This window comes from Patiria miniata, unplaced genomic scaffold (assembly GCF_015706575.1).
Source record: "Patiria miniata isolate m_02_andy unplaced genomic scaffold, ASM1570657v1 HiC_scaffold_17, whole genome shotgun sequence".
Classification (NCBI taxonomy): domain Eukaryota; kingdom Metazoa; phylum Echinodermata; class Asteroidea; order Valvatida; family Asterinidae; genus Patiria; species Patiria miniata.
In genome coordinates, this window is record NW_024037055.1 from 6,895,021 (window position 1) to 7,026,534 (window position 131,514).

Here is a 131,514-nt window from a genome sequence, read left to right on the forward strand (position 1 = left end):
TGCCTCTCTTGTATCATGAGTCCTGCACCCGATTTTACGAAGCGCTGTGATGCGTCACAACTCGAGTTGCGACAACTAACACGCTGTGATGCATCGTAGGGATACAACACTCGCAGTGCTGCGATTCATCATAAGTTACGATGAGTTTCATGAAACAGGGTGCAATTCACATTAAGTGGCCGTTTTGGGTATACATTTTGTTCTTTGTTCAATGAGGTGCACGCATTGAGTAGTAGCCATAATCGCAGTCGGTATCGAGCCAATCACAAGGCAGAACACAAGCAACAGGGGATGAACAATGACATAGGAATGCCTTTGTAACAACTCATTCAAATGACTTGATAAGCGACTGACAGTTTACTTTTGAGGACACAAACCTGGCAAAGTGAATAGCGGTGTCTTCATGCTGCTGCGGATATGTATTGAAGAATAATACTGGGGAAGTGTGACAGCTATGCGCAATGACTCAAAACATCTTTGGCCTACTGCCAAATTGTGGTCAGCTCTGAACGAACTACATCGAGTACAGAAGTCATCAGAATCATAGTGAACCAAAACTTTGCACAAAAATAAAAATCAAAGTTTCACTTTAACTGTGGCACATGCAAAATCATGCAAAAAGCCAAACTAAGACTGCACGAGGCCTCATCTCTCAATGCAAATTTAAAAACTCACTTGTGAAAAAAACTAATAAATAAATGTTAAAAATTGGAAATACTCTGCTACATGTACAAATAAAAAATAGTTGGTAGATGATTTTTTTTTCCTGCTGACTTCATTCAATCCTGTTCATATTTAGGCTTTAAATTCAGCTTGTTTTTAAAGCAAGGCACTTGAAATCGTTTGAAAACTTAAAATGTACAACCTTTTTGAGGAAAAGTCGATTACAAAGAAACAATCTTGTGGCAGTTTTATCGACTCACTAAGCAGCAACTGATGCATTACATTATGAATATTAACTGTCACCGGTACCCTCCCTGCTTTGGTTGTGCAGTGACACATCGGCAGTGATGACAGGTAACCGGCGTGCATTTCAAAAGTACTGCACTGTAGTGCCAAAAATGTTGAATAGCCAAGATTAAGTTAGTAGATTAAGTTAAAATGCTGCAAGTGACAGTGCTGAAAAAGATGCTATTTTCCTTGAAACAACAATAGTAGTTATAATAGTCTCACAATTTCTAAAGTTTTGTTGGCTCTCACATTAGAAAATATTGTGGTTAAAAATCCCTGTCCCCACCTGACCAAATTTAAATTGTTTACAGACGACACAGTTATACTCGAAAAATAAACGTCGACGTGTATACATTTAGAGTACGTATACATTGCACTTTTTTTAAGTCCGCACGGTGTTTGTTTGCTCTGTGCTTCAAACCTCAACTACAACACAGAAACTTGGCCTGACTGAAGTAAACAGTGATTAGCAAATTCAAACGCGAACTGGTCCTCACCAATATATTATATCACATGACTTTTTGGTTGGTAACCCAATATTTTGCTAAGTAGATATTTCCAGCGTTAAGCAAAATTCAACGCTTGACAGCAAAATGGAATTGACGCTGGATTTTTCAGACTTGATATTTCTATGAAAGCCAAAACTGTCCACAAAAATGAGAAAATCTTTTAAAACCAGTCACTGCAACTGCTCAGGAGTTACAGGGACCCAATCTCATGTTCATAAAATGTTGCTTACCACATAAACCTGGTAATCAAAAATGATTAGAACCTGTCACATGAAGTACATACCGGGTAGCCAATTCCTGCTTACCGAATTTTCCCTGTGCTCACCACTTTTAGTCTTTCCAAAAAAAGTAGCTCAGATTGTTCAACATGTCTGTTCAAAATTATCGGTATTACAAAGCGTGTATTTGCTGTGCTGAAAAATGTTAGTGGTGATTCAAACTGACAATTAAAGAGGATTGAAAGGTCCATGTCCAAATTTCTAACCCTTCATGATAACCAACGACATTGAGAGTTCTTCAACATTGTTTATTTTAAGTTAACCTTCTACACGAATTTCGGCTCTTCGCTTTAATACTGACACAAAACTAACATATGTGACCAGATTATAAAATGAGACTTCAAGAAACAGTTCTTCTTTTTCCAAGGCAGTTAAAAAAAAGCAAATTCAGTTCTTCGGTTTGATATATCACTATTTAAAATGTTGACATTCTGATGAATCTGGACATTTGGACGTGAAAACGTTGACAATTACTAATTGATACCTCAAGAGGGAGATTTTTTGTTAAGGTCTTGTAACTAAATTGTAGCTCAGATGACTTAAGACACATGTTGTTGAGTTGCGGATCACATGATTTTATACATATTTTGACACTGTGCTAAGGAGAAATGCCTATCGTGGATTTGGTCACGAGTACGCCGAGCTCAGATTGGTTGACTGGGAGATGGATCGCGTGACTCGCTTGACGAGATACGTCTTGAGTTTGCCCTTCCCCTTGACGGACACGTACCCCCTGCTCTCGCAGAAATAGCCAAACTCCATCAGGACCATGGCTGTTGGCTCGGTCACCTGTGCACGTTAGTGGTGAAATAAAAACTTGAATAAAAATTGTGCATTTACGGTGTATTGAAAATAACAGTGTGTTGGTGTCTAGTGCAATAAGCCTCTGTACTGATGACGTCACAATTTGTTTACATGTGCACTTTCCCATGGAGCCAGTGGGGGCCCACGGTCCACTGAGCACCATAGGAAAGCACACATGTAAACAAAGTGTGACGTCATCAGTACAGAGGCTTATAGTTGTGGTGATTTTAGGTGATAAAGTGAATTTGTGACTTTATTCCAAAAACTCTGAGCATCAATGGCTTTTTTCTTGTATCAACGTATGTGCTTGTGAGGGTCCCACTATGTCTTTCACCGACCTGAGCATTAGGCCAAAAAAAAAAAGTCTCCGGTTTCTGGTATGGAGCTTGCCCAAAAAGTGGTGCGGCGACGCGGCTTTTTTTTTTTTTTTTACCTGATTTGTTTGCTTCAAATGTCGGCTGATGACTGCAAATGGTGCCCGACTAAACTTAGAGCAAATATATGGGAGTCCAGAGAGGCCAGATAAAGCTTATTCTCGACCATAACCCCATCTAAAAACACGTTAAAAGTGTGCAGCTGCAGGATTCCAGTCAAACCAGTGAGTTTGGCGGTTTTGAGACATCATCTTTCATTGAAAAAAAAAAACTTTTTCATTTTGCCGACGCGCATGGCTACGGCGACGGGCGCGCATACCAGAAACCGGAGACTTTTTTTTTTTGGGCCTTACCCCATATGTCATACTAGCGGTTTCTGAGCACTAATGACATCGTGTATCACCCTATGCGTCTGTGGGTGTCTCACCCTATGTGTCTGTGGGTGTCTCGCCATGTCTGTCACCTACCTGTATCTCCCCTATCAGTCCCGTTGTGTCCATCCTACTGGCTACGTTGACCGTGTTGCCCCATATATCATACTGTGGTTTCTGAGCACCGATAACTATATCATGTGCATGTATCACCCTATGCATCTGTGGGTGTCTCGCCGTGTCTGTCACCTACCTGTATCTCCCCTATCAGTCCCGTTGTGTCCATCCTGCTGGCTACGTTGACCGTGTTGCCCCATATATCATACTGTGGTTTCTGAGCACCAATGACGCCCGCCACTACCGAACCGTGGTTGATTCCTGCAATCGTCACAAAAAATAGAGTACACTACGATGAAAATTTGTTAAAATTTGTGAAACAAAGTGAAGAATCTGGGCTTGGGCTACATCAGATCATAATGTGGGTGGGGCTATTGGCTCCGTGCACAAGTGCCCCCTCATCGGTAAGAAAGGGAGAGTTGGGGGGAGACCACTGGGAGAGACAATCAAACACACTGCTGATGATGCCTGACGCTCACGCAAAGACGCAATGGCTTTGTGCACATTCAAAATAACATTAGTTGTGCGTATTTGGCGCTTTACCATAAGCACATGTGTTGTATACCGTCCATGGGGACGACTGAACGACTGAACATTTCTCTCTACAGTTTCTTCTTCTTGGTTCTTGGTTGGTTCTTCTCCTAAATACTCCACATGGGAGTTTTAACAGGAGGCCAGAAACACCGGGGCAAACCCCTTCTCTTAGCGATAAGTGTCACTGGGTTCTTTTATGTGCATTACACAACACACAGGACCTACGGCTTTATGTCCCATCCGAAGGACGCAGCAACAATGGTAAAGTGCCTTGCCCAAGGGCACAAGTGTGCACCCGGCTTCCTAAAACCCACACCACGGTTGCCGCTGAAACACCAGAGCATGAGTCCGGTAGGCCGTGAAACTCCAAGGTTTCTTCAGGCTTGTGAACTACAGTACCGTGTGCTCTGTTTGAGGAATTCTAGGTTTCATTTACCAGAAACTAATAACAATAGCAATAATAATATGTCCATGTAGATATATCCCACCTATTCTGAGTTTGAAGTCGTTGAATGCCTGTCCGTTCAGATACTCTAGCTTGTCTTGCAGCGCCATAGCAAACTCGGTCAGCACCCCAACGTAGTACAGCGACTGCTTGGATGTGCCGCTGCTCTCATGTTGCTGCAGGCCTGCCGCTGCCATGTAGGTGCTGCCAATGGTCTTAATCTTCTCTATACAGCAATACTTGGGCTTGGATAGTAACTAGAACAGAAAAACGAGAACAATAACTAATACTGACGAGTATCAATCCTCCAACTCTCAAAGATTCTTTAAATCCACTGGGTTATTGGCTGATTGAGGATGTTACAGCAAGCTTTCAAGTATTCCTACTTGTCCCCAATTGTTTTTTTATTTTTGCCATCTCCTACATTTCCTATTGCTTCCTTGAAATTCCTACGTTTTCCTATTTTTTTATCTCATTGAATTTTTTTCATAACAGTATTACACACTGTCATATGTAAATCACACAATGAAGGGCTTGGGCGCAGGAGTACTGCAACTGTACTTCCAAGAGCTTAGTTGAGGATGGAGCACATGTGTTGTGAGTACAGAACATGCCAAATGAGGCTTATGATGCTGTGGACATGGGTCAACGAAAGCTACTCCTGAAAGTCAGCAAAAGTCCGACTTTTATCCTGATTTTTGACCTCCAAAGTCCTACTTTTGTCCTTTTTTTTGTGAGTGGAAATTTTGATTTTAGTGTTGTCCTACTTTTTCACCTGGGTCTGCTTGAAAGCATGTTACAGCCAAGCAACTTTGACGCCACATCCACTATGGCTGGCAGTAACACACTCAACTATAGCCAGTGGATTCAGCTGCCTCCATCGGTGGGTCATTCTATAAATTTTGGGTCCAAAATGTGACATTTTTTTTTCCTGTCCCTGTTACCTTGTTACTTTGTAATTTGCCATGTGAGTTTTTGCCACTGTTTCTGGCAGTGGCTGCAATATGCGCCGCAGCACCTTGTAAACCCTTATAAGGTGCTGCATAATGGGTCTCATATTTTCTCATCAACTTTATTTTACCTTTCTTTAATAATACACACAATTTCCAGCACCTTGAGTACCTAATTGTTGGTAGATACGTGCGCTATATAAGACTCCGATATTATTCTTACAAATGTATTATTAGGGAGATACGTTAGCGTAGAAAATTCGGTAGTAGGGAGACACGGGCTTAAGTGTCTCCCTATTGGCACAGCAATTTTTTATTTGTTGGGTAGGTAGTTTGCTATTCATAATCACTCTTGCAGGACGACTGAATTAAGCCGTGCATCAGAATTATAAAATCATAGATGTCAGATGTAACAGGGACAGGAAAAAAAGTGGACCCCAAATTATAGTATTTGGGATGTAGCCTTTCCTGCATAGGGCTTGATGCCCCTTGTGATGGTGGGGAAGGGTTGAGGGGGTGGGGATGCTCTGTATCACTAGACAGGGCCTCACCTCATCAAAATCAGCGATGATCTCGTTGAGTAGTCGCAGGCACTCCAGGCCCTCGTTGTTCACGTCGCTCTCCGTGTAGAACTCCTTGAAGTTGGGTATGGATGCAAACATGACGGCGACAACGTTGTAAAACTGATGGTATAACTCCTGTGCAAAAAAAAACCAAACCAAAGGTTGAAAAATTAATCAAAGAACTCAATTAAATTTGGTACAAATATTACTGATGTGTACAATGAGCAGTCACAGACAACACTAAAAGGATAATTTGTTAAAATGCAAAGACACCTGCCATTTTTTTGTTGTAGAAAGCACCGTAACAATGAAGCTATGTATCAAAAGAAGAAATAAATTATCCTTCATTAAAGGGCATATACAACATTTGCTTTTGCTGTAATTTTCAGAAATGGCTGGATTTGGGGGTTAGTATTTTATAGAAAATATTTTTACACTGACTTGTTTGAAGGTTTGCGTTCGTAGACGCTGAAAAAAAACAAAACAAGAAAAACATCATGTTCCTGTAGTCTGGTTCCCTGATCCCACTTGAGATGAAACGGGGCAATTTATAGACGTCGGGAATTGTAAGGTCAGGGAACCAGTCTAGCTGGCTTGTACCTGTTCATAGGTGTGTAATCGATTGCGAACAAAATGTGGACCAACTAAATTGTGTAACTTGAGGCAGTATATAAAAAAGCCAGTTTTATTCCAACGATGGTCGGCTGACCACCACTGGAGATTAAAACAAAAATTACACCTTTCTTAAAAATGTCAGCACACCAGGTGCCATGATCTTACAGGATGCTTTAGACTGTCATTCACCAACAGTCCAGTTTGGTATTTTGTAATAACTTGCTAGTTTTGTTTTTTGATGTTGGTAACGTTGTATATTGCCTTTAACGATACTTGAATGGCAAATTAGAAAGTACCAAGTCAACAGGTACAGGAAAAATGTCACACTATGGACCCTCAGTTTATAGAATGACCCAGATACTCACGTCCGATTTCATCCTCTGTTTCATGAAGTGTTGAGCGACGTGAGCCGGCAGCATGTTCTCTAGCAGCACCTTGTTGAGGGATTCCATCGTCTCGACTTCCTCCCTCTCGACTTTGAATTTCATCTGCCACAGGAAGCCTTGCCTCGATAAATATTCATTCTGTCAGTCAAAAACAGAGAAAGGAGAAACCGGTAATAATACAAAAACGATGGCTATTTATGTAGCGCTTTCATCTTGGATACCGTAATTACATTGGTCTAGAACGTCCATGTGTCCAATCTAAACACCGCAAAAGAAGAAAGTCCACCCTCATCGGAGGGGTCATCATTTTGAATCTGATTGTCTTATGATGACGTCATTTATATAGACCTTTGGGAAATGTTGTTAGCTACATTTTGACTGTAAATCGTCCATTTTTCATAAACCATTGTCAATATTGGACGATTTACAGTCTTTGGTAGTAATAATAATAATTTGGGAGCCTAATCATCCTTACTCGCAGCTGGGATGCTGAATTGCAAAGGACGCGGCTACAACGTGGTCAGGCCGCTGGCACGTAAAGGCACCTACGGCTGCCGGCCACATCGACCCATAATGACCACGGAGCACAGCCTGAGATCGAAAGTGTTTGATTTTTCCGGAGGGAGGAAAACCGGAGGGCCCAGAGAAAAACCCTCGTGGCACAGGAGAGAACCAACGCACAACTCTACTCACATGTGGTCCGCGGCCAGGATTCGAACCGTGGTCTCCTTGGTGAGAGGCGAGCGCTTTACGCACAAGCCACCCATGCCACCCTAGCAAACGGCAGTATCAAAACGGGGTAGCAAACGCGGTATGCAGTATCAAAACGGGGTAGCAAACGGGGTAGCAAAATGTAGCTAACAAAATCCCCAAAGGTCTATATAAATGAAATCATCATAAGACGATAAGACTAAAAATTATGACCCCTTCCAATGAGTGTGGACTTTCTCTTTTTTTGCAGTGTTTATAAAAATGACTGTTTACTTTAATATAATTGAACAAACTTTTGGCCGGTGACCTGGTTTACTTCAGTGCACTGACCTGTCTGGTCACCAGGAAGAGAGTGAACAACATAAGGAGTAGTTCCACGGTTGCCATGACGCGAAGTGGTATGTGCGCTATGTTACCGATGACACTGCACATGAGAAACAAAAAATTGTTGACTGTCATATAATTAAATCACACTCTCCTGAAAAATCAAATAAACAGGGCGAGTCAAAAAAAGGAGACCCAAATGGCAGGACCAATTATTTATTGAAGTTCTGAATGTGGCGCTTTCAAAATCTAGGATATGAAAGCCCTATTCATAATCTTTCTTTTAGTACAAGAATCATTCAAATCACTCATGTACTTTTTATAGGGATATATGTGAATTTTTTTCGTTTTGCTGAAAGAACACTTACCTTTTCTGTGATCCTTGGACAGAAGTTTGAAACGGTGTCTGTGTTTAAAATTCCGTAACTTGAAAAGTACATGAGTGTTTTGAATGATTCTTGTACTAAAAGAAAGCTTATTAATTGGGCTTTCATATCCTAGATTTTGAAAGTGCTACATGCAGAACTTTATTTGAAAAAACAGTCCTGACATTTGGGTTTCCTTATTTTGAATCGCCCTGTATTTGATTTCTTGATGCTTACATTCCAGAAAATTGCAAGGTTAAAAATGTGCTGTCCGTGTTCTTCAACAAATTCAATTTGTCACTTCTAACAATTTTGACCTTTGTTGTATATAAAAGAAAATATTTCTTCTATTTGGCTGTCTGAAATATACTGAAAACAAACTTTCATGCTCAATACTTAAGAAGGGCTTTAATTTTGGGCTATTTTTGCCCCCAAACAGAACCGCACTGCGAATAGACTGGTTCTCAGTCCCTACATTACCAATAATGAAAGGCGGCAGGAATCAGTCCACCCTGCCAGAATTGATTTTTTGTCGGGCTGCATATAATTTGAAAGTTGAAATGTAACTTTTGTTTGATCTTTTTAATAAAAGAAAACTGGTAAGCACTAAAATCAAGGCCAAAACATTTTTTGCCCTAGCATGACAGTAGAAAATGTGTACAAAAATGTTTCGGTATTTCAAAACGGCTCACCCTTGACTGACGTAGACAGCATTATCCCAGTTGTCGAAGACGACTGCATGGGTGTAGTTGAAGATGAGACAATACGCACCGAAGCCAATCAGCATCATGAGGAGTTTGATGCAGTAGCCTAGTTGGAGGAACATGACGCAGCCGAGCATGGCTAGGAGACAACTCCTGGCAAGGTACTGGAGGGAGAGAAGCAACACAAGCAAGACGTAAGCAAAGATAGTGGCATGAGAAACATGCCGCAACCCATCAGCCCATTTCACAAAACATTATGTAATATGGTTTTACAATTACGCCACATTTCATTGCATACGTTGCACAACTTTTCACATGGCTATGGTCAAGGTGTTAGAGGATAGTATTGGTGGACGATTGACCACCACGACTGACAAATCAGATTGCTCAACGCAATGACCGTCATACTTACAGCGGGGGCTTTGCAAGCAAACTGGCCCGTGTCGGTTAGGTTACCGGTACCGTCAGATACCGAGAGCGCCGACTCGTAGTCGTAGACGGTGGACACTGTGAGAGAGCCAGGCTGTGTCTCACACACTGACTGGAATCAAAGAAAGAAGGAAAACAGAGCATTCGGGATCACTCTTGGAAAAAAAACGAAGAATAAAATTGTAGTTATAAACGATCTTAACCAGTTCGTGATAACACGCACTGGCTGTATCTGTACACTGGCACGGCTGACGGGTTAAAATGTCAAGATTGCCTCGACTCGCCTCTGGGTGACGTCTAAACACGCTTATCCCTTGTGTCTTTTGTACACACACAAAGTCTGTGAAGTCTGTGGAGGCAGACCGTGTGTTGATCTTGAATTGGCCGTTGTGCACAGCCTACATTTATGCTCCAGTGCACACCCCGGAGCATTGAAACATTTTAGGTTTCGGCAAAAAGTGTACAAATACTGTTGAAGAGACTCTCAGCAACCAGTATTTGTTGCGTTTGGCTGTTTATCAGAAGTTGGCTGGAAAATTGTGTCTTTTGCGAAAATCAAAATTTTCGGCGAAAATAATCCTGACGTAAAGTCGTTAATAATTCAAATAATGCTCTTACACACCCCCACCCACACCCTCAAAAATGAAATTGAAAAGCAGGCAAAATGAATCAGCGGTATATATTTATCTAACAGACCAAGTCACAGTACATATGACAGCAATCGATAGGCAACAAAGCTGTACGCATAGAGCAGCCACAGTACAGACATACGGTGAAAAGGACCGAGTGTCAAACGGGGTAATACATGTACTTACCACACTGATAACGGAGACGGTGTACAGGACAGCCATAGTCAGGAAGGATAGAATCATCCGCATCCAGCTTCGTCTCGTGACCAGCTTAGCCAGCCAGCCAATGGCGAGCTTGCGAACACACTGTTGCAAAATAATATCAACCAAAGAAAACCAACAAAAAATGAATCTCAAATTTCACAATACTTACTCCCTCGGGAGTTTACAGCTCGATGCTGCAATTTAGACGCAAAGCAGCTAAAATCAACCACAATAACCATCTCTGCCTTCACAGGAACCCATTTACTCCTGGGTGGAGAGAAGCAATGAGTCACAAAGTGCCTTGCCCAAGGGCACACGTGCCATGACCCCAGGCTGGACTCAAACCCACAACCTGCAGAATTACCCGCAGACCACGAATTCAATGCAGACCACGAGGCCACAGCATATTCTAACCACTGGACCATAGTGTTTAAGACGGTTTAAGAGACTGCATTTATTTTACCGTTAACATCAATTTCCTTTTCAACTTAGTCATAATCACAATATCCCTCACCTTAACTTGTTCAGCCATGCCGATGAACAGCACAAAGAGAAGCACCATAAAGGCAACACTGAAGGCGACCAGCATCAGTATACCACGTGGTTGGGTTAGCAACTCACATATTAGAATAACCAGGAAGGTCAAAACCACACAGGCCATGTAATACTTGAAGGACGGGTCCCGTGAACAGGCAAACTGAAAAGAAAAGTTATTCCATAGACGTAATAAATAAAAGGATCAAAAGAAACCTACAAAATTATTATCAAAAACCTTACTTGGATTACGATTGTACTGGTACTAAACATCTCATGACATTATTCCGTCTGGCTTGCTGCCATTTAGAAGAAATGTAGGTGATTTCCAACGATCAGTCAATTGGAATAAAAGAGTGCTATTGACAAAATCTTGTTTTGTGATCAAAAGGTTGTGCATGGTTTTCTGCTGTTTCTCGAAAAGTATAATATCCACTGAGCTGAAACTTCAACAGGTTAGGTTTTGAACATTCGTTATTGGATTGTGAGTGGTGTTATTATTGGAAACGAACAAATGCATTAAAAGCAAACGATTATGTATGCCTTTAATCATGAAGTGGATAAGGAAAACAATAAAGGTAAAATCTTGAAAACTGCAAAAGCACTTTTTTTGAATCTGGGAGTAAAGTTGTCTCAATATAGCCCACTTTTTCTGACTTTGTAAAGTAAGTTGGCTGAACCCTCGACCTAGGGAATACAATATGGGTGCTCTACCAACTGAGCTGTCCAGTATATAAAAAGCCTTAAAAAAATTGTTTATGTAATCGTTGATCTTTTAAAAATGTCTAAACAGAATTCATGAAACATGTACATGCTGCGTGGCTAGGTACATGGGACCCATAGAGCTATATTAAATTACTAGAGCACTAACTCCTCATTCTTGCGTGCAGAGACGCTTTGAAGCCGTCCTGGGCGCAGACATTTTGAATTCATGTGCGTGTTTGTAGAACATTATGAAATTAGATGGATTGAATTTTGAAAGTGTACTCTACATGCAACGCGCAAGTAGAACATACGCAAACAACTTCAACGCGTCAAGACAGTTCGAAAAATGTCATGGCAAAATGCATCTGCAGCGAATACGCGCACGCGTTGCGCTGTTTGCGTAGAGAAAAAAGAAACGCTCATTTGCTGATCGTGCGTTTCGGTGTTAGGCGTATCGGCTTCGATGACGCACCGGTATGGAATACAAACGCAGATATGCAAATAGCTGTACAAAAGCTGTACAAAATTTCGAGTTTTCCATAGGTTTGTGTACAAACATGGATGCGCCCATCAGGCATCTCTTTGTACATCGAGTTAGCGCTCTAGTAATTTAATATAGCTCTATGGTGGGACCCTAGTATTCATTGCTCTGCTAACCACCGAATTTGGAGCTTGTGATTGACATTTTGAGCATACAGGACTCGGAAAGAAGTCCTGGGTAATTCTTTAGGCCTGAAAGCTCAAAATCCTTACTGGAAGTGCACAAATTTCCCAAGAGTACCGACCTTCTTCTCGAAGCTCGCTTTGCGGAAGAACATGGTTCCTCGGTGGAAATCGTCGGACCGTGACCAAGGCCTGTCAGAGGAAAAATAGAGAGAGAAATCACAAACCAAATCCCTTAAAGGTAGAGTAGATCATTTGCAGCTATCTAAAAAGTAACTGACGAAATTGTTGTTGAAAGCTTACTTGGTTTAATGATAGTAATGGCACTAAAACTCCCTGTGAAATTATTCCTTCTGGCATGCTGTCATTTTTAAGAAAACAACAAAAGAAGGCCATTTCCAATGATGCGCCAAGTGGCGCATTTTTGAAAATTTTCGTTAGTAGTTGGTTTGTAATTCGGCAAATCTGTGAATGGGTGCGTGCAAGCATTGACATGTCGCACACGCGAGCGGTTGCTATTATTCTTGGTTCAGTGCGTGACATCGCGTAGCTGCAATGGGCTGAATGAGAACGTGTCCCAGACAGTGATTTCGGGTGCAATTCAAAACATGGCTCAACAACTTTTGAATTGAAAAATCAAGATCCTAGAATATTGTTTTTTCAGAATATGGAGCATTCACTGAGCTAAAACTTCTTCAGATTTGTTGTCAAGCACCCGTCTTTACATTTTGAGCACTTTTGTTGCTTTAAACGAAAAAATGCACAAATGACAAATGATCTACCTTTAAATGAAACGAAAAATTAAACACTAAAAAAAATGATGTAGTTGTTCGTTTTACCCAAATGTTTGATGTAGTAGTATGTGTTTTAGCAGCAGTGTCCTGTTATTATATTTTGTCATCAACTCTGACTTTCAAATAACTGACAGCAGTGACCTTTGAACCTTGACCTTAGATGACTGATAAACTTACTTCTCTGTGTTGATGGACTCGATGGCTTGCAACATCCTCTCATTCACCCGTCGGTCGTATACAACTGACTGCTTCTTCATTCTACAACCATAAAAGTAAAGAAGCAGCAATCCGTACATTAACTAGTGCTTCAAACAAGGAGAACTTATTCTCCATGAGGCAATTCTTTAAACTTAAACGTTAAAATTAAGCGACTCTTCTCTTACAAAGTTGAAGAAAAGATGAGAACTTGTCTGAAATGTTGTAGGAAATATGTTCAATGCAGAATAAAGGTTAAACTTCAGGGGACCCTAAACACTATAGCCTCAGCAGCAGTTTGGCCATACTTCATGATCTAGCTGTGGCACTATCCAATGCACACTATGTGCATGCTTATACACAGTTATGGTGACGCTAAAAAATCACTCAGAAACTAGAAAAATGCCAAAATGCTAAAGGGGTAAGTATTGAGGATCTTCTAAAACTTCAGTGGACCAGTGACCGAATCTGATGTAATTTACCTTGTGCTATGGTCGAGTGGAGTAAACGGAAACAAACAGCTGTTGACTGCATAGATACCCTGTGGAAAAAAAGCAGATAATTTTTGACATGTTTTATAAATGATGAACTTGACCAAAGAACCAAATAGTTGAAAAGCTGAGCTTCAGTAATATTATCCAGAATCTTTCAATCATTTCCAATGCAAAAAAAGACTTTCTTAACATTAAACTTTAACTTGACTTAATTTGAAAATTGACACTCAAATTATACAGCAAAATTACATTGTCATTAAGTTTATGACTGCCTTTGAAAATGGTCCACGGCTCCACTCACCGTTACACCGACAGTCTTGGGCAACTGGACCTTCTCAAGGTTTGCAAACGGCTTGTCCGCACCCCAGCTCTCCAAGTAGTGCGCGATTTTCTTGGAAGGACGCCCTCTACCTTCCTGGACGTTGTTCTCCGAGTCGAGGATGTCCTCTTTCCTGGACTGTTGGGAGAGAGAACGATTATCAATCAACTTTGTGTCTTGAGACAAATTCAGTCAAAAAGACAGCGATTAAAGATGTATTTAGCATTTTTTAAAACTATTTTTTGGTTTCACCCTGAAATATAGATTTTCTTTTAAAATTATTTTTCTAGTAATACCAAGTTTTTCACTTATGAATTAGACATCAAGAAACTGTCCCAGCTTCCAAAACAAATCTGATGTGGGTGCACATACACATGACATGCACAATATGGGAGTCAGGTTGGCGCAGCGGTTAGTTTCCTTCCACCGATAAGGCCCGGGTTCGATTCCTGCCCTGGTCCACATGTGGATTGGATTTTCAGTCCCTACCTGATTCCGTGGGTTTTACCCAGAATAGAATATTCTTCTGGGCTTTTCCTCCCACCTCTAAAACTGTAATTTCTTCTCATTGTCTCCTCTCTACAGGTTTCTTCAGGCTTGCGAGCTATAGTGCCTAGGGCACTTTGAGGAATCCTTGGTTTCAGTACCAGAAAGAAATAAAATAAATAAAATATGCAATGTGGTATTGGAAAGGTACACAAGAAGTTGCCCATGTGTCGGGTAGGCAGGGCTTAAAGGGAATGTACAACATTTGCTTTTGCTGCAATTTTCAGAAATAAATGGATTTGGAGGATTAGTATGCTATAGAAAATATTGTTAAACCGACTTGCTTCACGTTTGGGTTCGGAGATGCTGGAAAATCCAAGAAAACCAACCATGTTCTTGTAGTCTGGTTCCCTGACCCCACTAAAGATGAAACGGAACAATGTATAGACTTTGGGGAATCGTAAGGTCAGAGAATCAGTCTAGCAGGCTTGTACCCATTCACAGGTGTGTAATCAATTGCCAAGGAAATGCGGAATAACTAAATATGAAAAAGTAGAAGTTTTTGAGGAAAAAAAAGCCAGTTTTCTCCAACGCTGGTCGGCTGACCAGCGCTGGAAAAATACAGGTTTTCTTGAATAAGTCAGCAAACCAGGAGCTCCGATTTTACAGGATGCTTTGGACAGTCATTCCATAACAAGCCAGTAAGATATTTTGTGATAATTTGATCATTTCGTTTTTTTGATGTTTGCAAATGTTGTATCTTCTCTTTAATGGATCGGTGCTATTTGCCATGCATCCAGAACACGTTTCTACACACAACTACCTTTCAAACCCTTAAGATGAGAATGTCTGATATTCTGGCCACTCAGGCTATCAGCAGTATTCTACCTCTAGACTGACAATCTTGCAATGCTGTTTCATTCTGTTTACTCAGGCTATAGTTCCACAATCCTACCTTTGGGTCAACAATGAAGAATGTTTCTATGTTCTGTTCGCTCAGGTAGTCGCTGCGTTGCTGGCCGTGGGCCGGTTCCACGTCATACTTGCCGTTCAGATTATCTAGCGTTGCCTGGGTGATGTGAACTCTTCTACAATGACAAGAACCAGGAAAAGAAATAAAAAATGACTGTTCAGTACTTCAAAAGGGCAATGCAGAAAAGTCTGATGACCCTTTACCTCCCATAGCCTTCAAAATCAACGACGACGTTTTGAAGGATTTTATAGGATTTAGGAAGTTAAAGCTCAGCGACTGTAAATTTACATGGAACCTGTTTAGACTTGAGTCATTTTGTTGTTTTATATATTCAAAGGAGGTTGGGCCCATGATGAAAGGTTCCTAGCAAAACATGGCGTTAAAATTTCTTTTCTAAATTGTTATTTTTTCTAGCAATACAAAAGTTATTTAATTCTGAATGAGCCATCAACCCAAAAAAATTGTCCCAGGTTTAGTTACTGAATTATTACATAAACAAATTTTGAATTATTGGCTGCCAGACAATAATTCCCTTCTCGCGGGTTAGGCTGGTCCCCACCCCACAATCAGCATCGATAGTGTATGGACCGAGGGCCAGTCTGCTCGCAAAGCGAATCTGTTTGTGCCCAAAACAAAAACCGATTTTCTGATGGTTGCAGACGTCCTCAAAAGGCAGAAAGATTTCTTATTAAATGGAGAAAAAAAAAAATCAAATTTGTGAAATAGCATGGGAATTTTATGCAACTTGAAATAGGGAACAGCAATATAGCCCATGCACCCCTCCCCTACCAAGGCAGAAGGATTGTTTTATGTTGTTCACAGAAAATATTGTCAACATTTAGTAAAAATTATCCCCAGAGTCAAATAGTTTTCATCCACAAAAACAATTCAAGTCTTACCCCGGTTCGCCGCAGCTCTCCATGTGATTGGCTAGATTGACGTCATGTGACCAGACATCGTACTGCCATTTCTTGAGTCCGAGTACGCCGCAGAGCACGTTGCCGGTGTGCACCCCGACTCTCATGTTGACATTGACGCCAGTGGCTTCCTTGACCGTTCTAAAGAGAAAAAAAAAACAATGTGAAAGCAATTAGATGTCTGCCAAGACATGCAGCCGACCCTAGCAAGCTTGGTGATAGCGTGGTTAAGACATCTGGGCCCAATTTCACGGTGCTGCTTAACAGTTAGCAGAAAAGTTGTGCTTAGCATAGCAGAAAAAAATGTGCTAACCTTAAGCACTATTTCACGGCATGGACGTGCTTACGATCGCGCGTGCATGGAGATATCTATTGTTACATCACTATTTAAAGTTAAGAAAATTTTTCCTCTGAGGTAAGCATGCCTTTTGCTGTGCTTATGCTCACGGTCTCCGGCCCATGAAATAGACAGAGGCTCTGTTAGCAGAAAATTGTGTGCTTAGCAGTGCTGTGGAATTGCTCCCTGTACTTGAAAGCAGGGCCCAATTTCCTGCTTACTATAGCAGAAAATTCCGTGCTCACGGTAAGCGTATTTCACGCGTTAGCGAGGAATTTTGGCTTATGGGCATGCGAACATCCCGTAGCTAAGGATTCTGTGCTTACGGGTTATAGCTAGAGCGGTTAGCACAAAATGGTGAGCGTAAGCGCGGAATTCTGTGGATAGCAGAAATTGGGCTCAGGAGGTTTGGGGTTTGAGTCCCACCTGAACATTAAACTTGTGAATTTGTCTCACAGGCTCTTGAAAAAAAAAAATCAGACAACTTTTTGCCAGTTAAATTCAAAGACAGGCCCACATAGCTTTCAGGCTGAAATCCTTACTACAGTGCACTGCTTACCGCGCTAGTGAAAAATCCTAGCTTACTGTCAACTGTAGCAGAACATTCTTTGCTTATTGTAAATGTATTTTACGGGTTAGCAAGAAAATTAGCGCTGAATTTGTTCTGCTTAAGCGCTGTTAATGTGAGCGTGATCACAGAATTCTGTGGTTAGCAGCGACATGAAATTGGGCCCAGATGTGTACATAATCAGGTCAACAAGAAGTCAACCTACAGTCAAATGTGTCAGTCAATCACAAGTAAAAAGTCACTCTCAAGCCTATCACAATTCCATCGTAAAGGTCAATCAAAACTCACAGGGCGGAAAAAAATACAGAAAAGCAGATGTAACAAGTCAGTAGATAAGCTTTTCAATTAGCTTGAGACTGTGATTGATAATTTCAAAATATGATGGCTATGGACAACTTGATTATAGCTCTGCCATTCCAGTTTGAAAGATTCAAAGTACACTGCTACAGAAATTAAAAGGAATGACATAATACCAGCAAGAGGCTTAAACAAACATGCAACATATGTGAGGCGTTCTGGAAAACATAAAACAGAAGTGGGCAGAGGTCAAAATGAGGGTTTGCGGGTATTATTTTAGGAAAGAGAATAAAATTCTCCTTAAAATACTGTTTGTTGCACTTCAATCGGACATTCCGTTGACAAGTTATGGCTGTTTAAAGTTCACATTTATCGACATGCAAAAAGTAAATCACTGAGAAAAGGGCCTTTAAGTTTCGAGTTTTGTTGTAGTGAAAATGAAAGATGCCAATTGTTTTTCCCTAAACAAAAAATTCTTTAAAATTTGTGTAGGAGACATATCAAAGATTACAAATATCAATAAATGTGAAAAAAAATTCTTCATTTTGCTCCACTACAATATCATTGTTTCTGTCAATTAGACTATCACAGCCCACTGTACCATCAACTTTAACTTCTCATTAATAATTCAATCTTCACATTTAGAATTAATTAAATATTTCATTGGCAAACTCTCACAAAGCCTTAGTCTCCAAAAAGGTCACAGTCATCGAGTAAGGCAAACAAAACGTGAGAGACTTGACTGGACACGCGATGCATACAGCGTGACCAATCAGAAATGGGCGTCCACCGTGACCGATGAAGTTTGCTCGAAGGCTCGGTAATTAACTATACACTGTCACGGGGCATCAACTGTTCTAATCAAAAACCATTGGAGCCTGCTCAATGGACATGAGCTGTGGCTTGATAGGGGCTAAACTGCTTATCCCACACTATGTAAGGATGCACCCATCAATGTACACAAAGCTGTGAAGCCATCGCAAGTTACTTTCTGGGCTCCCAACATGGTCGCTGCTATGTTTATGGCCCACAGACAATGACAGAGTAAACTGATGATGTACATATATACAGAGATCAGTTTATACAATACAGTGCATATATTTTGGGCTCCCAAAATGGCGCCTCAGCGAATTCAGCCGTTGATCGTGAAGCACTACCCTGAAAGATCAGTGCGCTAAACATCGCATGTTAACCAGCTAAGCGTCTCTCAAATACTAAAAAGAGCACCCTGTCTTGTTCACAGAATTCATGAGAATAAAGGATTTCGTTCTGCCTCCAGCACTCTTAAAAATAATCACTTCGAAATCTCTCTATTGGGAGTGGGTATTTCCGTACTTTCTGCCTGACTGCGACTTTTTAGCTCAGGGCTATTGAGGTTTATATATACCCTCTCCAGTGCTCCCTGAACGAGGGGCAATCACTTTGAAGCTTCGATCGTGCTTGAGGGTGTACACGTATCAACAGCACGATGCTACCGTGGAGACAAGCACGTCCTCACAGGACTCATCAACCGCAAGAACATGAATTTTGACAAAACTGTCCGTAGCCCGAGAATGTAAATATTACATGCACAATGATTAGTACCATAGGCAAACTGCTACAGGTCTTGAGAGTACACATTCAGACATGTGTTGCTTTCCCAAACAGCAGAATCGCGCAGTTCGCCAAATTGCAATATTTAAAAAAATTAATTGCTTGAGCATTCCAGTGGTCATGCAAGAACAGGCTTGTGCATTTTAGAAGAATTTACGTCATTGAAACAATCATATTGGACATGTCATTTTTTAAATCTCCTTCTTTTTATATTTGACGTGGAATTTCTCAGGATCTTGCCACTTTCTAGAACTTTGCTAAAGGTTCCCAGTTTTTTCCACGGAATAAAAAAAGTTCCTTTTCACACCAAAGTCACCTTCCTCTCCTTCCACCGCTGTGACCCGGGTTCGAATCCTGCCCGAGCCAACATGTGTATTGGATTTTCAGTCCCTACTTGATTCCATGGGTTTTCCTCTGAATACTTTTCCCGGCTTTTCCTCCCACCTCTAAACTGTCATTTCTTCACATTGTCTTCCCATTACTGAAACCCCGGAGATCAGGGGATTCCATGAATGGGCTACCCAGTTAAAATAAGAAATAAATAAACAAATAAATTACATAATATATTCCTATGGTCAGCGTTTCATTTGAGAAAATTAAACGAGAATTTCGCGACAGAAACTTATGAAGTGTGGCATGCCAATATTAGCTGCTCCGTACATGTACATGCACAACGCTCTTCAGAAAACACAGGCTGACATGCAAGTGGCAATTACACATTACCAAGGCTTTAATGACATCTTATACTCTTCGCCAAGAGGACAGGAGCGAGTCGTATTACAACTTACAATTACAAAATGCTAATACTTGGGTTTGCCGTACAATGAGAGACTATCATTTTGGAGGACATCCGTAAAGAAAAAATAACAAAGATGGTAACCGAAGATAGCGCCGCAGGTAAATGTAGCAGGAGAGACACTGTCCGCCTAGAATGAATATAATGACGGCAGGCTGTTTGTTCTGGATTAAAGGCAACTCTTGTCGCGCCTACGGTAAAAGTTGTCAATGAAACTCTGTCAACACATCAATCATGATTGTTTTACCTTTATTTCAGAGTGGGAGTGTGGCCAAGTGGTTAGGGTTTGAGACTCATGATCAGAGGGCAAGGGGTTCGAATCCAGCTGCTGCCGTATGTTGTGTTCTTGGGCAAGACACTTTACACCCACTTGCCTCTTTCCAACCCAGGACTATAAGCGGGTACTGGCATAAGCTGCTGGAGAGAAACCGCGGGTCGTGATCGAGTAATACAAGTGGAGTGCTGTGGCCTCGTGTTTAAAGGCACTGGATTCGTGGTCTGTGGGTAAAGCTGCGGGTTGTGGGTTCGAGTCCAGCCGGGGTCATGGTGCGTGTGCCCTCGAGCAAGGCACTTTGTAACTCATTGCTTCTCTCCACCCAGGAGTAAATGGGTACCTGTGAGGGCAGAGATGGTTATTGTGACTGAATAAGCTTGCTTGCGCCTAACAGGCAGCATCAAGCTGTATACTCCCCAGGGAGCTGAGATGGTATTTGGAATGTTTAATTGGCCCAATGATCAGTGGTAATAATAATACTGTAAGCGCTGTGATTTAGTGTACTAATAAGAGCGTTCTTAAATGCCGATTATTATAATACAAGTGCAGATGCTCCGTACAATAAGCACAGTGGAATGTTAACAATCTCTCATGGTAACTGTTGACAATAGTTAGTCCAATGCGAACGCGACTTATAACTGACTAATGTTGCAGTGTAAACTTCCCCCAAGGAAAACAGATATTATCCGAGAATGAATACGTGAACAAACACAATGGTAATGAGGTAACATGACACACTTGCATCCTTAATTTCTCCTTAAAATATTGTTTGTTGCACTTCAATCGGACGTTCCATTGATAAGTTATGGCTGTTTAAATTTCACTTTCATTGACATGTCAAACAAAGTAATATACTGAGAAAAAAGGCCTTTAAAAGTATCGAGTTTTGTATTTGTGAAAATGACAGATGCCAATTGTTCTTCCGTAAAAAAATATATATATATTCCACAATTTTTATCCTATTTCGTTTAAACTATAGTAGACACGTCTAAGATTACAAATATCAATAAATCAGAAAATCGGGAAAAAAATCAGCCCGATTTGGGTTTTGCATTTTTTCTTCACTACAGCCTGTGCCCAATTCCGTCTCATTTTATAGCAAGAACACCTCACAAATGACACTATGTACAGTAAATATTATCATCAACAATGCCCCAAGCATTAAAACGAGGTCCACCCCCCCCCCCCCCCTTCTCGTAGAATTTTCCATGGCTCATCAAAATACAAAATCACGGATGAATCCTTCTCAGAGACAGATCCTGGGTTCATCCCCGCCCAGTACAACTAAAAAGCTAACGTCTGAAATCTACCGGCTTATATGACAAGAACAAACATGGACTGGCGGCGGAACGCAAGGCCGGGCCTGACTGCAGGGCATTTTACAGGGGAGAATTGGCCAACTGATGCATGGGAAATTGAATCGCCATCGTGTTTGTGCTTGCAATTAATTCCAAAGGGGGATTTGAATTCTCTTTCCTGAAATGTCAAACGACTGTGGGTGGAACTATATTTTATTATTTTTTTTTTAATTTGCATTATTTAGGATGTGAGTGTTTCAACTCCTGAATATGTCCGGCCAATTAAATTACTCCCGATGTCAAATTAAATTGGGGAAGTGTGCAATGCTGTGAGGCCTGGAGGCAAGTAGTGCATTGTGGGTCAAAAAGGGGCGAGTCAGGTTGAAGGTCAAGCAGAGGTTAAGATGGAAGAAGAATCTAATTTATGGTGATTTTTTTTTTTGCTGAAACTTTGCAAAAGTCTCAAAGGTTTGTCTGTTCCATAGACAAATTCGTGCACATGATAACTGTACACTCGTGAGGCCCCCTTCAATGGAGAAACCATTGTGCATGCTAGTGTACAAGGTAACATCCCCATGACGGATTATCTAAACAATACCGGTAGCTAGCACAATGCTTTCGCCACTGAACAGTTTTCAAAACTCCCTCCCCCAAGACAAAACACTGCCTATAACTACACCTGAAATTTTCAATTTGCTGATGCAGTACCAGCATCTTTTAGGAAATGGAGACAAGCAAATTTATCAACAATGATTGCTTTTTAAAATTGCCACACATGCCCTTGAGGTGCTCAACAGAACAATGGAGTACATCAAGAAAAACCCATTTGCTACGTAAAACACTCCCTAGGTGACAGCCCAACACAGTATAGGGGGTAAAAATCCATTTTACTAGTATGCTTTTTGTAGCACGTGGGTGTTACGCATGTTTTACAGAGTTTAAAGGGAATATACAACATTTGCATACAGAAAGACAGTCTGAAGCATCCTGTAAAATCGAGGTCATCTGGTGTGCTGACATTTTCAAGAAAAGTGGTATTTTTGTATCAATTTCCAACGCCGACCAGTGTTGGGAAATTTTTTTTTTTTCAAATACTGCCCCCAAATTACCATATTTAGTTAGTCCTCATTTTGTTTGCAATCGAATACACACCTATGAACGAGTACAAGCCAGCTAGACTGGTTCCCTGACCTTAAAATTCACCGACATTTATAAATTGCTCTGTTTCATCTAAAGTGGGGTCAGGGAACCAGACTACAGGAACATGATTGTTTTTCTCGTTTTTTCCAGCATGTACGAACACAACACTTTAAGCAGGTCAGCGTAACAATATTTGCTATAAAATTCTATCCATTTCTGAAAATTACAGCAAAAGCAAAATGTTGTATATTCCAGGGGCGGATCCAGGATTTGTTTTTTTTGGGGGGGGGTTAGTACCATACTTTCAATGGGGGCGCTGTTCAAATCCCAGGATTATTAGCACTACGGTATGTCACAGAATAATGTACATATACCCCTAACCAAGCTGGCTCTGTATGTATTTTGTGCAAGGCGGACATTATTACTAGCAAGAATAATTTGGGTATCGGAGCAGGGGGGGGGGGTTCTCAAATTTTTTTTGTGAATTTGTATGGACAATTTTTTTGGGGGGACACCAGAGCTGGGTTTCTTTTCTTTTTTTTACCCCCAAACCCGCCCCCCCCCCCCCCCCCTCTTGATCCGCGCCTGTATTCCCTTTAATTCAGCGTGTAATTTGATCGGGCAGGGCGTCAGAATCGATTGTCAGTTTGATTGAGTGCACGGTTGACTGGCTGCGATTCTTATAATGTTTTACACTGGACAGCTGAGAGTAATGTTTCGTTAAAAGCATTATAAAAAAAAATCTAGCCAACATAAATTTGGACGTGGACAATGGAATGGAGTGTACATGTAGCAACTTGTTAGTGCTATTTTCTGGATTTAAAAATTACAAAATTGGAAGCAATTCTCCCTGGCATGTTGTAATTTAGAAGAAAAAAACACAACAATTGTGCAGTTTGAAACAAGAGCAACACCATCAGAAGACAACTGCAGCCTACTTTTATTCAAGGTTCCCAAGACCTACACATCAAAGCAATGTGCATCAGTGTTCTTATTAAGTCAGTCACTTTCAGAGTTGTCTTCATGTCAGTTTACAAGCCAAACACAAGTTAGTCACAAGTCAGTCACAAGTCAACTGACTGACATGCGACAGTCACAAGTCAACTAACTGACTTATGATTGACTTGTGATTGACCTGTGATTGACTTTTGAAATGATGACTAGTGATCGACTTGTGATTGACTTTTGATGACTTGTGATTGACTTGTGACGACTTGGGATTGACATTATGACGACTTGATAACGACCATGATTCTGTCTATCTGAACAGAGGTGTGTACAGCAGACCACTGCATAGGAATCAAGGTGTAAACGTTTCTCTCAGGCAAGAAATTCTGATTGCTCATCAAAACGTGTGAGAAGGTGCATCACCTATGACGGTGCATCACCTGTGAAGGTGCATCACTGTGAAGGATCAACACCTGTATAATGATAATAACTTACTTGATGGCTTCACACATACACAGGCCCATCTCCACACAGTTGCAGGCGTGAGTCGGTCTGGAGATGGGCAGGCCCGACACGCAGTAGTAACAGTCCCCGAGAATCTTGATCCGCATACAATCATATTGCTGCACAGAGAAAAAGGGACAAATGCGAATAAACATGAAAGTCATACGCTAAGTGCATGTTCCACGAGGGTACTGTTTGCCTGCTCTTATTCAGAGCAGGACATTTTGCTTCTCCCACTTCCGAATCTGAAAATGGATGGCTTATTTCTTTCAGCTTTCATACGATAGACAGGATATATTTTGTACAACTGTTGACCTAGGGTAAACATTGCCTGAAAGCTATCCCACAATGCTTCATGTTTCCTTCAAAATATTTTGAAAAGGGATAAGCTAACACCAGAATCATGGGGTAGTGCATATGGAAATGTGTGATTTACAGTAATATACAACAATTTAAAAATCCTAATCAATCACAAGGCCTTGCAAACATTTTTGCTGTTTCCGTAAAAAAATACCTTTCCTTAAAATTAATGCAGCTCTTCCACTCCCTAATTCTCCCTGTACATGTATGCCCCATCCTTCTATTTGACCTTTCCCCCTAATTTGCCGGTGTGTTGTCTTACTTGCAAATAAATATAAATACAATTGGGGAGCTAATCGTCCTCACTCGCAGCAGAAGCTGAATTGCGAAGGATGCAGCCGCTACAACATGGTTGAGCCAAAGGCTTGTAAAGGTGCCTTAGGCAGCTGCCATAGGACCCATGCCTTACCACTGAGCAAAGCCGGATCAAAAGCGTTGATTTTTGAAATGTTCTTGTGATCATAATACAAACTATGGAATACAAAGTATTTATACAGCGCTTTACGAAGAACAGAGCGCTTAACACACATCCTCCACAAAAAAAACAGAAAGAAAAACAGACACAATACAATTACGACTGGACTTGGAACAAGAATGTCTTAAGGAGACGTTAGAATACAGGCAGCGAGACCGCCTCTCTCAGACAAGAAGGAAGCTCATTCCACATGCGAGGGGCGGCCACAACGAAAGAGCTATCTCTGGCCTTCTTCCTACTTCTAGGGACAGAAAGCCGGGTCTGATGAGCGGAGTCGGTGTCTGTAAGCATCAGGAATATTTGAGTGATGTGAATGTAATAGGTCAACCAGATGTGATGGAGCTTGATTGTTGAGAATTTTGTAGACGAGGGTAAAGATTTTGAAGGCTACCTCTGTTTAACAGGGAGCCAATGTAGCTCTGCCAGCACTCAGCAGGCCCTCAGAAGGCTGGTCCCAACCGCATGTCTTTTTGACTTCAGGGATTTTTACTAAATTTTTACTAAAAATTACATGCGTCAGGTCATTCAACTTTGAAGGTACTTCGCTGACGCAGTGTTTAACAAATAGGTATTGTCAGATAATCGAATCTAAAAAAAAAGAAAATTCACCAGTAGTTCTCCTAATTCATGTCCACTCTCACAAATCACGCACCGATCTTCCAAGAGTTTTACTTGGAATGAAACATAATACCCTGAGCCTTTATATGCTTGAGGTCATTCCACCCGTTAAGCAATTTAAATCAGGCTGTCTCGATTATTTCTGTTTATTACATTTTTTCGGATGATTTTATTTTTGGCCTTCATGACGAGACATGATGTGATCCTTTTTTAACTCACGATTCCTCTCGCAGGACACGCAGCAAAGCTTTTGTCGTCGACTCCGCCTAATTGAATTCCACTCTTCACTTACGTGTCATGCCTTCCGGAAAACATGACTTCGGTTTTTCCAAGATTACAATCACTCCCATGGGCTCAAAGCGTGTCTTGCGTTAGGACACATACATGTACTTGTTGACATTCTTGTAAGCTCTTCTTTAATACTGGCGAACCTCATAAGAAGTGCTGTAGTCCAAGTCTCTGTGATGGATCATATGTCATCACATACTCATCACAAGTCGATCAGAAGTCATAACGAATCAATCACAAGTCAATCATAATCCATCACAAGTCCATCACAAGTCATCACAAGTCGATCAGAAGTCATAACAAATCAATCACAAGTCAATCACAATCCATCACAAGTCCATCACAAGTCATCACTAGTCGATCAGAAGTCATAACAAATCAATCACAAGTCCATCACAATCCATCACAAGTCCATCACAAGTCATCACTAGTCGATCAGAAGTCATAACAAATCAATCACAAGTCAATCACAATCCATCACAAGTCCATCACAAGTCATCACAAGTTGAACAGAGGTCATAACAAGTCAATCACAATCCAACACAAGTCCATCACAAGTCATCACAAGTCGATCAGAAGTCATAACAAATCAATAACAAGTCAATCACAAGTCCATCAGAAGTCATAACAAATCAATCACAAGTCAATCACAAGTCCATCACAAGTCCATCACAAGTCATCACAAGTCAATCACAATCCATCTTAAGTCCATTACAATCACAATTCGATCAGAAGTCATAACAAATCAATCACAAGTCCATTACAATTCATCACTAGTCAATCAAAAGTCATAACAATTCAATCACAAGTCCATCACAATCCATCACAAGTCATCACAAGTTAATCAGATGTCATAACAAATCAATCACAAGTCAATCACAATCCATCACAAGTCCATCACAAGTCATCACAAGTCGATCAGGACTCATAACAAATCAATCACAGGTCCATCACAATTCATCACAAGTCAATCACAATTCATCACAACTCAATCACAAATCGGCACAAGCCAATCACAAGTCACCTAGTCCTAAGTCCATCACAAGTCAATCAAAAGTCAATCAGAAGTCATAACAAATCAATCACAATTCATCACAACTCAATCACAAATCGGCACAAGCCAATCGAAGTCATCCAGTCCTGAGTCCATCACAAGTCAATCAAAAGTCATCTCCAGTCCTAGGTCCAGGTCTTCAGCTATTCAAAGGAGCTCCGACAAAGACATTCGTTGTTGTTATTGTTCATCCCCTGAAACCTGTGACTGGAATAATGAATTGACTTGCGATTCACTTGTGACTGGACTTGAAATGTACCAGTGATTCGTCACAAATGTCGTAACTACAAAACTGCTCAAGACTTTGTTAAGAAAGTCTCTATACTCTCCTTAGAAGGTTATCATTGAACTTCAAGCTTGTCACTGACTTGAGGGCACTATGTGTGCTTCATTTGACAGACAGCGACACTACTTGTGCCAGTGTTTCAGTTTGACTCAATGGCGGCGGGACATTTTCTGAAATTGGAGGGTCATATTGTATGTATACATGCACGCCTCTTTAGTGGGGTATCCAAAAGCGGGCGGGCAAATGTCAACCCCCCCCCCCCCAACCTATACTGTACTCTGAACTCTCTGACAAAAATTTCACAGGATGTTGCATGTTTCAGCACAAAAAGCTACATGGCGAGGGTTCAGTTGCTGTCAAGTACAGGAATTAAATTTCCGACAGCTGTTTTCACTAAAACTCATACATGATATCATGTTGCCAAAAAATGTAATAAAGCGTGCCGTTGATTAACATTCACAGTAGCACATATGAACTGACGTCCCTCGCAGGATATTGGCCACAACTTGGAACGGTAAGCGATAAATCGCCGCCGGACGGTTCGTAAGTGACAGCCGTTATGTGTCTAAATTACAAAAAGATTGCCTTTCTATTGATCCATGGACTTCGAAATTTGCTCAGCCATCCAACCCTGACTGCCCTGATGGAGAGAAATAATCAAGAGAAGGGAAAACGAAAAGAGGGGAGAAGTTTGTTGAGGAAAAGCTGAAGAATCTTATTACTCGCTCACGCACACACCTTGGAAGGCGCAACACGGAATAATCAACTTGTCAAATTATCAGAAACTCGCATTGCAAGCAAAAAAAAAAAAGACAAAAAAGAAAAAGCACAAAATCCCCTCCACTAAAAACAAATACATAATTATTTTTTTTAAATTGACAGAAGGTAGTTGAAACACATGCTGTAGAGAGATTATAAATAAGAACATTGGAGGGTATCATATGCATGGCTAGGATGAGTTTCCATAGAAACTGTTAGTTTGCGTTACAAAAAAACCCCCACCAACGGCGATATAGTTGGACAAATCAACCATACAAATGTGATTTATGCGTCGTGACAGCGCAAACACAAACTGCATCCGGCAATTTTCACAGACATTCACTGGATGTGTGATGCCCGGTTGACAGCTTGGGTTCAGACACATGTCAAAATTTCATGTTGTAAAGAAACAGCCTGAGCTGTTTTTCCAAAGTGTTTATGCATGTTAAAGCTACAGTCCATCATTCAAGGGCGGATCCAGAACACAATTTGGGGGGGGGGGCCAAAAAAATTTTTGGTCCCCCCAAAAAATGGGTCAAATTTTTTTTTGGATTCTAGATGCTCTGTGGTGCGATCTGAGGCAATTTCTGACCACTTTAACCAATGTTTTTTTTAGGAAAAGATGGTGGTGTACTCATTGCCTGCCTTTATTGCGATATCACATAAAAAAAAATTAAAAATTGGTTTCGTTTTGCCCTTGCCATCATTCCTACATATCCAAAGAGTAACTGACTAATTACTGTTGAAAAACATACTTTGTTTAAAGATAGTAATGGGACTATTACTCCCTGTGAAATTATTCCTTCTGGCAAGTTGTCGTTTTTGAAGAAAACAATGAAAGTAGGCATTTCCAACGATGCATCTAAAGACGCATTCATGGAAATTTCCATTGCTAGTTCGTTTATCAATTCGGCGAAGTGCGCGCAAGCATTGACACGACGCACTCGTGCGCGCAGTTGCTATAATTCATTGGTGAAAAGCGGGACATCGCGCAGCTGCAATCGGCTGAATGAGAACGTGTCCCGGATGCTGAATTCGGGCGCAATGTAAAACATGACTCGGTAACTTCTGATTTGAAATCGAGATCCTAGAATATTGTTTTTCTCGGAATATACAGCATTCACTGAGCTAAAACTTCATCAGGTTAGTTGTTCAGCACCCTTCTTTAGATTTTGAGCACTTTTATTCCTTCAAATGAACAAAATACACAAATGACATTTAAAGGGAATATACATCATTTGCTTTTGCTGTAATTTTCAGAAATGGATGGAATTGGGGGGTTGGAAATATATAGCAAATATAGTTACACTGACTTTTTTGAGGTTTTGGGTTCGAAAATGCTATAAAAACCAAGAAAAACAATCATTTTCCTGTAGTCTGGTTCCCTGACTCCATTTAAGAAGAAACAGAGCAGTTTACATATATTTGGGAATTGTAAGGTCAGGGAACCAGTCTAGCTGGCTTGTACCCGTTCATAGGTGTGTAATCGATTGCAAACAAGTGCGATGGTCAACTGGGGCCAGTATTTGAAAAAAAAAAGCCAGTTTTTTCCAACGCTGATCGGCCGATCAGCGTTGGAAATTGATACAAAAATACCACTTTTCTTGAAAATGACAGTATACCAGGTGCCATGAATTTACAGGATGCTTTACACTGTCATTCACTAACAGTCCAGCAAGGTATTTCAAAATGATTTGGTAGTTTTATTTTTTGATGTTTGCAAATGTTGTATTTTCCCTTTAATGATACCCATAAGACACCACTTTTGGCTTACAAGGTTTCATGCAAACCTGGTTTGAAATAAAATACTACAATTAAAATGTGGAAAAGATCACAAAATGAAGTGATGAACAACTGGTCTTGGGAAAATCACCTTTGACTGACATTTCAATAGAGAGCAAAAGACACACCTCTTTTTCATATTTAGACCTCTACCTCTATAGACCACACCCTCTTTTGTTTAGACCACACCATCTTTTGTTCAGACCACACCCTCTTTTGTTTAGATCACACCTTTAGTTCAGACTTGACCCTTTTGTTAAGGCTACACCCTCTTTTCTATGGCCACACCCTTTTTGGTGTAGATCACACCCCTTTTTGTGTGTAGACCTCATCCTCATGTTTAGACCACGCCTCTTCCTTTCACTAAAACCAAACCCACTAAAAAAAAACAAGCATATCGTGAAGTAAGGATAAAGAGGTTACGAGAAGCAGGGCAATTAATTCTCTTGTTGAAAAAAGTGGTAAAAACCAAGCAAAAACCCTGAAATTCTTCTTTTTTAAAAGATTTATTCCCTTTGTATGCTATTGTCTTTGTTTGTGTTTTATTTTTAGCGTATAAATGTCAGCCACTGTAGTTGATGAAGTCAGAACAATAAACTGAAAAGCAACTGTCCGTTTTATTTTGAACGGAATTCCAACAATGGGAAGTGTCCAGGGGCCTCACAAATACGTCAGAAGTTGCTCTTTCACGAGGCAGAGTGTATAGGCAGAGGGACGCATTCATATGCAAAGACCCTCCGCAGATTAAGTCTGTGTTGCCAAGGCAATCTCTCTCTTAAGTGCGAACAAAAAACATGCTACAAATCAGGTTTAGCCGGGGAAAAAAGAAGACGGGATGACGTTAAGAATTACAGCGACTGACAGAGTTGCTGGTTTGCAGGGGGGAAAAAAAGCCATCAGCTATGAAAACATCTCTGGGCAACTGACAACTGATGTCAGGACAAATTACAAGTGAAGAGACCCTCCCGAAGGGAGGGACAAAAACTAAGTTATCCTTCACGTTCTACAAATGTTTGGTGAAAATCATGTTTAGGCGGCTTTTTTAAGTCACCTTGAGGGAGTTTACGTTAATAGCGTGTTATGTCTCCAGGTGTGTTTTTGCTTGCTTTTCTGGAGGATGTAATGTGTGTTTTTTTGTTTGTTCACCCAATCTGCTTTGTGAACATGTGGAACGAAGCATTTTGAACATGGCAATCCTTTCGAAACGTGATCCAAACGTTTCACACGAGATAGGTGCAGTTGGTGACCTAATAACTGCCTCTGAATGCTAAAAGACTTTCTTCGTTGCTGTGGTACAAGCATTACATTCACTGTGTGGACTTCCGAACAAAAGAGGTCCACATGAGCTAGGGAGTGTGTGCGGCGACGTTGTGTGGACTTGTCCACATCCACACAGTGTTTACCCCTCTCTGGAAAACAGGTTGTGAGGCATTTCTGGGTTAGGTTTATCAGTGGCAAAGTGAGGAGAAACACTAAAGGGAATCATAGAAAAAAACTGGGTTGAAAGAGTTTTCACAGTTTGAGTAAAACAAGTTTTTTTCACAGGTTTTTGTTAACTACACGAAAACAAAAGAAATGTCCACGCTAGGCATGTAATGTAATTGATGCCATTTCAGGCAGAAACCTCAATGTTACAGCTATTTCAGCTCCAAAAGTTGCCAGAATGTTGAATGTTTTGCTGTCGTTAAATTTTCTTTTCGGTGATGATTCATTATTGTATCGATGCACGGCAGTAGGCCAATGAGCCAAGTTTTCTAACAAATGTTTTCATTGAGCAAAATCCCTAAACTGAACAGTGTCTTCCTGAAATGACATCACGGCCACAGTGCCCTCAGTTGTATGGAAAATGTTTTAATGTTGTAAATGCACTTTTCAGTAAAATCAACCAAAAAGGGATGTCAAATAGTTTTCATACATTTGAGAGGAGTAGACAGTTGCACAAAATGGTGTTTCTAAGAAAAAATAATGTCATGAACCCTTTTATGATTTGAGAATGAAATTAACTGCTGTAAATAGACAAAACAACAACAATTTGCTTGGATGCTCGCCCACTGTCGGGTTTTATTCGATCGCCATATGCAAAGATCCAACCCTCGCTGCGACATCGAGACCAGCTTGCAATAGTAGCTTTTTGCCTCCATCATTGCACAGGCTGATCTTTACTGAACAAATAACCACATCTGCTATTTTCCCAGTCATTGATTTTTGTTGCGTAAAAAATGGAAAGTAAACACTGCAAAATGTGTAACCAGCTGCAAGAACTAGTTGGGTCAACAAGATCTGGGACACAAGTCACATATTGTATGGAAAAATCCTTTAATCAATTTAGCAGAGATCCATGTCACATCCAAGCCTAGTTGTCATTCAGATTTTCAAAAAAAGGTCTCAAACTCACCTGTTTTCTAAATCCATATGGATACTGAACACATTCTCAGGTTTTGATCTCTTTTAGTGGGGCAGATGGAGTATATTTGGGGGAATTGTTCACTTTGATGATACAAGCATGGCATTTGGCACACAGTCAGAGTATGTCTTCAGAAAGATATTTGGATATAGGGCCATCACAGATTTGTCCTTTGCATAAAATATAAGTAGAATAACAAGCAATTTTCAAAATATTCAAAATGGCTGCCATTGCCTGTTATTCTACCTATATTTTTTTCAAAGGACAAGTCTGCGATGGCCCTATAGCCAAATATCTTTCTCATGACGTACTATGACTGTGTGCCAAATTTCATGCTTGTTTCATCAAAGGCACAATCCCATCACCTATCTGCCGTACTGTTTGTTAACTTTTAATTTCCCCTCTTACTATGATTTCTGGTTATATATTTTCTTTTTGTAAAGTGCTAAATAAGTGCCATATTATTATTATTGTTATTAGTGGACAGAACTTGACTCCTTGATTTGAAAAAAAAGTTCATTAAAATCCAGAAGTTAATACATTGAATGCTTTTTGGGGGGAATTTTCTATATTGAATGTAGACACAGGTGATGTGACTGCAACACTTCTAACAAAATCAAACACCCAACTCTCTTTTTTGTTTTTGTTTTGTGGGGGTTTTTTTTGGGGGGGAGGGGGAAGTCTTCAACCCCGGCCCCCCCCCCCCCTCTCTCTCTCTCTCATAGAACAAGTATTTGCTCAGCTGAGTGCTGTGCTGTCAATTTCGCGGCGATTTGATGGCTATCTTGACTGAATTTGTCAACTTGATTTCCAAAAAAAGCCGGGGGAAATCATTCAGGTGCACAAGGATAGGCTGACGGCTACGGGTTTTTCTAGCCTTTTTTTCCCACTATTTTTTGCAAGCTGGACAGGAAATCCTGTTTTGGCTTGACAAGTCAGACAAGTTGGTTTACTAGTAAGACGGGCCAAACTAGATGACAAACAAGTACCTTCAAAGGTGCTAGCAATTCCAAGGGTAAAACTGCCTCCCTGGTTAAATTTTTGTTTTGCTTCTTAAAAAAAAAGGAATATTTTCAAAGACGTGACAAAGATGGAGAAAAGAGATCGAGACCTACAACATTACGTATCCAAATGAATTATAATGCGGTCATGTTGTAATGTCCTTTGCTCATTACAAAATGTACATTCTTACCAATGTATTTAGAAAGTAGAATATTTTTGTGATCAAAATGCAACTCATCTGTAAAAAAATTATCTCAATGAGGAGGGGGTTGACTGTTTTTTGTAATGCATGCACCAGACATGAACTTTCATTAACTGCAATAGTTAATCATCACTCAACCTTATTATTAAGTTAACAGAGCGTTTCATTTTGTTCTACAAACATCTTGCAAAGCCAACACAGATATGATAACCGAGGTCGTCGGTCGTCGATCATCGTCCCTCGTCAGACAAGTGAAGGGATAGTCACGATGCCAGCTTTGACCTCTAATGAGTTTACAATACAAACTGTGGCCCAAATCACTAGATATACATTTTTGTCGGTCCACAGGGCAAGCCTTAATAGACCTTTATCATGCTGCCACCATTTCAGTCATGTTCCCTGTATCTAATTACAGTACTGAATGATAATGGTTTTTTTGTGCAAAAAGGAACCAGACTAATTTTCCTTCCAGCCTCGCTTTGGTTACGTTGATTTGAATGGAAAAAATCAAGATGGCCGCAACATATAATGGTCTATAGTGTCGCCTTGTACCTATCTCACTGATTGATTGATTCACTGACTGACGGTCACATGTCAGCTGGGCAGTGCTATCATATAGGATACCCCCAGGCGCATATAGCATGCATGGGTAATGCTCAGAATTTACTGGGCAGCGCTGCCAACTTTCCCGTTATTGGATTTGATTCATCTTGGGGAAAGCAACCTCTACTGCCACAGAAGGTTTACCTTGCTTATCAGGGAACTGGCTAAATTAGGGGAAAAAACTCCAAATCCTTAGGTTTGGACCAAGACTGGGTAACAACTAGAATGCTATGGTCAAATGGAATACAGTGTTCGACTCGCATGCCATGGTATGTGGGTTGAAACCCTTACAGGGAACCTGTGAGGGTAGAGACCAAAATGCACTGCTCACGAGCTGCTGCAAAAAAAACTGGTCTCATGACCTGGTGAACAGGGGTAATGATTGCTTTGAGAACTTTGGTATAAAGCGCCATATAAGCACCACACCATTAAGTAGCAGTAGATGGACAATGACAAATTGTCATTTGAATAGCTTGTGACTTGAATTGAACTTGGATGACTTTTTTGTGGATACATGTATCATATGTCATTAGTTTGAAGCAACAAAATCGCTCAAAATCTTCAATAGGGCACAAGAAAACTAACTGCTGTTGAACTTTTAGCTCAGTAGCTACTATACATTATGAGAAAACAGAAAAAAAAAATGTATGCAGTGTTTTGGGGTCTCGCAACAGGATTCCATTCCTAATACATGTAACAAAAGTGTGCCAGCAGACACACTTTTTTAAATTACCTTCACTGATTGGTTTTCTTTGAACAATACCATCTGAGCAGGACATTTTCACAGGGTATTTGGAACCAGTCTTTTGCCACTTTGAGCAAGGTTTGTCTCATTAAATAGGAAGGTATTGTTTATGGGTGATTAGAAGACTCAGATTACCAATGTTCGTACTTGTAACTCTATTAGGTGAGATCACGGCCCAAGTGCTGAAGGGTGTGACCCAACTACACCGGTGTCCTGCCGAGTGCAACGCCTGGTTTAAATCATGTCATGTCATTGTAACATCTGCCCATGCTGCGCCGAGCAAACCGAGCATGGTCAAACTATTATTGGGATAAAATAGGTCAATGAACAAAAGTGGGAAGGAAACTTTTTAAATCTTAGAAGCAGAAGGAAACCACAGAGAATACGAAAATTGGAATAATTAACCTTTTGATATTTCTAGTGCATCTTGGGTATGGAAGACAAAAAACTAGAAAATTAGTGCACAAACCTACAGGGCTGTGCACCAGTTGATAATTTCATTTGATTGCTCCTCGTTTTAATTTTTGGCTGGTTCACTGTCCCCATAAGTTTGTGCACAAACTGCCTGGTTTGTTTTGTCATCCATACCCAAGAATCTTTGCGAATGTCAAAAGATTTTATAATAACTAGGACAGCTGGACACTGGCAGATTAAATTATTACATTTTGGGGGGTGGGGACAGGGCTTGTATGGTAGCGCTTCGTCAAAAACTTTGAAAACTGCAAAAAAAAAAATATTTAATGAAAAAAAGTAAAATAAATCAAAAGTTATATATGGTTGGCCAAAGAAAATGCCCAGAGCGGGATCAGAACCAATTACCTCTGAATCACAGTATAAGTGCTCTACCAACTGGGCTAGTTTACCACTTTGTTGGAAGACCCCCAGTTTGTTAATATCTTTGCTCAAAGGATGACAGTCAGAAGTCACAGAACCTTACGAGAGAGATCACATATGAATAACAAAATAAAGTAGAACTCCTCGAATCTGGTTAAATATCTGGAACATGCCCCCCCCCTCTCCCCATCCCCCATTCCTTCCCCTGCATATGAGCTTGTTCATACTGAGTTACATGTACAGTGTTCATGAGTTTGGCACATTCAGTTCTACATGATTGTCAACACGCGCTGAAGCTTTTGAAACAGAATATGTATTCCCTTGAATGTGCGCATCAAGGCATCGAGTCCCAATGAGAAAAACTTCTTGCGACGGGTTTCCGTCGGATCGCCTTTCTATCCATTTCCGACTCCCGTCAGTTGAATAATGAATCGTCTCGCTACGGGACTTGAAACATTCAGCGCGACTGGGCCCGCTAATATCCCATAAGTATTAATCTAAAGAGGGGCACGATGAAGGCACGGCATCAAATATTCAACATTCTGAAATGTCACGGTGGATGTCGGCATGTAAGGGCAACCCTCCCTCCCCAACACTCCTCCGCTCTTCCCTTCCAAGATTAACTGGACGGTAATATACACCAAGACACTTGCAAGTGTGACAAGCAACGGAGCGATGCGGCATCTTTGGCCCATTGTTCAAGCAGTCAGGTCCCCGGCGACCGCAAAAGAGGTGTGTGATTTCTCAGTCAGCGGGGAGATATCCGATGGGGTCAGGTGATCCTCTTTGGGGAATTCGGGACGACCCATCCCAGACGATGGGTTTCATCAAGAGATATGTGGCGGCATTAGGCACGGTTGAGCAAACAGGCCGCGCCTGTATAATGTACGAATGGCATGCCAAGGCATGTATACATAGTCCAATGGGATCTCCGAGTATGAAACAAAAAACGTTCCTTGTTCTCTACGGTCCCCATCTTAAACCTTCTTTCCGGAGAGAAATGATCGTAAGTCAACAATTGATTCATGGCCATCTATTCATCATCGTTTAATAATTTTTATAAAAGGCAAGTATAGTTTATACAGTAACCATTTAACCAACTGGAAACTGTTTCCTCCAGTTTGAAAAATGTGCATTATACTCCACAGACTTTTGCCATACTATATAAGGCAAAGTCCTTTCCTATTTTACAAAATTACAACAATTTTAAAGTTTCTTTTAACTGACTATGCCATGCTCATAGCCCAATTCAACCTCGGAAATGCCATTGTCAGAATGAATTCTGAATTATTTAGCTTCGCCTCGCTGCCGTTTGCAATATTTATTTTATTTCGAGCCGGGAAAATACACGACTGCTCGCAACTATTTACCTAATCGCTGCTTGCACTTTTCCCACAGCTGAAACAAATCTTAAATCACACGAGCTTGTGATTCATTACTGGCGCTAGTTATGTGACTCACACCTTAAAATAACCTCAAATTATTTTTCCAAAACCCTTTTGACAAAAATGAAAGTGATTTATTCTATTTTTATCCCACCCATGCTAATTATAGAGGTTGAGGGAAGGTTCAATCATGCTTCTACCTGAGGCTGATGTATGGTAGTTATTATATTAAGGCTTTGAGTTTGTGTAGATTCACGGCGCGGTGAAGAAATTCCTGCAGCCGCAGAAACAAACACTGACAGTGGTATCATCGGCATGTCAACTTTGCGGTAGGCTAAGAGGGATCGCCAAATCAGTCATCAGAATGTCTGTTCTGTACTCGGGCAACAAAACCAAATGTCAGTCCAAAATATCACCCCCCCCCCCAAGAAAAAATAACACAGCACTCTTTTCTGTTTTATGTACTGGAGCAAGTATTAACACAAGTCAGAAATTAAAGCAAGTATTAAAGCTATAGTCCATCATTTGCAGCTATCTAAAAAGTAACTGGCGTAATTATTGTTGAAAAACATACTTGGTTGAAAGATAGTAAGGGGACTAAACTCCCTGTGAAATTATTCTTTCTGGCAAGCTGCCATTTTGAAGTAATCAACGAAAGAAGGCCTTTCCAACGGTGCTTCTTAAGATGCATCGTAGGAAATTTAAATTAGCAGTTCGTTTTGTTATTCGGCGAAGCGCGCGCAAGCATTGGCACGACGCACACGCACGCGAAGTTGCTATAATTCGTCGGATCAGTGCGCGACATCGCGTAGCTGCAATCGGCTCAGTGAGAACGTGTCTCGGACGCTGAATTCAGGCCCAATTCAAAACATGATTCAGCAACTTTTGATTTAAAATTGAGATCCTAGAATGCTGTTTTTCTCGGAATTTACAGCTGAAGCTGAGCTGAAACTTCATCAGATTAGTTGTTCAGTACCCTTCTTTAGATTTTGAGCACTTTTGTTGCTTCAAACGAACAAAATGCACAAATTACAAATGATGGACTATATCTTTAAATTGCCAAAGATAATGCCTAGAACACTTCGTCCCTACGGTGTTCCACATGTCGTAAACCTGATGTGCCATTTCGGAAATCATTTGAATTATTCCATACAGGATCTACTGTGAACAGCAGATAAGTGAACTGCAGATAAGTGAACCCGCAGATAAGTATGAGCAACCGGTCGTAAATCCTGGAATATAATCAGTGACAGTAAGTTCGGCTGATTGAAATTGTTTCAATTTACCCTTGGGATACTGCGTTCTTTTTCCCAGCCTTTATCTTTGGCAAGATTTTCAAAGAAAGAACACACACAAAAAGTGAAAATCTAATTTCTGAATTCATCAGACGTCATGCCTCTAGCAAAAGCAACCCAACAGATTTTGAGTGTTCGCAAACATCAACCAGGAAAAAAACCCCTATGAAATTAGTTTCTCTCAATGAATCCCCCCCCCCCAAAAAAAAATAATTAAAAACTCCGCCGTCTGAAATTGACAGGAAGACACCTGTGACTAATCACAGTTTATGCCCGACTTTTTTGCAACTGTAGAGGAATACAAAAATTTCCAAAATTAATTTTGCTGGCGCTTGAAGGTGTACGCAAAGGTTTTTTTCCCCCAAAAAAATCCACAAACAATGTTCAGATGTCTGTCCTTGCCCGTCTTCCTAATCTCCAGGGTTTTCTTTTCCCCAGCAATCCCGGCTTGTAGGCCTAATTAATTGCCACAAGAGACTAAATCACATTGGTTAGCAGAAGGTCCAACATCATGACAATACAGGAACAGCTTCTGGTGAGGACTATGGCTCACCATGTTTTGAATAACTTCACTCAAACTCAGGATGGTCGGACTACTCTAGTCCACTATTTGGAACCGGAGTGCCAGGGCACGGTTGCAACACTGGTGACTAATTGCTGCGCGCATCTAAATGTGCAGCAGGGAGCCAGGAGCCAGAAGTTTTGCGATTACGGTTTGACCAGCGTTTGACTGGACATAAGTTACGCCACGAATCAACCACTAGTCAACTAAATGGTTCTCGCCCAAACTGCTCCAGAATGTTACCCCTGCAAAAGGCGAATTTATAATAGGAATGTACCAAAAGAACCATTGTAAGACATTGACAAGACATCATTCCATTTGGCATTGTTCTTCATCCCTTTGCAGCAAGTATGCAAACCAGCCACTACATGTATGCCTTCTTTGCCCTGGGCCCAATTTCATGGCGCTGCTTAACAGTTAGCAGAAAAGGTGTGTTTAGCATAGCAGAAAAATTGGCTAACCTTAAGCACTATTTTATGGCGTGGATGTGCTAACGGTTGTGCTGGCATGGAGATTTCTATTGTTACATCACTAAGTTAAGCAAATTTTTCCTCTGAAGTAAGCGTGCCTTTTGCTATGCTTATGCTTACGGTCTCCATGAAATAGACGAAGGCTCTGTTAGCAGAAAATCGTGTGCTTAGCAGTGCCGTGAAATTGGGCCCTGGTTTCACGGCGATTGAGTCCCGTCTCTATAGTGATTATTCTCCAATCTGAACAAATGAACAGCACTCGCGAACCAGTAAATTGTAAATGACCTCAATAGTACATAGCGCCCTCTTGCGTTCACGAACAGAGTCCATTAAGATCTGATCCGGGATAATGTTAAGGTTAATCAGTGCCTCGTTATGTTACCCCGATTTTCTCACGCTGAGCAGCATTCTTTCATTCCAGATGTCACCGCCGCCTCGCAAATGGCTTCCGCCTGCCGAGGTTTCATGTTACACGCTCTACACCACTTTTCTGTCCTTATACCATGCGATGTCACCTCGGGCGAACCAACCTCTAGTTTTGTCTTCTTCTTTTTTTTTCTTCTTCGCATTCTGTCATCCTCTATCTATCAGTAGATACTTAATGGCCCAATTGTTTATTTGCTTCTTCCTGTCCTTCGCTTTGCTCACGGCCTGCGCCCGCTCCCCACATTAATGACGTTAATCAGACCATTTACGCGCCGCCAGCTCTTGTAGCGGCTTAAATGCCACTGATCTCACACTGCCCTTAATGTATCACCTGCTCCGGTGCATGCTGAGGTGTAATGTAACAACCTTCGGGTTCATGTGGACTTTGCTTGTGCCTTACTACACCCAAAAAAGGCACACTTGTGAGTGGTGGATTTAATTATATTTTAAGAAGGGAACTAACTTTTTTTGCTATTTTGATTTTCCAGACATTTTTTTTTCAAACTTTTTGGTTTGTCGTTCATTTTTGAAACTTTATTTGATCCAATTTAGGGTAAAAATGGGAAGAATCTCAAATTTTCACAAATTACTGTGTTTAATTGTATTTTTTTTTAAATAATATTTATTGATTTGTATGTGATTTGTAGGTTTTCATGATGAAGAGAGCAATAAGAGGATGTTTGCTTGCACCATGTAACGGATCGCTTTTGTGAGTTTGTGTGGTTCTGAAAAGAACCAGGGGAAACTCAATGTTTCAAAGCATCTGTTCTGCCTGTCATGAGGAGACTATTCCATACACAATTTTCTTTTCATTTACATAATGTTTGAATGTCCTTTATCATTTGAACATTTATTTTTTTGCTTTGTTTTTTTTGTGCTGACTTACATGAATGAGTTTGGAGAATAGCACTCTGCACTAATGTTAAAAATAGAAGCAAGTACCCGGATCTCGGAAAATCATGCTGTACGAACTTCTTGTGTGAAGTTTACGCGCACGCCTGCAGCACCGTTTCTATGCAGCCAAGTGTGCATGCATGTGCGCGCGTGATTGTTCGAAAGCTTGTACGACATGCTGGGTATGCGCGCGTATGGCGCGGAACAAAATTGATGTCATTAGTGCGGCGTGATATTAAGTCTTAAAAATTGAGTGCATTTCTTGTCATTTTTTATCTCCGCTTGACAAGTAATGACAATTTCTGTAAACTGATTGATGCAGTTACCGGTACACCAGCTGCTACAGTCATTCAGTAACATACAGAAGGAAAAAGCACAGATGAAGCAAGTTCCGTTGCAGATTGCCCCTAAAATAACTCACTTCTCGGACAGATCGAGGACAAGTGAGTAATTGATGATGGACTAAAGAGGCCTTAATATGCTACTTAAAGGTAATGGAAGCAATGTTTCAAATATAATGTACTTTTACCGATTCAAGGAAAATTACAATAAATCTGAAGCAGGTTATAAAAAAAGACCTTTAACAATTTTGGGTTCATAGATGCTGGACAAACAAAGGAAAAACTGCTGTTCTTGTAGTCTGGTTCCCTGACATTCCTTCACCCATTCACGGATGTTTACCAACTAAAAGTTTGATACAAAGGTTCCGCTTTCCTTGAAATGACACACCATGATTTCACAGGATGCTTAAGACTAACATTCACTTACAGTCAAGTAAGGTATTTCATAATAATAGGGTAGTTGTGTTTTTTTTAAATGTTTTTTAATGTTTTATAATACATTTAAACTCAGTAGATACCAGACATTATGAGAATGCTGTGATTTCTGGACGCAAACCAAGATATCTGTTGAAAGCCCTCCCTTCCAAAATTTGAGGATATATGTAGCAATTGCAAAGTAAAATTGAAGTCAGTTTCTCAGGGGTAGTATTTGAAAAAAAAATCATTTTTTTTCTCGCGATGGTTTAGTCCTAACCATCATGAGGAAATGATGCATACTATAGGCACAACGATTTCACAAAATGCTGATCCTATTATTAGCTGCGGGATAGCAGCTAACCAAATCACCATGTCTCTCCGTAAGTCCGTTACTTAGTTAGTGAGTAACAAACGTTGACATTGCTCCTACATATTTGACCGATGTCAGCAAAACTTTGTCAAAAGTATCAGCTGCCCAGCCCCAACATGTCACATGACCAAACTGCGGTTAATGGTCGTCATGGGGTTACTAGGGTCTAAAAGCTCATTTTTACCACTCAAAACACTACTCCTGGAGAAATTACATGGCACAATCACATGACTCATGCATGAACATGAATTCGTTGGCCCGCAGCTTCCGAGATATTTCCGATCGAGCTCATTTGCTTACAATCAAGTAGAATATTTCACGTTGGCAGTTTCTTTCTGAGACTTTTGTGAAAGGATGTCCGTTACCTGTAATCAAAACTTATATAGTCGGCCATTTATAACATTTGGCCAAGTTATACAGTGCCGGGTGTTATTGTCACTATCCATGAGCTGTCCCATTATTATTGCGCAATAAAACCGCCAGACTCTACCCGCACTTAGCATTTATCAAAATATTAGAAAAAAAGCCTGTTAGTCAAACTCGAAGAATACAAAAGGCCATCGTGGGACTTTAAAAAATAATCCCACTGGGTCACTAAGGTAAGAAAATTAAGAGCGTTTTCAGGAAAACCGTCTGATCCCGGTTGCCATGGTTACCACTTACCTCAGCTAAACTGTCAAATCTGCCGAAGAGTTCGTTCAGCGTCTTGACTAGCTCGGCTGGCGAGCATTCACTGGCCAGCGCGGTGAAGCCAACAATGTCTGCGTACAGAATGCTGAGCGGACATAGGGAAAGAGACACACACACCAATAAAGACAAATGTCAAAGAGCGAAGTCGTAATCAAGCAACCGCGTCAAAATTAATTACGTTGCTTTGAGTTTAAGGCTAGATAATGGCACAGCATCGGGATAATGCACCAGCAAACATGGATGTCCATCAGTATGGAATTTTGGTTTTCCTTTTCCAAAATGTTTCTGACTTTTTTTTAAGGAACAAGGATCGTGCACCAGCAGAGATGGCTGCCAATCGGAGTGAAATTTGGGTATTTCTTTTCAATTTTGTGGGTTTTTTTTTTTAAATTCAAAACCTGTAAAAACTACAAATAGTCCGGTGCCCGGCAGACATACGAGCGTTCTGATGTGAAAAATCACTTTTTAAGAAAATTGCATTCAAAGGCTCCCATGTTTCCCCGATGTGCGCATATTAGGAATCCAAATTTTCCACACGTGTTTACCGTACAAATTGCAAGTTGTCACACGCATGAATCATAATTTTTGGAACAACTTGAGTTAATTTCCGATGAAAATGTTTACATTTCATTAAAATAGAGGCAGTTTTCTGCATATGCCCTTTTTTTGGGAACATTTTGGTGATTACGCATTCAAGCATAAGGGCGTACGCGCATACGCCCTTCTGCCTGACACACGACTAACTATGATTTTCTTTGGTACATTTAGGCCACGTCAAAATTACTTAGCCGCGGCTTGCAATAAATATGGAAGCGGCTGAAGTCACTTCCCATAGACATGTGTGTAACTGTTAGCCATTATAGCCATAGCCCTTTGGACCTGGCCATACGGTTGAGCAGCAATAGATACAAATACACCCAGCAACAGTGAACATCCTTGAAGCATTACCAACCATCAGGGAAAAAGTGCAGTGACCGGGGCCATTCTTACATAATACATGAATGATCAGGGAGCGCTTCAACATTTTGAAAAATGCTTCAGAACATGCCAGCTGTATGAACACCTGCTTTGAATTCATGGTTTCTTTATTAAGAGCAGGCTGGGCACGGCGGGCGTTCCCATATGGAAACATCTGTCAAGCATATGTATTTAATTTAATGTCATATTTTATGAGGGTAGTTCACTGCTTTCCAAGGGAGCTCTTAAATTAACCATTAGACCAAAATATATTCTAGAAAATAGACAATAGTAGTACTGCATTCTCAGATAGGATTACTCCACTAACAGGCATGCAACTGGAAAAATTCCAAATATTTAAACATCTCCTTAAGCCTAAAGGCACTGAGGGGTATCTACATTACAATTTATGACACTGAATTTGGAAAATTTTGGCCTACCATTCTAAAGAAATGTTGAAATTTTAACCTGAGGTGGGCGAGGTAGAGAAGCAGCCTCGTACATTGATATTCAAAAGTGTTTTGTCTGAATGGACTTCAGGTTGTCCCACAAAAAACCTAACAGTCGAAAACCAATTAATAAAGGTATATTGCATGTGGATTTTCGAATATTTTCAAATAATCTCTTAAGGTCAGATAACCAATCTACCATAATAAATTTTATTTCATTCAAATTAATGCATTGGAACAAAATTAATGCTACGCATCATCGAACTCAAGAGTGGAAAATCGTCTTGGGCAACTTTTCGTTGAAAGTGGGAAAGTGCAGTTAGAGAAACACACAAAGGATTTATTTCCTTTGCTCAAGTGTAATGTGTGACTAAAGTGGCTAAAGTGGTTTCTCAAGTCCCGTTTTTTGAGTGCTGTATCTTTTGAACAAAAAAATCCTAATGAAACCAACTAAAAAGCATTTGGAAGACCCATTATTCTACTCAGCAATTCATTAGACACGATTTTGAATACTACTGAAACTTTTCTGAAAACATGCCCGATTCGACTGCTAGATTTTTTTGTGAGACAACCTGCATTCCTTTGAAGATTTCCAACAGAACTGTTTCTATAAGCCTACCGTATGTCAAAATCAACATCTGTTAGCATCCCAAAAATTCCACAAAGGAAATCTTTGTTTGAAGACATTTTTTTCCCCTATCTGTATACAGACCTGACGTTTTTATGACGTTTGACGTAGAGATTGTGGAAGTGCGTGGTGCTGTTTTTCTGCATGCCTGCTCCTTGTGTTCGTGTCTGGGTGGGGTCCCGGACTCGCTCCATCATTTCCGTTTTCATCTCTGCGGCGAGATGTGCAGGAAGCACTGACAGGAGTAGCCTCTCCTGGTTTGAGGGGAAAAAATGGGAAAAATAGGAAAAAGACTGTGATTATCACATGTAATATGGGAAATCTCAGACAATTAAGGAATACAATGGACTTTGATCTATTCGCATCTTCATCTGTGAGCAGTGCAAGAAGATATTCTCTTGTTCGGGAAATGTGGGAAAACTGGGAAACAGATAGTGTTTGACTACATGCAGTATAGGAATTCAAGGAAAATCAAGGAAACTGGAAATCGCTCAGTGATCTCCAACTTCACTTCCACTGTAAGCAACATGGGAAGGACAGGGGGAAAAAAAGGCACTCATGGTGAGGAAATCTGGGAATCCACAGGAACCGGCTTGGAATTACTGAGTGTAATATTGGAAGAACAGGAAAATCAAGGCGTTATAAAAAGATTGGGAACACAGGAGTTTAAAGCAATTTTTAAGCTGCTTTTGAAAATTGTAAATAATATTGAAGGATGTTTTCCACTTAACAAAAACACTGTTCCTAGTTAACCTTTAGTATTTCAAGCTTTGTTATAAAAAAAATAACCCAGACTTTGGTTATCCAGTTAGAATATTGATGTTTATAAGTCTTTGTCTGAGTATTATTTCAGAATTTTGTTCCAAACTTGTTTTTGCAGTTATTTTTTGAAATGCTATGGGCAGGATTGAATGGCTCAACCGTCTCCTTGTAACAAGATTTCTCCAAGCTAAAGATTGAAAGAAAAGCGTATTTGCAACGTCCGGAGCCCGGGTCGGCTGATTAAATTGTCAACAACCACAGTCCCGCCCCTGGGCTAAAAGATTTGGTCTAATCCGTCGGTAACCTTCGACGGGAGAGGACAGGCTGAGTGCAGTGCGAGTATATCAACAGATTTAAAGACGTCAGAGACGAACTTGTTGATGATTTCCGCCGATTTGTGATGTGAATGAATCAGACAAGCAACTGATGAGAAGCCACCAAAATTACGAAAAATTCTACGCTGCTTGAAACTTTTTTGCACGTTTTTTAATTTTTATTTATTTTTAAGTAAGATTTGAGGCTTTGCATGGTGGAGATACTAAATAAACTTGAGTTTATACCTCTGGTTCTTTTCAGAACCATTCTCTTAGTTGAGAAATTATTCGCACATGGTGTTTCCGCAAACCTTTCATTATTTATTTATTTTTAATGGAACACTTTGAAAGTTCCAAAACATGGCAATCAATCAACTGATTAAAGGAAACGTTGCATTACTGAAAAATGTAGAAAAAGAAATGTCACAAATAAACAAAAAATGAAAACATACTATTACGCTTTTGTAATTTTACTTACAAAATGTGTAAATGTATTTGTGTTCACTTATTTGCAAGCCTAAATCTGTTACAAATTAAAGACATCTACTACTTAAATTTAGGTAAATTTATGTATAAGTACATGAATAATGCATTACCTGGTTGTTTTAGCTCATATTATTCGTTGTCATCAAACATACATTCACACAATACTCGAAGTGCTTCTAGAAAAAATATCCATGTTTGCTACAGTCGAACGTCCTTGTTTAAAAACAGTCTTATTCAACGTGGTGCAAATTACTGGAACAGTCTTAGTCAATCTATGAAAAAATCACCATCACAGGCTGCATTTGTCAAAAAACTAAGAAAACAACTTCTTGATGCATATTTCTAAATGTAATGTGTAAATTATCTCATATTGTTATGTCTTAGTACCTGCATGCACACTCATTTGCTGTTGTAGTCCTTTGTCCTGTCTGTCCCATTGTCTGTCCCTAGGTTAGGGTACAAAAGCATTGTTGCTTCACCAAATCTAAATGTTGTTCTTTGTGTAATAATATTGTATTAACTTATTGTAAACACTGTACATCCAAGGACAGCATTGAAATAAATGTACTACTACTACTTATCCAAAAGTGATTCAGGTTTTTTTTGTGATGGTGAATAAAACTATTTTATCCTGCATGAATTCTCCTATTTTCATGCATTTTTAGTGTGCTTACTACGTAATATGTAATGTATGCAGGGCCCCAATGGAAACAGGCCGGTCATATCGTGGGTAAAAATTATTTTTTTTTCCATAAAAGAATACTGGATGCACATTTAACACAGAGAAAATTTCACGAGGAAAATAGCCTACTGATTCCAGCTAATATACAGCATGTCCCAAAAGAAAAGCAACTTTTTTGGGCGAGGCTCTAGCATCAGCGCGAAAACACGTACTGCCATTATTTTTTTATCCCATTTTAAAGCTTGGAATCTTAACTTTATCCCCGGCGAGTATTGGTTTGATATTTAAAGCTATAGTCCATCATTTGTAATTTGTGCATTTTGTTCGTTTGAAGCAACAAAAGAGTTCAAAATCCAATGAAGGATACTAAGCAACTAACCTGATAAAGTTTCAGCTAAGCTTCAGCTGTACATTCCGAGAAAAACAGCATTCTAAGATCTCAATTTCAAATCAAAAGTTACTGAATCATGTTTTGAATTGCAGCTATACGCGACGTCGCGCACTGATCCGACGAATTATAACAACCGCGCGCGCATGTGCGTCGTTCCAATACTTGTGCGCGCTGCGCTGAATAACAAAACGAACTACTAATTTAAATTTTCCTACGGTGCTTCTTAAGAATCACCGTTGGAAATGCCTTCTTTCGTTGATTACTTCAAAATGACAGCTTCCCAGAAAGAATAATTTCACAGGGAGTTTAGTTCCCTTACTATCTTTCAACCAAGTATGTTTTTCAACAATGATTACGCCAGTTACTTTTCGGATGGCTGCAAATGATGGACTCTACCTTTAAAAGAGGTTTAAAATTATTCGTGTTAAAATAAAGGCATGTTGGAAACAAGCTCAATCAATTTCAATGAAAATCATTCATGCGAATTTTTTTCTCATGTGGAAATGCTTCATCATGTTCATGATGTGATGATCTCATTGCCTTTTACTTTACTTTTCATTCCACGTAGACTACACCTTAAATATATTCACAATATTGTTTGTTTTTCACACCGACACTAGAGCCTCGCCAATAAATATGTTCACTATATTGTTCTTAGTTTCAAGTTCAATGTGCTTTTATAATAAATCAACTAGTATTTTTTGTTATTTCAACAGCTTGTTGACTCGAGTTTGCATCTGAGTTTGCATCATCGATTTCTCTTGAAATCGGTTGAGTTTGTTTTCAACATGCCTTTGTTTGAACACAAATAATTTTAAAACTCTTTTAAATATCAAACCAATACTCGCCAGGGATAAAGTTCAGATTCCAACCTTAAAATGGTATAAAATCAATGGCGGTATGTTTTTCCGCAGCGACTCTAGAGCCTCGCAAAAAAATGTTGCGAGTATTTTGGGACGCGCTGTAATTATTCCTTCTTTTTTTTTTTGGCCACATGAGATCACATTTGCATGATTTACAAACAGTCTCCAACCATGAGAGGAAAGATCATTAAGCATATGGTGGACACTGTGCACATATTGTCCTCAAATACTCAAGAGGAATTTTTTAATATGAAGTGACGGCCCTTCACTTGAGTTTCGATATTGCGACTGAAATCCTCTCCTTGAGTGAATGGTACAAAATGTGCATTAATGTGCACAGTCGGTTGGAAAAAGGTTGCATTATTTGTACTTGAGGCTAGACTTCCATGTGATTTATCCACTATTCAAAGTTCTCCCGTTAACCACTTCGCGTCGGGATTATTTTTGCCGAAAATTGCAATTTTCGCAAAAGGCAAAATTTTCCAGCCAGCATCTGATATTCAGCCAAACGCCATAACTACTGATTCACAAGTCATTTCAACAGTTTTTTGTATGATATTTCTGAAAAACTGCCTTATATTAGAACATTTTGATCACTGCCGGGGGCAGGAGGCCCCCTCCGCATCCCCTGGATCCACCACTGATTGGATTGTTGACGACACAAAATAAGCAAAAAGTGTTGCCAAAAACTTAATAAAAATGCCTCTTGCTTACATAATAAGGGTGTTATAATAATGAGAATGTTAATATTTTGGGCAACATCTATTGCCAACCGCGTTCATTTTTATGCCCTTGTGACAGCCTGTTCAAAAATGGCGCTCATAATGTTTACAAATCAAATAAAAGGTCTACATGTCATCAAGTGCATTTAAAAAATTCTTCCAATTCTAAATAAATGAGATAATACTAAAAATATTTTATAACGGGAAAAGGAACACTGGTCTCCCTTTAGTCTGGTGTCCTTACCTGCTGTGCCTGCTGGTGCTCTAGCTTGACTCTGGACTCTATACAACTCCTCGTGTCGAGGAACTTTCGGCGCTGGGCAATGTCTAAGAGTTGTATATGATACATGCCCACTACGTTCACACCAATGAACAGAACTACGTTGGCTAAAACCTGCAAAATAAATCAAAGAAGAATTGATTATGAATGTACTCCCTAGATAATTATCTTTGCAGATTGTTCAGAACAAAACTGTGTCTTGACCTCCACAATCTGACCATTCAGCGGGCGCCTTCTGTTGGGTCTTTGGTAAACCATTTTTGTATTACAAAAGCATGACATCAAATTGACCAATCAACAGCTTAGGCCGAATTTGGGAAAGAATGCAGTATCCAGACCCCACTTCTTTCGTCATGTACAAAGTCTATGGAGAGTCAAGTGCATTTTAAAAGTACTTTCTACCAAAATTGGAAATATGTTTCTCAGTCCCAGACACATGTCTTTTCAGCATTTTTGCAATGACTGACCTTCATTGAGAAACTATATGATGAAAAGTAGCATCAGGATACAACATTCGTTCCAAAAAAACGGTTGATTATCAAATATTTAAATCAGCCCAGCCCTACTAAGCTTCATAGCTTATTTGTATGTCAGAGTCAACCCAATGACAAACTCTGACGCAAGTCTACCCGTTCTCCATCCAATTTAATAACATTGTCGTCCATCTTTCATCAGATTGCTGTATGAGGCATAGTATTGCCGCAACAATCTATCTATCTATCTATCTATGTTGTTTTGTCCTCTTTTATGTAGCTAAACATCAGCACCTTTTAGAAATGTTTCCCCCAAAAAAGCCTCCTTTCAAACTTGCTGTTCAATTTGGCGAGACATCACAATGCGATCGTTCTTCAATCTATCCACAATTGATGGGTCTCTTTCGTTCCCCCTGTCTTTATCTGTATCCATTTAATCTAAAGTGGCTTTTAGCCTTGAGAGAGATGACCTTCATCCTCCCCCCCCCCAAAAAAAGAGGCGACCTTTATATTAACATAATGGATTGCTTGTTGTAAACAGAAACCTTTCAAGTTATTTAACGATGATTCAAATTTAAATGACAAATTACATGCACTTAATTTACGGATAATCAATGGTACCGGTAGTTTGAATAAACATGCATGTCTTACTGATAAGAAGAGGCAAGTGGAGATGGCTTTAGGGGTTCAACGTCCCTCCCTCCCCCATCCCTCCCCCCCCCCCACCTTCCCCCCCCCCCCCCCCCCCCCCACCTTCCCCCTCTTCCCCCCCCCCCTTCCCCCACAAAAAAGTGGTCTAAAGTAAATATTTTGAAGTGACTTTAAAGTTAAAAGTAATATACAACATCTGCTTTTGCTGTAATTTTCAGCAATGGATGGATTTGGGGGGTTAGTATTTTATAGCAAATATTGTAAAATTGACATGTTTAAAGTTCTGTGTTCATAGATGCTCAAAAAACCAAGAATAAAAAAAAGATTTTCTTGTTGCCTGGTTCCCTGACCCTACTTCAGACGAAACAGAGCAATTTATTTGTCAGGTCAGGGAACCAGACTAGCTGGCTTGCACCCGTTTACGGATGTGTAACCGATTGCAAACAAAATGTGGTCTCACTAAATTTGGTAAATTGGGAGCAGTATTTGAAATAAGTCAGTATTTTCCAACGAAACTGATACAAAAATTCCACTTGACAGAAAATGAAAGCACATCAGCTTCCATGATTTCACAGGATGATTGAGACTATATTATTCACTTATAGTAAAGTAAGGTATTTCATAGTTTTTATTTTCTGATTGCAAATGTTGTATATTATCTTCAAGTTTGTGGTAGAAAGTTCCCGAAGTAAAGGCATGCACATGCATCAACCCGAATTCCACAGTGTCAATTTATCTCATATCCTCTTTTTGAAATATGTCAGGCATTCTGGCAAAATGAGACTAGAACTGGGCACAGGCCGTAGTGGAGAAAAAAGCAAAAAACCCAAATGGGGCCAATTTTTTTTTCGATTTTCAGAATATTGGTATTTGTAATCTTTGTTATTGTCTACTACACACATTTTAAAGAAATAGTATTAAAATCGTGGAATTAATAGTGTTTTTAAGGGAAAACAATTTAGCATCTTTTATTTTCACGACTACAAAACTCAAAACTTTACATGCCCTTTTCTCAGTATTTTACGTTTCTAACATGTCTATTTCTAACGCGAACTTTAAACGGCCATAACTTTTCAATGGGTTGTCTGATTGAAGTGCAACAAACAGTATTGTAAGGAGAATTTTATTCTCTTTTCTAATACCTGCAAACCCTCATTTTGACCTCTGCCCAGTTCTGTGTCATTGCGCCAGAACGACTCACATATCTACAGCCGACCAGACATTTCAGTTATTAAACATGTTCTATGAGACTCCGATAATGTAGAGTAATAGCGCCATGAATCACCGATAATGTGCAATATGGGCCTATTCATTTTAATTTACAACCAGCAGTGTAGTGGCACGGTTAAAAAAAAAAATATGCAATAAGCGGCGGATATGAGCCAAGTCAGTGCGAACATTAATCATCGGGCATTGGCTTTTAATTCTTAATATGGCAGAAATGCAATTTCCATTGCCCCATTGTCCGGAGTGCCGGAAACAGATGGGAATGTTACGGTTGCTCCGAAAAAAACATCCATCGCCATTGGCGATGATTACGCGTAACGGCTGATGATAGCTGATGCCCCTTGACTTGAAGGAATAACAATGTGTCATGAGGCATTTTGTAGGGTTCATGAGAAGTTCCTAAAAAAAAAAAAACACGCAAAAAACATTTCGATTTACGTTCTATACCTAATGTGGACATTCTTTTGTTTGAGTGTACATGTAGTTAAGAAAAACCTGTGACAAAAACTCATTTTACTCACACTGTGAAAACTCTTTCAACCCATTTTTTTCCTATGATCCCCTTTAGTGTTTCTCTTCATTTTGCCACGGATAAACCTAACCCCAAAATGCCTCTAAACCTGTTTTCCAGAGAGGGGGAAACATTGTGTGGACGTGGGCAAGTCCACACAATGTCGCTGCTACCTGGTTTTATGTGGACATCTTTTGTTCGGAAGTCCACACATTGAATGTAATGCTTGTACAATGTACAATGTACAAACATGTACATACATAAATACATGATTACACCCGAAATACAAGAACTACAGCCACAGGGTAAGCACAGCACTGTAGATAAGAACATTTTTGTGAATTTCAAGTAAAGAAAAATGCAAGAAAAAAAGAAGTATGAGCTCAGAATCCTTGCTAGTAACTGCCGTCAGGCCTGCTGAACATTGATCAACCCAACATTTTTGTTTGGACACAGGACCCCGTTATTCCCCTAGGGCTCATCCATCATATCACAATGTGCTCTTTCGAGGCTGACGTTATCGAGATGTATATTTTTCATTCGCAAAAGCCAGACATATTTTATCCTCCTCCGATGATCGCCAAGAAAGAATGTCCCAAAAGAAAAACCAAATCAACATCAACTGCAAGCCGACCATTTCAAACTCTGTACATAAAAGACGGCACACTCCCGAAGGGTGGCGTATAAATATTGTGCCGAAAGAAATCAGAGCTGGATCTATTTAAAGAGCTTGCTTGTTTTTCCGCGCGATATTTGACAAGGGAGAGAAGGGAAAAAAAGGAGTTTGGTTTTCATAATTGGATTGGCCGTGAATCTTTTAATAGCCCAGTTATTTCTTAAGTTGTTTGTTTTAGGGGAAAAAATGATGGATCACCTATAGATAGAGGGAGTGAGAATCAAGTTGATTTCACACACACACACACACACAAAATCAAATGGATAATGCCAGCCTGCCCTAGCAACGGATGCCACTTATTGAAGCAAATTGGAGGAGAAATACAATGGATGAGCATTCTCCAATTGCGAGCGACACGACGCGCAAACGCACGGGCCTTATCGTAAGACCTACTCGCTTAAAGTCTTTCTATTGCGTGTGTACACAGTTTAAAGTCAATTATTCACCGAGTATAATTGGATTAGCCTGCTTTAATTCTGGTGAGGAGCCAAGGAAATTCTGTAGTCCCATCAAGGGCTCTGAAAAAAAGTAAACATCGCAAGTGAAGTGTGTTGCTGTCAAATGATGGAAGCTTCCACGGTAATAATTCTGAAATGCCGATAACCCACATTACGAGCAAACACAGGTCGGCCGACCAGCGTTGGGAAAAAATTTACCATATTTAGTTTATATTTTATAATATAATTAGTTTATATATATTTTAGTTTATAATTTATAATTTACCAAATTTACCATATTCTTTTGCCATCGATTACACACCTAAGAACGGGTACAAGCCAACTAGACTGGTTCCCTAATCTTACAAGCCATTCTTTGACCTTAACTTCCCTGACGTCTATAATGTGCTCCGTTTCATCTCAAGTGGGGTCAGGGAACCAGACTATAAGAACATGATTGTTTTTCTTGGTTTTTCCAGCATCTACGAACCCAAAACATCAAACAAGTCAGTGTAACAATATTTGCTATAAAATACTTAAACCCCCCCCCCCCCCTCCCAATCCATCCATTTCAGAAAATTACAGCAAAAGCAAATGTTGTATATTCCCTTTAAATTCTAATTTTCGGGGAAAAAATGAAAACAGCAAATTTACGAGATTCAGATTCTAATTTTAATGATCTTCTTATTACCAAGACAATTGGGCCTTGTTATCAGACAAATTCATTTTTGTCTTTAACATTAGCAAGAAGAGAGGCTGAACTTTTGACAACTCTGGTCCGAGTCATTAACCATGCCATCCCGCACAGCCTCAAAGCAAAAGTGCAGAAGCGTGAAAGTCATTATAATGTCAAGCCCGAAGTGAAAAACACGTTATAATGAAGAACAGGCCCGACAGAGTGGCCAATAAACGCTAAAAAAAAAAAAAAAAAAAAAAAAAATCCATCCGATTATAAACCATCGTAAGAGTCGCATGCAACGTGGCATACCTTGGCTTGGTTAGGCTGCATACGGCGTCACCATACGGCCCACCCCGGCAAACGAAGAAAAAAAATTTCATCAAAATCCAATTACGGACACGCCGGTCAATTGTCACATTCTATGGCGCACTAATGAGGTAATTGCATTACAAATACCCCTCGCTGAGAGAGAGCCCTTTAAAGTCATGTGACATTCCGGCTGAAGAAGTCAGACAGATCGCGTATGAGTTTGGTCAAATTAAAGGGCCAGGCCAATCAGGAACAATTTGGTCTAATCGTCTTGATCTATTATTTGTGCATAATCAATAAGATCTGACTTGACAATGGCTGCGCTTGATTCGGAGTATTTAATTAGAAATTAATCGATCGATGGAAGCGGAGTGTAAGTAAGAAGGTAAAGTCTATCACAAGCCAATATGGCCATTCTGACAGGCTGGAGTTTATCTCTGGTTGCCGTGGCATGAAACGACTGAGAATGTTTCTATCCCCACCCCCCCCCCCCCCCCCCCCCCCCCTGGATGGGATGCTAGTCCATAGCAGGTTACTCCTCAGCTGATGCCGGTACCCATTTATACTCCTAAGTGGAGAGAGGCAAGTGGGGTGAAGTGGCTTGCCCAAGAACACAACATATGGCCAGCAACTGGATTCGAACCTCTGACCCTCTGATCATGAGTCACGAGCCCAAACCACTTGGCCACACTCCCCGCATAGAATGCATCAACATACATGTATAAACAGGTACTTGACACACTTGTATGACTTCCATTGCAAATTTTCACCGAGATTATCATTTGAAAAGCGGGTGGAATTTCCAGACGCAAATTTTAAGAATTTATAAAAAAAAATTGTAAAAATCATTCTCAGCAGGTGGTGCCAAATTAAGAAAAATAGTGGCAGTTTATTCCTCCTCATTCATCAGCGAAAAAAAACTGAATTTCCCTGATTCCAAAGAATTACCTGAAGTATCTGGAAGATCTAGTGGTGGCAAACGAAAAGGCTGTTCACTTTGCAAGAGCCTGGCCGAACACTTGAAACATAGATGACGGACACGAAAGAAGAAGACCTGAATTATAAGGTTGAACCCTGGATTGATTTTAGGTTTAAATTTTGAAACTTAAAAAACAATAAATAAATTAATAACTTCTTTTTTGTGTATAGTCACAAATTTCTGATGGCTGCATGTACTCTTAAGATCTTCTCCCTTCAACTTCTAAATTCTTCCTTTCCTACTTCCTTTCTTTTTACTTCCCTTCCTCAAGAGAACTCTATTTTACATTTCAAAACTATCCACCCATCTATTTTTGACCACTTCAAATGCTCAGCATGCAGAATGTGGCTTGGAACAACATCATTGATCAATTCCCCTATGATTTTAACAGATACATCATTTATGACAGGTAAGAGGTTCTCCAACTCAACAGTCATTTGTCTCCAGAATGCGCTGAATGCCACAATGCCACATTGTTACCTTGCTTGGAACAAGATAGACTCTTTGATCAATTCCCCTATGATGTTAACAGATACATCATTTTTGACATGTTCTCCGACTCAACAGTATGTCTCCAGAACTCGATGAATGCCACAACGCCACATTGTTACCTTGCTTGGAACAAGATAGACGCGTTGATCAATTCCCCTATGATTTTAACAGATACATCATTTTTGAGAGGTTCTCCAACTCAACAGTTTGTCTTTACAGAACGCGATGAATGCCACAATGCCACATTGTTACATTGCTTGGAACAAGATAGACGCGTTGATCAATTCCCTTATGATTTTAACAGATACATCATTTATGACAGGTTCTCCAACTTAACAGTGATTTGTCTTCAGAATGCGCTGAATGTCACAACGTCACATTGTTACCTTGCTTGGAACAAGATAGACGTGTTGATCAATTCCCTTATGATTTTAACAGATACATCATTTATGACAGGTTCTCCGACTCAACAGTTTGTCTCCAGAACTCGATGAATGCCACAACGCCACACTGTTACCTTGCTTGGAACAAGATAGACCCGTTGATCAATTCCCCTATGATTTTAACAGATACATCATTTTTGACAGGTTCTCCAACTCAACAGTTTGTCTCCAGAACTCGATGAATGCCACAACGCCACACTGTTACCTTGCTTGGAACACAAAGAGATAGACACATTGATCAATTCCTCTATGATTTTAACAGATACATCATTTATGACAGGTTCTTAAACTAAACAGTTTGTCTCCAGAACTCGATGAATGCCACAATGCCACACTGTAACCTTGCTTGGAACAAGATAGACACGTTGATCAAATCCCCCAAATCCCTTATGATTTTAACGGATACATGATTTATGACAGGTTCTTCAACTAAACAGTTTGTTTCCAGAACCTGATAAATATCATATTGTTAACTTGTAGAATTGCAGCCTCTCTCCTGGTTGTCCAAAGTCAGTTTCGAGTCTTTCGACGGCTGTTGTACAGCTAAACTCAATTTAAGGATACAATAAAGCAAAAAATGTAGTTCTGAAACAGCTGTACTGTGTATGTTCTACAGGGTGGTGCAAAAAAAGAAGGAAACCCACTTTTGACAGCAATTTTCACCTACTTGTTGAGCACATTTCAAAAATTCAATTTAATGGTATTAAAAATACTGATCTTTAAACATAAGTGACAAAAAAATGATTGCAAATACATGTACATATTTTGTCTTTGAGATATGGTAGTTTACAAATTTCATGTGCCAAAACTGTTTTTGCACGGACGGCTTTATTCCATCCACTTGACTGAGCTCCGGAGCTTGATTTGAAGACAAAAACACTACACTAGACTTATACGTGGACAACAGTGATTTTGGTGACTTGTTTTCAAATGAGCATAATAACACTATTCTTGCGATTTTTTTAAAGATTTTTCACCACATATGGTTGAAGAGCTATACTTCACTACATTATAAAAGAACAGTTCAAATAAGTTAAGTAAGTAGGTTAAAATCCCTGTCAAAAGTGGGTTTCCTTCTTTTTGTACCACCCTGTATAATTATCAAGCCGTGCAACTTTTCACTTTTTTTTCAAATGTGTTTATCGCATTTTGGCAATAACCCTTCATTTCTCTGATGTCATTTACAGACCTTTTTTTATATTTATGTGCCAAAGATGAGATAAATTTTAAAAAAACACATGCGGGGAAAAAAATCAGCGTGTTTGATCTACCGTACAAGTGTCCAACCTCCAAAGCCACATCTCCTGGTATCGAAGGATGAACCTTATTTCTTCCCGAGCCCAAGGTACAGAAGCATGCTCCTGAATACAATCCCATTCAGACGAAAAGTAAACGCACGCAGGCAATACACACAAAGATGCAACGGAGGTTGGAAAATGACTGAATAATACAAACAAGCCGGCGGCAGGTTTGGCAGCGAAATTTTGAAGAGAAAAATGCCCGGGAATCGATATCAGCCTAACCGCGTTGACTTATTTCCTGACGACCTGTGGTCTTCGGCTCGGCAATCACGTTATATATCTATACGTTCTCACTGGCACGGGGATATTAAACTAATTTTAAAAACAAGACTTGTGGGTAAAATCTATGATTGCGTCTGTGGAAAGGCAGTGAGCGAATCGTCCAAGTCAATAAGACAGCGGTTTTAACTCGGCACGCAAGCCACTTTGGTTCTTTAAAGACTGCCACAGAGATATTGCCATATTTTGAAAAAGTATTCAAGCTTTAACTTCAGAAGTCTCTTCTGACCTGAAAAATGCAATTGAAAGAGTGAACTAGGGCTTGTGGGGAGTGTGGCCTAGTGGTTAGGGTTCGTGACTCATGATCAGAGGGTCAGGGGTTCGAATCCAGCTGCTGGTCATATATTGTGTCCTTGGGCAAGCCCCACTTCATCCCCACTTGCCACGCTCCGCCCAGGAGTATAAATGGGAGCGTCAGGATTCGAATCCAGCTGCTGGCCATATGTTGTTTCCTTGGGCAAGCCACTTCATCCCCACTTGCCTCTCTCCACCAAGGATTATAAATGGGAACCGGCATTAGCTGGGAGTAACCTGCGATGGACTAGCATCCCGTCCAGGGGGAGTAGAAATATTCTCAGTCGTTTCATGCTACTAAAACTTGAGATAAACGCCAGCCTGATGAGCCACATTGGCTGGTGACAGAGTTTACTTATGCCGTGTGTTTGGAAATTAATTCTATATGGTACACCGAATTGTTCAAATGCTTGACACATTTGACATGGCTGACCCCAACTCTTTCCTGGACCAAAGTTCAGCATTTTAAACCCAACATCAACCCGTCACCCACGTCTGATGAAAACACTCAGGAGACATGTTATCATCCAGAAACCAAAACAGATGTCCCCTTGGAAAGAGAGCTGTCAAAAGGGTTTAATAATACCTCTCCAACCTGAATAACTGACAGGCAAAAAACACGTACACATGGAAGATGGTGTCAGTGTCATGTCTCAAGAAGGTGAGGAGCAAGTGTCAGGCGATTCAATATTGAGCTTACTCAAGTGGGACTGGGACCCATGACCTCCTGCTTACTAATGCAGACGTCTTACCACTTGACCACCGACCACTCAACCACTGAGTGGTAAGAGGTCTGGGGCCAATTTCATGAACAGTTTCTTAGGAAGGGTATAAACAGCCATCAAATTGGTAGTTTTGATGCGTCTTGCTTAAGATGGGTTTAGTGAAAATCGGTTTGATGACACGTCTCAGTTCAGATTGATCTTAGAGCAGGGACTTGTCTGAAGTCCTAAGATGAGTCGTAAGAGAAGACAAGTTTCGTGAAATCGGCCCCTGCACTAGTAAGCAGGAGGTCATGGGTTCGAGTCCCAACTGAGTGATTTTGTGAAATACTCTATGATATTTTCATTAATGGTTTGATGTTCCTTTTTTTAAAGTTTTTTTTTAATACTTTCTTAGATCTTATTTCTACTGTCACTGTGTCAGATACTTAGATGATTAATTATGTAGGTAGGGATGGAGGCGTTTCTCACCGGAACAGATTGAGACATAACCAATGTCAGCAGGGTTAGGCTTAAGTAATATTATCTCCCTGTTAGCGGGACTGACGTATCCCCATACTGTGGTTTGGGCACTGGCGTGGTGACGTGACTTTATTTTAATCTTTCGGTTCTTTGGTTTTTTTACTTTTAACGTAGTCTCTTTCAACATAGACTCTGTAATGCGCATTTGATCATTAGTGTGCAAAAGGCGCATTATAAATTTGTAAATCATTATTGTTTTATTATTTGCAGAAAACAGACCAATATTGAGCCAGAGTTCCAAAAATCTGGGGCCAAAAACATCCTGAAACTGAACTGGGGATGGGGCCATGATTTCAAAAATTCCAACGGAGGACATCTAGTGGTACTCACCTGAAATAAAGTGTCTGTGGAATTGGCTTGCGAGAGCACCCCCAGGACGACGACATGTGGAAGACACGTGAGCACGCCGGCGGTCACCGCGTAGAGCCGGGGCAAGGGCAGGGTGGTGTAGACGGCCACCACCACCAGGATCACCAGCCCGACCTCGTTAGCCGGGAGGTACAGGGTGTGGAAGGAGACCAGGAGATAGAGGAAGAGGAGTAGGTTCAGCCAGACGAGGACCGAGATGAGGCGGGAAAACCTGTGGAAGATGGTGTCGGAGTAGGAGCAGACGGCCAGGCAGACAAAGACGAGGGTGGTGACGAAGAGTGTGATGGCACGGTGCCAACCCTGGGGAGCTTCCTAGGAAACAGAGAGGAAAATAATACACACAGTTTGAATTTGATTTGATTTGATTCAGATAAAATCAACAACAACATACAGTTCACATAACAATACAAAGATAAGAAGCAAAGTGCAGTTGATTTCACCTGGGATAGTCCAAAAAAGTAATTTGCGAAGGCTTTTTTTTCCACTGGGGTCCCACAAGAAAACCTGTTTCACACTGGCGCAAGTCACAAGGGTCCTTTGTGATATATACATGTAGTAGCATCAATATATAATACAAAATATACAGAGTGTGCCCAAAAAGTGCAACATTCAGAAGAGAAATAATTAAAACTGTTCAATGTTTTTGTCTTCATTGAATTGAATACATTAAAGCCTGACTTTTTCTCAATCCACTCCTTTTTACCCCATTCCATTTGGGTCTCTAGATCCAGAAATGCAATCAATTAAGTGAAAGGGTGTAAATTTTACTTGGGCCACTCTCATCACCTGTGATGTCACAAACTTCAATGCCTATTCAATGCCTATTCAATGCTTAACCCAGATTCAGGTGAGAGTGGCCCAAGTAAAATTTACACCCTTTCACTTACCGATAATTGGTTGTATTTTTTGGATCTAGGGACCCAAATGGCACATACCATAAACATAGCTAGAGGGGTGTTTCACAAATTGTGTAGCAAAATTGTTAAACAAAATTGTTGGAAATGTAAATGTTTTGACTTGTTGAGACTTTTTGAAAGGTATTTAAGAATGGGATTCGGCTCAGGCAATTATCCGCTAGCCGGTTTTAAACAAACTTGTTTAAGACTGGCACAGCACATATTTATTCAGTTATTATGACAAAACACTTTCCCAGGCCCCTGCCAAAAATAGGGATGAAGAAATTACCCATGAGTCAAGCCAACAAAAATACCGAAATTCTTAAATTGGTGGCCTGCGAAATAGGTATGGTTCTGCCTTTCCAGTATCACCCAGGAAGATTGGACATCCTTAGGCAACATCACTTGATCAAAAAAGAAATAAACAATTAAGAAGATACCTTCCCAAAAATTCTCGAGTAAACAACTTTTTCCCCAACGAGCGTGAATAAAATTACAAATTACAAATGAAGGACATGGGAGATTTCAAAATTTCAAATTTGTAAGGTGAAACTACTAGTAATTCTCTTGCGTTCTCCCATTACCAAGTGCACTGTACTTCGTCGGGCGGTTAGGATGGATCCTCCGAGGCTCCGCTACAAAATATCCGTCTCCTACTTTCCCCTCCCACGGTATTTTTACACCTGGATGTATTACCACAATCCCTGGGGAAAGGACGTCGGCTTGGCACTTCTTCGGACACAAATTACTCCCACATTATTTGTAGAAAGAAAAAAAAAAGGACACAAAATCACATATTGGGAGCCGCGGAACAACACCACGTAAGATTTAATCCAATTAGGGTGGCCATTTTAAAGGGCAATCTTGACAGATGATGGAATAAATGGTACTTTTGGAGTTTGACCTGACACGTATGTTTGTGCCTTCCACTTAGTTTGTCTCATTGTGCCCAGGTATTCCACTCGACGCCATCAGCCTCTGTCCCTTAATAAGGCTTCAATATGGCATGACATAACCAGTCTTTTCTTACTCTAATGTTTGTTTCAATAGGTCTATTGATGCTCCATATTCAAATGATGTAGTAGTCTTGATGTAGCAGTGATTTTCGTTGATTAAGATGTTTATTTTGTTTTCCTTAAAAATCTGAGTTTTTAGGAATAAGGGAGACCTACCGGTATGGAAGTGAAGCCAGCAATGTCAATGTTCCCTTCCAGGTGATAAATAGGGAGCTACATTTTTTTTTTATTCACAATTATTGATTTGCTCTTTATTAGTATGATTCAAGTTCAATTTTCATGGCAAAAAGAAAGCGACAAATATTCCTTTAAAAAAAAATGTAGCCCAGTTGATTATATGAGCAGCTTTATTGGAATCTTATTTTGAGCATATCTTTTCGGGGCATAACTTTGGGAAAACTCACATATTATGGAAATTTTGGAAATTTTATGTCACCATAGCACCAGAATAAGTTGGTAAAATGTCGCCAACATGCGAAGACTAGTGGATGTCTCACACTGCGCATGTGCAGCAAGTAACCCCCAAGTGACTACAACCGCAACAGGCTATGAACATACGTGCTGAGGAGACAAAATACAAAGACAAAGTGAGGCCCAATCATAGAGCTATATTAAATTACTAGAGCGCTAACTCCTCATTCTTGCGCGTGGAGACGCTTTGAAGCTGCTCTGGGCGCAGACATTTTGAATTTATGTGCGTGTTTGTAGAACACAATCAAAATAGATGGATTGAATTTCAAAAGTGTACTGTAAATGCAACGCGCAAGTAGAAGACATGCAAACAACTTAAGCACGTCATGACGGTTCAAAAAGCGTCACGGTGAAAAGCATCTGCAGCGGAGGGACACGCACGCGTTGCGCTGTTTGCGTGGAGCAAAATGAAACGCTCATTTGCTTATCGTGCGTTTCGGTTTTGGGCGTATCGGCTTCGATGATGCACCAGTATGGAATACAACCGCAGATATGCAAATAGCCGTACAAAAGCCAAACAAAATTTCGAGTTTTCCATAGGTTTGTGCACAAACATGGATGCGCCCATCAGGCATTACTTTGTACATCGAGTTACACTCTAGTAATTAAATATAGCTCTATGGGCCCAATCCAAATGGTTTAACTTTATCGTGCCTGATAAGAGCTATGAAAAGAGCTGTGCACTTTATTTAACCCCAACTCTCTAGGCCATCCTAAATTCGTAAAAATCTTCCACGGTGCAGAAAGCCAACAGCATATGCTTTGTATCTAAACTTGTCAGCTGCATTTATGGAAGTGACAGTGTCTTAGTTCTACCTTCCTCAATACTCCATTAATCCATGGTGATTGTGTCCTTGGGAAAGACACTTTACTACAATCGCCCCTCTCCAAACAGGGGTATAAATGGGTACCTGTGAGGGTGGAGACCAGAATTCCGCTGAGCTCGGGCTGCTGCAGAAAAATGGTCTCATAGCCTGATGAACAGGCGTTATAATTAGCGCTTTTCATCCTGTGGCAAAGGCGCTTACTATATTTATTATTATATGAATGAGGGATGACATGTATTAGATATACGCCCCGCTTTCATCAGGCTTCAGTTGTTGGCTTAAAAAAACAACTTATGTGTAATGGATGGCTGTAATAATTTCACTTGACAGACAGTGTGAGATCATTTCACAGCTTTCAGATACAGTGTACGGTGTGTACTGCATGCAGCGTACGCTAATATGTAACAGGCATCGGAATATTAGATATTGTCATGCAGACATATCTAGAATGGGACTGCAGAAGAAAAATAAGGCTTTATTAATAATAATAAATAATAAAAACCATTCTTATATAGCGCATATCACCGTGAGGTCCCTATGCGCTCTCATGAAATCAACAATTATACAAATTGAACAGATATGTTTTGACCCGGGTTTTGAATTGTTCTGATGTTTCGGCCTGTTTGACAATATCTGATAAGTTGTTTCATAGCTGAACTGCAGCTGATTGGAAGGAGCGGGAACCATAAGACTTAGTTTTAGTGACTGGGGGTGACAACAGAGATTTATGGGTAGAACGCAGATTTCTAGCTTGTTTATTCACGCGTCGGTCATATTAAATTGAAAGCGAGGTAAAATTTCATTTTTTGGAATTTGCCAATAGAAATGAAAGCAATGAAATAAAGTCAATCACAAATTAATACCATCTTCCCTGATGAATAATTTGAAAATTGTGATTAGACATAACCTAATGCTTTAAGCCACATTTAAAAAATACAATTGAAAGTGAGGCTAATGGAATGCATAAATAGTCTGGCACCATCCCATTCAACAGTTTACAATTTATAAAAAACATTCAGGGAACAAGATCAAAAATGGCTTCCTCGGGAATAAGGTCTATTCCAAGCCCAAATGAATATCTACAGATGCAATGCTCTTTAACAGGTTTTTGTGTGGGCATTTTTGAGGCAATTTAACAAAAACTCAGAAGGTAGTAAACCAATCGGATGTGGAGAAATCAGGAAATACAATTCATTCCCGTCTCGACAGTTTTCCTTGCCTCTGGCTGCCAAGAGGTGATCCTCATTGTTTTTCTTTCAGATCATAAGACAGTCCTCGGGGAAGGCAATCCATCGCAGATACAGTGTGTAATAACATGCAGGTTTCTTGTCAGCTTATCCACGACCGGCTTATAAGAGCCAGGGGGGGGGGTCCCTATGATGACAGCGGGAACGTGATTAATGCCGGGCTAAAGTGCAGTCAGGCTTCGCACATCTTTTTCCTTTTTATTTTCGGAAAAGCCAGTGCGTAATTGGGCACTCCATGCCGCGTCGGCAAATTGGCGGTAAATCCTGGCGCGGAAAGTATGTGGGTTAAAAGACCGAGAAGAAATGGCGTATAATGTTCAAGTTATTTTTTTTTTGATTTTGCCGTTAATGGGAGGAGTGAGAAGACGCTTGACTTCAAAAGATCGAGAAAGGTTCCGGTTCGGATGAACAAAAATGATCGATCTTCCCCCAGATTGCTCATTTCATTCCCCAGAGCAGATGTCCCGCGTACACCATTCGGAAATTCATTTTAATCAAAATTCTGGGCTTTTTTCACAGCATATGGCATTCCCAGGGCTTACATAAAAGTCTCTGGAGTGTTTTCCTTTTTCGTTGGAGGAAATCTATTCAACTGCATCTGAACGACCCACAATTATTCAACCTTCTCCATTTTGCAGAAGCAAAACTTCAATATGTATGCACTGTACTGTATATCCTGTATTTCATGCTGCTTGTATACGTACATGATTGCCTGCAAGACAATATCTACTTGGCAAATGGCCTCAGTTTTAAATATTTCAAGCAACAATAATTTACCAGGAAGACACCGACATGAGTCTGGATACCTCAGTAAGTGGAGCACTGGAGTGGTACTTGAGCGGTCTTAGGTTCAGTTCCATTGTTGTCTAAGCTCATCCAAAATACACTTGCCATATCAACCGCACATCTACGTTTTCGTCTGCCCTATGCATCCATGAAGACAGACCATAGTCAGTTGAAATACACAAACATTTTGCATTTACCCGCCCATTTTGGACACCCACTACAGCGACATAATGTACCGTGCCTCTCCACATTCAAAAACGTTCAACTGCAATCGAGACAGAACCTCTTCAAAAAACTGATTGCCAGTTTTAATATTCCTAAACATCTCACAATATAAAGTACACGTGTAATACTGCCAAAAACCAAACAGACACATGTGTTCCATGTTCGAGTCTCAATGCTTGTTTTAACGGCGGCATGCGGTAGTACGGCTGATTTAAGATTGCCAAGACCTATTCCTCCGCCTCCGTCTTAGCCTCTTAGGACAGGAAACAAACCCCACCTGTCCGCATCCACTCACACTCATCCCTTCCTCTTCCCTGCCACTTCACAGGTGCGAGGCACTCTTCGAGAGAGCGTTCCGTCTTGCCTGAGAGTGACGATGATGCGTGTTATATACAGACAGGCGAGACAGATTGGAACGACAGCCCTTGTGTATAAATACTGAGCATCATCAGCGCTGCAATAGCCTGAGCCTGCGACACAGATCCCTGGGCCGTTTACGAAACCATGGTTTCCTCTGCAGCGGTGGCTTTATATCTGGTTGCAGCTTCTTAGGGCTGTCCCGAATACACCAAATACTCAAATATTCAATCATCACCCGAATATTGGAATAGCTTTGCTTGCCGGTTTTAATAGTCGAAAACAAATAAACTAGGCACATACACAAATGACTGTGATGTTTATATTTGATTGTAAAGTTTCGGCACTTTAGCATCAGGCGCCACTTGATTTTTTTGACGGTTACTATTTTTGTCGACGGCGGTTCATTGTTCACATCCTTTTAGGAGGTTCGCCCTTTACAGTTATCAAATTCTTGCTGCAGAACACTCATGCAATCCATATCAACTGCTGCACGCAAATTTTAACCTGCGTGCTCGTGGTGCAACTTTTTACCGGCGCAGCACACAGCTGCAGCTGGCAGTTTTGAATATCAGAATATTCAGTCAAACGCCGTTTCAAGTAATCAAATACTAAACTATTCAAAAACGGACAGTCCTATACAGCTTCTTAAACCATTGCTATGACGTCACACTATTGTTAAAAGTGTGGATTCGAAACGAAGAATCTTTAGTAAAGTGTGGATTCGGAATTACGAATCCACACTTTGAACACGTCGGACAATTGTTCTCCATAATGAGCATTAACAGGACCGAATACGTGAAAAGTTTCCTTCCGAAATTACCAATGCATCGGTCAGATTCTCCGCCGTCACTGCAAAACCTACTTCCAGTCGGAAAGAAATCATCATCTGAACTATCCATATGTCGACGGAAGGAGCCAGGAAAAATGTTGCAACCTGACGCCACTTTTCTCTTCATATATCATCTCAATGAAGGTACGGTAATCCATTGCAAAAATGACGATAAGACATGAATTTGGGACTGAGAAACATTTCCAATTTTGTTAGGGAATATTTAGAAAATTGTCTTGACTCTCCATAGACTTTGTACACAATCGCGGAAGTGGCATCAGGTTGCAACATTTTTCCAAAGTCTTTTCATCTCCACTCACTGTTAATGCCAATACTTCTTTTGACGCATACAAAATCACTCGGCACTTCGCGCCTCGTGAATTCTTAAGTTACGAATCCACACTTTCTCGTGTATTCTCCTTAACATATCCTACAGCTGTAGGCCTTTACACGCCAAATGGCAACATTCCTAAACACTGATCTCATATCGTAGGATTTGATGCTCCTGAAAGAAAAACATGAACCAACAAGTACATCTTGAACCAGAGTCACCCAAAGTCAGGAGCCTCAAAAAAATCTTCGGAAGCCACAGCTGGAGACCAAACCGAGATTTGAAAAACACCAGTGAATAACAATCATGCCTGGATCGTGATGGTTTATTTATCACAAGTGAAGAGGGAAGTTTCTTAATTTGTCAGATTGATGTGGGAGCTTCGTCTGGCACTAGAGTCAATCTGGAAAATGAGGGCCCTGTCTTTCTTTTCATCCACTTGAGATTCAAACATGGTATTAAAACGCAGATTGGCCATGCCAGAGATAAAATTCAGTCATGAAACACGGTGCCTTGGGCAAATTTCATGGAGATTTACTAAGCGCAGAAAATATTTGCCCCGGAAAAAAAAAAACAGGTCACCCATGAAGAGGCCACGTGATGTATGAAAGACTGCAAGGAATGCAATGAATAATGATATTTACATTAAAAGATGGCGCTAAAGAAAACTGAAATATTTCTTCCTCACCACTACAAAATGTCATTCTATCTGTCACAACCCTAAAAAAAATCTTCCAATACAGAGTTCAGAGTACTTTTATTCTGATATCAGGCTACATAATCCAAAGTCATGTAGTGCTTAATGGTCATCCGTCATCCTAAATAGGGTGAGTTTAAAAAAAAAACGAAACCCAAATGTCGGGACTATAGTTTTAGTGAAGTTCTGCATGTAGCACTTTCAAAATCTAGGATATGAAAGCCCAATTCATAAGGTTTCTTTTATTAAAAGAATCATTCGAATCACTCATGTACTTTTCAAGTTACGGAATTTTAAACACAACCACAGTTTTAAAGTTCAGTCCACGAATCAGAAAAAAGGTAAGTGTTCTTTCAGCAAAACGAAAAACAAATCACATAGGGATGTGTGTGAATTGTTTTCGTTTTGCTGAAAGAACACACACTTTTTTTGTGATCCGTGGACAGAACTTTAAAATGGTGGTTGCGTTTCAAATTCCGTAACTTGAAAAGTACATGAGTGTTTTGAATGATTCTTGTACTAAAAGAAAGTTTATAAATTGAATGTGCTACATGCATAACTTCACTAAAACAATAGTCCTGACATTTGGGTTTCGTTTGTTTTTACTCACCCTGTATACTGTCATGCTACAGTATGTCCCCAAAAAAGTGCCAGTCTGACTGTTTTTAAAATAATTACAAAACCATGAGGTCAATTTTGAAAATGTTAGGTTGTGCAGATACTCCTACATGTAAGCCTTGGCCTAAACCCCTATGAGTTTCATTTAATTTCAGTCACACATCACTGCACAATTTTCAATTGATCATAACAACATTTTTGGACACTGTGACCAAGTTCCATGCCTTAATCCATTTCAGTGCTGTCTTACGTAAGCTGTGTAAAATCCTGCATGTTGTGAAAAAAAGGGCTGATGTGATTTGGGATTTGAATCAACTTTAAAAACTCAGTAACTACTTATGCTTACTTGTTGTGCTTAAGTCTCAAAAAGTTAGAGGCAATAGCTTTTTAGCAGATAGTCCAATTTCCTTCAAAATAACTAGCAGGATCTCTTTAAAATGGATAAAAAGAGCACAACAAATGGAGAAATGTTTTACAAACAAGATGTCCTACTTTTTGAAAATCCTTGGGGCATGTATGTGAACCGATTCTCTGCGACAGGAAACATTTCCAAAAATAGTTTTAAACAGCTTAAAAAAGAGGAAGGATTCCCAGGCGATCACAAAGGAAGATGAACAGCACCATGTAGCCTGAAGTAATGCCCTCAAAAAATAAAAAGAATCAAGAGAATTTTCTTCTCCAAGATGCAAAACCCAACCCGAAGAGCTGAATTTGATAGCCAGTATGAATGAATCTTTGAAAATGGATCAATCCACTTCATTTTTCAATTTTTAAACAAGCCGCAGCTGATGAAAGTTTTAAAAACGGAGACAGAGAGAGGCAGATTTCTGAGCAATCCTTCTGTGATGAGACCGTCAAATCCGGGAATGGGAAGAACAGGAGCATTGCAAGACGGTGCCTTGTGACTTCGTACAAATTGGCACCCGGTGATTGCTGGATAGCGCGGCCCCCAAGGGGACTGCACATCTCCAAGCTTTAAGGAGATGACAAGCAGGACGAAAAAAAAGAACAAAAAAAAAAGACTGTGTGATGACGATATCTGCATGGCACGGCCGTTCCATGGCTGTCTTTTTGAGTAATGTGCCTCCCTAGAAAAACATCGTCGAGGGGAAGAATAGCCAAGTTGGATCTGAGGCTCACAAACAACCAGATTTGGTTTGGGACTCTTCGAGTGTGTGCACAAGTGCGGAGCCGGCGCAAACAAACAAGAGGTTGGGGAAACTGGGTTTTCTGTACGTCATTTCAATAATTTAATGCACCGCTGGTTGCAGATGAATCATGAGCCGATCATCATAGACAAGGATACTGTCAGTAGCTGCTACAATCTTAGTACATACAACAACTTTATTCAAGCTACAATGATTTCCCTTTCGGCCTTAGGGCTGAAGTTTGGCAATTTAAATTAGAATGTTATTGAGCTTCGCGTTTATTAATATGGCCGTAAGTAGTAACATGATGCAACAGTATGTACTCATAAAAGACAAGCGTTCCTCTGAAACAACCAAATTGTCAAAAGCTATTAAATTTTGAGAAGGATAAACTTAATGAAAAAATCTATCTCCCCTTATCGCACCGAATAGATTCAGGAATGCAAAATAGGGGCTTGTCCCTATTACCAGACATGGGGCTTAATATGCTACTTAAGTTTCATTAAGCTTCTAAATTTTGCAAACCTATAAAGAAGTGCCTTCGAAACCGTGTGAGTCACAAGAAATGTCCGCTAATTATCTGGAACTGGTTTGCTTTAATTCACAGGCGCTTTGTCAGATTTATGGTTATAGTCTGGCTTCTATGTCTAGCAAATCTGTAATTGTTTTCAATTAACGCGGCGACTGGCTTGCGTCTCTGTCATCCTATGTGGGTGTTGAGCAGTGATGCTCAGGAGGCCCAAAGCCTGGACCAAAACCGCACGCCAGGCCGACGATTGCATGACAAAGCACGCACCACGTGAGAAGAAATCACCATTTGGGGAGACATTGTATCACAAGCACACCGACAACCAATTTACACAAATGGGCGGTGTGCGCGAAAAAGGGATAGCTTACCGTCTCAAGAATCATTACCGCGTAATTGAAATTTGGCATGTATGTGTGTCAAACCTCATGATCAGTTTCTGAGAAGCAGACTTTCTTGGGGGGGGGGCCTGCTGCAAATGACAGATAGAATTTGTCTGCTGTTAATACACAAGAGTCCATGGTCTACATGTACTTTTCTTTTCCTCACTGTCAATTTCGTGGAACAAGAAATGAAGTTACTGCTCTCTTCCTTGGGTGTGAAGTAGACCTTTTTCTGAGGTTAAAGCTCGCCTTAAAGCAAGGAATTGCAAATATACTTTGCAGAAATATTTCTGCACACCTTTCAGGTTCTAAAGAATGTCGTCTTGTGAAAATGATGATACAAGTCCAACACATAAGAAGTGGTGCTTGCAGGGTTTTGCACTTTCCAGTTTTTAGCTGCTGAACCCGCAGAGTTTTCAAATGAATAGAAGCAAAAACTTGCCAAGAAGCACTCACAAAAATTCACCGAAATTTGATTGCAAACTAACAAAACTGAATAAAAATTATCTATGCTAAGCGATTTTTTTCTTCCGCAAAGGTGAAACAGAAGTGGGCGGGACTTAGTTATGTCCCGCCCACAACTGACAGTAATACACTGGACGCAGCTGGATTCGAACCAGCTCCATTCAAATGATAGTCCAGCCCAATACATGTCAGATGCCTGTCCTTCTTATCTATTTATGCAAATGTATGCACAAATCCAATAAGTTTACGGTTTGTCGGGGAAATAATCCAATTCATGAACGAACTCCATAACATATGACTTAGTTCACATGCGGGCGATGTCAATCATGCAGCAATCATTAAAAACCTGCAATTCTATTACAAAGCTATAAAAAAAATCCATAATCGCATTGTGTTCCGACTGGATTCTATTTTTAGCTTGACATTTGGAATCTGGATAGTAGCCTTATTTAGTCAACTAAAGAAGTTTCATAATAGGATATGGAAGAGTAGAACTGTAGGCTCTTGTGTATCATTTAAAAGACCTAGAAAAATTTAAGTTGATTTTAGTTAAGCAGTTTAACAACAACCATAGGCAGTGGAAGTGGGCAGGCAAGTGGCTTTTTTCTCCCAAAGCCCCACCCCTTTGATATATATTTTTTCTTCCCCTGCCCTGCCCCACCCCACCCTCGGATTCCCAGAAACGTATGAACAGTGCCCTACTCCCAACCCTACATGAACCGGTACATGTGTTATCTCCCCTATTAAAGGTAGAGTAGATCATTTGCAGCTTTCCAAAAAAGTATCTGACTAAATTATTGTTGAAAAGCTTACTTGGTTTAAAGATAGTAATGGCACTGAACCCCATGTAAAATTATTCTGTCTGGCATGCTGTCACTTTGAAAAAAATGACAAAAGAAGGCCATTTCCAACAATGGGTCAAGTGACGCATCGTTGGAAATTTCCGTCAGTAGCTGGTTCTGTAATTTGACGCATCCTTGAACGGGTGCGCACAAGCGTTGACACGAAGCACGCACGCACGCACGGTTGCTGTTTTTCGTCAGTTCAGTGCGTAACATCGCATAGCTGCACTTGGCTGAATGAGAACGTGTCCCAGATGCTGATTTCGGGCGCAATTCAAAACATGACTCGGCAAATTTTGAATTGAAACAGAGATCCTAGAATATTGTTTTTCTCGGAACATACAGCATTCACAGAGCTAAAACTTCATCAGGTTAGTTGCTAAGCACCCATCTATAGATTCCGAGCACTTTTGTTGTTTCAAACGGGGGAAAAATTCACAAATGACAAATGATCTACCCTACCTTCAACATTCCTTCGCCACTGAAAAAAAATTCTAAAAGTTTGAAAAGTTTGAAAAGCTAGCACCAGTGATGTAAGATATCTGGTCCAACATGGGTCCACTGCAATTGAGTGCCCAAAAGCACATCTACACATTTCTACACGATGGCCTTGGTCAGTAATGACATCTGGGTTAATTATAAATGCGCATACTATGCATGGTGAGGTGAAGTCAAGCGATTTTCAGAATAAATGCGCATCGGTGAACGCACTTCATGTAACATTACAGATGTGTCCCGCAACAAGAACCCCACAAATGCCCAGCACATGTTTAACCTCACGTATCGCAAAAGTGCACAGTTGGCAGTTCCAATTAACATTAAATCAATGCTTATTGTAAGCTAATTTACAAAAGCCAGACAGCTCAATGGGAACACACTCTGGCAACGTCTGAATGAGGAGATAAATGACGTTTAATGAGTTTGCTCTGGTATCTCTGGCTCACCAAATACCACTCCATTCAAGCAATTTACTTAGCGGAGGACAAACAAGAAAGACGCAACAGACCTGAGTCAGGCATGCAACTTGGAAGCAACAAAAAAAGAGGATACTCCAATCTTTACAAGACTTTGTTCCGTGTTTTCAATTTTTTAAAGTGAAAAATGAGGAAATCAGCAATCCGCAGAAAAGCTGCACGCCTGCCGAGTATAAAGTAAAGATCTCTTTAACATTGGCTAAAAGAAATGTTTTGAACTTTATCTGCTTCTTTCAAGAAGTTTTCTGGTTATTTTCTTCTTTTTTTCCGATAACTCTGGCAGTTCACATGTGTGATTTTCTGGTTAAAACATAAAAGTTCCTTTCAAGTTTAAAATTTGTTCATTCCAATTTTAAATGTTTTGCTTTAAAATGCCTCCAAAAATACCCCCTTCCTCCCCCCCCCCCCCCCAAAAAATTGAAATTTCAAGAGGCATGCCAAAAGTGTAAAATTTATCTACACATAAAAATCATTTTTTCACTATTTTACCATGATGATCAACATTTAAGGATTTATATTTATTTTCCAAGCAAATCTGAATTCTCAATTGTGATTAGTCAGGCCACAGCAACAACACTTTGGCATAATATCTCACCACAATTAAAACTATTAAAAATACTGCAAATATTAAACATAGCAAGATTTACTTTCATGCCACTTGAAAATGTTTCTGAGCAAGGGCATGGATGTGCTCATTTTTGGCACTAAGTGATATAAATGGATACACGTGCAATTCTATATGTCAAACATTCACCAATTTATCTGGTATTAAGTATGGGCTTTATCTATAATCACTCACTGTGCAGGAAGACAAATTTCTTACGGGTCAGAAAAGCACTGTCTGAACGATGGACGTTGATCCGGGATGGGCGATAAATCCCCCTCTCCCCTTTTGACCAGGGGGATGAGACATTGGATACCCCTCCCCCCCCCCAACATTGTTTGGTTTGAACCCCAAAAATAAAGCAGACTGCGCAGTACATGTACGCAGAACCGTCATCTGCGAGGAAGTTTGCGTCAGTCTGAATTGTCGGTGACACTTCCAGATGAAATGTTTCCATTGTCTGCATTGCAGTTTGGGTGCAATGTTTGAGAGAGTTTCACTTGTCATCCTCCTCTGCCCCCCCCCCCCCCTTGACCCCGCCCCCAAAGTTGTCAACACAAATTTATGCCACAGGTCAGCACACATGTCATTCTCTCTTTAAGCCCGGTTCATACTTCACGCGAAAGCGAAAGCAAAGCGAAATTCGTGACGTCAACAATACATTCGAAGCGCGTCCACCATTGTTGACGACATGAATTTTCGTTTCGCACATGCTTTCGCGTGAAGTACATGTATGAACCGGGCTTTAGACTTTTTTCAAAAGTTTCTCAAATGAATTCACACATTATATGGTGACGTAAAAGTGATTTAAACATGACTTTAATCCCCAAATCCATGTCAACTAGTCGTGATAGAAAAATGTTTAGCATTGATTGAAGTCTAGACAAATCTAAAAACTTTTTTCAACACACTGTGGCATATTTGATGATTGGATTAACTTTCAAACTTCCTACAGCAGTTCTTAAGTAACAAGCACCTGGATTTCTTAGTAAAACTTGTCACTGCCTTGGGATATGTGGATACTTTTCAAATCACACACGAGACATCCTGACGTTAAGGAAAAATAGTACACTTTGAGTCAACAAAAGCCTTCAATCTCAGGTTTATTTTTATAGTCTGTGGCTCACAAAAGGAGAGTAGTAATTCCTGGTTGGTGTGCAGTGTGCAGCGTGCAGCGTGCGATTTTGTCAAAACAAGTCAATGCGTAGCGTCTGGGGTAGCTTTATAACTAGCAATTCCCTTTGCTTTGACTGTCAACTTCGGGCTCGTACTGATTATATTTGACCAGAAAAGCCCCCAAGGCAAGGAATGATGGGAACTATAGAGGAACGTACGGCTCGGCAGCGTATGCGCAGTGATGTAACTCCTATCTCAACAATCAAATTCATGACTTGGAATAAACTCGAGTACAAGAGAAGTACAAGAGATATGCAACTGACAAATTTACCTACATGTAGGCCGAGTGTATGAAATTAATCATATTGGTGTTGTTGGGTCGATATTTGCCGGCTTTGCGCACGAGCGGCCTTTGTGGGGAAACAGTGCAGCATACGCCAACATATTACCCTGTGATTCTCCATTTTAGTATTCATTTGAGAACATACTGAATTTGGTTTCAACCTCATCAACAGCGCAGAATTAGCTCCAGTAAATCTAGCCGAACAATTTTACTACAGGATATCCACAAATAAAAAAAACATCACAAGCTGTACTTTGAATTAGGAAAAAATTGTGACAAGAAACTTTTGTGTTAAATTTGTTAAGTTGCTATTTTTTTTTGGGTACACATTTCAGGGGTTGTTTTAATCGCGCCGGGATTATTTTGACATCGACCGGACCCAGGCACACCCTGATATTTCCAGCCTCGCTTGCTGCGAGCGGGTCGCAGACAGATACTTCCGGCCTTGCTCCTTGTTTGTTTATCCGTCATTCGTTCCGAATACCGCAAAACCTTAGCGTGTATACATTTCATCAAATATAACACAAATCCATTAATTCTGTCCTATGCCTGCTGAAGCAGAAATTCATTGGACGTTCGTAAAAATAAAGTACACTTCATATCTGACATCGCAGTGGAAAATCACTTCAAGTCAAGAACACAAGTACTTCCTTAAGAGTGGTTCGCACTTGAGGCGTAGCAACTCCATCTCTGGGCCAAATTTCACAGAAAAAAACCCAGAAAATGTTGCTTAGAAAATTTATGAGCTAAACAAACTCATTTGAGACCAGTCACGAGCAATGCACATAACTTGACACCCTGGCTCAGAAATTAGGTCCTAATTCCATGGCTCTGCTTACTGTTAGCGAATAATCCCCGCTTACTGTAGCAGAAAATTCTATGCTTATGTTTCACAGGTTAGAAAGGAATTTCGGCAAATGTGGATGCATACATGTACATCCCGCAACCAATGGCAGCGATACAGGGAGGGGGCATGCGGGGCATTTTCCTTGCCCCCTCCCAGTTTTCCCCCCTCCCCCAGTTTTTCCCAACACTTTACCAACAAATAGATGCATGATATTTGTTTTCTTTGCTGTTAAGATTTATTGAATTTGGACACATTTTGGGCCAAATACGCATTACAGACATGGATACTTTCGACAAAACTTGACACACATGCATTTATACAGCCGTAGATAGTGTGCAGCCAACATCTTTGTACATTGTGTTATAAATTTGTTATTCACCATTCTGCAGTTTGATACATTTCCCATTCATAAAAAACAACTACACAGTTGTCTTATGTCAATTGCTCCCCAAAAATATTTCCTTGCCCCCAAAATTTCCACCCCAAATTTTAGAGTCTGGCGCCACCACTGCCTGCAACTAAGGATTTTGTGCTTACAGTGTTAGCACAGAATGGTGATCGTAAGCGCGGAATTTTGTTTCTGTGGTAAGCATAGCCATTAAATTGGGCCCTATGTTTGCTACGTAAAATTTCTATACTCGGAATGTAGCACAAAATACGAAATGTTCCGACGACACAATTCCACCGCTCAAATTCAAAACTTTTTGGCCAAAAAAATTAAAGAAAGAAAAAAAGGTTGGGACATTTCCTTGTCTGAACATTCAAGGAGTCGACACTGCAAGTTGCTTTGCTTGCCACTGCCAGACAAACCATAATACAGAACATGGGATTCACCTTACTCTATGATTTCCATAAGAAGACCCACTGGTACATGCCTGCATTTCTATGCGTTCCAGGAAACCATGTATCAAAAACCTGATTGAAATCACCGCAGTGACAGAATTAAATTACACATGATTTATTATAAGTTTCTTTTTGCAGTACATGTAAAAGTACTGCATGACTGTATATAATTCTGCTATTCATGTCTGACGAATGCGTCCAGCGTATTTGTAAAAAATGTTCCACATAATCCTATTAGACCCTTCAATTCTGGTAACTGATCCCCCTTCCCATACAGGAACTCTTAATCTAATTTTGAGACGCAGTACTTCAACGCTCAAGCAACCCCCGCAAGAAATGCAAGATACCTCACTTAATGTGATTTCCGGAAATTCTATCATTATAAACCGAATCAGGAAGGCCATCTTAGGGATGAAGACTTTGAGAAAGCAAAAAAGGAAGTCAGAATGTCAGATTTTAAACTTATTTTTGAAAGATGAGTCAGCTGCCACGGCGATGGAGACCCAATTTTGTTAGCCTTCTGACAGCTTGGGCGTAATTCATATCGACTGCCGTCAAAGTGCATTCTGCGGTTAAATTTGCCCCCATGTGCACGTATCTGGATAGCATTCATGGTCACACAGCATTACAAAGACATGACAGTGTGGTGAACAAGGACACTGGAGACAGAAGCTGCTGAGCACGTTAATTATAGGCCTGTCTTACACATACGCAATTTTTCTCAGGACTTTGTCTTGCGGCAATGTCACAGACGTAGTGTATGTGTCCACAAATACGCAATATGTGGCGCTATTTTTTCGTCTGTCTTTTACAACCAATCAGTTCAGGCACGGGTTCCAGGGGCAAAACAAATGCGACGTCTTGCGGTAATGCGATACAATCATTTCGAAATTGATTACAAATATCACGTGATTACATGTAGGTCGCACAACTTTGTCTCTTGAATATTGTCACATATGTGTAGATATAGGCCTTCATGTTACTGCAAAAAAAGATTACATGACTTTTATTGAGTCGTACTTCAGAACTTTTTTTCAGGGAATTTTGCGTCGGGGTAATACTTCTACCAGTGTTGTAGTCGATTCCATCACAAGTCCAGTCACAAGGAACTGGATGAACAATAACAAAGGAATGCTTTTGTAACAGTTCATTTGAATAGTTAGTGACTGGACTTGAGGCTGAAGGAAGTGTGATGGACTTGCAGGGACTTGCAGGGACTTGTGACGGACTTGTGCTGTGACTACAACACTGACTACATTTTTCTGTTCTTTGTCATCATGAATTATTAGAAAGCTCATTCTTTTCCAATGGCTACTGAGAAAAAAATTCACAAGTTTGCTTGGATGAGGACTCAAACCCACAACCTCCTGCTTCAGTACAGACATCTTTACCACTCGACCACTGAGCTTGCCGGGGTCGACGAGCTGAATTCAATCTGACACAGCAACGAGTGCTACGGACAACTGACGCTGGAACAGTCTCAATTTTGAAGACTTCGTTTTATCAAGTTACGAACACATTACATGCCAACATAATTAAATCAAGTTAACATACGTACGTGTACATTCTGAGTTGGACACTGACGAGACATTCAGCAATTTAATGCATTTGCATGTGGATGGCGTACCATGCGTGCAACCATTTCCCAAATGTGCACTGCAGAGTTTATACTTTCGTCAGTGTCAGTGTCAGAGGAATACGCTGAGCGCAAAGGCACGAGGAAAAATTCCACCAAAGTGCCCTTACCTGTATGGCCATCTCGGACTTTGCATCACGAGATGCTGTAAATGTACTGATGCACAAGAAGCAATTTACGTGTAACCCCATCCTCGACTCATTCGAAAATCCCAATTAGAGACCATTTACTGTGGCTGCACGAGGCTTGCGCGCAGGTGGTACACACGCACTGAATGCTCCTTCAACCAAAAGTGTTTTCGAATTACACACGCACCTCAAGTAAACAAAAATGGTCCGACGTACAGAAAGTGTGGGGCCACCTCAGTAATGGCGATCACAGCATTAGACCTACTTAGGGCAGTGCCTAATATACCGGATATCCCACCATCCACTGAATGGCATATTTCAATAGAATATTCGGGGAAAAAATGTGAACCGTCTCAAGTTGAGTGGCCGTACTGTTTGTCGAATGCCTCATTTTTGTGGACACTGGACAGCCACTTTACTGACAGGACCAGATTTAGGCACAGTAAGCACTCTGCCTAGGGCCTACGAACAATTCGGGGGCCTTCGAAAAATTTGAGGGCCCACGAAAAACACCAGTGTGCCATAAAACACCCACACTGTCACACGTTTGTTTATGGTGTAAATCAAGGATTTTGGTATTGTTCCTCTTCCCGTTTCCTTTGTTCATACTTGTTTTAAAAACTTTTTTGCAACAGCTCTCATTGGTTTTGTACACGTTTTCTAATATACATGTAGGTCATCCTCGATTTGGTTCCTGTCAATGTATACATCATACACATGATATTCATTAAAAGTTTGACATCAATGCCAATGTTCAAATATTCGAATATTCGAACAAATCCAGAATCCAACCAAAAAAACCCCTAAATTATTCAAAATTCACAGCATTAGGATTAGTCCATATTGGAAAAAAATCCTGCTTTGACCTCAAAACTTACCTGTTCGTAAAGGAAAAACAGCACAATGAGCGATATCCCGTACAGGATCCCCAGCACACACATGACGCCGACCAGCGACTGGCGCATCTGGGCGCAGTACTTGTCGTATAAATCCTCAATGTCCATGGCCTGGAACTTCTGCCGCAGGTGATGCAGGGACCAGCCGGCGTGGTCGATGGTGTTCCCCCGCTCCCGGAAGAAGTCCTCCAGCGAGCCGAAGCTCATGATGTCCCCGTGCACCTGGCCCATCTGGTAAAACTGCCGCTTGAGGCTGGTACCCCGTGAGCGGCTCATGGCGGCGGTTGTCCCGTCGGTGGTCCGGTCGGTGGCAGAAGTGGCAGCGGCAGCGGTGGCAGAAGTGGCAGCGGTGGCAGCGCTGGCAGTGGTGGCAGCAGCGGCAGCGCCTTCAACTGAGCATGTGACGTCCTCTGGACTCAGAGTTGGTTGGACGCCGTCCGGCGGAACCTCAAACCTAACCTCAGCCTGCCTGGTTGCACATTCCTACAAAGAAAATTACAAATGCAAAACACTATTTACAAAGTTTTGAAGAAACAGAGAACACATGTATGAACAATTTTAGGAGGTCTCATATCTGCATTCTGTTGCTAACGCACGTTAAAAAAACCAAATATACCCATGGGTACACTTTCTTAACCCTAACCTCCCCAACTCTATCAAAATCCATCCCCCATTTTGGTAAATTTTGGGGGACTTGGTCCTGCAGGCCTGGTTTGACTAAATATTGATGGAGAAGGATGGACTTGGGCCTGGGGGCCTAAAGCAAAGCATGCATACATGTAGGAAGCGTGATTGATGGATTTTGGCAGACTTGGTCTAGTACTTTGTAAAAGACAGCAGGGAGTTAGGGTTAAACCACCTTCAATGATTGTTTTCTTCCAAATGACACCATTCAGGGCAGAATGATGTTACAGGGTATTTGGTACTAGTTTTATCTTCACTATCAGCAAGGATTTTCTTTTTGACTCAGTAGGTACGTTTCTAGGTAATTGCAAATGTTCCTATATGCCTTTAACAAAGAAAGTGACCAGAGCTTGATTTGAACCTGGGACTTCTGGAAGAACATACTGTTGTTCTACCAACTGAGCTATCCAGCCCTATGTTGGTGGTTTTCTTGTAAAACCTCTGACAGATTTTCTTCACTAGTTCCCCCCCCCCCCAAAGATTACGAAATAAGGTAGGAAAATCAATGAGGATTATGCAGTGGCATCATCTGCATATTTCTTTGTGAATTAGAACCTGCTATGCTGTTCTAAAAAGTGTCCTCTGGTTGTTGTCATGAAAACTTAGAAGACAAACATCAACCACTATTTTGCAATTATTTGCAAATCATTCAGCTAAATATTAACTCTTTATAGTCGCTGTAGTGCCCAAAACCACCCTGCCTATTACCCTCTGTACCGCCCAAAACTACCCAATCACTCTATGGTATTACTGTATTACATTGTAACCACAATGTACCGGTAATACTGTGTAGTACAGGCACTAATGGGTTAAAATTCAATTTCAAATTCAAGTTTATTATCCACGCTAAAAAGCATAGAAGTTCAGCTTCCACTGGCATTTCTAAACAATAACATTACATAAAACCACTAAACCAATGTATAATACAATATACACTACATGTACATCACTATGACTCACTTTAAAAATAAATCAATACAAAACATTTAAAATTAAGAAGACCACACTACATTGCACAAGAAATTCTTTAATCAACATAGCAAAAAACAATTTTATCAAACCCACTCCATACAAACGAGAATGAGATGTTAAGAATGAACAGACACTATACCGGGTGAGTAAAAAAAAAAAAAACCCAAATGTCGGGACAGTTGGTTTAGTAAAGTTCTGCATGTAGCACTTTCAAAATCTAGGATATGAAAGCCCAATTCATAAACTTTCTTTTAGTACAAGAATCATTCAAATCACTCATGTACTTTTCAAGTTACAGAGTTTTAAACGCAACCACCGTTTTAAAATTCTGTCCACGGATCACACAAAAGGTGTGTGTTCTCTCAGCAAAACGAAAACAGTTCACACACATCCTTATGTGATTTGTTTTCGTGTTGCTGAGAGAACACTGAACTTTTTTGTGATCCGTGGACAGAACCTTAAAACGGCGGCTGTGTTTAGAACTCCGTAACTTGAAAAGTACATGAGTGATTTGAATGATTCTTGTACTAAACAAAAGCTTATGAATTGGGCTTTCATATCCTAGATTTTGTAAGTGCTACATGTGAAAAAAATGGTCCAGACATTTGGGTTTCAATTTTTTTTTGCTCACACTGTAGACAGTAACTAACTATCAGTGATTACCTATGCACAGACCTATTGAACAGGTGAATAGCATTTGGAACAAACAATTCCTAGTGGGACAACGTGAAGTGGGTGGGACACAAAGACGGATACCTGATCTGTTGAATTTAAAAAGGTCATTGATTAGGGGTTGCATTATTTTGTGAAAAACCTGCTGCTCATACAGAGAAGCAATAGATGGAAGAGTTGCTCAGATTATGTGTTGGGAAATCTTCCTTGGTCTTTCCAACTTCTTTATGTTTTACAAATGAAACAAAAGGTAAGAATATTCTGGATAAGGGACTTAAAAAAGAAGAATTAAAAACCTGTTGTCAACATGAAATTCCTTCAAATTTCCTCAAGAAATATCGGCTGGGTATAAAACCACTTTCCATTGTAATATCTGGTAATTCCCCGAGCTGGAAAAGAGAAAGTGAAACTTCCACCTTAGTCATTCCATTCCAACTAAATGGAGTTACAAGGTTCACATTCCGTACTTATCCCTCAAAATGATTATAGTTCTATAAAATAAAGTGATTTGTGTAGCAGGCTTTGGCAACGTAATACCATTTTGGCACCAAAATCCTCACGGGATCCGTTAACACGAATTCCACCATGTTCATCACCACTTCCCGACATCCAGGGGTTAATCGTATTTAATGCGAGAAATTTCCCCACTGAAACACATTTTGACAGATGACTTTTGAGGGATGGGAGTCGGTCGTTGAATGAACAGCCCCAACCGGAGCAGCAGGTGCATCTATAGTGCACTGGAGGGTAATGCTGCTAATACGCACAATGACACTGGATGAGCAAAACAGCGGTGAGTCTAAACCTTTAAGAGGTGCTCCGTCGCGATCCCGCAGGAAACACAAACACATCTGCTCTCCTACGATCCGACTTCACACTGACGCATCGTCTCTCCATATGGGTCAAGGATTGAAAAATAATACTACAAATTCGCTGTGCAGGTGGCCACGAGATCCACATTTTTTTAGTACTCAGGAGAAAGTATTTTTGAGCAGAACTCCAAACATGATTGGAAATTGATATTGACTATTAGCACGCACTGTTAATGGCTTTTTAAACACATCTTTGGACACAAAATGGTAGCAGAAAGAGTTCACAGTTACGGCAACGGACTGCTCCTTGATGGACGAATATTCCACACGCGCAAATAATTTCTCCGGAGACTAGCAATTTTTAATCTAGTATTGTAATGCTGTCAATATAAACACCGCAAAAAAAGAAAGTCCACACACTCAGTGGAGGAGTCATAATTTTTAATCTCATCGTCATATGATGACGTCATAGACCTTTGGGGAGTTTTGTTAGCTACATTTTGATACCCCGTTTGCTACCAAAGACTGTAAATCATCTAAGATTGACAACGGTTTATGAAAAATAATGCAGTTGGAAAATTGCAAATTTAAAAGATTACACGAGAAATGAACGTCAGCGAATATCTATCGCACAGTGCTTGTTTGCATGGGAGCACGCGGGCTATTTGAATGACATGCGCTTTGTTCGGGCACTGTGCCATCGATAGGGGCCACTTACGGGCATGTGCATGTGCGGTTATACGCCTAGCAATTTCTCCTTGCGTAATCTTTTTAAGTTTGCAACTTTTCCAACTGCATCATTTTTCAAAAACCGTAGTCGATCTTGGACGATTTACTAAGCAACAGAATACCTTTCTCAAGTCATTCCATTTTTTTTAACAGCAGCAAAATATTGCTAATTCACTTGTAAGATATTTCCAATAAGGACATAAAATACCAAAGATAAGTAAAAATGGATGGGCAAACATGAAGCTGTGTACCACCTAGAAATCAAAACTCTAAACTGACTAACGCCACAATTTAGAAGAGTTTCCCCTAACAACAGCAGAAAATTACATTCTCAAGGTTTGCAAATTTCATAGATTAGTATTTAACTTGTACATGTATATATACAAATAAAGGTGATTATAAATTCACAACACCGTGGTCAGCACAGCCATGATGACGAAACCGAGTCCAGACAAACAAAGCAGACTTCATTAAAGTCTTCTAATCGACAGGCCCATTTTTCTAAAAACGGATCCCTCCTCCCCCGCACCTCCCTACACTTACTGCACGTCCACGCATGTACACCAGACCCGCTGATATGCCAAATAGCGTCAAAGTAGCTGCAAAACCATGGCAACGAATTCATGCAAACCCATTCCGCGTCACTTGTATCCTTCAGCTTGTAAGTCAGCATGCATGAGCGGTAATCGGCCTACAGCTGGAAGTGTGGCAGGTTGGATGTAGGTTTCGGTAATGGAAAGCCATCAGCTTGTATCAAACAAGACCTCCACAAACACACCTCGCATGATATTTAATTTCATCAGTAGGCAGCCTTCCAGCCGGCCAGAAAAATCCCATCAGATCCGTGGGATTTGCAGCCAAGGAATATCGCCTTCGGGTAAAACTGTTGCCGGGAGTGACGTTTACAGGAGTCCAACGCGGGAGAAATTTCCAAGAAAGAAAAAGAGCAACCCAATATCTTTATCCTTCACTGTTGGGGGTGGGGGAGGAAAGTGGCCGGCGATAGGTTTCTCCTCACATCCGTGGGGATGGATCTCCATGATCCAAGAATCCTGGAAATCCAAATCAGTTTCAAGCCAGATGCCTTATTTCAAAAAATCCCTCTTACCGGTACAAGAAACTTCCCATGTTAATTGGTGAACACTCTTTTCTGAAGTGGGCGAGGAATTGAAGCTGTTCATTTCCAGCATTGCCTTCTCGCTTGTTTCCCTCAGACGAGTGACCTTCGATGTTGATGCGTATCTATGGCAACCATTAATCTGCAGTATCTATCAGACATTTTTATTGGCATGTCTGCGGCGGTGGCGGTAAAACCCTACAGACCCCTTGAGGAATGTTTCGTCTTGACTGAACTAGCCCCCCCCAAAAAACTTGTTGCTCATTACTATATATATCGAGAGAGAGAGAGAGAGATCTAGAGAGAATATGGTCTAGCTATAGCCTCAAGGGTTTAGCATTTCAAGGCTTTCAAATGAATAAAAATGTCTGATTATCACGTCCGCAGTTTCTCACGGGAATGGGAATACTCCTTCACTTTAAAAGAGAAACTGAACGAAAGTCATATCGGAACAAAAATGTTCTCAAGTCGATTTTGATATATATCTGAAATTGGCTATTCTTATTAACAAAAAGTCTGTGATTTCCAATAACAGTATTAACCTTCAATTGTATAAAAACTGTTTTTTCCCCAAAAATTTCCTTCCATGAGTTTCATGCGTGATATTTTTTTTAAAACTACCCAAAACACCTAAAACACAGTAGAAAAGAATTATTACAACACAAAGTACCCAAAATTAGGTTGGAAACAATGAACATTCCCTTCAGATTCTATTTATTTGGTGTGTGATCCACAATCACGTCAATGATCAAACATCATAAAAACAACTACAAGTACAAGTACTTGAATTTGGACATGTTCCATACCAAAAACTGTGGATTCGAAAATGTTCATTGAACTACAATACAATTTCCCGACAACTAGTTCAACAAAACAAATCAAAGACTAAACATGACACATTTTGTCTGGGTCCCATTTTGTTTATGACTGTGACATTTTACTATGGAATTATGACAAGTTACTCACATGGGGTTCCATAGTGCTGCTTCACGCTTTCCCAACAGTACAACTCAACATTTACTGCAGCAATTTCCAACCCGGATTAGGAAATGACATTTTCATTTATTTCCAATACCTAGTACAGCTAAGGTATGCTGGACGCATACAGGAAATACACAGAGTAGCCTATCATCAGGAAGGAGTTGTTCCTGTGAATTAGAAGGAAATCCTAAAAAGGGGTGTGTCACTGCACAGCCATGAAAAAGAAGGGGGAGATAAGTAAGGATTTTGGTCAGACATTATATGGGGTGGACTCCAAAATATAGTGAAGCTCTGTTCACACTGTAGGATTGTCTACCCAGGGTTGATAATTCAACAGCAGAATTCAAGCACGTTTCAATTCTGCTTCTTCTTTTTTCTTTTTTCTTCTTTGGAATACCACAAAGTAATTTGTCTCAAACAAGATTTATCACGCAAAGGAATCAAATTTAATGACTAGTAATCCCTGGCCCTCAAATTTAATGGCTAGTAATCCCTGGCCCTCGACAACAACAACAAAAACGGTGGCCAGTTCCAAGAAATACCCTGCTAAAATGGTGTGACTTCCATGTACACACATTGCAAACAAACATGATATAGTTTGTTTTGCAGTTAGTGCATTCAGAGGTTATGACAGTAATAGAAGCAGAACAGTAAAACAAATTTGAACAGCTTAAGGAGGGTCAGGTTGGCGTAGCAGTTCTTTCCTCGCCTTCCACCACTGTGGCCCGGGTTCGATTCCTGCCCTGGCCACATGTGGATTGGGTTTTCAGTCCCTACCGGATTCCGTGGGTTTTCCCCAGAACATTGATGCAAATCAAGTGACCAGATTCAGGAAATTGAGTAATAAAGATATTTTAAATTTCTTTGAAGTTTTTCATTGGCATCAGTTACAAGACATATTTTGTGCTTGATTGTGATTGGGACTCATTTTATCAGTGAGGATATGGACATAAAAGGGAGCACTGTGGTCAAATGGTTACGGTGTTCGACTCATGTGCCGTGGTATGTGGGTTTGAACCCTGATGGTGCCTGTGTTCTTGGGCAAGACACTTTACTACAATTGCCTCTCTCCACCAAGGAGTACAAATGCGAGCCAGTGAGGGTAGAGTCAAGAACGCGCTGATCTCGAGCTGGTCTCATTGCCTGATGAACAGGAGTAATAATTGTGAATTTGTGTATGCGAGCATTTTAAATTACCCCAGTGAGATATAATAAAGATTATTTGATTTTGATTTGATTTGATTTGAAGCACTTTGCGACCTTTGGTATAAAAGCGCTACTTAGCACCACATTATTAAAATGTCGACAGTTATTAACTTCCATTGTGCAAGAATTGCTCAATTAACGCTCGCAAGTCCAAAATTAGCTTCGGCGACTTCCGACTCATCTGCTCGGGGCTGGGTGCCCCATCACATATCAGGCCACTGATCTTTCTTTTCCAGACCAGTGATCACACAATGGGTGAATATTACGCTGTATGCTTTCCTCCAGCATTAAACCCTCACCTGTCCGAAACCCCACGGCTTAAACATATTACGCATGACTACATAGTACATGTATCATGATGAGATTTCCACAGGGAGGGGAAACAAAATCTGTCTTCCAAGGGTTTGACTATACAAGGGAAAAAATGGATGGCGGTCATTCAACTTCTCTTCACACCCTCCTAGAAGAATAACAATTCATCCACTCGCAGTTGAACTCAAGTCACTCGGAAATTTATGCACATATCCGATTTATTATCCCTCGTGTTAATGCATTCAGGAAGCTACAGAAACGTTGTAGCTTCTGTTAACCCTAACTCCCTAGTGAGTTTTACTAAGAACAGTACCAAGCCCGCCAAAATCCATCACTGACTCTGCTTCACATAATGCTTCAGGACCAAATCCGCTAAAATCCACCACAAATCCACCACTGCTATCGGTGGATTTTGATGGACTCGGTACTCATGGCTTGTCCTACCTAAATCCCCCAAATGGGGGGATGCAGTTGGGAGGTTAGGGTTAATTAAGGTCATTCTGAATCACAATCAGACAACTTAGGCTTTTAATAGCATCTTTTCATTTGGTTTCCATTGCCCTCTTTATCCTATCTAAACACACACAAAAAGCTTCAAACCATGCTTAGAATTTCAATGTGAAGCAATTTTTTTTTTGAAGCGAGACAGGAGTTTGAAAAGAAAAGGCTTGCTTATTTAATTAACTCTGGAAGGAGCAGAATGCACAAGAAAGTACATCACAAAGAGGCTCCCGTCTGCAAAATAGAATTTTAATGTGAAGTAATTTTTTGAAGCGAAACAGGAGTTTGAAAAGAAAAGGCTTGCATATTTGATTAACTCTGGAAGGAGAAAAATGCACAAGAAACAACATCACAAAAGAGGCTCCTGTCTGCAAAAAATAATGAATGTAAACTTATATTGGTTGGTGCTTTAGATTACAAACAGCGCATGGAAACAGATATATACAGACGGCAGGAATTTATTATGAATGACGGTGGCAAATTAACTATTATTTTCTTGAATGTGAAGATAACATACAAACAAGAATCCATTTCCACACAGCACTCCAGCGGCTATACATACGTGTAATCCATCCATAGTCCCATATCAGAAAGCAGTTTTGCAATCTTCTGAAGATATGTAATCGCTTTTCTAATTAAACATCAAGGCTGTCAATTCTTTTTAGAACCACAACATGACAACTGACCATACATGATGAATATTCAAGCACTCTGTAAAAATGTACCGGTACTATGGTTTTGTGGCTCTGTTTTATAAAAATGCAAAACGTTACAATAACTACATTATACTATGAGAATACAGTGGTGTACTGAGATATTGTTTGGAGGGGGGAGGGTTTCCAAATTATTTTCCCTGAAATTTCAATTTGCGTGAAACAGAGACGAAGCCAAGGTTTGAGAAACGGACTAAGACTGATGGTTTAAGCCATGATTGCATACAGCATGTCACGCACAAGCAAGCCGCATGCAGATAGCGCGTCCAGCGCGTTGATCAAAAGCAGCTACCCCTCCCTTCTTTCCCCAACTCCACCCTAAAGTTCCCCAGCCCCCCCCCCCCCCCTTGTTTTTGGTCTTTTTTTTAACCCCACCCCCAGCCGCTAGGCCACTGTGGGAATGTGCCTCCACTTATCACTGTCAGTATGTCTTCTTTTTGATTTTTTAATTTCATTTTTGGAATACTTATTATTGATTACTGGTTTCTCTGCAACCATAAATATGGAAACAAATGAATTTAAGCCACTTCGCTGCCTGGAATCGTCAAAAATAAAAGGAGGGGGAAACAAGCTCGATCAGAAATATCTCAGAACCTGCGGCCAACGAATTGGCGTTCATGCATGAGTCACGTGATTATGCCATGTAATTTCTGGAAGGAGTAGTGTTTTGAACAACAACAAAAATCAGTTTTTCGACCCCAGTGACCCCACGATAACATTTGACCCCAGTTTGGTCATGTGACATGTTGGGGCTGGGCTACTGATACTTTTGAGTTTTGACAAAGTTTGGTTGAAACTGGTCAAAATATGTAGGAGCAATAGAGAATGTCAACGTTTGTTACTAACTAACTAACGGACTAACGGAGAGACATGATGATTTGTTGACCTGCTATCCCGCAGCTAAAAATTTTAAAAGGTCCCGTCTGAAATGTGTCCATGCTCTTATCCATTTGGCATTTCATGTAACTGATGCTATCGAAACCTGTTCTCATAACATTTACCGACTCAAATTTCCCCCTACTCAAAATGAGAAAATTCCTGGCGAAACGTCTGCCTACGTCTTCACCCATGTCTAACAGAGCTGTGTTGATAACAGATACCCACAGATCCATATCCTCGTACTGGCATATTGTGCTGACCTAAATCAACGTTCTCATCTCAATATCCTTGAGGTGCGGTAAAGGCCTGGTGACAAGTTTCTAGTTCTTATCTCCACATGACGAATTCATGTGACATACAAGTGCGCGTGTTTTGGCTGACAAAAAAAAAGTTATTCAACCTGTATCGTGGAAGTTTCCGGGCAAGTTTAAAGGTAACAGACACCATTTGCATACATTCAAAAATGAAAATGCCAAGATATTAGTTATCCGAGCGAGCGCGAGTGGAATAAGGAATAATGTAGTGCTTCTGTGTCCCACATGCCACGAAGGCCGAGTGGTATGTGGAACACAGACGCACTACATTTTCTGTGTTCTACGAGCGTGAACGCGACAACAACTTTATCTTCCAGCAAACTTGAAGCACAGTAAGGATTGAACAGGCACACCCTACACAAACTTTTCAGCGGTTATCCTATTTCGGTACATGCATGTTCTACGGAAGGCACTCGCATCTTAAAATAGTGCAATACGCAGAGTATGCCGTATGCCGTGGACCGTGGCCATACTACATGGTTATATGTAGCACGGGTTGTTGCCATGGATCGACCAATCAGGATCAAGGAACCAAGTTTACTTGAAGATAATATGAAATATCCTACCGGTACTTGACTGTAAGTACCGTAAATAGGACCAAGCATCCTGTGAAATCCATGCTAGGCGTACTACATGTATGCTGCCATTTTTGAGAAAAAGTGGGGCATATAGGGGAAATATTTGGGCAATTGTGCTTCACGATACAAGCATGGCATTAGGCACACAGTCAGAGTATGTCTTAACCCTAACAGAACTGAACCCATCAAACCCCAACAGCATGTTTTGTTGGAATCTGTCAGGATGGGTACAGTACCCCTAAACGGGCAGTCTTTTACATTGGGTTGGCACAAAATATGTGTGTACAGTTTCCCATATGGTGTTGGAATTTGCCAGGATGGGTATGGTTCCTAGTAAATCATGCTAGGGAGTTAGGGTTAAGAAAGATATTTGGCTATAGAGCCATCACAAATTTGTCCTTTGAAAAAATATATAGGTAGAATAACAGGCAATTTTCACAATTTTCAAAATGGCTGCCATTGCTTGTTCTTCTAGTATAATTTTTCAAAGGACAAATCTGCAATGGCCCTATAGCCAGATATCTTTCTCATCACATACTCCGACTGTGTGCCAAATGCCATGCTTGTATCATCAAAGACACAATCCCATCACCTATCTGCCGTACTAAAAACAGGAATTATCATTGCAATGGTTATAGGAACAAACCATTACAAGAAAAACACCCAGCTTTTTTAATGTATCCTGCCCCCAACTCATCCAATATAGTTTACTTTGCAATCGGTTACATATCCATGTATGATAATTATTTTCCTAGGCGATAAACTGGGGATCATACCACAAGAGTGTGCAAGCCATAAAGTGTTAATGGACATTTTTGGAAGAGAGGGCTTTAAACAAAAACCGTGCTTTGCGTCGAGAAAACTTGAAGATGCATTTTCGAATTTTTTTCAAACAGTAGGATATTTGCTGAGCTTAAATTTCGACAATTTGTTTTTTTAATAACCTGTTCCAGGTTTATTGTATTGTTGTTCCTTGAATCAGCAAAAAAAATGTGTAGGTTTTTTTTTCCAGTGTGCACATAGTGTCTAATACCTTTTAGACTTAAATCAAATGGCAGCAATGGTACATACTGGGTGATAGTTAGTACACACAGCTTCTTAAAAATAATTGATACAGATTACCCTGTGTAAACAAATAAAAAAAAAAACTAATGAAAAAAATCACATTAATTAAATGGAAAAACAAGTTTTACAGACGACTGTACATGTATGTATAATTTACACACAGATTTGGGTATTTGCAGGTACGCTAATACAGATTGCTTTGCAAAATATGAAATTTTTTGAACTTTTGCCAAACAAATATTGTGGCAATATCATTGGAATAAATTTAATACATGTACGTACAGCCAAAGTCTGAACTCCAAGGGCAATGAAAACACACTCTTCATTTGCACTGCCCATCAATTCTCCTCTATGCAAACACTAATTTGAACTACCAAAATCCCAGTTAATATTGTTCCTATTTGGATTTTATTTCTATTTCTTCTTAAGTTGTCAAATCAGATTTGAAAAAAAAAAAATACCCTACCTTAGACGCTGCCATGTTGTTTGAATATGTTACATATTGTGTGTCTGGGATTATTCCTGACAGATCACCTTGCCAGAAAGTCGTAAAAATGTTAATGAGGCTCACTACCTATTCACGTATTCACACTAAGGACTAACCAGAAATGTTGACGTCCTATCATATCGCCTGATATCTTTTGCTGGTACTTGTGTCTATGGATACAATTTTGTTCTTGCTGGTTTTGTTTTTTTAAAGATTATTGTTTATGGTTCACGGGAAACAAAAGGTCGACCACATTTTTATGCGTTCAACAAATCAAGTTGATGTTTGAAAATGTTGTATCTTCCCTTTAAGGACTAACCAGAAATATTGACGTCCTATCAAAACGCCTGATATCTTTTGCTGGTACTTATGTCTATGGATACAATTTTGGTCTTGCTTGTTTTGTTTTTTTAAAGATTATTGTTTATGGTTCACAGGAAACAAAAGGTCGACCAAAGGTTTATAGAGTTCAACAAATCAAGTTAGTGACTTGATTTTTTTTTTTTTAAGAATCGCTGATTCTGCTTAATGCAGGTAACGTACAACCTTTGTCAGCTGTTGCATGACAACAGTCAGCAAGCTTTCACTTCTTTGTGAATTTTTTTTCTGATGTGTTGTGTCGGCGTCAGTAATTGGATAAAAAAAAAAATCAATTTCACTTACTTCGTCGGAAACTGGGCCGAGTGGCGAGACACATCCAGAGAGCGAGGCCTGAGACGTGCTGGACAACATATTTTTGGTGTAAATCCAAAACAAACGTGGCAGTGTTACGTATTCGGCAAGAGCTCTTAGCAATCAATTCGTTACAATGCCGTGCAGCCTATATAGCATCGCTGACTCCGAGCAAAACATCTCTCAGTCTCCCTAACGTTAAGCACCTGCAAATGATTGCGTTTTCAAGGCGTACAGTGCCGACGACAACTGCCGGATATAACTCAGGCCGAGGGACAAAAAATGATTGGTTATTGAATGCCAAGGTCTCCTCTGTTAAACCATCAATCTAGTTCCTTCCGAGTCCTTTGATTGGCTCACTTGTCTAAGCAACGTCTCTCACCAATCGCGGACATAACTATTTGACGGAATACTTGCATAATGTGCCACACACTCCCCCCCCCCCCCCCCCCCCCGGTTCTGCCCACTTGTTGATGGATCAGGAGATGGTTAGTGAAGTAAAATCTCATTAATGATGGAACAAATACGTTTAACGGCTTAGTCATGATGAAGCACTGAACACAACCGAGAGTGAGCTAACGAGTCTGACATTCAAAGCTTATTGCATTTTTAAAGTCTCCACAGATCATTGAACACAGTGTCAATCATTAATGGTAATTTGGAATTTGATCGTCCATTAAACAAACAGGCTTCTTTGAAGAAATTTGAGAACCCCTTCTTCGTTTCCACTCTTGTTTGATAAACATCTACAGTAAAGAATCTCATTATTGGCTTTTTCCAGCTAAATAATACCAGAAATCTACACGTTATTTTAGCTTATACCGGTATGCTTATAAAAATGTTAGATAAACATTTCTGTACAGAAACGTCAGTTTTGTTGAGAATTTTTTTCACGGAACAAATTTTGCCAGTTTCTGTGATTACAAATGCAAACAAAACATGGCCTTTGATGCCATCCGTCCGATAAGGTCAACGTTTGTTCATAATAACACTGGACAGCCTTTAGCAAACAGCATTTAATAACTTCTTTCACTTTCTGTGATAAAATATTGATAATGTTGTCACAGTGTCAACACGAGACTGACTGGTCCTACCTTGGCCAAGCCCTGACCAGAGCAAACAGTCGTTATTGATTTTAGGCAACAAAACTGGCAGTATCAGACTTATCCAAACCACACTATCAAGCCAATAATGCCTTCTATTTGACCTATAGAAAGCTTGTGTCATTGTGAACGCTAGTCACTATTGGCTTGCGAATGCCTAGCGATTAAGTAACACAAAACCACGATAACATGCTCATTGCTCAACCAACTGATACCATTTTTATCTTGTGTATATTTTCTTGTCGGGCCAGATACTGCTCATGAGAAGGAAATTATAACATTCTGTAGCATTTTTATCTTTTCCGTCTTTCACAGGCAACCTTTTCTATTAAGTCAAGTGCCAGTGCTGTTGCCTTTTCTGACAATTGCTGCAACACTGACGCTGTAGAGTAATTAATTCAAATCTTTGTTTTCATCAATTCAGAATTCTGCACATTTTTTTCTACAGTACTTATGTTATTCATAAAATGGAATTTTTGCGTCGGGGTGATATAAATCAAATTAGGTTTTGCCCTTACACTGACGTATAAACACTGTATACTCAGTGTGTTACCTCCCGAGTGAAAGTTTGAAAAAATCACTCGGGTGGGACTCGAACCCACGACCTCCTGCTTTCTAGTGCAGACGTCTTACCACTCGACCACCGAGCTAGCGGGATCGGTACTTATGTTGTGGAGGAAAGTGGAATGAAGCTCACTAGAATTTCCACATTGAGAGTGTCCACATCAAAGGAGAATAAAGTAATTTTTGATATTTTGGCGCAAACTGGCAACAGTTATACTGCAAATATATCTCTCATTTCTATTTAAGGAAGGATGCGAGTCTATCTTTTCACTATAGTATTTTTGCGAAAACCAAGGCTGAAAAGCTCTCACTGACAAAAGTGACCGGGGGATATTTTGAATGCTCCAAATGACAAGATTAACCCTCCTGCTATTTAAACAATCACTATAAAAACAGTAAAAAATCACACTTACAGACAGCCCAAATTTCCATCCACTTCCCCTGCTATACTTTAACACAGGCTATAGTCACCAGCAGTCAGATCATTATGTAAAGCAAGCACTGTGACTAGTCAAACTCAGTCAACAGACCATGAACAGACAAAGCAGGCAAGTTGTGGGCACAGCTGGCTTACCAATCACCCACAGTCACAGCAAAGCTGTATTAAACTACAATAAACAGTCCCAGCCAGTCAGTCCTGCTTTATGTAGGTTGGGAATTTTTAACTGTCGAAAACAGTCACTTGACCGATTTTTGACTGAAAGGACTACTTGGCACAGAGTGTATGTTTGCAAAGGAGGATTCTAATTAGGAACAAGAAATATGCTGTGACCAAACACTCACTTTATGCTAAGCATTAATATCCAAACACGTGTAAAGATTCTTTGTTTGCTCTGTTGTTCATGCTAATCATTTTATTAATAAACTGACGCTAGCATGGGGGTTTTTTTAAGTAAAAAGAAGTTGATGGTTTGTAATTACAAGTTGTTAATATTTTAGCTTGGCACATAACTCTGCTAAGCTAATTTTCTGCGTAGCGTGATGCACTAGTTTCTGAGGAAAGGTCAAAGTACCTTTGAGTCAGCTAACAACATTTTGTGGCTACTTAAATCAGTTAACGCCAGAGGACATGTAAACACGATCGGGCAATGTACATGTATATTCGCAGGGGCGGGTGATGGGTTGAATCGTCAATCTTTCCCCAAATCTCAGGCGGTGGACATGTATACATGTCATTTGTTCCCATTGGTTCTGTACACCCTGTGCGTTGAACTTGAACTTGGCCGCTGTACACTGACTGTCGCCGTAGCAAATATCGCTCCGTGGTGGGGCCTCAGAGTGTTGCAAAATATGAATTTAAAGTGAGAAGTGTCACATACATATTGTACAACTGACTCTCAAGAGTCAGTATTTGTGGTGTTAGACTTGATTGTAAAATTAGGCCGATATATTTTGTCTTTTTTTTTCAAAAGTAGTGTTTGTCGGCCAAACGTAATCCCGCCGCAAGCGGTTAAAGGTCAATTAAATTTAAAGGCATATAGGATCATTTGCATTTATCCCAAAAGTAACCTACCAAATTCTAATCAAAATGCTTACTTGGATTAAAGATCGTACTTGTACTAAACCCCCGTGAAATTCTTCCATCTGGCTTGCTGTCATTTGGAAGAAACTAAGAAATTTAGGCAATTTCCAACGATCAGTCAATTGACTGATTGTTGGAAATAAACAGTTCTATGGACAAAACCGTTTTTCGTGATCAAAACATTGTGCATGGCTTTTATCCGCTAAGCTGAAACTTCAACAGGTTAGGTTTTGAACATTCTTCTTTGGATTACGAGTGGTGTTATTATTGGAAACAAAACACATGGCATACAAAGCAAATAATCCTACACAATACCTTTAAGTGACACAACTACATGTGTCCAAACAAGGTTGATTTTTTTTTGCCAGATTAAATAATAATCATCTGTTCAATTCCGGTTCACCTGTGACACACTTTTCACAGCTAAAAAGTTCAGGAAAAGGTCTTGACACTCCAAGCAAGCTAGATTGATGCCTCAAGTGATCTGACTATAAAAAAAACCCTGAAGACCACGGTGAAATTAAGCACGGCAATCAGACCATACTCCCATAGCAATTGATGACATCTTAAAGGAGCAGTCCAAATTAATGGATGATTTACAAGCGGCAAATCCTATTGTAAATCATTGGGCACTTCTTGCAAAAGCACGGCACTGGACGAGAATATTTTGGTAATAACTTATTCAAAGCTCTCTCTGTTAGTTTGTTAGACGTTAGTCAGTAACAAACATTGACAAGGTCTATTGCTCCTACATATTTTGACCGATTTCAACCAAACTTTGTCAAAAGTATCAGTAGCCCAGCCCCAACATGTCACATGACCAAACTGGGGTCAAAGGTCATCACGGGGTCAAAAAGGAGATTTTACTCAAAACACTACTCCCTCCAGAAATTACATGGTACAATCACGTGACTCATGCATGAACATGAATTCGTTGGCCCGTAGCTTCGAGATATTTTTGATTGAGCTGTTTGATGGTAAGCTACAATACAAAAGTACAGCTACCTTTCTGTGGCTTTTCACAGCCCATCAATCATTTCTGAATTACATTTCGCCTGATAGATAAAGAGGTGCTTCAATGTTCCACTCCACACAACATCACATAATAAATAACTTCATGTCCTACCCTCCCCCCCCCCACCCCCACCCCCGACAACACTCACGCCAACAGAGGTACGTACAGTGACATAGCTAAAAATGGGACATGAGGGATGGACACAAAAAAAACCGCTTAATGCCTGTACCTCCTCTGTGTCCCCCTGCTCAGAATTTGGAAGATGGCAAAACCCTAATTTTTTTTATTGGTCAAAACCAATGGAGTGTCCCCCTCCAAAAAAAATGCTGACCCCTGTGAGTGCTCTGAGCAACTTGGACCCAGGCAACATCTCTTTGGATGATCATTAGCAGGCATCACCTTTAACTTTTTTTAAGTGCAGTCGGTGTTTTCTCGATGATGAACACGTTTGGCCGTCAACAGTGCAGCGTCACGCTAGCTTGCTTCCCATGTGACACTGTGCCATTAGCATAGCGATCTTGAATGAGTACTTTGCCGTATTCCTGACTCTAAATGCATCTGTCATACATTGTATTTCAATTGTGTTTGCAGAGGTACCCATGATTCCTATGGCAACACGTTACTCTTTCCAACGAGTAACATTAATATCTCAAAAAGTTGGATGAACCCTTGTAAATAATTCATATCGCATTTTACTTTCAGATTTTATTTATCTCTCGGATAGTTCCTTTGGATTCAGAATGCCTGATTATAATTAAAATAATTTAAAATTGAAATAATACCAAGAAAGAAAGAAATGAAAAGAAACAAAAAAATATTAACTTACTGTTCAGGATGTCCAGTTACAGCAGAACGACACAGCGATGCAACCACAGATAAATCACCACAGAAAGTCCAAGCACTGTCCAGATATCTACAATTCCCAAGTCCAGTAGTTAACAGTTGCCTCCAAAAGTTCCACAAATCGCGGCAAAGTTTAACTGCAGTGCAGGTGCAAATCTGGAAAACACAAACATATATAGAAGTCCAGTGTTGCGACATATACATGTATGTATCCAATTTTGTTTTTAAAAATAATTTGGTCGAGATCAAGGTTGGCTCGGAAGCGAGTCAGCGGCTAAATGCAGAGCGACAAGCATCGTAAAGGCCACTTGGACTCCGGTGCTCTTTGTACACACGGCCCATTAATGAACGCCTGATATGTATCTGCATGAGTGCCAATGCGTGAACGTTTGGCAGGCTGGCTGGCGGGCGGGCGGGCAGGCAGGCACGCACGTGTCCTCCGGTAATATGTGACGATGTGACAGGATGCGGGAGGGGGGAAAGCCGTGGACTAACCATCATCATCGTCAGCATCATCAAGGAAGTGTGAGTGTGACGGAAGCATCCACTGGAAGAGATGGGGTGGAGAATTCATTGGGGGTGTTTTCGAAACCTCGGCTTCATCTCTGGTTCGGCTACAGATTTGTTTTAGCCTTTGAAATGAGGGACTGTTAATCTAAAGGGTGCAGCACACTAATTCAAGTGAGAATTCTACGCGAGCTTATTAGCATGAAAAGTGCTGCCACAACTTCTTTTGAAAAAGGAGACCGTTTGGCTTTAAAAACGGTGGAGTTGTGTTAGTATAGCCACGGATCAACTCCCTGGTTTGGGGGCTTCCATCTGAGGGCAGGCTTGATAAAATTACAGTTGAAAATTGACTATTTGCCTGAGAAAGTGAAGGGATGCCACTTGCACATGTAAAATGGCTACATGCAGGCTTGGGAACTATCGCTTTTTGGGAGGTGATTTTGTTTTGGTGTGAATATTTAAAAATGTAATTGGCTAGTCTACCCAAAATTGAAAAGAAATGAAAACATGAAGGACAATAATTTAATTTTTGTTTGAGAAACCCCAGTGATGTCGGCTTGCATGTTATTTGGCCCTTGATTTTACACTGTTTTCAATAGGGCTTGAATTGGTGCAATTCACCCATAATGGTTCTTGTTCTGCTCCAGGACAACTCCAGCATCACATGTACAGACATTAAACATATGTGCAATGCCAGCCTTATGTAATGTCTGTGACAGTGCTTTTCAAGAGCTCAGTGAATAAACCTGAAAATGTATTTTTTAAATCTTACACATACATCCATCATCTGGTAATGGTCAAGGAGACTACAGACTAAGAGTTTTGGATCATTTCTCTGAATCATTAATTAGATAGCTCGGTTAATTGGCTCTGTCACGGCCATTATACTTCCTTTCATAATGCTGGATTTGTCCATATTTTGTTTTAAATGTAATGTTACAGGGTCAATTAACCATATCTAATTAATGATTCAGAGAAATGATCCAAAACTCCTAAATAATCTCTTTGACCATTACTGGATGATGGAAGTTTAAAAATTTAATGTCTGCGACAGAGCCAATGAACCACTATTTCTAATTAATTATTCAGAGAAATGATCCACAACTCCTAGCGTGTAATCTCCGTGACCATTACTAGATGATGGATGTGTAAGATTTGCAAAATACATTTTCAGGTTTATTCACTGAGCTCCTAAATTATCAAACAACTTGTCTGATGTCCATGACACTGGACTTGCCTGTCACTGAGCAGCAAACTTTAGGCCAATTGAGGTCAAAGGTTAGACTCCATCTTCTGTATTTCCAATTGGTTCGAATATTAACCTGGTCTTCTACATATAATTCTGAAACCAGAAATGAACTGAAGCCACGTTTTCAAAAATTTCAACGTATCTATAGTGTTTGGGTGGCAGGCATAAAATAGAATTGAGAATTCGGTGAAAAAGTCACGGTTCACACCAACACTGTATTGGTTTGATATAATTGACTAATGGGCTGTCATATGTATTCCAGTTCAATGCTTTTCATTTATTTCTTCTTGGAAGAGGAAAAACAGATGATGTAGCTCCACTTATTTGCTTTTCTGCTTAAAAGCGGAAAAGTCTTTGTTTTTGTACTAATTTTTTTTTTTGCTTTTTACACTTAAAAGCGGAAAAGCATTTGTTTCTGTTCTCGTTTTTTGGGGTTTTTTTTCTTATTTCTTTTATTTTTGTTCCACCCCAAAAACCATAGACTTTGTACATGTTTTATTTAGCCTGGCACTTTAGACATAAAACAAAGTCATATCCCAATTAAACTTAACATGGACAAAAGCCTTATAGGTATAAAAGACCGATGTAGAAGAGTGATGTCATCATGACATCATCATGGGTTGCGTGACGTCATCTTAAATGTGCATAGACATGTAGGTAGACCGGGATGCATTAAAGGTAAAAAATGATGTAACGTCATGATGTTCTGTTCATCGAACAGACATGTCTAGTTATTGTTGTTTTTGTTTGGAAGTAGAGGTTTGGAATTTTTTTGGGAAGTATTCATCGAGTGTACCTCTGTAGTAGCTTTTTGGTTGTAGCATTAAGGGACGGGAAATCGGCAAGATTGGTTTGAGTTTGGCAATGTGGGAGAGGACAGACTCGGAACCAGTCGCTGGAAGAACAGGGGTCACCTGGTTGGGTATAAGTGGGGTAAATATTGGGCAACACCAGGGTGGTGATGGGTGAACTGAAAGGATGCATGATGTTAATGGATCCTCATTCTGATTGGACTGGGTATAAATGGGGTACACTGGGGTAATAAGGAATGTTTGTTGGTTTGTGTGTAGGAGAAGTAGAATACATGATATAAATGGAGACTTAAAACTGGGTATAATAAATGGGATACTTTTGGTGAGGGATAGGTTGCAGATCGGGGAAGCAGAAGGATGCATGGTATGGGGCCTCATGGTGAAAGGACTGGGTATAAATGGGATATCGGTACTTGGGCTAAAGGAGGGTAGGGCTGTGGGTGGGCTAAGCAGAAGGATGCATGGTGTGGGTCCTAATGGTGAAAAGACTGGATTTAAATAAATGGTTAACTTGGGGTTACGATGGTTGGGTTGTGGGTGGGTTGAGCAGAAGGATGCATGGTATTAATGGGGCCACAGGATACAAGGACTGGGTACAAATGGGTGCAAAGAGGGTGGAGTTGGTGTGTGTGTCTGAAAGAGATGTATAAAGAGTGGGCCATGTTCCTGCACAGCAGTTGATTTTGGAGGATTCAAGAAGTTTTCAAGCCAAAAATGCCCAAGGAATGAGGATTAAATCAGAAAGAACCTTTAAATGGGGGATGGCCAACGTAAGTTAGAAGAACGGGCAGGTGGGAAATTTCGTCATAAGTTAGTATCCAATTAAATCTACAAGGATACTGTGAAATTTCACAAGTTTATAGCTTTGTAATTAGAGTATGGGGTTGATTCAATCTTTGGTCCAAGAAGCGTGGGTTAAAGTGACAAGACATTCTTCCTCGAGACATATGCATTAATAATAGCAGAGGTGCATTTAGACACCTGCGGCCTTGCCGTCTCTATTGAAATATTCAGGGGACAAACGGACGTGGAAGTCTCACCGGGATTATCTCGGAATGGTAACAGTGAGAAACTGTCTGGATCATTCCTCAGCTGGTACATGTACGTGTGACACGGTGTCAGACGGAAATGTGAAATATTATACATTTATGGCACAGCGATGTTTTACACGGACAAAAATTGCATTTTGTCAGGGGGTGAGAGAAGGCACACAGGGAACACTCTAATCCCTACTCTACCCCACACTTTTTTCTCTCCTTATTGTTCCTCTTTACAAAGTCATGTTTAAAATACTCATCTTTCCCCACAGTAAATATGGATCTTTTACCCCCATAAAAGGGATAAAAACAAGCAATGCCTATATTCAGACCAAAAAACGAATTGATTGAGGACTTTCTGGTAAATTTTTGAAACTATGCCAACATTTTAATAAATACCTGAAATGTACCCCCTCAACGGTAAGAAAGAGAGAGTTGGGGGAGACCACAGGGACAGCCATTCGAACGCATCGCCGAAAACGCCTGACGCTCATGCGAAGACATTATGGCTTTGTGCACATCCAGAATAGAATTAGTCATGTCTACTTGGCGTTATACTGGCACGCACCAGTATGTGTATGCAGTGTGGAGTGGAGTGTCATCATCATGGCCTAGCAGTTAAGAGCACCGGACTCATGCTCTGGTGTTTCAGAGACAACAGTGACATGGGTTCGAGCCCGCCGGCAGACACTTGTGCCCTTAAGCAAGGTACTTAACCATTCTTGCTTCGTCCTTCGGATGGGATGTAAAGCCGTAGGTCCCGTGTGTTGTATAAGGCCTAGCGCACGTAAAAGAACCCAGTAACGCTTATCCCTAAGAGAAGGGGTTCGCCCCGGTGTTTCTGGCAGGAAGGATGTGTATACATACATCATGTGCGAGTATACTCCAGTGGAGGTTTCTGCACAGTATAGGAAGATGAAGATGAAGATGAGATGTGTGTCCTATCCACTGGGATCTCACACAGTGGTAAAAAAGCTCCCTCTCTTGTCCATAGTGATACGAACTATATGGACTAGCGGTTAGAACTCTGTGCAGGAGTAAAAGGTCATTCTGTCCCCCTGGTAAATCTGTTCCCCCGGAGAGTTTCACCAGGAGACAGAATACTTTCTACACAGGAAACGGACATTAGGTCCTACTCATGTGAGCTGGGAACACATACTACAGGGTGGTTCCAAAAAAAAGGACACCCACATTTGACAGCAATTTTCACCTATTTTTAGTACTGGCCTTTAAGCAAATGTGACGAAAAAATCGTGGCATTTGCACATTTCGTCGTTGAGCTATGCTAATATGAACATTTCATGTGCGAAACCTGTTTGTCCACAGAGGCATACATTCCCTTTGCTTGACTGAGCTCGACTATTGGAGCTTCATTTGAAAGGGCATGACATTTGATTGTTACGTTATGTATTTTTTTTTTATGCGGCAATGAACTGAAGCCCGGTTCATACTCGGCCCGAAAGCAAAAGCGAACATGAATTTGTGACGTCATGGCAAGTATTCGCACTGCCGATTCGTAAAAGTTAAACATATTTGCAGAGAACGTTCCATGACGTCAAATTCGCTTCGCATTCGCATTCGCTTGAAGTATGAACCGGGCTTTAAGCCGACAGCTCATTGAGTAGATGATCTTAACACTGACATGAATAATTGGACAGCTTCAATAAAAGTTACCAGGGCAAAATATATTTGGTGGGATGGTTTTTTATTTTTATGAACTACAAAAATGTCCAATTTGTAGATTAACCCGTGGACAAGACTGATTTTGGTGACTTGTATTCAAATTAGCATAATATCACTACCGTAGTTTTGCGACTTTTACTAAGCTTTTTTTCACCATGCATGGTTAAAGGCCTATACTTTACTACCAAGTGAAAAAAGATTTAAAATAAGTTCATTAAGTAGGTGAAAATTGCTGTCAAAAGTGGGTGTCCTTTTATTTTAGCCACCCTGTATGAGTGCACAATAGTTTGTATGGGTATGGCACAGGCAACACCAAACTGACTTTCCTCTATACACAAACCCATGGCATCTTTACGTTGGTGCCAGGGACATGGCGACAATGGCGTTCAATTGAATAGGGGTGTGCATTTATGGGTGGTACGGGAATTGGGTACCCGATTGAAAAAAAAACACGGGTACCCGGGTTCCCGTTAGAGAATTTCAATCCCAACATTTAAATCACGGAAGTTGCTTATTACATTGTTCACAAAGGTCCGCACGATAATACTACCACATGGGTGCGTCAATACAGCAAAATACAAGTGTGTACAGTGAGCTCTTTAGCGTTACGGTGTAAACTGCATTTTTCACAATCGTCATGGAACGTGACTCTGTTTTGTTTTTTCCATGCAGGCCTATAGTCTGATTTTCATTTTGAAGATCCCCATAAATGACATTAGAAACCATAATTATGGGTACTTGATTCCATCTGGAACCGGTTCCTGACATCAGCGGTCAGGTACTCGGGTACCCGGTTCCAATGCACAGCCCTACAATTGCCTGTAAATTAGCTCTCTTATCGTCACTGTTGAGGTGGTGAAAAACAGACAATTTGGGTGTAAAAAAATTGCCCTTGGGCTACTGCTTCAACCCGGATCAGTGAACATTCACGAATCAGGGTCCAAACATCATCAACTCTGCACAATCTGCAAGCCAAATTTTAACACAGAGAAGTGCAGGGTTAACCTGGCGAAATTTGCAACTACATCCAATTTCTGAGGGGGGATGGGTATCTCTCTCTCCGACTCGATCAAATGTAATGGAGGAAAACCTTCATTATCCTCAGGTGATTACTTTGCCAGAAGTCTTCTTGATAGATGACTCTTAACCATGTTAACCTTACCATGAAGCTACATTAGTTTCAAGTCAATTACGGGAACTGAAGGCCAATGATTACCATGATGAGTTTAGCGAATCATGGCCAAGCCAATATGCTCATTACAGCAGCTGAGGTACAAGGGGGAATAGTCCGACATTTGGTTGAACAATTAGACAATGATGAAGCTTTAATGCACTTCAAGGTTTAATTATGATCTCATATAACGTCTTGGTAATACACTAAAGCCAAAAGGCACTCAAATCTTGTTCACCAAGTCCAAAATCACGGAGTTGGGGCCGTAAATATGCTTCAGAATTTTGTACTTCAGACTCAAATAGAACCCCAGTTAGATAGAGCTAAAGTTGAAAATCTCAATACTGTTAGACAATTAAAAAAATTACATTAGGATCCATGTCAAAAGTTCCACAGTGTGAAGAGTGTTTCAATTCAGCACATGTGCCCACACTACGGCCTGCCTTACATACCTAGTGTGGACATTCCTTGGTCTTCGCATAGTTGAAAAAAAAAATGGAGACAAAACTTATTATGTGTATTCGCACTGTAAATAATCTTTCAACCCAATTTTCTTATCAGGATTTCTTTGAGGGTTCCTCTTCATTTTGCGACATATGACCCTAACCCAGAAATGCCTCTAAACCTGTTTTTCAGAGAGGGGGAAACATTGTGAGAACGTTAAAACTTCCTGCTGCCTGTGGACCTCTTTTGTTCACAGGTCCACAAAGAGTAAACAATGTAGAGCACCTTTGAAGATGGAACACGCAATAACATCAACTTGTCAAATTTTCAGAAACTTGCAATGCGATGAAAATCAGGCAAATACCAAAAAAGACCTTGTGTGGACCTGGCTTAGTCCACAGAAGGTTAGTACCTCCACTGTGTGGACATCTTTTGTTCAGAGGTCCACACAGTGATTGCCCTGCCTGTCAAATGGAACCCACATCGTCTTTTGATCAGGAGTGAGGGCAGTGTACGGGTCAGATCATACTTGACGTGAATGAAATTGAAAATCTTTGAACAGCAAATTTGCAAAAACCTAACACATTCCAACTGCGGTGAAGTTTGCTGCAGATGTTTCTGACTTATAATTCTCTGTGCATTCATGAATTGAAAGCAATCTGAAGTTTTTACCCCGTGAAAGACGGCCTTAAAAATGCCATAGAAAGGACATCAAATTGCAGGACAACATTTGTGTGACAACCTGAAAATGGCTCCAGGCCAACTATTCATACAACTGTTCATTATTAACACAACACCCACAGACAACTGAACTGCTCGCATCGTGTACTTCAAAACCCTCAGGAGTTCTCCCTACGATGGCAGTTTTTCTGCGGGAGAAAAGATTACAGGGAACTTCAGCCAAAGTTCAGACTCCTGAGCTTACGAGATCTCATTGGAAGATAAATCGGAGGGAGACCAAAGTACAGTCGACTTTTCTGGACAGTCAGAAACTGTCATCACCTCTTTTCATCTTTACCCCGAAAAAATTTAAGTAATGAGACAACAACCTCATTTGTTCTTTAAAATGGAGTTAGAGCAATCAGGTTTGGATGGAGGAGCAAAAAGCTCCATAATTTTTATTTTTTTTTAATTTTATTTATTAATATTTTATTAATTTTTTGTTTATGTTTTATTTATCTTTATTTATTTAATTTTTTTGGGGCATGGGGGTGGGGGAGGGGGTTTGGTTGGGGGTTGAGGGGGGGTTGGACGGCTACATGGGCATGAGTCGGGTTTAGGAGAAAGAACTTGAAAAGATTGAACAATGAATGAAAAACTGAACATCACGTTGAAAGGAAGGCCTTGCAGGCACATGTAGCACAACATATCACCTTTTTTTTTTCTTCAAATGTCTGTTATTTTTCTAAAGAATCAGTTCGGTGAGATTGACATGCATGAACTAGCCACACAATCAACACAACAGACACTGTGCCTTATACAACTGGAAATATTCTAACATCTGGCTGAATTTTAAGGTGAAATTCAACTATGGTTTAATTCAATTCTGTATTGTTGTTATTCAGTTCTGGCCTGAGAACATTTCCGAAAGGCATCCTTCACTACAGCTTTTGTCTGGTGTATCACATATTCCTTTGAATGCCAACAATGCCAGGTTTATTACTAAGGCAAAAAGCATTTCAACTGTTACTTGGCGCTTCAAGTCACGCTTGACAATTTTCGTTTAAATTGAGTTTGTGACTTCCGTGTTCGAGTCAATCAAGTTGCTTACTTCCATTTTTGTATCTGTTGGCTCTTCACATTTATTTGATAACTAATTTCACTTTTCATTTTTTTTAGTCATTACCCAGCATTGGCTTTGTTCCGGTTTACAAAAATAGAAGTGAATAATTTGATAAAACGGAATTGGTGCAAATTTATTTCGAGAGCCTGGCAAAAATTAGTGAGGTAAACGATGAAATCAGAGGAAAATTTGACTTTTTTTTGTTTAAGTCTCAAAATGTGAAAGCAAAGAAATTGAAAAAATGTAGTTAAGACTCGTTCATATACTTTATTAGAAAGCGAGGCAAATTTCACGACGTCAACAACTGAAGAGATTTGCAATGCAATGTTGACCGTTGGCCCGACAAATTCGCCTCAAGTGTGAAATGTTCTTTACGGCTTAACCAGCATAGTCTGAGTTTCCAGCCCCGCCATTCTACTAAAAACCAATATCATTGTCGCATACAGCTGGCGAAATGCACACGTATGGGGGCTTAACTTCACGTCACAACCAACCTAAAAATTCAGTGGACAAAATGCCAAGGCCATTCACATTCGTCAACAGTGTATAGACAATACGATTATTCTTTTTTTTATAATTTTTTCTGTTCTCACTATCTGGTGAAATCCTGATGCCTGGCGTCAACATAATTGCTTTTTTCTTGTCAGTTGCGTCATAGGGTTTGGAAAGGTTAGCTAGACGGACGACTATCCTTATCATGAATACCCTGAGGCACATGGCCTTTCTTCCCATTCTTGTTTTGAAGTTTGGACGTTAAATTCAAACCACGCAGCAACTGGCAACACAAAAAAACCTTAAAACCAAACATTACCACAGACTAATTTGCAGCCCTTTTTGGATAGGATGCCAGTCCATCCCAGGTTACTCCCCAGCTAAAGCCAGTACCCATTTATACTCCTGGGTGGAGAGAGGCAAGTGAAGGTGAAGTGGTTTGCCGCAGGACGCAACATATGGCCGGCAGCTGGATTTGAACCCCTGACCCTCTGTTCATGAGTCACAAACCCTAACCGCTAGGCCCCTCCCCCTTTCAAGCATGAGTTACATTTTACATACTCACTGTTGAATTAACAGAAGTGTGTGTACAATGCCATGTAAACATTTGAAACTGAACACATTTTTCTATTTATGCACATATTGATTTCCTATACCCTGGACACAGTGCAAACAGAGACAATCTGGGGTATCAATAAAACAGACAAAGAAATCAATAGAACATCATCCAGAAAAAATGTATGATATTCACAGGCACGCAACTGGGAATTTAGAAAAAAAATAAGTAAACTCCAAACCACACAAGACTTTGTACAGTATTTTTCAATTTGTAATGGCATTCATGAGAAGTAAAAATCAGCTGATCCAAGGGAAAAGTTGCATGTCTGTACTCAGAACATGTTGTGCATTACAATGAGAAATTTGAGCAGATTTTAATAACAAATTGATGTAATCTGGAGACAGTCCATATAAAAAAAATAATTGTCATCATTTGGGTTTTCAGCAGACATTCGAGAATACATACATGTGTGGATTTCCCAAATGTATTAGTACAATCTTCTACCTAGAAGTACCTTAGGATCTATTTTAAGACAACCTATTTTTGGGGTTGTTTGTCGAGCTTGGGAGTGGCCTTCTGGCTTCCTTCTGATTGGCTAAAACAGGAAGCCGTGGGACAGGGGGATAAAAAAAAACCTAGATAAAGTCGGTGCAGACAAGGACGAACCTTGTCTAAAGCCCTCTAGCCTGTGGTCTTAAGATGATAAGGAGATATGGAACATCGTGAATTGCTTAAGGGGATACAAGAGTACTCTTAAGGAATTTTATCCCAAACCCCAAGGGTGTGTGAAAAATCATACTTTTTGGGGGGATTGAAAGTACATACACGTGTATACTTTCAATCCCGAAAGAAATGTAAGAGCAATTCGCAACAAGCACTTAGATGTAAGTGCCTCCTCCCAACAGTTTTATGGGTGCCATTTTATTGGGGGAAAAAATGCCTTTTCCAACATCCCCCAGCCTAAAACCTGGATGCAACTTGTCTCCTTGTTTAAGCCATCAACGTATTTATAGGTACACGGGATCATTTGCATTGTGTGCATTTTTTCTTCGTTTGAACCAACAAAATTGCTCAAAATCTTAAGAAGGGTACATAGCAATTAACTTGTCCAAGTTTCAGCTCATATACATTTTGACAAAATCAGAGAAAATCACCGCACAATTGTAGGGTCTCGTAACTGGATTGCGATGCTAACACACACCGAAAACTGAGCCAGCGGGCACACTTTCTTAAACCACCTTCAATGAACGTTTTCTTCGGAATGATACAGTTTCCGGCGGAATAATTTCGCAGGGTATTTCACATCAGTCAACAAGTTCACTTTGAGAAAGCATTTTCTCGTTAAAACGGCAGGCACATTTCAAGTCCGGGTAATTGCAAATATTCCTACATGTATTTGCCTTTAAATCAACCTCTGACTCACTTTCAGAGAGAAGGTCACACATTTGCACACAAAATCCTGAGAAAGCATTGCGTGGGTAAAACAAAAACACAAAAACACAAAACAAAAACAAATCCCTCAAACACTAATCAAGTTGGTTTACTAAATGTGCCTTTAAATCAACCTCTGACTCACTTTTAGAGAGAAGGTCATACAATTGCACACAATTTGTACACAAAATCCTGAGAAAGCATTGTGTGGGTAAAACAAAAACAAAAAAAAACCAGAAACCTCAAACACTAATCAAGTTGGTTTACTAAATGTGCCTTTAAATCAACCTCTGACTCACTTTCAGACAGAAGGTCACACATTTGCACACAATTTGCACACAAAATCCTGAGAAAGCATTGCGTTGGTAAAAACAAAAACACAAAACAAAAACAAAAACCTCAAACAATAATCAAGTTAAATACTAAATGAGCCTTTAAATCAACCTCTGACTCACTTTCAGACAGAAGGTCCCACATTTGCACACAATTTTCACACAAAATCCTGAGAAAGCATTGCGTGGGTAAAACAAAAACAGAAAAAAAAACCAGAAACCTCAAACACTAATCAAGTTGGTTTACTAAATGTGCCTTTAAATCAACCTCTGACTCACTTTCAGAGAGAAGGTCCCACTTTGCACACAATTTGCACACAAAATCCTGAGAAAGCACTGCATGGGTAAAAACAAAAACACAAAACAAAAACAAAAACCTCAAACACTAATCAAGTTGGTTTACTTTGATCGTGGAGGAATAAGCTTTTTGACGCACACCAAATTCGATATTTGTCCCCTCCCATATCTACATGTATTTTCTCCCAAGCCTTTGGGAATGTAATATCATTTCGTTTGTTTGGCAATGAATAACACAACAGACCATTACACATTTACAGACATGTGGTAAATATTATTTGAGCCTGGCTGGTACATTTTATTTACATGAATGGCTTGTCTCTCAAACAAGAAGGTGAAGCAGAAAAAGGGGCGATGACATTGACAAAAGTGGCCTATTTCTGATGACCCAGTGTAAAGAGCGTAATAGAAAATAAGAAATGGCAGTGAATATATGCTACAGCGCTCTTAAAATTAGTGCATTTTTGACGGGTCAAAAAGCACTATTACAACCAGATATGTCCACTACAAAATGAGCAAGAGGGTGGCGACATCTTGTCCCCTCTTCTCCCCCCCCCCCCCCCCCCCCCCCCCCCCCCCCCCCCCCCGCACCTCTCCCTGTAATTCCTCCCATGTGTCCCTGCACAACAGCATCTTGAGCCGGATCATCCTGAGATAAATACGACAGGTCATCAGACATGGTCAGAAAAAAGCCAGCATGACGGATTAGAGCAGTTTCCAGATGACGGGGCCGTCAGGCTGACTCCTCCTTGTCAAATGATCAAACAAAATGAGTTTAAACGCTGGGGCTGATCAGTACATATGTAGGCAACGGGGTATGACAGGCAAGATAATAGTCAGCTTCACTCACGATCGGGAAATGCTACTCTGATGCTATCACTCTACCTGCCCAATACATATACATGTACAACAGGCCGACTTAATGGGAACAAAAAACGGTTCGTACGTCACCAGAATGCGAAGCGAAGTTGACGCAAAGTGTTCTCTTCGAAATTCGGCAGAGTTGACATGTGTTCATTTTTTTTTCCAATTTGCATTGCAAATACTTGCTGTGACATCAAAAATTAGTGTTAGCTTTCGTTTGCCCACCCAGTACATGTATAACCTGGTCTTAAGGCATACATGTACCACAGAAGTTTAACATAAAACAATCTTACCTAAGATTTTAATGTTTCAACTGGTATGTTTTGTTACCTTTTTTTCAGCATCTGCGACACTCTTAAAAAAAGAAATTGGGTTGCTTTTGCACTCATATGTACACAAATTTGGCCTGAAATATTTGTTGGGCCACAAATGAATTCGAAATAACTAAACACCCCATTTTTTTTCCATTTTTCATTCCTAAGTGAATAAATTTTGAATCACAAGACAAATAACAACTAAATTCTTTTATATTTTTGGGTGAAACTGAAACAAAATACAGAGGAAGTATAAACCGTAAATCAATCTTTACCTCAAAACGATTCCGACCCTTTAACCCTACCGGTAACTACCTCAAAATCCAACAATACTGAATTTTAACCCTAACTCCGGCCTTTTTGCTAGGATGTACCCTCAATCCTGCAAAATCCTCCAATTGGCCTCGTGGAGAAATAGCATATAGCCTCAATTCTGAAAATTCCTCCATTATTTCTGGAATACGGTCCGTGGAGGGGTGACCACTGCCTGAATCCTGCAAAATCCTCCAGCAGTGACTGTCAGTATGTTGAGGCTTCAATGATATCCTGGAGCAGTGCGGAGGATTTCAAGCATACTCCAGGCCTACCGGTATATCTATGCATGGCTGAGCAAAAACAACACAAGGTCGGCCCAAGACCTTGACAAAGTGCATCCTACGAACTCAATAACGCACTTTTGCCATGTAACCCCAATCCTCCAAATTCCTCCACTTTGGCAAAGAGGATTTTGAAGGATTCAGGGCGGTAAGGGTTAATTAATTGTTCATAAATACCTAAGACCATTTACGCATTCCTATTGGTCGACAGCATGTCACGTGGCCAGTCTTAACGGATGATAAAGACATGGCTAGCTGGTCTTAAACACTTTTCCAGTGACATGACATTTGGACTCCCATGAAATCCGGTGCCTTTTACGTTTCATTGGTTGAACATTCAAATTCCCCACGTATGCATGCGCAATACAACCAGTGAATCATTATTTCATAGTCCGATATTCACACTACACCAACCCAGCTGCGTTTTGCGCGACATCGCGCAGTACGCACAACCATGGAGGTGGAATGCGCGACGCGCACGCAATTGTGGAGGGGCATTCCATATTATAGTCAGAGGGGTGTTTCGTAAAACATGAAGTAAAATTGTTGAACAAAATGGTTAACAACGTCTAGTTTTTTACTTGTTTTGATTTTTTGGACCGAAAAGATTTGTTTTTTTTACCAAAAAGGTATTTATGAATGGGAATAAATATGTGTTCCGTCGGTATTAAACACTCTGTTTAAAACCGGTGTGAGTCTGGATGGGTGATAATTACCCATCCAGACTCACACCAGTTTTAAACGGAGTGTTATAATACCTCCCGAACACACATTTATTCCCTTAATCAAACTCAGGACTGTATGCTGAGGTTATGAGTTGTATACAGAGCATATCACACAAGTCCTAAATTAATACAACAAATCTTACCTGAAACTCTCCACACAGCTTACCCCTGACTACAAGTATCCAAAACAAATTCCAAAACTCTAACCGCTGGTTTGGCACAAGTTAGGACTTTAAACAACCCAGCCACAGGTATCAGGAAGTAACTATTTTGTTCTTAAACCGAGGTATACATGTAACGCAAGTGTAAAAGCAGTGCGATGGTGGATTTGGCTAGATTCCGAAAGCTTTGTAGCAAATCATTTACAAAAGAATTCACGGGTTGATGCCTTCTGCTTTTCAAAAGTACTTGACAGCTTTTGACATGAATAAATAATCAAAAGCGAGTGGGCTGTACATGTACAGCATAGGTGTATGCTGTACAGGTATAGTATCTGATGTTTCAACAATCCATGTTATTTCAATATTTATAACAGCATTATTAAACCACATAATGTGAAAGTTACTCACACGTGAATGCCATTACAAGGTTGGGGAAAGTGCTGGTACTATTAGATTTCTCATTTGGTTACATATATGTACTTTGCAATTCATCTGCATAAAGTAAAACTATGAAAAAATAGACAAGAGTGAGAGTACAACCATTGCCAAACATACTGGCATAGTATTCACATAGTGAATCAATTCATTTTAAGCAGGTTTTCAATTAGTTTTTTTTATTTAAAAATTAACATTGTGGTGACTTAGGCACTGCCTCCAAATTAGTAATTAATTGTATTTCATTTTTTTTAAATTTTTTTTAGATATTACCTTTAAGATTTAAAAAATTCCATCAGCTACAAAAGGTTTTCATTTTTTAATTTCACCCAAAAAAAATTGTTTGAGAAAATTTTCCGAACTATCCAACCTATTGTTGTGAACAATTTTCAGCCCTCAAGTTTTGCTTTAAAAGCTACTTCTATGAGCTCCGTGCGCCAATAAAGAGGGCGCCCTTTTACCTAGCAACGACGTCCCATGGGCGGGACATTTAGTTGGTTAACGCGCACCGTTCCTTGTGTGTGACGCACGTACACCAGGGGATTTGTACTATGTACACGCAGTGGTACGGCCGCGCGTCGCGGCAAAATTGCAGTCAGGCAAGATGGCGTCGGTCGGTCACCCCCAACTGTACTTTGTTTGCCGGTGATTTCAAATTGGTTTAGCACTTTACTGATATAGGGGAAGACCCCTTCCATCCCATGATTTTTGCTGAATCTGACGGGTCAACCAATTGTCCTCTGACTAATTGAGCCTGACTGACTGACCGAGTCACCAAGTATAATTGTTACATCGTGTGCTTGGATACTGTAATTTCATTGGTCTATGATGGCCACGAGTCTGGACAATAAAAATGCATGTCACACTCTGAGGGCGATATCGCACTGCGTTCGTTGCGTGCGTTGTCCGCACCTGTGGAACCTGCCGGCGTGCTGTAGCTTTGCGCATTGAGAACTGCAACGTCAAACGCTCGGTCTCATGTCCGGCAGGACATCAAAACCTTCAGTTATCAACTTAGGTTACATCACAGTCATTTAATTTTTTTTCTCGCACAGTATTACAACCATATGTGATGCGATCAAGCTAAATGAGTCATTTGTCGGGAATTTTATGTGGAGATACAGGCCAAAATAGGGCCACTTCATCACATCGCTTCATCACATCTCTTGGTGTTCCGACTTCCATAATTTTTGAACTAAAGATGGTATCAGCATGGATTTTTCACAGCAGTAATGCTGAGATTGTGCTCTTTTGAAATATGTAATAATTTTTTTTTTTTACCAGGGTCAACAAACGACTCATGTAGCTTGATCGCATCACATATCTTTTTGAGTTACAAAACCTCGGGCGCATAGCACCCTCGGCTTCGCCTCGGGTGTTAAAAACGTCATATCCCACATCACAGCAGTCAACAATTGTTGAATTTTAAAAACTGAAACTTTCCAGTCAAGCTCAACTCAGCAAGTCTAACTGTAGTCTTTTTTTTAGGGGGGGGGGAAGGAAATATCTCACACCTTGATTGGCTCTCTGTGAGGATACTGAAAGGCCAAGTACAGTTAGACATCATTCATGATAACTCGGCGTAGGCGATTCCAAGCACACCCTGCTAACAAGACCACGCGCCGTGATCAATGCGGGGGAACCGGTGTGGGTAAACCATCTCAAGTACCCGACGCAGAATACAGAGTAAATCTGGTATCGCCAGTCTGGCATTTGCATTAACGTCGAGAATCTATGGGAAAACGTGCCAGTCGTGTGGTTTGGGTGAGTTCGTGGATTGTGTGTACAGACACCTTGTGCGTGACGTATTGCCTGGACGGACTGGAAACTTGAAAGAAAACCAACGCATTCAGGATTAATGGACTTAGGCGGAGAGCCAGGCAACTGAAGATTTTTCTTTTGGGTGAATATCATCTAGCAGTCCATCCCTCATTGTAACATCGAGTAAGGATGACATTATAGAATAAAGCATAAGAATACCTTGAAATATGAAAAAAAGTTAAACTAAACTAGAGGAAGGCAATATGCAATTTTACTGCATAATAAAAAATTATTATATGCAGTATGAATCGGATACCTGTCATTTAGAATTGTCAAAAATTATACAACTTTCCTGCTTTGATCTTCAAGGCATTTACTTGATATGACTTCCAAGGAGCTTAAATACTTGAAGATTGACCCTTTGCTTCAAGATATGAATGGAGGCGGGAATGAGTTTTTGACAAGGGACAATAAACCCTTTAACGTTAAAACCACAGGCTGCTATAGACACAAGCACAGATGATTGGGCACCAGTATGTTGACAATCTGATAAATTTTGTCACACTATGACGCCGTGCCGACGTGCCATCATTGTTTGTCATCGTTAACGATTGCCCAAGTTCAATCCTATTTGCCATCCGCCTTTTTTTATTCTAAAATACTCTAGGCCTACACTGTACATCTCAAGGCTTTTTTATTCCCAAAAAAAATTCTGTTTTCACTGGCGCTGATTTTTCATTTCCTGTCTTGTACAGAAAGTCATCGATTTCGTTCGCTGTTTTGATAGCGACAAAAATTTTCACTGGAAAAACACACTGGTCAAATTTCTAAAGTCAAATGAACCTTTACTTGTTTGTATAATAATCATGTGAGTATTTATCTGTTTGGAATAACATTCAAACCAAACCCTCAAACTAGCTGAAATGTCCTGTTTATATTTCAAAAATCTTATCCGATTTAAACAATTAAAACAGAACAGTAATGCAAACATTCATGTATGCATGTGTTATGTGTCATTATGCGTGGTAAGCAACTTCTGTGAATTATGTTTATGATGATGCACAAAACAGATGTGCCAGTACATTTTCCATTTTAATAAATTCCCTGAAATTATAATATACTTAGTCATAATTTATTAACCAAGGTCTCTAAATTTGTGTTTTTCGTTGATGAGAAATTTTTGGTTGGATAGAGGATCGAGAGTACGATGACCTGAGCCTCGTCAATATTCTGTATCAGTTATGAATAATGAAAGGCGTGGCTTATGAGGTCATATTCGGCCTCTTATATTAAAAATTTCATCATGGTGGCTTGCGAGCTTGTAGTGCCAGAAGTGTTTTAGAAAATATTGACTTTTTTTAATACCACAATAAGTTAATAACTATGGCCTTGTCCAAATTATTCGGCTGCGGCTAGCTGTCGTACACACGACTATGGCAAATGGCTTCATATGCTTCCATAGGCAAATGTGTAATGGTAAGCCCCAGAGTAATTCGGACTAAGCCCTAAAAAGTGCAAAAGGGAGGTTCATTGTCAGAGACAAGAATCGTTCATCGGGCTGTAAATTCTACGGAACTGAGAAAAAGTTCAACTTAGTAGCGAATATAGGGCACCGCCAAAATGTTGTGCAAAGCATACTGAATGTATCTATAGCTGATACTTGGCTGACCTTTTTATCTGAAGTAAACTTGCTACACAGTGCACTTGCTTGAGGGCAAGATGAAATTCAACCTCGCGAGACCGTAAGACAGTGTATCTAATATGATGAAATAATGCAAGAAGTCAAATTCAAATAACCACGGCAAGTCACCACAGAGTGGCCAGGGGCTATACCTACGCAATCTAAAACATCTACGACTTTAGTGACTTGATCCCGAGCAAGGTAACTCGAGATTTCTCAAGTTTTTTCTTGTCTCTGTGTTTGCACTTGTAGCGAATAATCCTGTATTAAGGCTCCTCTTTAACTCACTCTCCGGGCCAAGTTTGACTGTGTTTTAAGCTGAGCCAATATAATGAGCTGCCTGCCATCCGATCATGCAAGCGGCGTAATGGAGCGCAAGTTAGACATTCGAACTGCGAAAGCTTAGATTTTGTGTCAACAAACATCCAACTTCAAACCCAGACAAGGGGGAAAAACAGCATGCCAACCAAACACTCTAAACAAGGCATGATAGGGGAAAAAAACCATCCAGGGACCTGTTGACACAACCAGGGGTATTTAATTACCAAAAGTACAAACTAAATATCTTTGAAGTTTATTTGTTTATTTAATGCTGTTTTTGGTTAAATTACAAGTGAATGAAGACAGGATAACAGAGTTTCCGATTGTCTACTATAATAAGGACTAAATTCTTTCAATTCTCAAAAACCAAATCATCAAAGGAATTTGAAGTTTTCAAACTCAAAAGAGGGAAAAAATAATAGCTTTATCTTTATTTTTATCACTTTGTTTCTACAAAGAACTTCTCCTTGAAACAAATATTTAAACCACATTCCATGTCTGCCTTCTAACGAAACCTCAACAGCTTTATTTTCCAGAAACCAGTCATTTCATTGTCATAAAATCTGTCAAAAGCCTACACACAAAAAGACCTGAAAGCTGCCTAAGGCTTAAATATGGCAGCTTTGATTTAAATCTATGGACAGCGATAATAACTAAACACAACTGCCATAACTTAAGACCAGACAAAGTGACTCCACCTTGAATAATAATACGAAACTTATAAATTGTGCATCCTCATGATGAACCAGACTTATTTTATTAGAGGGTGAGTGAGAATGTTAGATTCAAACAAGCCACTACAGGGTGAGTCAAAAAACACTAAACCCAAATGTTGGGACCATTGTTTTAGTGAAGTTCTGCATGTATCACTTTCAAAAACTAGCATAAAATTGGGCTTTCATATTCTAGATTTTGAAAGTGTTACATGCAGAACTTCACTAAAACAATAGTCCCAACATTTGGGTTTCGGGGTTTTTTTACTCACCCTGTAGTTGGTGATGCAGTTTCTGAACTTTCACTAGAGTATTTTCTCTTCAATGATGTCTGCCTTCTAAAGAAATCTCAAAATTCTCTAGAACCAGACATTTTTTTGGTCAAAAGTCTGACAAAGGCAAAAACCCCCCAAAAAGTCCTAAATCTTGGTTTAGCGGGGTGAAATATGGCAGCTATCATTTTTATTCATGTATGGATAGCGATTCACTAAACACAATATCATACAATTAATTAGGACCAGACCTTGAATAATTTATAAGAAAACTCATAAATTATGTATCCTCATAATGAGCCAGATTTGTTTTCTTAGCGGCTGAGAGAGAATGTTGGATTCAAACAAGTCACTATTTGATGATGCAGTTTCTGAACTTTCACTGGAGTACATGTAATTTCTCGGCAATTGTGCTAAAAATGTTGAAACTTGCACTATGTCAAGAAATTTCTAGTTGAGAAAAACAAGTTTTGGATACCAGACTGCTTTATTTTATGGATGGATGCCAGTGATAAGGTCAATAACGTCCTTTTCGTAATACATCAGGAACAAAAAATGCTTTCTTCATACATGTCCTTGCATGTTTGTAAAAATGAAGAAGTCCTGTTCTGAACGGGTCTTCAAGCTTATAATTTTGAGAAAATTAGTTGCAATGGGACCCAGCTGCAGCTCAATTTGGCAATGGCATGAAAAGATTTTTTTCCCAAGGTGATGGGCTTTAGGACTACTTTTAGTAGTGATTGATCATCTTGGGGCAGGGGGAATATAACCATAAAAACAAATCTTTAAAAAGTTGGGAGGAAAGTCAAAGAGAGTAAATGAAGGTTTTACCTGTTAGAAAGTTGTGGGTATGGGCTCCGTGCCCCAATAAAAGTGGGGGCGTTTTTAACTCTTTTGAGAGCTCTGCGGACGGGACACACAGCATGCGCGTACTGTACTGTACTAATCAATGCGTGAAGTACGCACGACTTCCTAAAATGCTAAAAATTATAGCCACTGCGTCTTTGCGTGAGCGTCAGGTGTCATCGGTGTGCGATACGTTCAAATTCAACTTACGATGGTCTCCGAGACTAATCCCCGCCTCCAATAACTTTGGATACATTCCAAATACACAGTGGATGAATCGGGAACCAGTCTAGGTCATTCCCAACTCTCCTTTTCTGGCCGTTGATGGGGTACTTGTGCACGGAACCCATAGGCCTATATTCCCTGATTTTCAGGAAGTCATGTTACTGTCTGCAGCTAAATACGTTTGTTTCACGGCTGCCAAAGCATCTTGGTACTAGAGACCTGACATCATAAATGTTTCACAAAATGAGAGCAGGTTACGCTCTTTACAAGCATATGAACTTGTAGGGTTGCCATGCACTATGGCAATGCTGGCTTCCGTGACATCTGATTGGCCTAGTTCTCAAGCAATGCCCACCGAGGAATGCAGCTAATTCTACATGTGTAAATATGCGATGAAATTAAGTTAACCCAACCTGAAAGGTCAGAACTGCGATGAAGTTCTCTGACACTATCGTAGGGAGATATTAAAGCAGTGTTCATACTAGATCTTCAGAAACAGAGCTGAGATAAGAATGATTTTACTAGGCCAATCGGCACATCTCAATAAACAATGCACTCTTTTCTTTTTTGGGGGGGGGGGTATTGATTATACCTTGAAGACAGAAACATTCCAGTTTGAACTGTTCATGTCAGTTTTGTAATCGAGCCCATCACAAGTCCTCACAAGTCCTCACAAGTCCCCACAAGTCATCACAAGTCCCAACAAGTCCCACAAGTCTCACAAGTCCTCACAAGTCCCAACAAGTCCTCACAAGTCCCCACAAGTCCTCACAAGTCCCCACAAATCCTCAAAGTCCTCAAAAGTCCCTACAAGTTCCCACAAGTCTTCACAAGTCCCCACAAATCCTAACAAGTCCCCACATTTCCTCACAAGTCCCAACAAGTCCTCACAAGTAAGTCCTCACATGTCCATACAAATCAATCACAAGTCCTCCAGTCATATTAGTCACAAGCTATCCAAATACACAGTGACAGGGGCATTCCTTTGATTCTGTTAAATCCCTGTTGACTACACTTGTGATGGACTTGTCTATAACACTAGTTCATGTAAATCTGTAATGCAATCAAATTACAAAGCTATACTACCGGTAGAAGTAATGTACGATCTAATGAATTATACTTCACACAAATGAAAAAGAAACTGCTACAGGCAAATCCCCAATCCCCCTCCACCTCCTATCCCCTCCCCCCCCCCCAAAAAAAAACCTCCCAGGGTACCAGTATGTGAGTGAGCTGAACACATTCAGACACATCACGTTGTCTAAAAAAAAAGATGTGATACGATGCTCTTAGGGTTTCCATAATGCAAAGAGTTTTGTCCAGACAATTTCCCAAGGGCTGCAGACATGTGCAGCTGACCGACGATGCAATGCTATCAAAGCAAAAGGTAAATGTAAAATGCAGTGCGCTGTCCACAATGAGTTATGCATGTTGTAGCATGTAGCGAGATTACTGCATTGCCCAAAGGAAGAAAAAAAGGAATACGATGAATGTATTTGATGACAGAGCTCATTCATTTATTCAATTCATTTATTCTTATTCTTAACCCTTAGGAATGGTATAATCTACACCTTACCGCCAACATTTTTTTTTTATAAATCATGGATTCAGTTTTGCACAGCCACACACTCGCATCATGTGCAGATTTACATTGTACGTTCTGCTTAAAGGGAATGTACATCATTGGCTTTTGCTGTAATTTTCAGAAACGAACTATTTTGGGGGTTAGTATAATAGGTCAAATATTGTTACACTGACATGTTTGAAGTTTTGCGTTCAAAAATACTGGAAAAACCAAGAAAAACAAAAATGTTCAAGTAGTCTGGTTCCCTGACTCCACTCAAGATGAAATGGATAAAAAATGCCAGAAAATTGTACGGTAAGGGAACCAGTCTAGCTGGCCTGCACCCGTTCATGAACATGGAACCAATAGCAAACAACATTTGGAAAAAAAAAACAATGGTTAATATGGAGCAGTAGTTGAAAAATAGTTAGGTTTTCCAACGGTGGTCGGCCGACCACCGTTGGAAATGTACCAACAAAAGTACCATTTTTCTTGAAAATAACTTCACACCAGGTGCCATAATTTTACAGGATGCTTTAGACATACATTTACCAACATCCTAGTAAGGTATTACGTAACAACTCGGTAGTTTTTTTTTTTACGATGTTTGCAAATGTTGTATTTTCCCTTTAATTTCTATGCTTTCTAAGGTTGAAAGTTTTGCTGTCCAAAAGGGCCTATCTGACTGACTCGTGCATGGGCAGTGCTATCATAAAGAAATTCACTGTAATGCCCATGAATGGTTAGGCTCAAAAAAAAAAGTCTCCGGTTTCTGGTATGGAGCTTGCCCCAAAAGTGGTGCGGCGACGCGGCTTTTTTTTTTTTTTTACCTGTTTTTTTTTTTTTTTTGGCTTCAAATGTCGGCTGATGACTGCAAATGGTGCCCGACTAAACTTAGTGCAAATATATGGGAGTCCAGAAAGGCCACATAAAGCTTATTCTCGATCATAACCCATCTAAAAACACGTTAAAATTGTGCAGCAGCAGGATTCCAGTCAAACCAGTGAGTTTGGCGGTTTTGAGACATCATTTTGTATTGAAAAAAAAACTTTTTCATTTTGCCGACGCGCATGGCTACGGCGACGCGCGCGCATACCAGAAACCGGAGACTTTTTTTTTTTGGCCTTAGTCTCGGTGCAAAACATTCTCAGCAGAGTAGATCACAATAGACGGTACAGCCTTTGTACCGTGCGCAGCAGCGTGCATGTTCCCGGTCCCATAGGGCCTTCCTGACTCGGTCGACGAACCGCACGCAAAGAATGTATTGAAAATCCTGCATTGCAATAGGGCGTAACTTAATATGCAAAATAACAGCGCATGGCACTGGTGGAAACAAAAGAGCTGTTTTGCAAATGTTGGTCAGGTGATGAATTGTACATGTACACCTGCATTGGACAGCACTAGGCGCTGACCGGTCGACCATATGGAGCGATCGAATCATGGCCATGTTCAAACTGATTTGATGGGTTTTTAGCTTTCTAAGGTCCAGTTTCTGCACTACAAAACTAATGGCGTCATTTCCCGAGCAGAAATACAAGATTCCATAGACGTTCTTTGTGGCTTGTTGGCGTGTTTATAAAGGGTGCCCGCTTTGGTGACCCTCTGCTAAGTCCAATTACCTGTGTGCGCTTGAAACATTGCAGCACTAAGGTGGCTTGGAACCCAGACTAATGAATGGTCTAAATCTGTCCCAATGCGTAGACCAGACACATGAAAAGAATCCAGTGGAAAGAATTCCAGTGAAAAGGCATTCTAAATCAACTGACAAAATTGTTTTAAACGCTGGGGCCAGCTCTAGTAGGCTTGCATTTCTCCTTTTTTTAAATTGTACAGATTCGCAAAGCACCAACCTTTTTTTCTGCTAAACAGTTTAATAATTTATGTCATCCAACCTAACGGTTGCCAATAAATATATTATCCTATCCTTTCCTATCCTTTTTTAAATTGCACAGATCCGCAAAGCACCAACCTTTTTTTTTCTGCTAAACAGTTTAATCATTTATGTAATCCAACCTAACGGTTGCCAATAAATATATGTGATGCGATCAATCTACATGAGTCGTTTGTCGGGAATTTTCATTTGGAGATACAGGCCAAAATAGGGCCACTTCATCGCATCACTTCATCACATCTCTTGGTGTTCCTACTTCCATAACTTTTGAACTAAAGATGTTATCAGCATGCGGTTTTCACAGCAGTAATGCTGAGATTATGCTCTTTTCAAATCTGTAATAAAAAAATGTTTTGACCGGGGTCGACAAACGACTCATTTAGCTTGATCACATCACATATTATCCTATCCTATCCTTAATAAAATACGACCTGTAAACACCAACTGTCAAAAGAAAAAGACATTTTCCCTTCCTGATGCTAACTGCAAAGTTATTGGGACTACAAAAAAACCTTGACACCCCCCCCCCCCCAAAAAAAACCTTGACATTGTACAAAATCAACACAGCTGAACATGCAAGCAACATCAAACAACATACCCCAAGGCACTATTTACTCAGTAAGCTTCATGTTCGCTGAACTTACCAACACAACAGGGTGAAAATTTCAGGAAACGTACCTCCGGCTAACAAACACTCCGTCAGAATAAATCAATTTGGAATTCCTTTTAGCGCTAATGCCTTTGCGTTCACAAACAATCAGTGAGCGGTGTATCCATATACATGTAACTCCTGCAACTGGCAGAGCAGTATCTAACTTCAAACTGCGGACGCCGACTAGAACCTATTGCCAAGCTCAACTGTAGTACCATAGAAATCCTGTTGTTTCATTACCAACACATGGTCATTTTGTGGAGTTGCGTGCCAGTAACACGAACCAACCGTGTGCACTGGCGTGTGGCATATTCTGTCGGACCTGGCTCGGCAGCGTGTGAATTTAATCAATGCGGTCCTAATTGTGGTTGGCTGAATGTCAGACTAAGCCGGCGTGGAAGCTGGCCACTGATTGGTCAATTTGCTACAGGCTGGTGGAGGGCTGTGAGAGTGGGTCTGATAAATGTGGGTTTGTCGGATGGTCTATCTGTTTGTCTCCCTCTCTGTGATCTCACAGTCGACTCACATTATGAGTTATTTGTCAGGAGTTGGGAAAATCGGAAAACCTTTTAAAAGAGATTCAGTTGGGCCATGTAATAATTTGGTTCACTTCTCAAGAGTGAATTGGAAGTGAATAAGCAACATAATTTTTTAAGAAGTTAGAACAGAAAGCAATGAAAGATATCATAGAGGGAGGAGAAGATCTGTTGGCATTTTTGGACTGACACGTAAAAGAATGTATGTAGAAAGGAAACAAAATTCAGGTCCAGAAAGGCAGTACAAGAGAAAAACATGACATAGGTGTCTCAAAAAAAATTGTAGCAGTCAAACAACTTTTTTTCCCCGAGGAAACTAAATCAATTTTTTTTGGGGGGGGGGTAAAAAAGTTACCATGAGATGATAGGGTGTTTCTTTACCCTTGACAAAATTTTGCTCTGTGTGATTTGGACCTTTTGTTTAAAAGAAACAGCAAAGTAAGCTTGTAAGCTTGTAAAAAACAAAAAGTCACCGGTTTCTGGTATGCGCGTGCGTCGCCGTAGCCATGCGCGTAGCCATGCGCAAAATGAAAAAGTTTTGTTTTCAATAAAAGATGATGTCTCAAAACCGCCAAACTAACTAATTTGACTGGAATCCTGCTGCTGCACAGTTTTAACGTGTTTTTAGATGGGGTTATGATCGAGAATAAGCTTTATGTGGCCTCTCTGGACTCCCATTATATTTGCACTAAGTTTAGTCGGGCACCATTTGCAGTCATCAGCCGACATTTGAAGCAAAAAAAAACAGGTAAAAAAAAAAAAGCCACGTCACCACACCACTTTTCGGGCAAGCTCCATACCAGAAACCGGAGACTTTTTTTTTTTTTTGCCTTATGTACCGGTATGTCAATTTTTTTTTTAAATTAAAAAACTATCGTCTAAAAGGGAATACGTGTACATGTTCATGTGGCCAATATGTACATGTACATCTGAAGTTGCACAGTTGGTACATGTATGTCTTAGATTTCAAAACAGAGAAGTGGCTGAAATTATTAGCATGCAGTGAATATCCATTAAATAAAAGCCATGAAATTCAAATGGCAACTACATGTTGATTAAAATGTGTACTTCCCTTTTTCCTATGAAGACAATCTGCATTTTGAGGGTTTGCAACTAAAACGAAAAGGTCAATGCATCTGGAGAAAGTGATACAAAAACTACCGCCAAGGATTATTGATAATAGTGAATTAAGCCAATGATTCACATCAAAACAACCTTCATCTTCATGCACTGTAATACTGGAAACTGAAACAAGCGGCAAAGTGGATACACTCCGCATTAGACCATCAGTGACGCACCAAGGGAAGAGGGGGGGGGGGGGACCTCGGGGGGCTTGAGCCTCCCTCCCCCCCAAGAGGTGGTAATTGGGGTGGTTTTTTGGGGGGCAAACAATTTTTAGCCCCATGATCTGACCTCAGTGATATGTACATGTATGTGGCCCATATTTAAGTATTATAGTAGGGGTGCAAATGGCGCCACCAACGTCAAAATAGTGCATCCCCCTCCCCCCAAAAAATATTTTCTGCGGCCAAAATGTGTGGGCGACATTTTTTGAAAAAAATTCTAGAACAAATTTTTTAAAAAACTGTGAGCCCCCCCCCCCCCCGCCAAATCCTGGATGCGCCACTGTAGACCATTATAATGCCCTTGATGAAAAGTTGTGAATCTTTCAGATCTGCTCAATAATATAAACCAATCTGACAGAGCAGAGACAAATCTTTTGAATTAACCACTTCCGAAGGCACAATAATGTCGCGCGCGCCAGTCAAGGTCAGGTTAGAATATGGTCTGGTGCCTTGCTCGGTTTCCCACCTTCAGTTTTTACCCCTGACACTTGGACTTTAAGTGCTTGGGTCTTAATCGGTGATTAATTTTTCACTTGGGTAACGGTTGCAATCTTGGTATTGTGAGCAGATGTGCATCCGCCGTAAATTCTACAAGAAAAACCAAAGAAGCGGATGGTTCGAAGTTCACACGACTGCGACTGCGATGTAAAATTGCAAATCAAGTGAAATCTACCGGAGGTGAAATGCCTCCATTTATTAGTTATTTTTCGGGCAGATTTGCCGCGCTCTCAGGAAAACTCACCCTAGCATCAGACAGTAACCTTTGATTATTTGAATCACTTTCGGGCTAAGTATAAAGTATCCTCAATACCTGAGAAGAAAAAAAATGCTGGTTTACATGTAAGGTTTTTTTAATGTCAGCGAACAAATTTTACATAATTTGAAAAAAAACTGTTAGATAATTTGTTAATTTAGTGTCAGACAAACCCTATGTTGTTTTTTTTCCCTCAATTTTTTTCCCGTTTCAATGTGTTTTTTTTTAAAGTCGGCAACATAACAGGACAATTGTATTACAAACGCATATATGGCTTCCCTGTTGAAAGACCCAATTATAATGACAGAAACTATGGCGACATTTTCCCCTTGATGGCACGGTATCTTTGCCCATTACCATCAAGGTCAAGGTTGGACAATAATGCAGCAGTCAACAACGGACTCGCTATTCTGCACAGTAGCCAAATCTACAGATTATAGTGGGTTGCTAGGCGACCGCATGAGGGTCTCTATGAGCATATATATTTTATAACCGGGGAAGGGATAACTTAATTTCCCTTGGATGAAACCGCAGATAAATCACACGGAAATGGAATGAAATTGGCTCCTTTTTTTGTCAGAATGAAAATTGAATTCGATGACGGTTTGGCCAAACCTGGGGCAGAAGTTGACTGAAATTGCTTGCCCATTGACTTCACAATGCAGCCATTTTTTGCAAAGAAAATATTTCACCTCTATGCACCTCGATACAGTGGAAGTTGAAATTGATAGGGATTTACATGTATGGTACAGCCACTAAGTGGAATCAATCTGTTCAATGAGAAAGTGTTGGTTATGAATAGAACTATTTTGAGAATGATCTTGACATTTCTGTTGGTAAACTACTCTAGTTTGTTCCAATTCATGACGGACCCTTAACTCAATATGTGACACATTACCTTCTCTGTGCACAGCTTAATTGTGGTCTTATTAAGGGAATAAATGTGCTTGACCGGTTTTGAACAAGTACGTTATATAAAACCGGCTTGGAAACTGGACGCTCATAATGGCCTGAGCCGAAGGTACATGTAATATCTGCCAAGCACATCTTTATCCCCATTCCTGAATACTTTTGGTAACAACTTTTAAAAACTCAAAAATTATAAATGTCCAACAATGTTTTTTTTCAACAATTTTACTTCATGTTTTTTAAAACACACCACTGGCTATGTTATGGTATGTGCCTCTCGCAAGTAGTACTAAAAAATCTCCTTATATGGAGATTGGTGTGCGGGTAGCATATTGTACTACGCGATACATAAATAAAACTTTGTACTATAATAATGGAAATTATTTGCTAATGGCAAGCATACAGAGCATAGATTTTTTCAGCGCCATCATCAACAAATTTACTTCTATAGAGGGCACTGTTTAATAACATTGACAGGACTTGAGTTTTCTTCTGTTTTTGTTATTATTATATAGTCTGACATACAAACAAGATTAAAACTGCTCTGGACTATAAAACTGCCTTCTAAGTTCTACTTTCCCTAAAAGAGGCCAATGTATAATTTATATTATTATATAAACCTCTTTAATTAAAAATAAAAATGAACAATTAATGGACTTCATTTCAAATTGTAAGAGTTGTTTATTTATTTATTTATTTATTTCTCTATTATGGATGGTCATAACAGACATGACACATGTTCTGTCATCCAAGGATGTTTTTCAGGATTCAGATCCAGTCATCCGTTGGGGCAGCCATTTCACCGTTTCACCCCCCCGAGGCTGAACAGGTGATGTTGGCGAGCAAGCACGTTTTGGCCAGATTACTGGGACTAACCAACCCTGAGCCTATACGAGGCGCGCCATCCGTGAACCAACCCACACACGCAGACGTGCGAAAGTATGTAATCATCGTGAGTCTTCATGAGTCAATTATTCAGTCAACAATTACGACAAAAACAAAATCAGTTTAACAGTGTATACTTTTTAAAAAACGCTTGTGTCATGTAAATGTCAATACTGAATAGGGACAGGATCTTAAAAACACAACCAAGATAATTTCCCACCAGCAAGATTTGCAAAGTTTTATTTAAAAATTATGAACCAAACATTTTACAGGCCCAACCTTTCAAAATCCTGGCAGGACTTTTCCCCAAAGGCAAAATGTATGGATTGCATTGTATTTTCATTAGCCCTCATGCTATTTAAACAGTCACAGACAGTCCAAATTCACTTTCACTTCCCCTGCTATGCTTTTAACAAAGGCTAGTCACCAGCAGTCAGATCATATGTCAAGCAAGCACTGTGACTAGTCAAACTGGGTCAACAGACAAAGCAGGCAAGTTGTGCACACAGCTGTTTTATCACTCACCTGGAGCCAAAGCATAGCTGTGACATGTTACTTAAACAGTCCCAGCCATTCAATCCTGCTTTATGTAGGCTGAGAATTATTACACAAAAAAAAATAATAGTTCTGCTTCTGGTTACCCTACCTACCCTATTTTGACAGCCCCTTTTTTTTGGGGGGGGAACGAGGAAAAAAACCTGCAAATCGTCAATTACTACCTTTTACCCTTGACTACATGCAGACACCTCCATACATGTATGATTGTAGACAAAAACAAAATGGCCCCCCCCCCTCAAAAAAAATCCCTACTTACCTACCCTATTTTCAAATGCCATGTAATCAGAAGCAGAACTATTTTTTTTTTGGCCTTAACTGTTGAAAACGGTCGCTTGATTGATTTGGACTGAAAAGAATACTACTTGGCACAGAATGTATGTTTGCACGGGAGGGAATAACCATCTGCAAAAACAGACATGAATGTTGTCAAAAGTGCTCAAATTCAACCTATTTTTTAAAATAAAAATAAGTAACTTTTATCAACTCAAACTGCGGATTGGTGTTTGTCTTACTTCGGTACCGATCTTGTAAAAATACTTCTACTCTTGTAAAAATTTTAAGCTTTTATTCATGTCGTCTAGCATACTCTTAACTCTGAAATCTGAGACCTAAAGAGGTGACAAGTGTTTTTCTAAACCTGAAAAATTCATGAGGATAACAAAAAGCTCTTTGAAAATAACTGATTTCGAGGCCTGAAATTTGAAGTTTTCGAATGTCAAGGGGCAAAAATGTGGGCGCTGTTGCTTACTCATAATAAATTTGCAGTAAACAATTTCTTGAGGAGGGGGCCAGATAAATTTAAGGGGCTATAAACTTCTTCCTTCCCGAACCATACCTCGCAGGCAAAATGCGTCTTACGTCTTGAATATTAATAATAACAGCAAGAGCAAGCACTAGCTGTCACAACAGGAAATTGTTGCGCTGGGAAACAACCTTACTGTAAGGGCCAACCGAAGTGGATCAAGAGTTTAGGTTTGGCAGAGAACCAACAATCGTGTCTTTATCAACAGGTCATCATCAAGTTGCATAACTGAAGAAAACAAATTGTAAACGAGACAAAATGGGACAGGTGGACATGGGGGGGGGGGGGAGAAGGGAGTTCGGTTGAAAGGAGTAAACTGGTACGGAACAAGTTCTTTGGGAAATTAATCATTGTTTGAATGATCTTTTTAAAAGCAAACAGATCCTTCCGAGAAAATTAACGTCGGTAAAAGGCAACACTATACCAGTGTTGTAGTCGAGTACTTTTTTCCGGGTACCGAGTACTGCCGAGTACTTTGGTTGCCGAGTACATGTACGAGTACGAGTACATGTACCTCCGAGTACAAGAACGGTTCTCCGAGTACGAGTACGAGTACTTTCGAGTACGAGTACGAGTACGAGTACTTTCGAGTACGAGTACTTCCGAGTACGAGTACTTCCGAGTACGAGTACGAGTACGAGTATTTCCGAATACGGCCATACGGCAAATGGTTCATTGTGCGTAATTGACCCAGGCCCAGTCAGGCCGTTGTACAGACCCACTCACGGCTAGCTGTTAAATGTGTTTGTCCGGACGTGCGTGCACAAAGGAAAATCAGAAATTTTCGATTTCTCCACAAGCCAATCAAACACTTCAAACTGCATGTAAGTAAAACTGTATATCATTTTTTTCCCCCGAGTTCTGCTATTCGAGTACGAGTACTTTAATGATCGAGTACAAATTTTGACATGTCGAGTACGAGTACTTTGCTGCCCGAGTACGAGTACCGTCATTTCGAGTACGAGTACTTTGACATTCGAGTATGAGTACGAGTACGAGTACTCCAAGAAAAGTACTCGAGTAGTACTCGAGTACGAGTACCGAGTACGAGTACTACAACACTGCACTATACTAGATAACACACTTTGTTTATTTTGGTTAAGACCTTGAAAAATGAATTTATAAACGTAACCCATGCAAATCGAAGTAAAACATATTCTGTGGACCAGAAATCCCATGTGAGAACGGTTTATAACAGAATATTTTAAAGAAAAGTCGACCATTGTACCAAGGCAAGCGTGATCAGCCAAAGGTTTGGCATGACTACTGAGGCTGGGGGAAACAAATGAAAATAGCCATATGCATTGCTTCAAATACTTACAACCCTCATTCATAAATATCTGAGACAGTTTATCCATTCCTCGTATACTAGATAACGTGGGTGGTTTTAAACCACACATAAAAACCGGTTGGTTTTAAACACAATTCCTGCCTTCTGCACCACAATGCGCAGTATGTGCCACGGGGGACGTCGATTTCCATGTAAGAAGATTTTAAGCACAACTCGCACGAGGCACATACCATACGACATGGCTAGAGGAGTGTTTCACAACACATGAACTAAAATTGTTGAACAAAATCATTGGAGATTTGTGAAATGAAGGCTTGTTTTGACACCACCTAATTTGACTTTTAGACCGAAAGGTGTGTACATGTATGAACAGGAATAAATATGTGCTTGGGCAGTATTAAACAAGTACGATTAAAACCACCTGGGTGCCTGGCAGCTGTCGCATCCAGGTGCCTATAGCCAGCTTTAAATGTACTTGTTTAAAACATGACAAGCAGATATTTATTCTCTTATTGAATTCTAGCGATAATTATGGACGCCATGCGCGAACAGTACATTAGATGGCGCTTCTTTTACCACTTTCAAAAGCTCCAGTGGAAGGCACACATTGCATGCATGCACTGATTTACACGCGTAAGGCACAAAGTTCGCACAGCTCATTCTAGTCTGAGCGTGCCCATTGTACTGCGGCTTTGCGTGTGTGCTATCGGCAGCTTGTTCGAATGTCCATTCTAGTGGTCTCCCCCAACTCTTTCTGTTTAACCGTTGAGGGGCTACTTGTGCGCGGAGTCAATAGTATGTTTTTGGTACTTTAAGCTCATTGGTCAGGAGAATGGCAACTATAGTGGGGCCGATAGGGGAGATATTTGGGGGAATTGTGCCTTTGATGATACAAGCATGGCATTTGGCACACAGTCAGAGTGTGTCTTAAGAAAGAAATTTGGCTATACATGTAGGGCCATCGCAGATTTGTCCTTAGAAAATATTTGTAGAATAACAAGCAATTTTCAAAATTTTCAAGATGGCTGCCATTGCTTGTTATTCTACCTATATTTTTTTAAAGGACAAATGACTGTGTCATGACACCCATGACTGTGTCATGGGCGTCGCCAGGATTTTTTCTAGAGGGGGGCAAAACATATTTTTCCCCAAAAAAATCCTGTATTTCTCAACATATTCTCGATTTATCAGTTTTAGAGGGGGGCAGGGACATTTTGCCCCCCCCCCCCAACCCATTAAATTTACACCACTATGAATTCGCGCCTCTTTTTCTTTTCTTTTTTCTCTTTTTCCTTTTTTTTTGGGGGGGGGGCTGCTTTTCCGGGGGGGGGGGGGCCCAAGTGCCCTCCCCCTTGCGCCCCCTCGCGACACCCATGGACTGTGTGCCAAATGCCATGCTTGTATCATCAAAGGCACAATCCCATCACCTATCTGCCGTACTACTAAGGAACACTTTATGTCTGGCAAGAAAGCTCACGCATATCAAGAGCTACGCAGCAACGTTTATTCAATTAATTCCTTGCCGAGTAACATTTTGCCTTAAATGGCACAATACAATAAAACAATATATTTGATTGTAGTGCTAGTGAAGCAGCCACAGGCGTAAATCCCAGGGCCTTTTTAGGGAGGATATAGGCCTATGTTACCGTGATAGTTGGAATGAGGGAGAGGACATTGGAAAGAACTTAATAAAGGAAACATTAAGGTTTTCATAACTAAAGTTAAATTTACAAATGTTAATACCGGTAGTGAAAACCAACATTACTGTAATGGAAGTAAAGCACACACATACGTACACTATTTGCAGAGTTATTCATACAAAATTCTATGAGACTACGAAATTCTACTAGGAACAGTCCCTGCAAGTGTCAGATGGCATTCAAATTTGCAAGTATGGGGAAGTTTCAGGAATGTTCCCATTGTCGTCTCAACAATTTACACCACTGTGTGCAGGCTACGTTTATTAACAGTTTTACACCCTTAAGAAAGTATGGTACCCCTAGCTACCTCCCCCCTCCAAAAAAAAGTAATTCTATTTCATAAATAACAGCTGTCAACAACTGCAAACTATACAACTCACCTAGTGTTATCGACCACACCCAGAGAGCCACAGTGACAAATCCCGTCAAACCTCTACACGTAGCAACTCGACATTACTATCTGCGAGAATCTTGCATCACGCGACCGAAGCGTCTTAACCCGTTCTGAGCAGCGCGAGTCGTGCCACGACATGATCTTACACGATGACATGATTCTGACGCGATGACACATCGCCGAGCCCGGTAAGCCTCAGCGTGCCGAGTTTGTCATAAATCTCACCCCCAGTTGGCAAGCGACCACTTCCTGTGCTACAGAAATAACCTCTGACTGAGGAAACTTCTAATCAGTGTGTCAAGGATTGCGAAAGTCACCCGGTCACTGTTGTGAGTTGTTGTCGGACAATTGTCTTCCATAAGGGGTCAAATCATCACCCTCTTTTTTCTCTTACAAGGAACAACACCCCACCCATTTCTTTCCTTTTTTTTAAATTAAATAACATGTATCAATTTAACATTAAAAAAAACAAAACTTTTTTTACCGTGTAGATGGCGATGCGATGCCTCTGTGTTTTTCACCGTGTAGATAGTGTACGTTGTTTTTGTTTTTCAACATATGGATTTTTTTTGGAACAAATGATGAAAAATTATTTTTAAGCACAAAACCTAGTAAAGGAAGGTTTTCATTGTATTTATAATCATAAAGCAGAAACAGAGATGAAGTTTTTTTTGTCTTTGTTTTTTATTTTAATAGTTAAAATTTCTGGCGAAAAAATTGCATAAAAAGTAACTGTACAGGTTTCTGGGTGGGGAGGGGTTTAGCAGGGGAGGGGGGAGATATAGTTATTGCAAAATTGGGGAAGATAATGGCCACTTGAACACCTGAACAAATAATTCAAAAACTTCAAAAAAAACAACGTATTGTACAGAGTACTGCAATAGCTGCCGCTTCCTCATTATTACAAATATTGCAATTTTGTAATTTTAGGTATTCTTGTGTTTAGCCTATTATCTACAATTTCATTCAATCCAGATTTACCGACAGCTACTCGAACGAACATGTTATTGATCAATAAATGCAAGGATCATTCTTATTTTCAATGCATTATGTTTCCAAATATCAAAACTTTGAAAAAAAAATTCAAGAGTTTAGTTTTCAACATTTAATTATTAGTTTGAATCTTCCTGTTGTCAGTGTATTATGTTTCAAAAAAAAAAATAAGTATGGAGAAAAAAAATTCAAGTGCCTTGTTTTGGACATTAAACTGAAAAGATTTGTCGACATTACATGAACTTTCATCATGACAATGCAAGATTTGCAACAAGGAAATCAAGCGAACAAAAAAATCAAAAAAAGAAATTGATCCAAAGTCTCACAATTCTATTTCCTTCCTGTATGCTATAAGCGACCCTCATCGGATGTACTGAGCTAAAAATAGTTCCCAGGTCCCCGCAAAATAAAGAGAGAATATGGAAGTTGAAGGAATCAATCTTGTCATAATTGACAAGCCCGACCCGATTCGTTA

General features: G+C 40.2%; 1 protein-coding gene across 2 annotated transcripts; it reads right to left on the minus strand.

Annotated features, from left to right (window-relative positions):
• Window positions 1-723: 723 nt before the first annotated feature.
• Window positions 724-90,569, minus strand: LOC119723675 (adenylate cyclase type 2-like). Of its 2 annotated transcripts, none has more exons than XM_038194459.1 (23): window positions 90,314-90,569; window positions 78,295-78,795; window positions 59,220-59,570; window positions 48,859-49,008; window positions 44,479-44,648; window positions 42,334-42,445; window positions 24,090-24,217; window positions 16,326-16,484; window positions 15,409-15,541; window positions 13,950-14,105; window positions 13,637-13,695; window positions 13,137-13,217; window positions 12,288-12,357; window positions 10,778-10,960; window positions 10,246-10,365; window positions 9,414-9,542; window positions 8,990-9,165; window positions 7,939-8,032; window positions 6,877-7,035; window positions 5,885-6,031; window positions 4,427-4,640; window positions 3,541-3,665; window positions 724-2,527 (listed from the first exon to the last, which is right to left on the minus strand). In XM_038194459.1, the coding sequence occupies exons 1-23, from the start codon at window positions 90,326-90,328 to the stop codon at window positions 2,366-2,368; spliced, it is 3,594 nt and encodes a 1,197-aa protein (XP_038050387.1). In that variant the 5' UTR covers window positions 90,329-90,569; the 3' UTR covers window positions 724-2,365. The 2 variants fall into 2 exon arrangements, with proteins under 2 accessions (XP_038050387.1, XP_038050388.1); XM_038194460.1 differs by lacking the exon at window positions 90,314-90,569 and adding an exon at window positions 84,265-84,970.
• Between the last annotated feature and the right edge of the window lie 40,945 nt (window positions 90,570-131,514).

Excerpts from the sequence above, each read along its gene's own strand:
- LOC119723675 (XM_038194459.1), bottom strand. Across the intron at positions 59,571-78,294 it reads TGTTTTTCCTTTACGAACAG|GAAGCTCCCCAGGGTTGGCA; the intron begins GTAAGTTTTGAG and ends TCTGTTTCCTAG. Across the intron at positions 42,446-44,478 it reads AAACGTCATAAAAACGTCAG|CATTCTGTACGCAGACATTG; the intron begins GTCTGTATACAG and ends ATGTCCGCTCAG.